At 45.0% G+C, this 144,179-nt stretch overlaps 1 protein-coding gene and 1 long non-coding RNA gene across 2 annotated transcripts; one reads left to right on the forward strand and one right to left on the reverse strand.

Moving 5' to 3' along the window:
* Window positions 1-31,686: 31,686 nt before the first annotated feature.
* Window positions 31,687-32,113, reverse strand: LOC141060797 (uncharacterized). Its single transcript, XR_012222765.1, has 2 exons — window positions 32,068-32,113; window positions 31,687-31,956 (listed from the first exon to the last, which is right to left on the reverse strand). It is a non-coding gene; the product is annotated as an uncharacterized lncRNA (long non-coding RNA).
* A 1,829-nt stretch (window positions 32,114-33,942) lies between these two features.
* LOC141060796 (zinc metalloproteinase-disintegrin-like VLAIP-B) lies at window positions 33,943-104,502 on the forward strand. Its single transcript, XM_073557152.1, has 25 exons — window positions 33,943-34,100; window positions 37,587-37,666; window positions 51,810-51,886; window positions 60,122-60,200; window positions 61,288-61,364; window positions 67,565-67,739; window positions 69,561-69,623; window positions 71,932-72,003; window positions 72,221-72,390; window positions 72,505-72,589; window positions 75,178-75,308; window positions 75,552-75,729; window positions 76,881-76,973; window positions 77,316-77,511; window positions 80,494-80,596; window positions 80,789-80,933; window positions 82,602-82,682; window positions 95,408-95,483; window positions 96,067-96,160; window positions 97,253-97,340; window positions 98,243-98,305; window positions 99,098-99,139; window positions 99,581-99,613; window positions 99,714-99,788; window positions 101,827-104,502. The coding sequence occupies exons 1-25, from the start codon at window positions 34,049-34,051 to the stop codon at window positions 101,851-101,853; spliced, it is 2,355 nt and encodes a 784-aa protein (XP_073413253.1). The 5' UTR covers window positions 33,943-34,048; the 3' UTR covers window positions 101,854-104,502.
* Window positions 104,503-144,179: the final 39,677 nt, after the last annotated feature.

Consider the following 144,179-nt stretch of genomic DNA (forward strand, 5'->3'; position numbering starts at 1 on the left):
TGTGCATGCGCTGCCCCCGGTGGACATTTTGCCGGAGTCCACCGCACAGGAAACCAGGGAACTACGGGGGACTCTGGCCTTCCACAAAATGTTGGCAGAGCCCCCGCAGCACCGCCGGACACCCCCGCAGCACCAGACACCCACAGCACTGGACACCTGCAGCAGCGCACTGCACATCAGACACCCACTCATCCCAGCCTGTGGCCTGCAGCATCACCCCACTCCTGCCTCCTCCAGCAGCGACCCTGGGACCCCGGTTCACTGCAGCGAACACCCCCGGTAAGAAATAAGACGCATGGATTATAAGAAGCACTACCATTTTATTAAAAACAAAGTTTCCTATTTTTTCTCCTCAAAATTTGGGGAGCGTCTTATAATCTGGAGTGTCTTATAATCTGAAAAATGCGGTCTATAGATTTCGGAGTCTGGGGTGAAGTTTGGGTTAAGTTTGGATCCTTAACCGGACTTTTAAAAAAGTCCGTCCGAACCCGAACGTCCATACCTCTGCTAGTCCCTATTAATGATCCATCTGGCTTCTTTTTTAAGTAACGATTTATGCCGATCTCCTCCTCTGTGAGCTGCTTGAACCTCTTCTAAACCTATAAAGCTCAGTACTTCTGGATTATCTGAATGAGCCTCTCAGACATGGTTAATAAGCCTAGAACATCCTTTCCTGTCACTCTCTGACTCTGGCATAAAGCTTTCTAATGGTTTTCCCAATGTTGAAATATTTGAAAGGGCAAAAAACTCGCACACACCACAAATTGTCTTTTACATGTTAAAACGTGTTTATCTCTATGTGTAACAGCACCAATTCTAATGGGATGTTGTTTGCAAAAGGTGCAATGATTACACCTGTAATTACCTACTGGAATGGATTTCTGCAACCAATTTTTACTTTCTGTCTTTAGGCAATTAAGCATTAAAATGTCCATTAGATTTTTACTATGCTTATAACTAATAAGGGGAACTTGTGCAACTGCCTCCATTACATTTGTGCCATTAGTTAGTAAATTCCAGTCTTTTCTATTATGGAGCAATTTGGGTACCCTCGCCTATGAATCCTGAAATCCTCTTCATTACTACTAATTTTGCGTAAATGAAGAAATTGACTATGGAAGTGACTTTTTAACATGCTTAGGATGGGCACTATTATAAACCAGGGGAAGAGTCTTGAGGAGATCATTTGCATATTCCCAGTGCCTTCTGGGATAAGTGAAGAGTCTCCGCGAGCTCAACGATCACTGGGTTTTGGCCGTTGCAGCTGAAAAGAGGAAATCGGAAAACCAGGGGAAGAGTCTTGAGGAGATCATTTGCATATTCCCAGTGCCTTCTGGGATAAGTGAAGAGTCTCCGCGAGCTCAACGATCACTGGGTTTTGGCCGTTGCAGCTGAAAAGAGGAAATCGGAAAACCAGGGGAAGAGTGTTGAGGAGATCATTTGCATATTCCCAGTGTCTTCTGGGATAAGTGAAGAGTCTCCGCGAGCTCAACGATCACTGGGTTTTGGCCGTTGCAGCTGAAAAGAGGAAATCGGAAAAACCGATTTTGGCTCATCTTTCATCGTATTTAAGAAATCTCAAGATGGAAGAGGCCAGGAGCCATTTGGTGAGCTGCATTTCTTGCTACATGTTCACAGACTTACCAGTGGAAAAGCCAAACTTCACATGCCACAAATGCAAGCTTGTGTCCCTGTTCGAGGAAAAGTTGCAAAATCTCGAAGAGAGGTTGGCTACGTTGAAGATCATTAAGGAAGGTGAAGAGTTCTTGGACAGAGCAGAATTATCTCTTCATGTTACAGAAAGAGAAGAAATTCGAAGTGCACCTGAAGAAACAGAGGAATGGAGACATGTGACCCAGAGAAGCAGGAGGATCAGGAGGCAGTCAGCACCCATACTGCTCAGAAACCAGTACCAGGCTCTCACGCAGGAAAATGATGAAGAAATACATCAGGATAAGACTTTGCCAACAAACAGCAACCTTGTACGCCTTCAGAGTCCTCCTGGATGGAGAAAGAAAAATGTTGTGAAGAAGAAACGGAGAGTGGTGGTCATGGGGGATTCCCTGTTGAGAGGAACAGAGGCCGCTATCTGCAGACCGGATATAACTTCAAGAGAAATGTGCTGTCTTCCAGGTGCAAAAATTAAAGATGTGTCTGACAGGATATCAGGACTCTTCAGACCTACAGATGACTACCCATTCCTGCTACTACATGTGGGGACAAATGACACCGCAAGAAACGACCTGGAAACCATCTGCAGAGACTTTGAAGACTTAGGCAAGAAAGTGAAAGAACTGGGAGCGCAGGTGGTCTTCTCTTCCATCCTCCCAGTGGATGGCCATGGACCAAGGAGGTGGAATAAGATTCTGCAGGTGAACAACTGGCTACGTCGATGGTGCCGTCAGCAACGATTTGGATTTCTGGATCACGGAGTGAACTACTTATACGATGGACTACTTGCTAGAGATGGGGTGCACCTTACGAAGACTGGAAAGCATGTATTTGGAAGTCGCCTTGCTACACTTGTAAGGAGAGCTTTAAACTAGAACAACATGGGAAGGGAAGCAAAAGACCAGAAAAAGCCATACACCTGACAAATGCTATTGAGAACTCTGCTAATAGAAGTGGAAAGGAAGAACAAAGACGAAAGAATCTAATTAATAAAAATATTGGAGAAAGAGAAACCAATCACAAACTAAAATGTTTCTATACTAATGCACAAAGCATGGGCAACAAACAAGGAAAATTGGAACTACTAACACAGGAAAAGAAATATGATGTCATTGGAATCACTGAAACTTGGTGGGACGATACACATGATTGGAATACAAGACTAGAAGGATACAACTTATTTGCAAGAAACAGACTTGATAAACGAGGAGGGGGTGTTGCATTGTATGTTAGAAACGTGTATATCTGCACAGAGATTGAAGCTTCAGAGACTGGGAGTTCTGTGGAAACTGTTTGGGTAAGAATACAAGGACAGAACAATGGAAAGGACACCATTGTAGGCATTTACTACAGGCCGCCTGTGCAAGCTGAAGATATGGATGAACTCTTTATGCATCAAATGGCCAAGTTCTCCAAAAAATATGACATAGTTGTCATGGGAGATTTCAACTATCCAGACATTTGTTGGGAATCTCTCTCAGGCAAAACTAACAGGTCAAGGAAATTCTTATCCTCTCTTGCTGACAACTTTATCTTCCAAAAGGTAGGGGAGAAAACAAGGGGAACTGCTACCTTGGATCTAATCCTTATAAACAGGGAGGAAATGGTTGAGGAGGTAAAAGTGGCTGGAACCCTAGGAGGTAGCGACCATGCTATTTTAGAATTTTGGATAACTAGAGGCGGAAGACCTGTGAAGACTCAGACGTCAAGGTTAGATTTCAGAAAGGCAGATTTTAAGGGATTCAGAAAGATAATTGGAGGGATCCAATGGCTGGATATCCTTAAAGACAAAAATGTCCAGGAAGGATGGGAAATCTTGAAAAATGAAATTCTCAAAGCACAGTTGTTAACAATTCCGAAAAGAGGGAAGAATAGGAAGCATTTAAGGAAACCAGGATGGGTGAACACAGAACTTAAGCACATGCTAAAAAGGAAGAAAAAAATGTTTATAAAATGGAAAGAGGGAGGCATATCTAAAGAAGAATATAATGCTGTCTGCAGAATCTGCAGGGCACAAATCAGATTATCTAAAGCTGAAAATGAATTGAGGCTTGCAAGAGATGTCAAAAGCAATAATAAAGGATTTTGGGGATATGTCAAAAGTAAAAGAAAAGTCAAAGATGCTATAGGATTTTTACAGGATGAAAATGATGAAATGGTAAGACAGGATGTTGAGAAGGCTGAACTTTTAAATTCCTATTTTGCATCTGTTTTCTCTCAGAAAGGAAATGTAACACCAACTGTTATTCACTGTCCTATTAAGGGAATAGAAGAATCCAGGATATCTATAAACAGAAAGATAGTGAGGAAACACTTAGCTAACCTAAATGAATTCAAGTCTCCAGGTCCAGATGAATTACACCCCAGAGTACTGAAGGAGATAGCAGAAGAAATTTCTGAACCACTCTCCATAATCTTTGAAAATTCTTGGAGAACAGGAGAAGTGCCAGAAGACTGGAGAAGAGCAAATGTTGTTCCTATCTTCAAAAAGGGGAAGAAGGTGGACCCAGGCAACTATAGGCCGGTGAGTCTGACTTCTATACCAGGAAAGATCTTTGAACAAATTATTAAACAACATTTAAGTCAATACCTGGATAAGAATGAAGTGATCAAACAGAGTCAGCATGGGTTTGTAACTAATAAGTCATGTCAGACTAACTTAATTTCCTTCTATGACGGTATCACTGATTGGGTGGATCAAGGAAATGCTGTAGATATAGTATATCTTGACTTCAGCAAAGCATTTGACAAAGTCTCTCATACAATCCTTATTGAAAAAATGACTAAGTATGGAATGGACAAGGCAACTGTTAGGTGGATTCATAGCTGGCTTAGTGATCGGACCCAAAGAGTGGTCGTAAATGGCTGCACATCCAGTTGGAAGAATGTCTCAAGTGGGGTACCACAGGGCTCTGTCCTGGGCCCTGTATTGTTCAACATCTTTATCAATGATTTAGATGAAGGAATTGAGGGTAAACTGATTAAATTTGCTGATGACACAAAGCTAGGAGGGATAGCTAATACTAGAGAAGAGAGAGAGAGGATTCAAAAAGATTTAAATAAACTTGAGAAGTGGGCAGCAACTAACAGAATGGTTTTTAACAGGGAGAAATGCAAAGTACTACATCTGGGCAATAAAAATGAAAAAAGCATATATAGAATGGGAGGAATAGGGCTAAGTGACAGCACATGTGAAAAAGACTTGGGTATACTAATAGATCACAGACTGAATATGAGTCAACAGTGTGATGCAGCAGCAAAAAAGGCAAATGCAGTTCTAGGATGTATTAACAGAAGCATACAGTCTAGATCACGTGAAGTCATTATTTCCCTCTACTCCTCTTTGGTCAGACCTCATCTGGAATATTGTGTCCAGTTTTGGGCACCACATTTTAAAAAAGACATCAACAAACTGGAGCAAGTTCAGAAAAGAGCGACCAGAATGGTGACCGGTCTGCAAACCCTGTCTTATGAGGAAAGGTTGCAGGATTTGGGAATGTTTAGTTTGCAAAAGAGAAGACTGAGAGGAGACTTAATTGCTGTCTACAAATATCTAAAGGGCTGTCACATTGTAGAAGGATCAACTTTATTCTCATTTGCACAAGGAAAGACTAGAAGCAATGGGATGAAACTGAATGGGAGGAGACACAGATTAGATATTAGAAAAAACTTTTTGACAGTTAGAGTGATCAATGAGTGGAACAGGCTGCCACGAGAAGTGGTGAGTTCTCCTTCAATGGAAGTCTTCAAACAGAGGCTGGACAGACATCTGACTGGGATGATTTAGCGAATCCTGCTTTGAGCAGGGGGTTGGACCAGATGGCCCAGGAGGTCCCTTCCAACTCTACGATTCTATGATTCTATGATTCCAAAAGGTAATTTGACCCTGTAACTTTCCTAAAAGTTTTAGTATGTATCTTTCCGACTAAAATTTCCACACGGACGTCTAAAAAATCTAAATTGGGGCTCCCATACTGACAGGTAAACATCATATCAATAGAGTTTGTTTGGTTAAATTCATTTTTAGAATTGGACGATATGACAAAAATGTCGTACACGTAACAAAAAAACGAACTGATGAATTTCAAATAAAGATTATTAACATTAATGCTATGTGCCCACGTTGCGTGTTAAAACGCACACTAAAAACCGGACTTCTTCCCAGAAATCGCGCTGTTTTTTCCGTGCAATTTCACCGCAATTTTACCGCGATTCTGTTCGCGATTTTGCCGCGATTTTCTCAAGCGCTTTCCAAGCGATTTGAAACATCGCTTGGAAAGTGATTGACAGGTTGGTCACACTCATCAAACATAGTGTTTGACAAGTGTGAGCAGCTTTTTACTATTGAGGCCGCCTATGCGGCATCAATAGTAAAAGATAAAATGTTAAAAATGATAAAAAAATAAAAAATCGGGGTATATTTACCTTCCGGCGTCCCGCGCTGCCATCCCGGGCCTCAGCGTTCCCAGTAATGCCTTGCGAGACCTGTGATGACATTGGTCTCGCGTTACTATAGCGATCTCGCGAGACTACGTCATCACAGGACCGTGCCGCAAGGCATTACTGGGAACGCTGAGGCCGGGAATGCAGCGCGGGACGTCGGAAGGTAAATATACACCGATTTTTTATTTTTTATTCTTTTTTTTACAGGGGTATGGTACCCAGGGACTGGAGGACAGTCTCCTCTCCTCCACACCGTGGGTACCAACCGCACATGAGACGCTTAACTTCCCGCATGGTGGGCATAGCCACATGCGGGAAGTAAGCGATTCTCATGCATTCCTATGGGTGCAGAATCGCGGCAATTCTTTGCGATTCCGCACAAAAGAATGAGCATGCTGCGATTTTTTCCGCGATGCGATTCCGTCGCGGAAAAAAGCGCAGCATTAGCACAGCATGTGCGGAATGCCATAGGAATGCATGGGGGGGCGTTCTGTACACGATTTTTAAACGTTTTTGCAGCGTTTTTGCGCCGAAAATCGCGGCAAAAACGCTTAAAAATCACATCGTGGGCACACAGCCTAAATGCATATTTTTCATCAAAAACAGCAAGGTATAAAATTGCGAGGGTACATTCAACTGGCGTACCCATCACAGTGTTTACCTTTTCTAGGTACCATTTGTCCAAAAAACGGAAAGAGTTGTGTGCAGAATAAAATCCAAACTACTGCAGACGTAGTCCGCGTTCTTGGCATCATAGCCTGAATTTAGGATAGTGCCTCTAACAGCATCAACACAGAGATCCTGCGGGATCCTCCTGTATAAACTCTCTACACCTATAGATGCCTATAACAAGTCAATGAATTGCCTTGAGTGCTGTAAAAATTTTCCTGTGTCTCCGAGATAAGAATATATAACCTTCAGCCAAGCACCCAAGAGACAATCTCTGTATTGTGATAGAGGCTCTGTTAAAGAACCTATGCCCGCCACGATTGGGCTGTCAAAGATTTCTGGACTTTTGGGATAAAGTACCAGATAGCGGGCTTTTTTTTGGAGATTGTACCTGACTCTACAAAATGACGCAAAAAGGATCGTAGACAGTTTATTCCTGAATTTAACATTTGGATCACAATTGATTACAGTAGCTGTCAACTGTCTAAGGGCCTCAGATACGCGTAGTGTGAGTGTATGGATATACCCACCAACTGCTGCTTTCTCTGGTATCTAGCGTCACTCTTCTCAGTTTCTCTGTGCCGTCTCTGCAAATTCCAACTAGCTGACTCATTCTATGGGCTATGAATGACCCGGAAGTTTCTGCTAAAGTGAGCATCTCTCTGACGTTCCATAGGCTTTCATTGTAAAAGAGACTTCAGGGTCACGTAGAGTGGTGACGTTACAGAGAAGAACAGCACTGGACACTGGAGAAAACAGCAGTAGATGAGTATATTCATATTTTCATACTACATTAGATACATGTATAAGGGGGGGTCACAGTAGCCGTCTTGGACCCCTAAGCATGACCTGGTGTAAAGTGTACAAAATGTATAGATGTGTATATATTTATTGGTATTATATAATGTTCTTAATATGTGTAGATATACTGTAATATGTGTAATAAAGTGTAATATTAGCATTAGGCCACTAGATTCGTGCATTTTAGTGCAGTAGTGTAGTACAGTAGTTTAGTACAGTAGTGTAAATAGTTAATATAGAAGGGGTCATTGTAGTTAGAGGAAGGGAGCTTCCTGATTAGTGGGAGAAGGGCAAGGGTGTCCATAGAGCTTGGGTGGGCTATTAGCCTGGGCAACTGTAAGACCCCACAATGTTAATTCCAAGGAAGTGCCCAGGCATCCAGTATGTGGGGAACAGCTTAGACACAGCTGAAGGAGTTACAGAAGATTGAGCTATAAGTGTGGAAGCTGCACAGGTGGACATGGCAGGACAGACGGGCAGGTCGCTCACCATGTGGCAGGTCTTAGCCTGGGCTGATGCCCTCAGATCCGGGGCAAAATGGCTGATGCAACTCCCAGTGGCAGTAAGTCTGGACAGGGAGGACGCTGAGAAAACATACAATACGGTATGACCCAATCTCAAGCCGTGTGACAGAGACAGAAGTGAAGGGAAAGCTGAAGTGACATGTAATGTGAAACCTACTGAAGATGCTGTATTGAACCTGGATGTGCTGCGAAGTTATGAGAGTAAAGTTTTGCGTTTTGAGTTACAACTGAACTGTGTCTCTGTGTGTTATTCCTCAAATGGCCAAATATGACCTTAGAGAGCAAAGGAAGAACCCTGACGGCGCAGAGAATGGAGAGGCAAGCAAGTTGAAAGTGAAATGTGATTTTTATGTAAAGGGAGGCCAGGGCACACAAAGCCTATTAAGTTCAGCCATGACTACTGCACCTGGCCGACCTCTACCTATGTACACACATTATTAATGAAAAAAAAAGTGAGTGGGAGAGCTTCTTTAAGTTGGTTGATGACCAAATAATTCCTTAGAACTCCATGCTCTCTTAGTTGGGGTCCCAGTTGTCAGACCACCATTACTGATGTTAACCACATGTCTGGATGACTCTTGTGTCAATGCTCCATGTCTGGCTACAATGTCACTACACTACAACGTATTACAGTATAATCTAATTTATCATGTCACGCCAACAAAGCTCCAGCTATCATCATGTGTCTCTATTAGCGTGGTGACATTTTGTTATCTTCTGTGAAAATCATATGGATTTATACATGGGATCTCTGCCAGGGCTCAAATTTCAAGGTGGGGAAAAAACTTCATAAGTGCCTGCAGTGAAAAATAGGACTTTCACTGTTCTAGGTGTTCCTGTGTATATCACTGGTCCAAATCCAAGCACCAACTCCAGTACTAAAACATTATACAAGTCTATGAATGTTCTGCCTTCATACACATTGACACAGTGTGCACTCTAGCATACAGCATAAACCACCTATCTTCCAAAATAAGCAGACTGTTCTCTGTAGTCTAACTTGTTTATTGGTGAAGAGTATAAAAACTATAAAGAATACAAACGACATGGGTAAGTATTTGGCAGATGATCACACAGCTAACACAATTACAGGAAGTATACAGTGTGATGCAAACTTTACATAGAAATATACAGGTGTCTAATTACATCTGCTGTGCACTGGCTTCCATACAGTTAATAACATCTCTGAACAAAACTGTATTGCAAGAAAGATATTAATCTTACCAGATATGCTTTATCCGGATAACAAACTCAAGTAGGGGATTTACAGGAGGACAGATAAACACGTGTGTTCTTATGAAATACACGGAAGAAAATGGCACGTTCCTCATCCCAGAATACATTGCTTCATTGTCACAATGCGTTGCTTCAATCCCACACTGCAACACTTCTGTTAAAGATACAAGCTGTAAATGCTATTTAAGACACAGCTATAAATTCAGCCACCACTAGATGATGCTGTAACTAAACCAGCACATAATACAAACATATTTGCCCTATTCAGAGGGCAGAAAAATGAACATACACTGGACTTCTACTTTGGAAAGCACTTCATGAAGACACATCACAAGCTGAGAACCTGTTCAGATCACAGCCTACATGCCGTGACTAGTGTTGAGCATTCCGATACCGCAAGTATCGGGTATTGGCTGATATTCGCTGTATCGGAATTACGATACTGAGTTCCGATACTTTTAGGATATCGAATACCGGAATCAGAAGTTCCCATAATGCTATGAGCCAGTTTGATTTGATTCAGCCAATGACAATCCTCTGAAGTGTGGGCACACCCTGTTAGGCATGTAGGCATGTTAACTAATGGCATGGCTGTGATTGGCTGCTGAAATGATGTCATGATGCACTATAAAAGCCGCTGCCGCCGCCATTTAGGGTTCACCCTGCTGTAAATTCAGTTAGGGACAGGCTGCTGTTCAAGACTGTGAGGGACAGTTAGAGAGCGATTTTACAAATCACAATGTGCTTTACCCAGGCTACATTCTCAATAAGTGTAGCTTTCTTTTGCCTTGCAGCAGCGCTAGTCACAGCTATCTGCAAGGTCTGTGTGAGTGCAGCTCACGCTGTGTAGTGCGTCCTGCAGGCACGTCTACTTGTAGGCCGCTCAGCGTGTCACTGCCTCATACAAATTTTTTTTTTTCCTTGCTGCCAATTTTTTAATTCTCCTATTAGTGTGCATCCATCCGTATCCATATACGTTGGTTGCAAACACTATAGGATTAGAGAGCGGAGCCTTTCTGCAGCCTTTCAGTGCTAGTGCCCAATTCTCTGCACTGTTCACGGCTGTCTGAGAGGTCTCTGTGTGAGTGCAGCTCACGCTTTAGCGTGTCCTGCAGCTACGATTACTTGTAGGCTGCTCAGCGTGTCACTGCCTCATACATATTTTTTTATTGCAGCTCATTTTTCATTAATTCTCCTATTAGTGTGCATCCATCCGTATCCATCTACATTGGTTGGTTGCAAACACTATATATGAGTAGATAGAGGAGCCTTTTCTCTGGCTTGTGCCCTGCAGGTGCAGCCAGATTAGTATTACCCTATTTTTTGGAGCCTCATCTTTTGCATTGTAGGTTACCTGCCTGCATTGTAATAGCTCCAAAAAGTTTGTGATACTATCGCTTTCAAATCTTTTGTCACATCCTTTTTGTTTTTTTGAAAAAAAACAAAACAAAATAAAGTTTACCAAACACTCCACTTGACAGTTGTGTAGGCCACATTAGCTCCTATTAAAGTGTAGTCCACACACTTTATAAAATTAGTGTTTCTTATACCCGTTAGCAGCTGTTCAGGAATAAACACACTAAGCCCCCCCTTTCTACTTTTCTGCCTATCTTTATCAGACTACCAAGATGAAGAAGGCAGGGAGTAAGGCACGTGGTCGTGGTCGTGGAGTTGCAGCAGGGAGAGGACGTGGGGATTCTGCAGGGAGAGGACGTGGGGATTCTGTGCCTGCTGCGGGCACCAGTGAGTCAACATCCCCCAGTTTTACCAGGCAACAGTCCTTTATGCGCAGCTTTGTAGGACCTCGCCGTACCCCACTGCTGCGTGACGAACAAATTGAAGCCGTTGTCGGATGGATGGCAGCTAACGCATCGACTTCAATGACTTCCACATCCTCTCAGGGCCACAGCACTGAAGAGCAACCATCTGTCTCTTCACCACCTGCCAAATTGCCCAGGCAGTCAGAGAGGCCTGTACAGGAGCCATCACTGTCTCTACTTCTGTTCTCTGAATCTGTTGGCTTGGAAAGAGGGGGCCAGCCAAGCAGCATTCAAGAATGTGAAGAAGAGGGAGTATGCAGTGATGCACAACTGCTTTGTCCCTCTGAATCTGAAGAGGCGGGTGGGCCAGTGCCTATGGTCAGCACACCTCAGTACGCATCAGATGATGATGAGACTCAGGTGCCACTTTCTGGTGCATACGGTGCTGGCGAGACTACCCAGGAGAAGCAGGTATTTGAAGAGGGGAGTGTAGATGATGAGGTCCTTGACCCATCATGGCGTGAGGAACAGGTAGGTGGTGGGAACAGCTCTGAGGAAGAGATTCCCGAGCGGCCAAAACAGGAGGGAGAGGGAGGGGGCAGACTTGGTTGCCTGTAGCCTCCACTTCGGCTCCCGTTAGGAGCATTCCTCTTCCAAAAGCCAAAACGGGCTCTCCCGAGACTTGCAGTGCGTGGTCCTTTTTTGACACAGTTGCATATGACCTTTGCTTTGTCAATGCAAGCTGTGTCATCAGAAAGTCAAAAGTGGGAAAAGTGTCAGCAATCTCAATACCACAAATATGTGGAAACACGTGCGGACCAAGCATGTGGTGGAGTTACAACGACACTCTGAAGACGTAGGCCAACCTACTGCACCACCTACCACCTCTTCAGCTCGTGTTGTAGCCTCTTCCTCCAGCTCACACACAGCTGGTTCGGCTTCCTCACAGGATCGCCATGGAAGAACCTCTGGCACTGTTGTCCAGAGACCCAGTGACATTCCACCCACAGCACCATGTTCCCGTTCATCCTCACACTCCCAGGCCACTCTGCAGCCATCGGTAGCACAGGCATGGGAGAAAAGGCGGCCATACTCGGCAAACCATCCCCGACCACAGGCTCTGAATGCTGGCATTGCAAAGTTACTGGCCCTTGAAATGCTCTCAATCAGGCTGGTGGAGACTGACACCTTCAGGAACTTCATGGCATTGGCAGTCCCACAATACACCGTGCCCAGCCGCTTTTATTTCAGCAGGCAAGCCGTCCCTGCCCTGCAAAAGCATGTGGAGGCAAAAATTAAACATGCGCTACTAAACGTCATCAGTAGCAAGGTCCACCTGACCACCGATGCGTGGACCAGTACCCATGGACAGGGGCGATACCTTTCCCTCACTGCCCATTGGGTCAATGTTGTGGAGCCGGGTACAGATCTTGAGAGTGGCGCTCTATGTGTTCTGCCAACTCCAAGGATTGCAGGAATCCAGTCTGTACACATTGACTCATCCTCATACTCCAGTTCCTCAGAATCAGTGCTGCAGGAGCCTGTTACGACCGATATGAGCACAGCCATGGCCAAACGTCAACAGGCCGTACTGAATTTAATTTCATTGGGGAATCGAAGCCACACAGCGCAGGAGCTCTGGAATGCCATCAAGCAGGAGAGCGACGTGTGGTTTGTGCCAGCGAATCTCCAGCCAGGCTTGGTAGTGTGTGACAATGGCCGAAATCTGGTGGCAGCTCTAGGCCCATGCAAACTCACTCACATCCCATGTCTGGCACATGTGCTCAACTTGGTTGTGCAGAGCTTTCTGAGGGACTATCCGGATCTTGATGCACAGCTTCACAAGGTCCGCACAGAGTGCGCTCACTTCCGGCGATCCAGCACGGCAAGATCGCGCATTGCAGCTCTGCAGCGCCGATTACGCCTTCAGGAACATCACATCATATGTGACTTACCCACCAGGTGGAATTCAACGTTACATATGATGGAGCGGTTGTGTGAGCAGCAAGCAGCAGTAATGGAGTACCAGCTGCATCAGGCGCAAACAAGTCGCACTGTGGGCCGGTCACACTTCAGCACCACTGAGTGGGCCTCTATCAAGGACATCTGCCATGTTTTGCATTCCTTTGATGATTCCACGTGGATGGCGAGTGCAGATGATGCACTAGTCAGCATGACTGTCCCCCTTATCTGCCTGCTTCAAAAAACACTGCAAGCACTAAGGGAGGAGGTTTTGGAAGAGGTGGAGGTTGAGGAGTCACAAATGCCATCTGCTTCTGGACAGTCTGCGCTACGTGGTTCCTCACAAAGGCCTAGGCAGGGGACACTTTGAGGAGGATGAGGAGGAGTCAATGGAGGATAAAGACATCTCTCCAGAGGAGGGAGGTACACAATGCTCTATTCAGTATGTACAGCGAGGGTAGGGTGATGCAGAGGAGGCAGAGATGACGCCTCAAGCAGTGGACAGCGTTTCTTTGGCAGTTGGGAGTCTGCAGCACATGGTTGATTTCATGCTGCAGTGCCTGAGAAACAACCGCCGCATCGCCCACATTCTCAACACGGCTGATTATTAGGTGTACACCCTCCTAGATCCTCGCTACCGGGACAACTTACAAAGCCTCATAGCACCGTTGAACCGGGAGCGTAAAATGCGGGAGTACCAAGAGACACTGGTGCAGTCCATCATGTTCTACATTCCACCCGAGAGCAGTGCTGCTACTGCTTTACAAAGCAGCTCTGTGCATCGAGGCAGTGGAGGAAGCTCTGCACAAAGAGGGAGCAGAGGCAGCGCCTCAGCACAAGGCAAGACCAGTATGGCCCAAATGTGGCAAAGTTTTGTGTGCCCGCCACAAATGTCTACACCATCACAGACGGCTCCAGTCAGCAGGAGGCAACATTTCCATCAGATGGTGACAGACTACATGTCTTGCCCTCTCAGTGTACTCCCAGACGGCTCTTCCCCCTTCAAGTTTTGGGTCTCTAAGCTGGATACATGGCCAGAGCTTAGCAAGTATGCATTGGAGGTGCTGGCTTGCCCTGCTGCCAGTGCATTATCGGAGAGCGTCTTTAGTGCCGCAGGTGGTGTACTAACAGACCGTCGCACGCGACTATCCTCTGATAACGTTGACCGGCTTACTTTTCTGAAAATGAAAAAGGCCTGGATCTCGCCAGAATTTGCTAGTGCTCTTCCAGAATAAATAATTGGCTGGCAACAGTATCCAGGTCTCCTGTTGTGCTCATGTTTCTACCACTTGAACTGTAATCCCTGGGCTTCAACACAGCCAGTTGTTGCTCGGAAGTGCCGTCCACACAGAGAAAAACACTAGCTCCTGTGTTAGTGGGGTTCAGTAACACCAGCTGCTCCCCTGCTGTGTGGACGGCAATATCTCCTGCTGCCTCCACATTCAAAATACATCCTATTTCCAACTTGCTCCAAGTAGGCCTCAGCCTGCTCCATGATTGATCCTGGGCTCCAACACTGCCAGTTGTTGCTTGGAAGCGCCGTCCGCACAGAGAAAAACAATAGCTCCCATGTTAGTGGGGTTCAGTAACGCCAGCTGCTCCCCTGCTGTGTGGATGGCAATATCTCCTGCTGCATCCACATTCAAAATACATCCTATTTCCAACTTGCTCCAAATAGGCCTCAGCCTGCTCCATGATTGATCCTGGGCTCCAACATCGCCAGTTGTTGCTCGGAAGTGCCGTCCGCACAGAGAAAAACACTAGCTCCTGTGTTACTGGGGTTCAGTAACGCCAGCTGCTCCCCTGCTGTGTGGACGGCAATATTTCCTGCTGCCTACACATTCAAAATACATCCTATTTCCAACTTGCTCCAAGTAGGCCTCAGCCTGCTCCATGATTGATCCTGGGCTTCAACACAGCCAGTAGTTGCTCGGAAGTGCCATCCGCACAGAGAAAAACACTAGCTCCTGTGTTAGTGGGGTTCAGTAACGCCAGCTGCTCCCCTGCTGTGTGGATGGCAATATCTCCTACTGCCTCAACATTCAAAATACATCCTATTTCCAACTTGCTCCAAGTAGGCCTCAGCCTGCTCCATGATTGATCCTGGGCTTCAACACAGCCAGTTATTGCTCGGAAGTGCCGTCCGCACAGAGAAAAACAATAGCTCCCATGTTAGTGGGGTTCAGTAACGCCAGCTGCTCCCCTGCTGTGTGGATGGCAATATCTCCTGCTGCCTCCACATTCAAAATACATCCTATTTCCAACTTGCTCCAAGTAGGCCTCAGCCTGCTCCATGATTGATCCTGGGCTCCAACATCGCCAGTTGTTGCTCGGAAGTGCCGTCCGCAGAGAAAAACACTAGCTCCTGTGTTAATGGGGTTCAGTAACGCCAGCTGCTCCCCTGCTGTGTGGACGGCAATAACTCCTGCTGCCTACACATTCAAAATACATCCTATTTCCAACTTGCTCCAAGTAGGCCTCAGCCTGCTCCATAATTGATCCTGGGCTTCAACACAGCCAGTTGTTGCTCGGAAGTGCCGTCCGCACAGAGAAAAACACAGCTGTGTTCGTGGGGTTCAGTAACGCCAGCTGCTCCCCTGCTGTGTGGACGGCAATATCTCCTGCTGCCTCCACATTCAAAATACATCTTATTTCTTACTTGCTCCAAGTAGGTGTGGCGCCCCTGAGGCTTCAGTTGCCACAGAGGTACTGCACCTTCTCCTAAGGTGTAGTGCCCCACCATCCAGGTAAGGTGGGAACTCCTGACCACGCTCCACACCTGCATTCCACACACAGGATAGTTCAGTGATGCCACCTAACAGCTTTATGCTGGGGGTTAGCAGAGCAACCCTCGTGGAACCCTGCTTCGTAACACGAGATGTGCTGGGAGGTGGGTGGAGTAAGATGATACAAAAGAGTGGGAAGAGTGAAAGTTATTGGATAGTTGGTTAGTTGGTTAGAGAGAGAAGAGAGAAGATGGGTGTCTGAGTGATGTGCTGCAGCAGGTCCCAGTGATCTGGGCTGCTGGCACGAGAAAGACCAGAGAAAGAGACTGATAACATTGATAACCTAACCTTCCACAAGAGAGAGAGAGAACAGATCGGATCGCAGGAGAATAGTAGGACGGTGGGAAGCAGGTTGAGAAAGAGAGAGAACCCTTCCAGTCCAGAGAGCACAAAGGCCGGGGCCCGGTCCCCGAGGTTGATTGGATCTTTATGTCCGGCAACAGACACCGGAGGAGTAGTGAGCCGCTAACGCCTTGCTCCCATCATAGACTTGGGACACAACAGCAACTGAATAGAGAGCCGGGACGCAGTGAGGAGTCCCCGAAGCAGGCTACAGCTGTCTGTCATACAAGTAAAGACTAGGAACACCTAGAGAGAGGCATTCCAGGGTAACTAAGTACTGGAGTGCTTCGCGCCGAAAGGCGCATTGGAGGAGTCGTTTAGTAAGGTACATGTTGGCGGAGTGTGGAAGGGAGAATCCTATCCTGCCTGGAGATTGGCTGGAGCCCTGACCTGGAGAACACAGTACGGAGGCAGGCAGTTGTGTGAACTGCAAACAGTGAGTAAAGCTTTGGAACCGCATACTCTGGTGTCCTCCAGTTATTCCAGCACCACTACACCTGGGTACCAGCCTCCATACCATTCTGCGCCTCTCCTCATCCATTGCACCTACGCTGCCCTGGGACAACAGCTCCACCTGTGGGGAGCTATACCATCTCTGCTGCACCATACCATCAGTCCCAGAGGATCTGTATGCAGCGTTGGCTAACACCTCACTTGCCAAATACCACGGGTCCCGTCACGAACTATACCTATAAACTCTAACACCTTTAACACCACCGCCATTGATATTGGGCGCCCAGGGCCACGGACCAGGTCACCGCTGCTGTGACACATTCCTCTGACACCGGCCCGGTACCGAGTACCCCACAGCCCTGGGTGGGGCGACCCAACTTGGCGTCTCGAACAGGATGTCGAAGCCCGATGCCATCGGGTTCTGTGTGCCTTGGATTTACAATTTTTGAAAATGTGCAGAAGACCAAATTTAATAGACTGTAAAATGGACATTAGAAATGGCTGCTGGCGCGGAGAAGAAGGGCATGAAGAGATGGGAGGTCCTAAGAAAAGACCGCGAAGAGTCTTGGGCCGTCCCTGCCTGAATTACTATGTGACAGATGCATGGCCCACCCCCCGAGGGGTTCGTATACTGGCTTGGTATGGAGGCACGGGAAGAAGATGCCGCTCCCGGAAGGAGGGGCAGAGAAAGCCAGTGGCGAGCAGAAGGGCGGAGCAAGAAGGAGAACGCCAGAACGCCATCTTGGAGAGTGAGGGAAGGAGGCCTGCGGAGCGTGAGGAACTGAATCTCCCTGGCGCCATGGCTGAAGGCTCCAACCCGATCTCAAGAATGGATCACCAACAGCTGGAGGACGAGATTATCCAGCTGACACGCCGCCTGCGACTGAGGCCAGAAGCGCTTTGGACATTAGACCTGCAGCGCGCCCAGGAAGGGCCCACACCTGCGGTACCCGCGACACCGGTACCCGCCGCTGCTGCACCGGATCTTTTCCTGGCAGACCTCACGGAGCTTAGAGCTGCTGCCATGCCACAAGCAGCGTACTCTGTTCCTTCTTTGCCGCTGATACTGGAGGAGTTGTACACAGCCCAGGGAGCTGAAGCAGAGGAAGAGGAGCCCCTGCTCGGACCTGGCGCAGCTGCGCAGGTCCCGCCAGCCACCCCCGCAGAACCAGAGCTGCTGACGCTGCTATTGGCTCCACCGCTATCCCCGATGTCCCACGGGGCAGCATCCGCTGCCACACCACCTGCACCGGAACAGAGGCCGCACCGTCAGGAACTCCCAGGTATTTACCCCGGCCTTCCTAATGGGTTTATGAGGAGGAGGACCATGCTGGTGGGGGTACGGCTAGAGCCGGCATGCCCGATCCGATATCTACACGTCAGAGGGGGATCTGAATCGTTTTGGGGCGGTGATCTTGGGATCCCTTTACTGCCAAGTCCCCAGGCAGTTGCTCATCAGCACCAACACACTGCAGAAGCCTTAGGAGCTAGACCTCGTATCAGACAAGATCCCATAGCAAGGAACCAGAATCAGGATAAGAACAGTTCCAGTTCAGCTTCCAGAACCCCAGGAGGGGACCACAATTGAAATTTACATTTACCAAATCTCATTACCCAGGAGGGTTTTTGTTGCACCAGTTGTGCTTTGTTGCTTTTTGCTATCATGTTTTGCCGGTAGCACTTTTGTTGCCTGTTTCTACAAATGGAACTGTGGAGATCATAGACGCCGATTGATCCAAAAACTTTTATTGTAAATAGTTTGCACCTCTTTAGGTGCCCTTTCTTGGTTTTACATATGAAGAGACTCTTTGCGAAGATAATGTTTTTGCATGGACACTTTTCGAAGAATGATGTCTACCTCAAGGGACACTGCAAGAGATCCCAGCTGGGAGCAGTGTTCAGCACCTTAGAAGAATTTTGAATGTTTTATGATAACGTATTTGATAATGTTGTGTCTTATGAAAAGTAAATGTCTTTTATAGCATGTTTGATACAGAGAATTAGAAAAACTTTTAGATAGAATGTGAGAATTGAATAAAGAATACAGAATTGAAAGTGACAGGTGACAGGCCAAGAGAAGATGGTCAGTGTCTTGCGTCCAGTAGAAGAGAAAAAGAAAAAGAGAATAATTGATAGAAAATGTAATAAAGAAAATGTGTTGAGTATAGCAGTTTGAATTGAGAATTGCACTTAAGTAAATTTTTGATACCAAGATAGGAAGTTAACCTGTTTGTAACGTTTAAGAGATGTGCCTCCTACATTAGGAAGATTAGATAAGTATCGTTAAATAGCATTTAAAAACTTTTAAGTGTTCCTGTATGGTACTTTTGTTGTCTTACAGCCCTCGGACGTGCTGTGTTTAACGGGGGGGTATGTGGCACCCCTGATGCTTCAGTCACCACAGAGGTACTGCACCTTCTCCTAAGGTGTAGTGCCCCAACATCCAGGTAAGGTGGGAACTCCTGACCACGCTCCACACCTGCATTCCACACACAGGATAGTTCAGTGATGCCACCTAACAGCTTTATGCTGGGGGTTAGCAGAGCACCCCTCGTGGAACCCTGCTTCGTAACACGAGATGTGCTTGGGAGGCTGGTGGAGTAAGATGATACAAAAGAGTGGGAAGAGTGAAAGTTATTGGATAGTTGGTTAGAGGAGAGAGGAGAGAAGATGGGTGTCTGAGGGACGTGCTGCAGCAGGTCCCAGTGATCTGGGCTGCTGGCACGAGAAAGACCAGAGAAAGAGACTGATAAGATTGATAACCTAACCATCCATAAGAGAGAAAGAGAAAAGATCGGAACAAAGGAGAATAGAAGGACGGTGGGAAGCAGGTTGAGAAAGAGAAAGAACCCTTCCAGTCCATAGAGCGCAAAAGCCGGGGCCCGGTCCCCGAGGTTGATTGGATCTTTATGTCCGGCAACAGACACCGGAGGAGTAGTGAGCCGCTAATGCCTTGCTCCCATCATAGACTTGGGACACAACAGCAACTGAATAGAGAGCCGGGACACAGTGAGGAGTCCCCGAAGCAGGCTACAGCTGTCTGTCATACAAGTAAAGACTAGGAACACCTAGAGAGAGGCATTCCAGGGTAACTAAGTACTGGAGTGCTTCGCACCTAAAGGCGCATTGGAGGAGTTGTTCAGTAAGGTACATGTTGGCGGAGTGTGGAAGGGAGAATCCTATCCTGCCTGGAGATTGGCTGGAGCCCTGACCTGGAGAACACAGTACGGAGGCAGGCAGTTGTGTGAACTGCAAACAGTGAGTAAAGCTTTGGAACCGCATACTCTGGCGTCCTCCAGTTATTCCAGCACCACTACACCTGGGTACCAGCCTCCATACCATTCTGTGCCTCTCCTCATCCATTGCACCTACACTGCCCTGGGACTACAGCTCCACCTGTGGGGAGCTATACCATCTCTGCTGCTCCATACCATCAGTCCCAGCGGATCTGCATGCAGCGTTGGCTTACCATCTTACTTACCAAACACCACGGGTGGCGTCACGAACTATTCATATAAACTCTAACACCATTAGCATCACAGCCATTGATATTGGGCGCCCAGGGCCACGGACCGGGTCACCGCTGCTGTGACACATTCCCGCCTTGACACCGGCCCAGAACCGAGTACCCCGCTGCCCTGGGTGTGCGAGGGCGACCCGTAGGCCTCAGCCTGCTCCATGATTGATACTGGGCTCCAACATCGCCAGTTGTTGATCGGAAGTGCCGTCCGCAGAGAAAAACACTAGCTCCTGTGTTAGTGGGGTTCTGTAACGCCAGCTGCTCCCCTGCTGTGTGGACGGCAATATCTCCTGCTGCCTCCACATTCAAAATACATCCTATTTCCAACTTGCTCCAAGTAGGCCTCAGCCTGCTCCATGATTGATCCTGGGCTCCAACATTGCCAGTTGTTGCTCGGAAGTGCCATCCGCACAGAGAAAAACACTAGCTCCTATGTTAGTGGGGTTCAGTAACGCCAGCTGCTCCCCTGCTGTGTGGACGGCAATATCTCCTGCTGCCTCCACATTCAAAATACATCCTAATTCCAACTTGCTCCAAGTAGGCCTCAGCCTGCTCCATGATTGATCCTGGGCTCCAACATCGCCAGTTGTTGCTCGGAAGTGCCGTCCGCACAGAGAAAAACATTAGCTCCTGTGTTAGTGGGGTTCAGTAACGCCAGCTGCTCCCCTTCTGTGTGAGCGGCAATATCTCCTGCTGCCTCCACATTCAAAATACATCCTATTTTCAACTTGCTCCAAGTAGGCCTCAACCTGCTCCATGATGGATCCTGGTCTCCAACATCGCCAGTTGTTGCTCGGAAGTGCCGTCCGCACAGAGAAAAACACTAGCTCCTGTGTTAGTGGGGTTCAGTAACGCCAGCTGCTCCCCTGCTGTGTGGACAGCAATATCTCCTGCTGCCTCCACATTCAAAATACATCCTATTTCCAACTTGCTCCAAGTAGGCCTCAGCCTGCTCCATGATTGATCCTGGGCTTCAACACAGCCAGTTGTTGCTCGGAACTGCCGTCCGCACAGAGAAAAACAATAGCTACTGTGTTAGTGGGGTTCAGTAATGCCAGCTGCTCCCCTGCTGTGTGGACAGCAATGTCTAATGCTGCCTCCACATTCACACTACTACTGATTTCAAACTTGATCCAACTAGGCCTCTGGCTCCACTCTGTCTCTAGTATTTCCCCTGGCCTCCAACAACGCCAGTTGCTGCTCAGAAGTGGCGTCTGCACATTCAACACTTGTTCCTGTGTTCCTAGTAGTGGGAATGTGGACAGAGCAGAAGACATTGCCGGACACGCATCAGGGGATCAACTGACGGTACAGAACCCCAGTAACACAGGAACAAGTGTTGATTGTGCAGACCGCACTTTTGAGCAGCAACTGGCGGTGTTGGAGGCCAGGGTAAATACTAGAGACACTGGAGTCAGAGGCCTAATTGGAGCACGGTTAAAATCAGTAGTAGTCAAAAACACATCTGAAACTTGATGAAATTATGCCTCAGCCTACACCTTGATTGACCCTGGGCTCCAACATCGTCAGTTGCTGCTTAGAAGTGTCTTTGGCATGGGTACTTCCTCCGGCCCACCCTGGTTCCAGCACGCCTGCTGTTTCCGGGTAGTGTCAACATCACTTTGCCACCAAAACGTTGTCCAGTCGTGTTGCGGTTGGGTTAGCCGAGTCTATGGTGCCTGCAGTTTAGGTGCTTCCTATGTGGGCTGCGGGTTCTGGTAATAAAGGCTGGTTCCGTAGTGCCAATAGGACAAGCACCCCCTGTAGGACTGTGTGTTTCGGTAACTGCGGCTGGCTCGCGGCCTTGCAACGTTGTTTTTCAGGGGTATTTTCTGCTACTCCTCCGGGTTCCAGTACCGTCAGCTGGTTCTCAGCAGTGCCTTTGGCTGAGGTGCCTCCTTCTCGGTATCCGAGTTCCAGCAACGTCAGCTGGTCCTTGATAGTGCTTTGTAGCACAGGTACCTCCTGCTTAGAAACCGGGTACCAGCACCGTTAGCTGGTCCTTGGTAGTGCCATTGGCTCCTTGCAGCTTATGCTACCCATCCGAGTTCCAGCACCGTCAGCTGGTTCTCGGCAGTGTCTTTGGCACGGCTACTCCCTCCTGCCCAGCCTGGTACCAGCACACCTGCTGATTCCGGGTAGTGTCAACGTCACTATGCCACCAAAACGTTGTCCAGTCGTGTTACGGTCGGGTTAGCCGAGTCTATGGTGCCTGCAGTTTAGGTGCTTCCTATGTGGGCTGCGGGTTCTGGTAATAAAGGATGGTTCCGTAGTGCCATTAGGACAAGCACCCCTGTGGGACTGTGGGTTTCGGTAACTGCGGCTGGCTCGCGGCCTTGCAACGTTGTTTTTCAGGGGTACTTTCTGCTACCCCTCCGGGATCCAGTACCGTCAGCTGGTTCTCGGCAGTGCCTTTGGTATAGGTGCCTCCTTCTCGGTATCCGAGTTCCCGCAACGTCTGCTGGTCCTTGGTAGTGCTTTATAGCACAGGTACCTCCTGCTTAGTAACCGTGTTCCAGCACTGTGAGCTGGTCCTCTGTAGTGCCATTGCCTCTTGTTCCTTCTTCTGCCCCTCCGGGTTCCAGCACCGTCAGCTGGGTCTCGGTAGTACTATTGACTCTTGTAGCTTCTGCTACCCATCCAGGTTCCAGCACCGTCAGCTGGTTCTCGGCAGTGCCTTTGGCATAGGTGCCTCCTTCTCAGTATCTGAGTTCCCGCAACGTCTGCTGGTCCTTGGTAGTGCTTTGTAGCACATGTACCTCCTCACATGTACCTCCTGCTTAGTAACCGTGTTCCAGCACCGTCAGCTGGTCCTCGGTAGTGCCATTGGCTCTTGTTCCTTCTGCTGCCCCTCCAGGTTCCAGCACCGTCAGCTGGATCTAGGTAGTTCCATTGACTCTTGTAGCTTCTACTAACCATCTGGGTTCCAGCACCATCAGCTGGTTCTCGGCAGTGCCTTTGGTTTAGGTGCTTCCTTCTCGTTATCCGAGTTCCCGCAACGTCTGCTGGTCCTTGGTAGTGCTTTATAGCACAGGTACCTCCTGCTTAGTAACCGTGTTCCAGCACCGTCAGCTGGTCCTCGGTAGTGCCATTGGCTTTTGTTCCTTCTGCTTCCCCTCCGGGTTCCAGCACCGTCAGCTGGGTCTAGGTAGTTCCATTGACTCTTGTAGCTTCTGCTAACCATCCAGGTTCCAGCACCGTCAGCTGGTTCTCGGCAGTGCCTTTGGGTTAGGTGCCTCCTTCTCGGTATCCGAGTTCTAGCAACGTCTGCTGGTCCTTGGTAGTGCTTTGTAGCACAGGTACCTCCTGCTTAGTAACCGTGTTCCAGCACCGTCAGCTGGTCCACGGTTGTGCCATGATGAAGAAGAAGAATAGGAAGAAGATGAAGAAGTAGAATATGAAGAAGAATAATAGTTGAATAAGAAGAATATGAAGAATGTAAAAGAAAAGAAAAACAGGAAGAAGGTGAAGAAGAAGAAAATCAATAAGGTGAAGAAGTTGATGAAAAAGAGGCTGCTGCTGCTGAGGATGATGAAGGAGAAAGTGTGGGAGAAGTAAAAAAGAAGGTGAAGAGCATGGAAGTAGTGAAACATACATATCTGACAAAATATAAAAAGGTTAACATAGTCAATATCTTTGTAACTCCGAACGTCTTTAAAAAAAAAATTTATTCATGCTATTCCATTTGATTGGGCTAAACCTCTATGCCTTTACTGTCTCCTCCACCTCCCCCAATACATTCTACATTATTCTTAGTTGTTTTTCTTCATGTAGAATTAACCTACAAGGAAAGAAAGGGTTTTTTTTAATTCCGATATTTCTGTCCCATTGATTTGAATGGGGCTTCCAGTATCAGAATAGGCGACACCCGGTACTTTTTTGGTATCGGTCCGATCCAATCCGATCTGATATTTCACGATATCGGATGGTATCGCTCAACACTAGCCGTGACCCCACCTCACCATGCCGATGTGCCATTATTCTGACCTTTGTTGTTGTACCCCATTACCCCATTATTTCTAGCTATACCCCGGTCTATTGGAAATAGAGGTCTGTGCTTCTTAAAAGACAAGTTGTACTGGGATTTAAATACTGTAATAATAGAGTTAGGGCTCATGCACATAATCCAGTTTGAGCGGTTCCATAATAGTGCATCAATAGAGGTCCAAATCTATTGTATACCTCTGTAACGTACAGAATGACTTGAGATACGCTCTAGTTACACACTTGTGGATAATTTCTTTACTGTGATTGGTTAGGTCGTCGGTACACCAGGTGCCCTCCCAAGGCCATGTGACTCCTCTGCGGTTGCATTGCTGTGCTCTATGCTAGAAGAGAGATAGGCAGGGTAAGCACCCTCCTAGGGCGCTATCGCCTGCCTCTCGAGGAAGGCAGACTTAAGTTAAAAAAAATGACATTGCTGAATGCTTGGAGCCACACGACACCTTTTCCGGCCACAGGCTTTCGGCACACTGATGGCTGGTGCGCAGGCACACAAGTGAGCAATATCAGTCACTGACACCGCTCACCCCTCTCTCTGCCTAAAGCCAGGCTGTTGCTCCCTCCCTGTCTATCAGAGGCAAATACATTTGACATAAACACCGCCGGGGACACTGGGACAGGAAAGATGATCCATAAGATCCAACAAATTCCAAGTCAAAGGTGCACATAGATAATAATGATATAAATAATATGATTAATTACAGTCAACTCTATCAGTGCACTAATGGAAAATGCAAATAAGGACAAATCGGGAATTAGAATAATAACAACGAAAAAAAACTAAGACGTCCAATATTCAAATGAAGAACAAATGTTTATTTCAAAATACAAGAAACCATAAAAAAGTGGGGGTGGTGGGAACAAAATACCAAAAGAGGGGGCAACAACACAGGGTATCAATTGCACATATATATATTGCACATAAGTATATTGTGGCCAATATAGTATAAATTCAGTAAAATACTGTTATACAAATATTATGGGTATATATACATATAAAGTGCAAATGCAGTATGATTTAAAAGAGGGCTAAGGTGCGCAACAATACAAATAACGTATTAAGGCATATACCTGAAGTAATAGTAACGACCAGATTCAAATATATATGCACAATTGCAAATGACACGTTATAGGTACCGGTATAAGTCACTACAATAAGAGATATATATGAAAGGTTGCTCAAAATTCACTTGGTCATTACCTTAAGCCCTCATGTGCAGCGTCCACAGGATGCGCCCAACTCTGACGTGCGTTTCGGTGTCAGTACCCTGACGAAGGCTGACGCTGAAACGCGTGTTGGGGCTGGGGGCGCATCCTGGGGACCCTGCACATGAGGACCTCTCCCGGTGCCTGCGCACTGCAGTATTCTGCTCTGCCCTCAACAGGGCAGAGCAGTGTGCCTGAGCCAGAGCCACGACAGGAAGGGAAGAAGAGGACGGCATCGTATGAAGATGAGAGGCGCCGGACCGGACGGCGACACCCATCGGACCGGACGCCGGGGTGAGTATAACTCTTTTTTCTTCTCTTTCAGGTTACATCGGGGGCTTATCTACAGCATTACAGAATGCTGTAGATAAGCCCCTGATATCGGTGCCGGCAGCTCATAGTCCAAAAAAAGGGTGACAGTTTCCCTTTAAGATGAGCCATTAGCAACTCCCTGCTCTATCGGTAACTCCATCAGAATGCAGGCCACTTGCAGCCTGCGCATGCACAATACAGTGGAATCATTGCACCATCCAGCTCCCACTGTTGTACCTGATAGAAGAGGAGATGGAGGTTGCACTGGACAGTGAGCCTTGATTAGGTGAGTAAAAGCTGTTTTTTTTTTTGCAATGGATTGGGGGCTATGGGGAATGGAGGCTATCACAAAAGCTTGCTGTGGAGGCATGAGTGGCTGGCTATGTGGAAAAAAGAGGGGTTGGCTGTGGGGGCATAAAAGGGGCTGTCTGTAGGGACATAAGGGGAACTGTCTGTTGGGACAAAAGAGGGGCTGGCTGTGGGGACATAAAAGGGGCTGGTTGTGGGGGCTATCACAAAAGGAACTGTGGTGGATATTTTAATTTTAGTGTTACCTGATCCATCAGAAAGGGGTCCTCTTACCTTAGTCTTTGACCCTTTCCTTTACTTGGAGGCTGGGGGTTCATGGGGGGACATCAATCTCCATCTTTTGACTAGGGCTCCAAAATACCTTGTTCAGGCCTTGGCTAGATCTGATATTTTTCTCATTACATTACTCTACCTCTGTCTTGTTGAAAAACACTATGTTAGTTTGTTGGTGCTGTATTAAGCTCCAGGACACTGAAGTAGTAGAAGTAATAATGCCTTTTTTGTGACCTCTAGATGGTAAAATTGCCATTGCCCCTAGAAAATATTAATGCCCTGTGCAAATGCCCTAGAAAATAATACTAATACTGCTCCCTATGAACCTTTGATGGTCACAGATTCCTTAGTGCCCCTATAACACTAATGCTTTTAAGTACGCACTAACATTGAGTAATGTTACCTGAGAACACCCCCAATGTACAGCTTCACTATACACAGTATGATGTTGACTCGCCCCCAGAGGCCGTGGGGTACTCTGTGCCGGGCGCGTTGATTACAATGGGAGATGTCACAGTGGCAATGATCCAGTCCGTGGCCTCAGGCAGTCAATGTAAAAGGGGTAGTGTGATGGGGATAAAGTCGTTGAGATGATTCGTGACGCCACCTGTGGTTTCTGGTCAGTTTGACCAGCGCTGCAGGGTTGCTTCTCTGGGACAGATGGTGTGGTGCAGCAATGATGTTGCAGCCCTCCACAGGCAGGGCTGTAGTCCCAGGGCAGAGTAGATGAGGTTGGCAAATGAGGAGATAGTGAGAAGTAGATGGTGCAGTGTTAGGCACAGAGATGAAGCAGTGCTGAGTGGATTGGCGCAGGAAGAAGGCAAGGAGACAGATGAATGCCGTTCCAGTTCTTTTACTCACGTTCTTGGCACAGACAGGTGCCCGCTTCAATGCTGCGGTCTCCCGATCAGGCGCTCAGCCAACTCCCAGGCAAATGGAATTAACCTTTCCAGTTCTCCCTTTCGTGTGCCTGTTCTGAATGTCTCCTCACTAGCGCTTATACTGAAGTACTTGTAGTTGTGTGTTAAACCCAAGTTCCTCCTCTCAGATGTTCCTTTGAACTCTACTCGCATGACAAGTGACTGTAGCCTGCTTCGGGGACTCCATCCATCATGTCCCGGCTCACACATAGGTTGCCACCGTGTCTTCGAGTCTTTTGTGGGAATAGAGTGGTCACAGCTCCTATTCCTCCGGTGTCTGCTGCTGGAACATTAGTTTCACAAACAGCCTCGGGGACCGGACCCCGGCCATGCGCTTCAAACTTCAGGAAGGGCTCTGCTCTGACCCTAGTCCTTAGTTCTCTTCTCCTTACGTTCCGCACTAATCTTTCTTCCTTCTGGAGACTCAGGCTTTCTATTTCTCTTTCCCGTGCCAGCATTTCCAGGTCACTGAAGTCTGCTGCAGCACCTCCTTCACTCCATCCCTCTCAGGGGATCTTCTCTCTCACAGACTGACCTTTTCCTAATATTCTCCCCCTCTCTTGTGCAATCTAAGCTCCACCCACCTCCCAGCACTCTTCGTGTTCCAAGCAGGGAGCCATGAAGGTTGCTCTGCTACACTACTGTGTTCGTGTGGGATGCAGGTGTTGGAGGCTGGTCAGGTGTTACCATCTTACCTGGAGAGTGGGGTACCACACCTCAGGAGGAGGTGCAGTACCTCTGTGGCGACTGAACCCTCAGGGGCGCCACAATGGGCCAACAGCTCCCCCATACACAGTATGATGTCCCCACAACTCCTCTATACACAGTATGATGGGCCTACAGCTCCCCTACACATGGTGTGCTACTTTCACAGCCCTCATATTTAAAGTATGATGGGCTCACAAATATTATGGGACCACAGCCCTCATATTTACAGTATGATGGGCTTACATATCCCCTATATACAACATAATATAATGCCCCCACAGCTTCTCTGTAAACAGTATGATGGGCACACAGCTACCTTATACACAGTATAATGGGCCAACAGCTCCCTATATACAGTATAATGCCCTCACAGCTCCCATATACACAGTATGATGGGCCCACATCTCCCCTATACACCGTATGATGACCTACAGCTCTACTATGTTCAGTTCAATTGCCCCACAGCTCCCTAAATACAGTGATGTCCCAATGCTACTCCAAAACACAGTATAATGAACCCCACAGTAGCCCTTACTCTGAATTATGGCCCCCATAGTAGTGCTCACACTTTGATGGTCCCCACAGTAGCAATCAAACTGTATAATTGTCCCCGCTTTTGCTCCCACACTGCATAATGGCCCCCACAGTAGTCCCCACACTGTATGATTGCAACCACGGTACGTCCCAAACTATATAAGGTCACTCAAATTGACCCCCCCTACAATGCATGAGGGTCCCACCCACAATATGAGAGCACTCCACACTGAATGGCAACGACTGCACCATCAGAAATTCGACCAGGTGGGAATTGAGTTTCCACACATTCAGAGAAAGATAACTGATGGCGCGTCGGAGAAGGAGGAGTAGTCTGAGTAAAAGTAGCATTCGAGGATTATGATAATGATACCAACCTGGTACTACTTGAGGTCTGACTACTAGAAAGAATAGAGACAAAAAGGATGTGGAGAACAGCTTAGCCCTTGCTCACATTATTGGCTGTCTTGAGTTTCCCAAATGAGCCGTTGATGTTGCTTTGTGTGGCGATAGTAAGCCTTTTCTATAGTGTATGTGCACTTATGTAATGTGGCATGGGGCGGCAGCTGTAAGCGAGGTACTAGTCTTCCACATCCCAGCACACTACGTGAAAATGGAGTCCTGGCTGGGTGTGTGGACCTCTCGGTTCTTCTGTCAGCACTTAGCACAGCCCAGAACACTACTTTGAAAGCTTCTATCTTCCACAGATAACTTCACTAAAGTCCATGAAAATCTGCCAACTAATCAGACCTGCTACAACTGCAAGCTGGACCCTAACTGCCTCACTACCAGGAAATCAAAACCAAAATCAAACTTTTCGGATTTTGGCGTGCTCGGCGCACTGTCAAAAGTGCGCAGCGCAGGTCAAAGCGCAACTAGCGCACGATCTGCGCATCCTATGCTAAAGATAGGGTGCGCCGATCGCAGGCGCCGCTGTGTGCTAGGAGGCGGCGCTACAAGCAAGGGGCGGGCACGCCGGGCAGAGAGCCGGCTCGGGGGCGGAGCTACCCCCGGCCGTGCGTGCGCTTAAAAAGCGCTAATGTGAAACCAGCCTAACACTGAGTTCACTTTTTTTTCTTCAAAAAATAATGGTTTTGGCTTGCTGTTTTCTAGTGCATGAAAAAAATTAAACAAAATGTGTAATTCAAATGCAGAAAGACAAGCTGCTAGCCAAGCTACATATACAGTGCCTTGCGAAAGTATTCGGCCCTCTGGAACTTTTCAACCTTTTCCCACAAATCATTCTTCAAACATAAAGATACCAAATGTAAATTTTTGGTGAAGAATCAACATCAAGTGGAACACAATTATGAAGTTGAACAAAATTTATTGTTTATTTAAAATTTTTGTGGAAATTCGAAACCTGAAAAGTGGGGCGTGCAAATAAATAAAGGAAAACAAAAAAACTCTGGAGTGGTGCTTTAACTAATGCTGTTTGTAGCCCGACATTAAAATGACCTTCACCAAGCATCCAAACTTATTAAGGTGGCCAAATGGTAGGAAATGCACTCCCAATGTTGTCTGTGTTGTAATGTCATTCTGACCACATACGCACAGTTCTCTTGTAATGAAAGTTTATCATGGGTCATCCTGTCTGATATTTTTATTTCCATTTTATATATATATTTTTTAACTAAATATGCTGTCATGTGAACCTTCCATCATCCCAAATCAAAGAGCAAACGTCTCACACACCCACACAGTCTATTCTTGATATGGATGTGAAAAACTCTTTTACGACTTACCGCACTTTTGACATGTGTTTTCTCTATTGCGTAAGAACATCCTGATTTTTCACAGCCAAAAAAAAAGACCTAAAACAAATAATTTATGCTTAATACTTACACACTGTATGTAGATTCGCACTGTCAGACATTGGAAATGAATGTCCAGCTGGGGCCACAAGTTATGTCACATCATTAAAAACGCTCCCTATTCACCGAGTGCAAGGTGTGCAACAAAATGTGTACGGTCGCCCCTTTCTATGGTCCTCAAATCTCCGTGTCATTGAAGAGTAACCAAATATTCAACAGTTTGTTTTTTTTATATCTTGTTGGTCTGACAACTTTTGGCCAATCATTGGGGGGTCTCAGGATGTGAACCCCAATCAATTACAATGCCTGCAACATATAAAAAAAATTCTGTAGGTTTAATTTCTCTTTAACTTCATATTGGTAAGAGTGGACTTCCAATATTTAGGCCTCTTATGTGCTGCAGTAAGCTGGTATAATGTTACGTGCTGCAGTAAGGCTACTTTCACACATCCGTTTTGTTTGTTGCGGCGGAGAGCCGGATCAGGCCGGCAGCGGTGACACCGGATGCAGATGCGGCGCCTGATCCGGCTTGTTAATCATTTAAAGGAGCCGCACCGGGGATGAGAGAGATAAAGAGAGACGCGCGTGCTGTGCTGCGCCGGGCACTTGTGGGGTTAAAACTCACAGTGCCCGGGCATGCGCTGTTGAAAAAGTCGGTCCGGCGCTGCAAACAGAGTTGCAGCCAACGTTTTTTTGCTGACACCGGACGGTGCAGGTTTGCAGTTTCTGGCAAAAAACGGAGGCGCCGCATGTCCATCCGGCACGATGCGGCGATCATTACATTCTATGTGCCAAAACCAGATCCGGTTTTCACACTTTTCGCCGCATCGTGCCGTATTCAAAAAGACGGATGTGTGAAAGCAGCCTATATAATGTTACCTATCCCAGTGAGCTGAAATAATATTAAATGCCTCAGTAAGTTGATATATTATGTGCAGCACTTAGCTGATATATTTTTATGTGCCACGGTAAGCTGTCATGGTAGTATATCATAAGTTCAAGAGAATCACTGCACACGTAGAATATGCTTGGATATTTATTAATTGATTAACGGTGATGACGTTTCAGCCTGATAGTGGCCTTTATCAGATAGTCGCCCTTTAAAGTAGAGGGTCTGTAATCACCGGAAATTAGTGTCACAGCTAGGCAATATTTCAAAAGACGAAGGTTATCCAATATGGCTGGTGGTTCAGGTTCCAGAGGAGCTGAAGATGTGAGAGTATGACAAAGGAACATTGGTGGTTCAGTGGGGGATGACCTGCGGTGCATGTTTAAAATCTGTGACATGTCAGTTTCTCTTGTGGTTACGCTGTTTTAATGTGCGGAATTTCCCCATAAACTTACATTAGGTGCGGAAATTCCGCAGGTAAATATGCCCAGGCATTATAAGTGTGCTTCCGTAGCGAAAATGCACAAAAATCACACGTAATCTGCACCTAAGTATAGCAATAAAACTTTGTATCAAAAACAAAGCAGCTTTATTTAAAACATGATAAATCAAGAAGAGACAAAACACGCAGCGATAAAAATGCATGTTAGAAAAACGCAAATGATGATTTAAATAATAGGTGCAGCATCTAAAATTCACAAAAAGTTCATCATGGAAGCGTAAATGTGCATGTGTGACCTCCACTCTATTCAATCTCTCATAGCTAAGCACTGCCAATCCATGGTGATCGGTTGTGGTCTCAGCATTCCATACTCCGTCGATCTGTGGATTGGTGATAAATTGAACTTTAACATTTTTAGCAAATATACAGTATACAATCTTATTCCTAAAATGTCAGTGTCATACAACGTTACCACACCCAGCCCACCGCACCTTTGCTTCCTCAGTGTAATCTGACCTGCGTTGCATAAAAAAGCACATGTAATCCTCACCTAAGTGTATCAATAAAGTTTTGTCAAAACAAAAAAAACAAGAAGTATAAAAAACAAAGCAGCTTTATTTAAAGCATGACACACCAAACAGAGACAAAAAAAATGTGATAAAAAGAGAGTGAAAAAACACCAGTAATCTAATTTAAATACTTAATAAGTGAATAAACTGAACTCTACTGGATTTTGTTTTTAGGAGGCTCCATAAAGGTTTACACAAAAAGTACCGTATTAGGCGTCTTTCACACATCCGTTTTGCGCCGTTAGGCAAGATTCGGCTTTTTTTTGTAAAACCGGATCCAGCGAAATGCAATGCCGGATCCGGTTTTTCCCCATTGACTTGCATTAGCGCCGGATCGCGCCGGATGGCATTGCGTTTCATCCGTTTTTTGCCGGATCCGGCTACTTGTCTCATTCTGGCATCTGGAAAAAACGGCTACTGTAACTTTTTTGTCTCCGGCGAAACAGCCGGAAGCGCCGTATCCGACACTTCCGGCTTTTTGCCACAATGAAAGTCTATGGGCGCCGGAATGCGCCGGATCCAGAAAAAGACGGATCCAGCCACCGGATCCGTTTTTTTTAAGTCTGCGCATGCTTAGATCCAATTGGCCAGCCCCCAGGAAACAGATATAACCTGCCAGACGGATCCGGTAGAAAAACGGATCCATTTCTACAGTTCTCCAAAATTTACGCCGGATCCGTTTTTTCTAAAAATAGCTGGACCCTGCCTGACGGCAAAAAACTGATGTGTGAAAGTAGCCTAAGGAACAAAGTGAAAAAGGTTTTCCAATTCATTGAAGGATCCAAGAAAACAAAAAGGATTTTCTTTGCACACCATAGCTCAAGGTAATGAAAGTAATATTAGCAAGTGCATGGGAACATAAACAAATCTGCATATATACAAGCTAGAGGGTGCGAGTGATTACCCAGGGTCCAGGTAGCCCCAGTGTACTCCTTGACGCGCATTTCGAGAATCTCTTCCTCAGAAGGGGTGCATGTCCTTGGATCCTTCTATGAATTGAAAAACCTTTTTTTCTTTCTGATTTCACGGTCCTCCTCGTTTGCTATATAGGGCACTTCCATGTTCTTAAATAAAAAGTGCAGAAAATCTGCAACATCAAAAGCTCATCGTGGGAACGTGGCCTAAATATGACATTCTAAAGACCTCAGCTCTGCAGCATGTACTCAACTCCCTAGAATACAATGACCTGACTTATCCATATAGTGAATATTGGGGGTAGCGGTATCCAGAGGATTCCAATATACAGCCTGACAATTTTGCAAACATGTCAGGTGTGTCACCCCACCCAGCTTTCCCGGAGTCCTGACAATACTCTCTAGCTGTTGCAGAGATCTAATTTTAGAACATTTTATTCAACTGTTTTTGCTAGAAAAGCTGTAATAGAACTGTCACCCAGCTTTCCTATAGTCCTGAATGGCAAAAAATAAACCGTTCAGGACTCTAGGAAAGTTGGGTGACGGTTCTATTACTGCTTTTCTAACAAAACTAAATGTTCTAAAACTAGATCTCTCTGCAAAGCTAGAGAGCATTGTCAGGACTCCGGGAAAGCTGGGTGACACACCTGAGATGTTTGCAGAATTGTCAGGCTGTATAGTGTAATCCTCTGGATACCGCTACCCCCAATATCCACTACATGGAGTACTGTATAAATACCAATAACACGGGTCATTGTTTTCAAGGGAGGGGAGTATATGCTGCTCACCTCACCTGGCACATGACAATGTAACAGGGCAGGACTAGGATAGAAAGTACAATAGGGGCAGCTACAAGGAAAAAGCTGTCACTTCCCTCTGGGCAGAGTTGAGTAACCTGTTTGCTCTTGTGAGTCTATAAATTCCTGATCCAGTGCACACAATGCTCAGCGCTCCCTCAGTCTCTACTGGAAGGTGTGAGATCTAGGACCATGCTGAGGACTGGGCTGCTCCTGCTGGCACTGCTGGACTGCCAGCTACTAGGTGAGTCCTGGCACAGGGGGGCTCCATATATCAGAGTCAGTAGTGGTGGGGACTCTACACTACTTCTATAAGGGCTGATTCTAAGTATCTAGGATTAGCTTCAATAGTTTTTCAAAGTTGCCGTAAAGTTTCTAAGCACAGATATTACTTCTGCCGGAATGGGACATAGTCCTGTACTGAGCCAGGTGATTGGATTGGTGAGGACGGGTCGTCTAGTCCAGGCATACATACACCAATGATTGTCACCGCCAGTGACAGATCCTGCTCAGGTTGGGGAAATCTGCTGCTAAGAATCATCTCCTGTCCCCATGTACAATGGTGGCTCTTTCAGATGGACAGAAATGACAACTTGGAGCGCTGCGTCTGCGTCTGATCAGAGTGTGAGCATAATGCGATCCAATTCTCTCGAACGATGAGATGATGGAATAAAAAACGTCTCTGTTCTGCCAGTCTGTTAAAATCGGACTGCACTCAGATGTCATCCGAGTGCAGTCCGATGTTTTCCACCGACTCATTAACATGCATGGCCCAATAAACGGATTGAACTCGGGTATGTTGCAATTTTTTTTTTCTTCTGACCCGGCTTGATCCAAATAAAAGAATCGGACATGTGCACGGCCCCGTAGAATAACAGTGGTCTGGTGTTTTGTCAGATCACTCTCGGACCATAAATACGGCAATCTGCATGAGTCCTAATGATGATTTGTCTGTATCATTGATTGCAAGCTCTTGGGAAATAAACGTATCACTATACAGACCGGTCTGTGAATCAATGCATTAATTAATGAATTCAACGAGTTCATCTGCCCGGTCTGCTAATATTGGGCACAATAACTAATGCTCGCTTATGTGCCGCCATCTAAGTCGTAATATCAATGCTTCTAGAGAATGATACCTCTGTAATATGGCAGGCAGGGCGCCCCCACCAGCCTGTGTGTAATATTACAGGTACACAACCAAAAATCAGTCATCTTTGTGGTTCTGTTCCAAAATCGTCTCCGGTCCTTCAGTCACCATCAAACCTAATTATCGTTTGTGGAATAATAGGGATTATTTGTAACGAACCCAAATATTAAGAAACCTCTGATCCTCAGAGCTGACAATCTAATTTCCCTTTGTCTGGATGTGTCGGTGTACGTCTGCCTCCTGTACGGCGCTGCTACCTGTGCACAGAGTAGTGTCACCTGGATGACGGAGCCTGGTATTAATAATGATTCATGGGCAGTGGTGGCAGCGCGGGCACAGAAATAGCTGGCAGGTGAGTCATGGCAAGGACTAGATTGGGACGGTCTTCTATTCTGTGGGATGGGGGCTTTCCTTACAATTAGGACTCACCGCACAGGAATGAAGAATGACTGGGATTTAGGAAATGATTGGGAGCTGCAGTGCTGAGCGCTGGGAATATGGGCCCTCAGGGGTCACTGGGAATATGGGCCCTCTGGGGCGGCTGGGGATATGGGCCCTCTGGGGCGGCTGGGGATATCGGCCCTCAGGGACCGCTGGGAATATGGGCCATCGTGGGCTGCTGCTTGTAGATACACTCCGAGTACATGCAGGAATGCTGGACTTAGTACATACATCAGGGTCCTGTATGGAGGATGGGGGTAGATACTATCAGGTATGAAAAGTGTCATTTTACCGAGAAGGAATTTCTTGTACATTGTTATGTTGGAAGAAGTTGCAATATTAACGGCAAATGTTGCTGCTCCGACCAGAATCACTCCAGGGTGAAGTCATATAATTACAGAGCTCGTATGATCGGAAAAAAAGGCACATGTCACTCCGGTTCATCCGAGTGGAGGGAGAATGAAGGGTATGGGGTATGGGTGCAGAATAATGCATGATCCAGGCTGCCCCGTAAGAGCAGATTGTTCCTTCCATCAACTGGATCGACGATCAGAACAAGAACGTTGGACATGTGCATAAAAATGCTATATTTTCTTCTGAAAAAAGGATCTACTCCTTTCCTGAACCCACGGACGGACGGCTCCCGCTGTGATCAGGTCCTGAGGTCGGCTATTTCACAGACTATTAGTTGTTATGGTAAAGAAGCCTCGTCTCCTCTACAGAGTGAAGTTTTCTCTCTCCAGGCCGAGGGAGTGTCGTCTTTGTCTTTTGAGAGGGTTTGGAAGAAACCTCTTTAGACTATATTTTTGTGTGGGCCATTTAACTACATGTACAAGTTAATCCTGTTCCCCTTTTCAAGACTAAATATATATGTGACGTCCTCCATGCCCCTTTTCTGTTTTTTTTTTTGGCTCTTCTTTGTACCTTTTCCTATCTCCTGGGCTTCCTTTCGATAAATTAGTTCTCAGAACTTAGCTACATATTCCAGATGATGTTGCACTAGCGCTTTGTAAATTGGTAGTGTTACATTTCTGTCCCGCATGTCCAGATACATATTACAGTAATATCCCACTGGCTTTACAAGCTGCTGCTTGACATTGCGCTGTTGTTTAGTCTGTGATCTTTCTCTACAAGTGACTCTCCTAGTGTTACATCCCCCTAGAACATATGGCGCCTGCAATTTATTAGTAAAATTTGGCAGAATAAGTTGATCTGTTGGTAAAATTATAAAGGTCAGTAATAACCTGACTCGTGTAGCTACATTAGTGCTGTAGGGAGTGGTTTTTTGGGGGGCTTTTGTATCCACTTGTGTTGCTGTACTATGAGCTCAGCGATGACTATAATGTGAGTTCGCCGATAAGTTCTTCATCTATTTTGATAGTTTAGCTTTATACTGACTTTTATGTTAGTGATACCACGAGGAACTGATGATCTATCATGACATCATAATGGAAGCAGGGGTCATATCCTGTCAGACTGGTGATGTAATCGATGTATCAAGGTCAGGGTGCAGAACATCTGATATTCATAGCCATAGTGAGAGAGATCAGCATACGGCCATAACACAACCAATAGAACAAGTGGTTTCTCCAAATTGAGCACAAAATTTCAGTTTTACCGACTACAGAGGTCACAGAATTCTTCACCCCTGTATGACAAGTGTCTTCAGTACTTAGTAGAGCCCCTCTGGTCATCATCTGCTGCTAACATGATGACACCAGCTTCTGATGGCATTCCTCAGGGATCTTGGCCTGGATGATGGCCTCCAGTTCACTAATATTGTTGGGTTGTCAAGCGAGTGGTCCAAAACGTTAGAAGAGATCATTGTCAGTGATGAGCGAATGTGCTCTGGTGTTATCCAAGTATCTTGGGCGTGCTCGTGTATTACGTTCGAGTCCCTGCGGTTGCATGTTTTGCTGGTGTCTCACATCCTCACCACATGCGGGGATTGCCTGCTTGTTATTTATTGCAAACCGCAGAAAGTTTGTAAATTTTGCTAATAATCCAAGTTTCCAATGGGGGTCGTATATCTCTGTAACTGTATCTATACTCACATGGGCAGGAGACATTTTCTTAGGTCAGTGCAGCCGCTGTATAATAAACGCCTGATTAAAACGTTAACTATTTCTTTCCTGACAGCGTTTAATGTACCTGAGGGTCAGAAATACGAGGTGGTGGTTCCTGAGAAAGTCCATTCCCAGCACAAGCGTGATACGCAGGTAATTCACATTCGCCTCCAGTTCTGCTCTCCCCAGTGACAGATCTCCGTGTCAGGCCACGTTCACACTATCAGTGTTAGGTCAGTATTTTACATCAGTAGTTGTATGTGTGCGCCCACGCTCATTTCGAGGCCGTGCACGTCTAGCCAGAATGTGACCACTGTCTCACTGTCGGCATTGTAAAATTCTGACAGCATGTGATACACGGCGCGGGGCAACAGCCATGGGTGAGGTACTCGTCTCTTGCACTCCGGCACGTTTCGTGAAGGTGGAGGTCCTAGCAGGATGTGTGGACTTGTACTGTGATGGCGCTACGCCCCTCATGCCGCATGTGACTGATGTTGTTGGTTTGCCAGGACCAGTCGTTTCACAGTTCAGTGAGGGAAACCACCACCGAAAAATAAACTCTTTACTGAAAGGGAACTTGGTTGGGGATATATGCAAGAGATAGCATCCCGCTTAACAAGAGTCCTTTAGGCTATGGGCACACATGCGGAAATTTCCGCAATATTTCCGCAACTCCCACCGTGGGTAAAACACATGCGAATTCGCTTGCGTTTTTCCCACGAAAAACAAGCGTTTTTCGCTTGCGGAATGCTTGCGCATTCCGAGCGATTTGAAGCATCGCTTGGAATGTGATTGACAGGTTGGTCACACACAAGCATAGTGCTTGACAAGTGTGACCAACTTTTTACTATTGATGCCGCCTATGTAGCATCAATAGTAAAATATAAGATGTAAAAAAATAGAAAATTGTGTTGTTCTCACCTTCTGACGGCCACCGGAGTCCTTCCCGCCTCTCACCACGCTCCCGGCATCTTCCGGTCACAGTAATGCTTGGCGCAAAGGACCTGAGATGACGTAACGCTCACGAGAGTGCGACATCAGCTGTCATTCGCGCAAAGCATTACTGGGACCGGAAGAGATGCCGGGAGTGTGGTGAGAGGCGGGAAGGACTCCGGGGGCCGCCGGAGGGTGAGTATATCACTATTTTTTATTTTTATTCTATTTTTTTACAGGATTATGGTACCCAGGGCCTGGAGGGCAGTCTCCTCTCCTCCAGACCCTGGATACCATTCGCACATAAAGCGCTCACTTTACGCATGGTGGGCATAGTCACATGCATAAAGTGAGCGCTTCAATGCATTCCTATGGGTGCGGAATCGCCACGATTCCACAAAAAGATTGAGCCTGCTGCGGATTTTTCTGCTTTGCGATTCCGCAGTGGAAAAATCCGCAGCATTAGCACAGCATTGCGGAATCCCATAGGATTGCATGGGATGCGGGGTTTTTTTGCGTTTTTGCGACGATTGTGCGCGTAAAAAAAGCCATGAAAACGCAAAAAAAACCACAACATGTGTACACAGCCTTACTTGTTCTACAATTCCACATCTTCTCCCTAAGGAATCAGCATGGCCGAACTTGACTTTCAGCTCTCTGAAGCCTCTGCCCCGTGCAGGAGTTGCAATCTATTCATCTCCCATACTCCATCCGGTTTTTAGGCCCATTAACTTCAAGGTTATCATTACCTCTTGTGGCTCTTCATTCTTTCCCAAGATCCATTTCCAGAAGCTCATTACTTTATATTCTCTTAGTCACTTCTGCTTCGGAGCTCACTATCCCTTTTCTTCGGTCTCTTCTCACTTTGGGTCACCCCAGCATGTGGCGCTGTTTACCTTGAATCTTTAGGTCCACTTGCTATGCACTCCAGGCTCTATCTGACTTGTACTTTCCCTGCAACTCAACCCCTCCTACTCTGGGCTAGTCCCAAATATTATCACTAAGCGTCCCAACGGTCAAACTACAGACATTATCAGTATTGCTAACGCTTTTAAAGCATATCAAGAGTCACACTATACACCACAGTTCACATTGCACCACATAACATTGTACAACAATAAACTTGTTTCTTCAGGAAGGAAATGTGGGCAGCATGTCCATATCCTGACTCGCATACTGTGAGGATTCAGTTTTTCAGTCACATGGAGTGATTGCAAGCTTTAGTGAAAAGCTTGGACAACCCCTTTAAGATTAACTCAAGTCATTAACTGATGTCAAGTTAGTTATCAAATTGCACTTTGTTATGCTGTGGGATCCCTGTGTTATCTGCATCATGGTAAACTTTGGTTCATCTGCACCTATAACAACATGATATGAGGAGTGGACCTTATGTCTGCGGGTGTTGTACATACAAAGAGCTCAGCTCCCATAGTGGTGGTCCCCAAGATAAGCTCTTCGAGATGAACTTGAGCCACTTGGAGAAAATTTGGAACATTACTGAATATGTGCCAAAAAGATCCTTTATTTTTATCATTGTGGCTAACAAGGATGTGGCCGATTAGCTTTCCGTATTGGCAGATGATGTGATGTGTGAGAAGGGGGCTGGCTGAATATTTGTTTCAAAAGCTAAACCACCACCATCAGGATTTGTAATCCAAAATCAGGAGTGGAACAATCAGAGGAAAAATATTATAAACATGTCACCACTTCTGGATTTATCACCTACTCCTGGTTTTGGCTCACAAATACTGAATATGGCCTTAGGACCCATCCGGTGGCGTAACTACAAAGTAATGGGCCCCGGTGCAAACTTTCAAATGGGGCTCCCCCCTCCCCGGGCTGCACTAGGAATTTCGGGGGCCCATACTGGCAAAATTTACTATCACAGAGAAGGGGGATAACTTACTTGCTGAAATGAGCATTCAGTCACCCCCTTTACATTTAGTTCAGGTCATGATGAGCGGAAACAGAAAACTCCATGGAGCACAAACGGGAGGTGGATTGGCCGGAACTTGTGCCAACTGTGAAACTTATGTTAGCAAGGAGACGGCCGAAAACCTCACAAAAACCTTATTTATTATACTTACTGATATAGCACCATCATATTCCACAGCTCTTTGGAAGTATTATCATCACTGACCCCATTGGGACCCACAATCTAAATTTCCAGTCAGTATGTATTTTAGCATGTGGGAAGAAACCCTTACAAACACAGGGAGAACATACATACACCTTGCATATGTTGTCCTTGGTGGGATTGGAACCCAGGACCCCAGCGCTGCAAGGCTGCAGTGCTAACTACTGAGCCACCTAAGGTTTTAACACTTACCCAATGACAGCCTGGGAACCTTTCTTTTTGTAAATTGTGTACTTCTTGCTCCTTAGTGAGATGGTTCAGCTTCATTTGAGTTTTCTAGAGGTTTGTGAAACAAGAATTGTCAAATGTGGCCAGCTAAAAGGGAACCTGTCGCGTGAAAAAAACACTATTCACTGTTAAGTGTTAACCTGAAGATATGGAGTTAATCCAGGGTAGAATTGGGTTGCCTAGGGCCCATAGAACCAGTTAACTCTAGGGGCCCACCCTACAACTATATGCAGATACCTGTCAGCCGTTATAGTGGAGCATCGACAGTAAAACACATGAGGCTCCTGCACATCTACTGTGCGCCCTCATAAGTGGGATGTACAATTAAAGGGTTTTTTTGGTGAAAACAAGTGATCACCTATCCACAGGTTAGGCAGGTGATAACTTATTGATCAGTGGAATCTGACCATTGGAAACCGCATCAATAGGAAGAAGGAGGAACTGTTATCCCCATTTTAAGATTGAGCTGCAGGTCGGATATCTGACCACAGTTCCATTCATCCTCTTTGGGGCTTCCAGAAAACGTGCTGCTACTTGGGGAATGAATGGATCAGTGGTCGAGTTGAATATGCCGCTCCATTTTAATGGGGAATTCTGCCATTCAGTACAGGTCCCAGCAGTCAGACACCCAACAATCAATATCTTTTCACTTATCCTTATGCTACATTCACTCGATCAGTATTTGGTCAATATTTTCCATCAGTATCTGTAAGCCAAAATCAGGAGTGGAACAATCAGAGGAAAAGTATAGTATAAACATGTCACCACTTCTGGATTTATCACCTACTCCTGGTTTTGGCTCACAAATACTGAATATGGCCTTAGGACCCATCCGGTGGCGTAACTACAAAGTAATGGGCCCCGGTGCAAACTTTCAAATGGGGCTCCCCCCACCCCGGGCTGCACTAAGAATTTCGGGGCCCCATACTGGCAAAAATTTCAGGGCCCCCTTGAGACCAGCCCAGGCTCCATCCCTTGAACTGTGCACAGCCCCACCGCTCCCATAAGTCCTCCCCCACATAGAGAATGAAAGGAGAGGAGGGCAAGTGTCTGACTTGCTACACCATGGAATATAATGTCACCCCCCCATATTATATAACACAGCCTCCCCCCATAGAATATAATGTACCCCCCATGGTATATAACACAGCCACATAGTATATAGCACAGTACCACATGGTATAAGGCACAGCATCACATGGTATACAGCACAGCACCACATGGTATACACCCCCCATGGTATACAGCACAGCACCCCCCATGGTATACAGCACAACACCCCCCATGGTATACAACACAGCACCCCCCATGGTATACAGCATCGCATAGTATACAGCCCCCCATGGTATACAGCCCAGCACCCCCCCCATGGTATACAGCACAACACCCCCCATGGTATACAGCACTGCATGGTACACAGCACCCCCATGGTATACAGCACAACACCCCCATGGCATATAGCACAGCATCACATGGTATATAGCACAGCATCACATGGTATACAGCACGGCATGGTATACACCCCCCATGGTATACAGCACATCACCCCCCATGGTATGCAGCATCACATGGTATACAGCCCAGCACCCCCCATGGTATACAGCACAACACCCCCCATGGCATACAGCCCCCCATAGTATACTGTTGTGAACTCATATTCTGGTCTGCCTCTGGTTTCTGGTGAGGGAGCTGGTTGTGCTGACAGAGGAGTTGTGAGTTCTCTTTCCGGGCTCCCTCTGGTGGTGGCAGTAGGTAGTGAAGCTTATCTAATTAACAGAGACCTGCCACCTGATGAAGAGGATTGGACATCTGGAGTCTCAGACTGGATTTAAGACAGCCGACTCCCTATTCCCATGCTGGTGATTTTTTTTCCTGCCTCCTGAGGTCTTAGTTTCCAGCTCAGTTCCTGCCTTCTCAAGCTAAGTTGCCTTTGCTAATGTTCACATTTGATTTGGTTTGGTCTATTCAGTTTTTTGTGTGGTCAGCCAGCCCCAGCTGTGCTGAATTTCCACTCTTATGTCACTGTATGTGCCAGTTTGCTTTTTGTCCCTTATTAGATTGGCCTCTTTTTGTTCTGTTCTCATAATATGCCATAGTGCTGATATAGTGGGAGAAGTCTAGTGGCTTCAGGGTATTTTTTGCTATCAGAAGTGTTGGACATTTTTGCAGGGTTTTTTGGCGTGATTGCAGACAGTATCTTTCCTTTCCTGTCCTTTCTAGCTAGTGTGGGCCCCATTGTTTGCTCAGCCTATTTTCCTACTTGTGTTCGTGTTTTCATCTTGTCTCACCGTCAATACATGTGTGGGGGCTGTCTATGCCTTTGGGGTCTGCTCTGGGGCAGTTTTAGATTTCCTCTTTTCTTTCTTTAGGCTTATTTAGTCCTCCGGCTGTGACAAGGTGTCTAGTATCATCGTAGGTACGCTCCACGGCTACTGCTAGTTGTGTGGTTAGGATCAGGCGTCTGCAATCTGCGTAGTTACCAACCTCTCTGGTTTTCTGTGACTTGGCTTGGTCTTGTTTTCCTCCTCGGTGACCCATTCATAACAGTATTCAGCACAGCACCCCCATGGTAGACAGCACTGCATGGTATACAGCACTGCATGGTATACAGCCCCCCATGGTATACAGCGCACCACATGGTATACAGCACCGCATGGTATACGGCACAGCACCCCCCATGGTATACAGCACCGCATGGTATACAGACCCCCATGGTATACAGCACCTTCCCCACGGTAAACTGGTATTCAGCACAGCACCACCCATGGTATACAGCATCACATGGTACACAGCATCATGGCACACATCCCCCATCCCCCCAAGAGTGTCCCCACAGTCCTGGCTGTACTGTTGCATTAAAAAACACTCTCCTCACCTTCTCCTTGCGCCCACGCTGCTGGCTATTCCTGTCTCCTGCTCTGCCTGGCACACAGTGAGTGTGCAATGACGTCATCACGCACCCGCTGTGTGTCAGAGGCAGAGCGGAGAATGATGGGATAGGGAGCATCAGCTGACGCTCTCTTCTCCATCATTGCTTTGAACTGTACCGGCATCATAGACGCCAGTATAGTTCAATGCGGCGGTGGGGGGGGTTGGCACTGACATGGTGCCTCTCTGACCCGCCCAGCCTGCCTCGCCGCTGGGGCCGATGCGGGCCCCCTCTGCTCATCGGGCTCCATACACCAGTCAGGGCATTAATGCCCTGACTGGTGGCCCTGGGGCCCAGGCCCCTTAGCGCTCAGGGGCCCCGTCGCAGCTGCGACCGCGGGTGTTACGCCCCTGGTCAAATGTTGAAATGTTGTGACCTGATGTCAGTATGAGGCGCATTGCAGTGATATTGAAAGGCTGCAAGCATATCAAAGGACACACTTGTTAGCATGCAGCCCCTGACCTGTCGGCAGCCATTGAACGCCATTGGCGTGTGCCACACGCCAATGTGCCACTAGCATGCGGCCTTTGATAGGCTGGCAGCCATTTTAATGTTACAAACTATGCGTCACACGTTGAAACGTACAGCCTCTGATAGGCCCATGGTCGATGTAATGACCGCGGTTACTGGCAGGTCCCTTCTTTATCCAGAATGGGGGCCCAGTGATCGTCCAGTGTCCTGCTGGGACAGTCCGACTCTTGGTTAATCTGCAGGTTAACGTGTAAAGAAAAAGCCAGTCAGCACTGCCAAAACTACTGCCGATATAAAGCTGTCATAGCCATACTGCTGATAGAGGCTGAACCCTGTGATCTCGGGTGCTGGTACAGAAGACAAAGTATATGAATCCACATGGAAGAAAAGAATAGCATGGCACTCACCGATCCAGGCGAAACAGTCCGCTTTATTTAGCAATCCACATTAAAACTTCATGGCTGGGAGGCTGGAGGGAGGAGTGAGCAAAATCTGATGACGGCTGTTTCGTGCCTACTAGCGCTTCAACGGGTCAGTGAGTAGAAGTATATGATGTGGGGAATTATACCATGCCACCTTATGGCTCCTCCTTCTACAGCTGCTACCATAATGACATGAAATACATAGACATTTAAAAACAATTAAAGCCAAGTCACGAACGTGAAAACATACAGAAATTTACATAAATGTGTAGGGAAAAATCTTTTACGCTATAATCTAGTTCATCAGATTCCATATACACACATTTATCTGCAAAACTATTTTGCTATAAATATTTATCACTGTCTTGCACGCTGAATGGACAATCAAAGGGGATATTAAATTAAACATTAATAATATGTAACCTAATTAAACAAAAATTATGCGATCTAAATATAGCGATAATAATCAAAGAACAGACATGTAATGACTGAAATATACTCAATGATATATCGTTCTTACTTATGGATACATGCCCTAATATTAATTATTATATTTAATTTACCCGGTAAATAATCTTCACATGGTTATAATATTATCTACCATCTTTACAAGCAAAATATTACTAAGAATACCGCAAACGATAAGTGACTATTATCAGGGAAAAAGTGCTACAGAAAAATGGACATGACCACCCTATCATTAAATCCTATGGGACTCATTGCATTAGTCTGCATAATCCACCTAGCCTCACGTCTAAGCAGAAGTTTATGTACAGTACAGACCAAAAGTTTGGACACACCTTCTCATTCAAAGAGTTTTCTTTATTTTCATGACTATGAAAATTGTAGATTCACTCTGAAGGCATCAAAACTATGAATTAACACATGTGGAATTATATCATTAACAAAAAAGTGTGAAACAACTGAAAATATGTCTTATATTCTAGGTTCTTCAAAGTAGCCACCTTTAGCTTTGATTTCTGCTTTGCACACTCTTGGCATTCTCTTGATGAGCTTCAAGAGGTAGTCACCGGAAATGGTTTTCACTTCACAGGTGTGCCCTGTCAGGTTTAATAAGTGGGATTTCTTGCCTTATAAATGGGGTTGGGACCATCAGTTGTGTTGTGCAGAAGTCTGGTGGATACACAGCTGATCGTCCTACTGAATAGACTGTTAGAATTTGTATTATGGCAAGAAAAAAGCAGCTAAGTAAAGAAAAACGAGTGGCCATCATTACTTTAAGAAATGAAGGTCAGTCAGTCTGAAAAATTGGGAAAACTTTGAAAGTGTCCCGAAGTGCAGTGGCAAAAACCATCAAGCGCTACAAAGAAACTGGCTCACATGAGGACCGCCCCAGGAAAGGAAGACCAAGAGTCACCTCTGCTGTGGAGGATAAGTTCATCCGAGTCACCAGCCTCAGAAAGCGCAGGTTAGCAGCAGCTCAGATTAGAGACCAGGTCAATGCCACACAGAGTTCGAGCAGCAGACACATCTCTACAACAACTGTTAAGAGGAGACTTTGTGCAGCAGGCCTTCATGGTAAAATAGCTGCTAGGAAACCACTGCTAAGGACAGGCAACAAGCAGAAGAGACTTGTTTGGGCTAAAGAACACAAGGAATGGACATTAGACCAGTGGAAATCTGTGCTTTGGTCTGATGAGTCCAAATTTGAGATCTTTGGTTCCAACCACCGTGTCTTTGTGCGGCGCAGAAAAGGTGAACGGATGGACTCTACATGCCAGGTTCCCACCGTGAAGCATGGAGGAGGAGGTGTGATGGTGTGGGGGTGCTTTGCTGGTGACACTGTTGGGGATTTATTCAAAATTGAAGGCATACTGAACCAGCATGGCTACCACAGCATCTTGCAGCAGCATGCTATTCCATCCGGTTTGCGTTTAGTTAGACCATCATTTATTTTTCAACAGGACAATGACCCCAAACACACCTCCAGCCTGTGTAAGGGCTATTTGACCAAGAAGGAGAGAGATGGGGTGCTACACCAGATGACCTGGCCTCCACAGTCACCAGACCTGAACCCAATTGAGATGGTTTGGGGTGAGCTGGACCGCAGAGTGAAGGCAAAAGGGCCAACAAGTGCTATGCATCTCTGGGAACTCCTTCAAGACTGTTGGAAGACCATTTCCGGTGACTACCCATTGAAGCTCATCAAGAGAATGCCAAGAGTGGGCAAAGCAGTAATCAAAGCAAAAGGTGGCTACTTTGAAGAACCTAGAATATAATACATATTTTCAGTTACACACTTTTTTGTTAATTATATAATTCCACATGTGTTAATTCATAGTTTTGATGCCTTCAGAGTGAATCTACAATTCTCATAGTCATGAAAATAAAGAAAACTCTTTGAATGAGAAGGTGTGTCCAAACTTTTGGTCTGTAGTGTAGGTCTCCCCCCTGTGGAGGCAAATCCACTTTCTCCAAACCCGCAAATACCAGAACATTCGGGTCCCCTGCATGTGCCTCTCTGACATGATGAATCAATCGCGGTACACCCTTATTCGACATGATAGATTTATAATCTTCCCTAAAACGGCCATATAGTGGCCGTATGGTCTTCCCTATATAGAAGTATTTGCACGGGCAGAGCACTACATAAACGACATAATTCGTTTTACATGAGATAAACTCTGCTACAGAATGGCTTACAGCCCCCATGTGAATAATTTTGTCCGTTAAATGGAATTTGCAATACGGGCCATGGCCACACTTATGGTTTCCTTTCAGAATGCCGGTGTGTAACCAATTCACACCATCCTTCCCGATGCGATTTTTTTTTTTTTTTTTTTTTTTTTTTTTTTTTTTTTTTTTTTACCAAGATGTCCCTTAACCTGGTTCTTCTTCTACGTTCTTTGTCCCTTTCTAGGATATGTCAATTCCTCCTAATCGAGGCGCGGATCTGTCGATCCATAGGGCCATATTGGAAACAAAATGTGAATTTCTTTTTTAATGTTAACCCCTTTATTTCTTGCCACGAATCCATCTTCTGTGGCTGCTTCTCTGTCTACTCTCTCCAACGCTGATGGCAATAATTCATCTGGGATACCCCCTTTGTTTAAGCCTGCTATACAGTTCTGCAGATTGTGTCATATATCCTTTTGTTAGTGTTATTAACCCTACGTGTTCTGAGGAACTGACCATAGGGCAAGGATTTTTTAGTGTAGGTGGGTGGAAGCTGGTGAAGTGCAACATAGAATTTGTCGCTGTGGGTTTCCTGAATAGCGACGTGCAAATAGCCCCGTCAACAATGTCTACCAGAACGTCAAGAAATTCTAATTTAGTACCACCAAAAACAGATGTAAACTGCATGTTCATCGTGTTAGTGTGGTTAAGCTATGCCACAAATGCTCCAAAAGTGTCTCTAGGGCCATCCCATACTATAAAGATGTCATCCACATACCTGAGGTATAATCTGATATGTTTGAGAAAACCATTCTTAGTGGAGTAAACGAATTTCTCAAATAGACCCAAAGATAAATTAGCAAAAGTGCATGCTGCCGGGGTCCCCATCGTGTTCCCGACGTTTTGTACGTACCATACATCCATAAACATGAATGCATTGTGTGTGAGTACAAAATTAACCCCCTCGCTGACGAAATCAATGAAATTCTGTTCCTTTGTCCACAGTATTCAAAATCTCTCTGATAGCCTCAACCCCTGTACTCTGGGGAATTCCCGTGTAAAGACTTTCAACATCAATAGATGCTAAAAAAAACTCGGTTACCAAATAAAATTTTGTATAATCGTCAAAAACTCGGTGTCTTTAATATATGGCGGAATATCTTTTAATAATGGGCACAATAACCAATCCATATACTGGGACAAGGATTCTGTGATGGACCCTATCCCTGACACTACGGGGCGTCCTGGGGGAGTAGTAGGGGATTTATGTATCTTAGGGACATGGTACCAATGTGGTCTGGTGGGGAACCCTGGCAGCAGCTTCTCAGGTTAATAGAGTTTTGAACCTGCCCGGCGCCTACACTTATAGCCTCGCTGTCAGGAGGAAATTAACTTCATTCCTCCCGGTAGAGTTCCAGATTCAGTTACGGGGACAACTCCATTGTGGTTTCAGTCACTACTCTGTGTATAGAGAGAGTCTGCAGCTGTGCCGCTGGCCCTGACTGACAGCAGGTCAGCCTTTTTTACGCATGGCAGGTTCCCTTTAAAGAATCCAGAACTTCAATAGTCATGATCATACTGGACCATCAGAGGATCCTCCGGAGAGCCCAGGTGTTATTTCTCAGCTGGTAAGGTGGATCCTAGAAGTCTTTGGTCCAGATGATCAGTTGTAATACAGCATGGACAGATGACGTAGATGTAGCAGGGTGGTCAAGCTGAAAAAGGGGCTTAAGACCCTTCATGGCAATTGGAGAAGTTGAGTTGTAGTATACTAGGAAGTTGGAGGCTCAATGAAAAGGAGACAAATGAGGCAAAGTTGAAGTAATGGCACAAGGTCCTAGTGATGAAGCGGAGCAAAGTATGTCACTGGGTCCTGTACAGCAGAGCTGGGTAAGCCCGGAGGCTCATTGATAGCAAAGCAAAGCAGGACAATGTAGCAGAACCAGACAAGGTTGTTGTGGTGGATATGTCAAGCGGCTCAATGTAGAGATGGAGTGGGTGTAAGGGGGTGAAACACAGGAAGAGTCGGGGGAGGCTTGGTACGTGTCCGGAACCATTGAGCTGCACAGCAGGTTCCTGCAGGGACACATAGAGGGACGAGGACAGGAAGGAAGCTGGGCAGAGAGCAGGGAAAACGAGGGCGCAATCCTCTGAGCAGCTTGGGCAGCGGTCAGGGCAGGATGCAGCTGCTCTCGGGAGAGTAAAGAGAACTCCCGTTCAGAGGACCAATACGGGTGGATTGCACTGTGAGACGGCATCAAGTGAGTACGTGGAACCGGAGTCTGCAGTGACAAGAGAGGTGCGTCCTGACCACCGTGCAGAGACAGTGCCCCGTGCAGAGACAGTGCCCCATGCAGAGAGAGCAGCCCATGCAGAGAGCGGCCCATGCAGAGAGTGTAGCCTGTGCAGAGAATGTGACCCGTGCAGAGACAGTGACCCCCGCGCGAAGCCCCAGTACCCGTGGTGTTAGTGCAGAGCCCCTGATTCCAGTGGAGGGACGCAGTTGTAGACGGAGCTTCGCTTTTCCAGGAGAGACTGTAGTGTTGGAGCAAAAGACTCAGAGTAGAGACGACCGCGGTTGCCTCGTATCCCCTCTGACTCCCACAGTAACCCTTGAGACCCCGGCTGGGGATTGTTAAAGACCACAGCGTCCACAGAGACTATAGACAAGTGCTGCAGTTGTTCAGCGCCTATGTGGGAGAAGTTTGACCCTTCAAACCTTCCCCTTCAGACTGTTAAGTTCATTTCAGGAAAGACCTTTCATTACTGTTCATGCTGTTTGCCTGTCGAAGAACTTGTTTCACATTACTAATGCTTGCACTGTTATTTTGCCAGTGTAAACCTCCCTTTAACTGTTGGTCCGTCTGTTCCGTGGTGGCATACCCAACACCTGCACATTTGTTACATGGATAAGGAGACTTTGCTACATCATTGGACTCTGATATAAGTCACAGAGATATGTAAGTCAGGAGACTCCCTGTGGCAATGTAACAGAGCACAGTGATGTAAGAGTTGTCACGACTCTTGTCGGGTGTCTTGGGACCAGGGGCTTCTTCTCTGTCCCTAACGCTAAGGGGAACCCTAGCTTGCCCTGCTCCCCAGATTACTTCTGATGGTGAAGATGCCGGGGCCAAGTATCTTGCCTTTGCTCCTGAATCCGCCCTCAGTCTGTACCTTTTCCCCACCCAGGGAAGATGGGAGTAGTAATGAGCCGTAATATACCAACCACACTAACAAGGTAATACAAACATGAATAAAGGAAAATACCAATCATACAAATATACACACATAAACAACAGGAATAAAGGAAAATACTAATCATACAAATATACGCACATAAACAACAGAGGTAAACACCAGGGAGTGGAGAATGGGGTTAAGCAAAGTAGGAGAAGAAAGGGAATTATCACACACTCAAAACCAAGCAACAGTCGCAGATAAATCTGCCTTTTCCAATAACCACCATCAACATATCCAGCCATACAGCAAAAGCCACTCTGACAGTGAGTGCTATCCAGTGCCCAGATTATATAGGAGATGAGAGTGGCTAACAGTGCACAGCTGAGAGCCTTAAGCTGCAGGAGCTCTCAACTGAGCAGATTAACCCCTTCATTGCCAAAAGAAATTTACGCATTTAATAAAAAGCTGAAGTGCTTCTAACCAGTGCAAGAGTAGGAGAAATCAGATGCTGTGGTCTTCAGGCTCCTCTCTGTTGCTGTAAACCCGTGACAAGAGTTGAGCATTTCACGAATTTCAGAGTATTACTAACTGGTGGTATTGCAGAGTATCTAGTAGTTCATGTGGTTCAATTTGGTGACATAGCAAAGCCCGGCAATGTAGCAGACTTGGGTATACCAGGTAGCACTAAGAGAGGAGTAAAGCTGAGTTCCCATGAGTATATCAAAGCTGGGTATATCAGGTGGCTTAAAAAAAAGAAAAAAAGAGCAATAAAAGTTCCCAGGGGTGGTAAAAATGCCAACTACACTTTTGGTCAGACTTTGAACCATTGCTTGGCCAGAAGTCATGTTGTCCATTCCAAAGAAGAGTCACAACAGCATAGAAGGAAGTGGCAGCATCTGGCACTGGATCCAAGAGAGATGGGTAACACCACCCTGACACAACAATAGACCTTAAAGGTCCATAAAAAATAACCCCATTCAGAGAAGACAATAGAGCCATTTACATTTCACTAATGTCCATTTATTATGGGTTCACAAATAACTTATTTTACCCACATGCACAAGTGGACTTAAAATGTATGGAAGGAGGTCCCGACAACAATTTTCTCTAGTTTACACTCCAGTCTAAAAGTAGGTTACTTAAAATGTGTGACGGTTACTTTGTCTGTCTATACTTAGTTGACCTCTTTATGGTTGACACCTTAGTCATCCTGTAACTTCTCCATCCTACATTATGATAACGAGTCATGGTGGATCTCAATGCTTTCTGCCCACATCCCTGACTATAATGGGGACAGCTGTACTTTTTTTTCCTGCCATTTGTTCCTCTTATAATCTGTTTATTCTTTGTTCTTCCCAGAGCAAGTATCCGTACCTGGTCAAGTACAGGTTACATGTGGAAGGAAAACCTCTAGTCCTACATCTGGAGAAAACAGAGTGAGTCTCCCTATTATTGCCTTGTATTACCTCCACCACAGAGGACAACCTCTGCCAGGACCGTGAATCCCCAGCTCCGTGTCGGTCTACATTTCTGGATCAATATTTGCAGTATATCCTATGTGGACCTTTTCACAGCTTCACTGCCAACCGGTCTTGTTTTATTGACTGACCTAAACCCGTCCTTACATGCTGTGATATTTCCGCATGATGTAATCAGTAGGCCTGAAAATCAGGTTTTTCATGGGGGAAATACCAAATGCTTCTGAGGATCACACAAAAAACTTGTAGCATGCTGGAAAATAAGTCTTGGAGTATTTGTCCTTCCTGATAACAGGGGTTAGAGAAAAGTTTTCAAAGTTAAACTTTTCCTTCTATCATCATTTCGTACAGAACATCAATATTCTCTGCTAATTATTTTCTTAATACATGTTTATAGCTACAAGTTCTGATATCATTGCAAATGAAGGCAGGCAACTATACTAGGGAAATGCCGATGTTTGGAAGCCATTACATGCAATATATTTTAGCACTGTAGTCTTGCAGTGCTGGGGTCCTGGGTTCAAATCCCACCAAGGACAATATCCGCAAGGAGTTTGTATGTTCTCCCCGTGTTTGCGTGGGTTTCCGCCGGGTTCTCTGGTTTTCTCACACACTCCAAAGGCATAGATAGGGAATTTAGATTGTGAGACCAATGGGGACAATGATGACATCAGTAGAGTGCTATGAAAATTAATGGCGCTATATAAGTAAAATAAATACATTTGCAAAGTTTCATAACTTTCCATGCTGGACAAAATTATTAAAAAAAACAATATTTTGCCTATCCTAAAATTAAATTAAGAATAAAATCAGAACAGCTTTTTGTGTATTTGATTTGGCTTGATCTATCAAAATATGAAGCTATTTAATGCAAAGAAAAATATATCAAAATTACAGAATTGCTATTTTTTTTGTTGCCACACCTTTCCTAAAAATGCAAAAGAAGGCAATTTAAAACGTTTTCTATGTCCTCCAAAATGGTAGCAATAAGAAGAAAAGCTCTGCATGCAAAAACAAGCACTTTCCTAGGGCCATAGATAGAAAAATACAAAAGTTAAAGGGAATCTGTCACCCCATTTTTCGAGTATCAGCTGCTGGCACCGCCATCAGGGGCTTATCTACAGCATTCTGTAACAAGCCCCCGATGTAACTTGAAAGATAAGAAAAATGAGTTATATTGTACTTATCGGGGGGGGGGCGGTCCGGTCCGATGGGTGTCGCGGTTCGGTGCCTCCCATCTTCTAACGTGACGTCCTCTTCTTTGCTGCTAGTCGTTGGCTCCCGCGCAGGTGCACTTCTCTGCCCTGTTGAGGGCAGAGCAGAGTCCTGCAGTGCGCAGGCGCCGGGAGATGTCCGGCGCCTGCGCACTGCAGTATTCTGCTCTGCCCTCAACAGGGCAGGGCAGTGCGCCTGCACAGGAGCCACGACAGGCAGCAAAGAAGAGGACGTCACCGTTAGAAGATGGGAGGCGCCGGACCGCAACACCCATCGGACCAAGACAGGACCGCCCCCCGGTGAATTAAATATAACTAATTTTTCTTATCTTTCAGGTTACATCGGGGGCTTATCTACAGCATTACAGAATGCTGTAGATAAGCCCCTGATGGCAGTGCCGGCAGCTGATTCTTGAAAAATGGGGTGACAGATTCCCTTTAAAGGGAACCTGTCAGCAGGATTGTGCACAGTAAGCTACAGACACTGTCAGGTCAGTGCCGTTATACCGATTAAAATGTTACCTGGGAGATGAAATCAGTCTTGTGGTTGTTGTTTATGCTTTATTTGTAGTTTTCAGTTAATGAGATTCTGGTGCTCCGGGGCAGCCTGTGGGTGGGGCTGTGGGTGGCCTATCGATGGGGTTGTGGGGGGGGGCTTTATGTGGTGATCTGCTTACATATTCATATGCATGGGCTTATGACAGGTCACTGATCAATCAGTGACCTGCCTCCTATTTTACATACTGTAGATCTTACAGTTTGAAAAAAAATTGCATTCATCATGTAGGTGGCGGTGCCTGCACTGTAACATGACTGGATCTATAATATCCATATATTAATTCTATTTAGTGATCTAAATTTCTTAAGGAAAAAAGTTCTTTCTAAAAATGGCGCGCAGTAGCATAATTCGGAACGTGATAGATCCTACTGCGCAGGTGCCACTGCCGGTGCCATTTTGCTAGGGAGAAAAAAAAATTATCTCCACCAAGATGGCGCCGGCCGCACTTGCGCAGTAGCATCTATCGGCGATCTGAATTATGCCGGCGTCATTTTGAGTAAGAATTTTTTTTTTTTCCTCAAGAAATTTATATCACTAAATAGAATGAATGCATGGATATTATAGATTCGGTCATGCTACAGCGCAGGCACCACCACCGACCCCTGCATGATGAATGTAATTTTATTTCACCAAACAATAAGGTATTTATTATGTAAACTAGGGAGCAGGTCAGTGAGGGATCAGGGACCTTTCATGAGCCATACAAATGATTATGTAAGCAGAGCACCACATGAAGACCCCCACAGACCATCCCGGAGAGAAACAACAACCACAAGATGGATTTCATCACCAGATATTGTAATCAGTATAACAGCGCTGACCTGACACTGTCTGTAGGTTACTGTGCACAAGCCTGCTGACAGGTTCCCTTTAAGAGTCTTGGAAAATGTCGAAAAAATATTATTTGTTTACAAATTTCACAATTTTTAAGACCTCCTGAAATTATAAAAAAGTAAATGACTTATTTAACATCTCTGTAATTATGCTGACCTGCAGAATCATGGTGCCCGGCAATTTTACTATACAGTGAACATCGCTGAAGCTTAACCAAAAATCAATGGCGGAATTCTGTATTTATTTTTTTTCATCCTTTCACCACACTTGGAATTTTTTCCCCATTTTTCAGTACATTATATGGCAAAGTGAATGATATCATGCAAAACTACAATTCATTGTACAACTAGGACAGTTTTACTCTTAGCCAGCTGTAATATATCTGCCCCAGATATATATAATATGGGGACGAGAACTATAATGGCCTCTCTCAGTACTGTACACATAGAAAGCTGATAACAGATTCTGGGAATTTACGGTGTCGCCTCTGTGAACCCTTATCATCTGCCATATTAATAATTAACCCTCATGGTGAGGGGTTTACCAGTCTGTCATAGCTTACCTACTAATCATTTATGATTTATGGATCTCTCCTATATCTAGACCTCAGGCTCCACAATCTGATATATGAAAACTACACTTCCCATCATGCCTCAGTTTCTAGCCTTCATATGCTAATGTCCGACATAAACCTTAGATGGCTATTGACCTAATAATGGTTCGGACCACCATTTTGCCGGCAGCCATCTTGTCAGGTTTCCCCATACACATGAGCACTCGTATGTCCGAGTGCTCCCATGCTCTCTATGTTTGATGGTGGGGTATTATAGGGACATTGTACATCAGTATTAATAGCTTTGTATTTAGGCACTGCACATTGGTATTATTTAGGCACTGTACATTGGTATTGGGGCACCCGTCAGGGCCGTGGGGTACTCGGTACTGGGCTGCTTCTTAAAGGAGCAGTGTCACAGCGGGGGTGACCCGGTCTGTGGCCCTTGGCGTCCAATAAAAGGTATATTTACAGGGAAAATAAATGAAGAGATTTTGTAAAGTGTTTGTGACGCCACCTGTGGTTTCTGGTAAGAAGTGACCAGCGCTGCAGTGCAGATCCTCTGGGACTGATGGTATGATGCAGCAGAGTTGGAATAGCTCTCCACAGGCAGAGCTGTTGTCCCAGGGCAGTAGTGGTAATTAAGGAGGTGATGTTTAAGGAGGACAGATGTAGTAGAGTTGAGTGAATGTTGAGGAAGGAATTCAGAGAACACAGCTGGGTGCAGTTCCAAAGCTTTACTCACAGTTTTGGTGCACACAGATGCCCGCTTGGTGCCGCGTCCTCCAGGTGAGGGGCTCAGCCAACTTCCAGGCAGATGAAGCACACCTTTCCAGCACTCCCTTCAGTATATGCCTTCCCTGGCCATCTCGCTGTGTTGCCTTCTCGCCTCTTCCTACCCAACACCTCACAGTCAGTGTCCCAGGCCAGCAGCCGCAGACCTTGTCGGATAACGTACTCTCTGCGTTTCCTTGCTCCCTTTTGGCTGCCTTTCTGGCGAAGAGAACTGTGGTTTGTGGCTGTGGTGCTTAAAGGTGCCGCAGCTGTCGGCTTGCTAGCTGAATCTGTTGTCCACTCCACTAGGTTAAGGGGCCGAGACTCTTCTGCGACCTGATCCCTCCACCTGACGGCCGTCAGCGTGGAACGAGCCCCACGGGTGGCTCTCGCACAGCCCGTGCCTCTGGGATCCCTTCCCTCCACAAGGAGCTTCTTTCTGTCTCTATTCCTTCCAGCTACCCCTCCCAACCAGGAGCTGCTCTATATACGTCCTTCCACTTAATCCCCTACAGGAAGACTGTCCTAACTTCCTTCTATTTTCCTGCTTTAACCCTCAAGCTCCACCCACTTCCCAACACCCTTTGTGACCCAAGCAGGGGTTATCCAGGGTGCCCTGCTACTCTAGGGTGTGTTTTGGTTGCAGGTGTAAGAGTGCAGTCAGGTGCCTCCACCTTATCTGGGAAGTGGGATACCACATCTCTGGCTGAGGTGCAGTACCTCTGTGGCGACTGCACCCTCAGGGGCGCCATAGTATTAGTTAGGCACTGAATGTTGGTATTATTTAGGTACTGTACATTGGTATTATTTAGGCACTGTATATTGGTATTATTTAGGCACTGAATGTAAGTATTATTTAATCACGGTATATTGGTATTATTTAGGCACTGTATATTGGTAGTATTTAGGCACTGTATGATGGTATTATTTAGGCACTGTACGTTGGTATTATTTAGGCACTGTATATTAGTATTATTTAGGCCTTGTACATTGGTATTATTTAGGCCCTGTACGTTGGAATTATTTTGGCACTGTATATTAGTATTATTTAGGCCTTGTACATTGGTATTATTTAGGCACTGAATATTGGTATTATTTAAGCACTATATATTGTACTAGCTGAAGAGCCCGGAGTTGCCCGAGCATAGTAACTAACTGTGGTTAGTTGTGAGCACCGATCCCCTTGCAGTGTGAGCACCCCTCCCCTTGCAGTGTGAAACCCCCTGTGTATTGTGAATACCCCTTCCTTTGCAGTGTGACACCCCCCCCATGTATTATGTGAGCCCCCATATGTATTGTGAGCACCCTTCCCTTGCAGTGTGGGACCCCTTTTGTATTGTGAGACTCCCTGTGTATTGTGAAACACCCCCGTGCAGTGTGAGCCCCCTTGTGTATTGTGAGCAGCCTTCCCTTGAAGTGTGAGACCCCTTTTGTATTGTTTGCCCCCCTGTGTAGTGTGAGCTCAGTATGACATGGCTGTGACATGCTGAGGGCAGTGGAGTCATGTGGGGACACGTGGGAGTGCGCTCGGTGAGAGGTAGAGGACGCGGTGTGAGCCCCCCCGTGTATTGTGAAATAGTGACCAAATACTGACTGTGTGAATGTGGCCTTATAAACAGCCTCCACCTGCAGTGCCTCACTCTTGTCTACACACAGCCTCCTACTGCATCAACACCTCACTTCTCTCAATTTCTTATCACGCCTCTCATTTTTCCCCTCGCATCTGTCATTTTCCCCACCATATCTCTCATTTTCCCCGTTGCCTTATACACAGCCTCCACCTGCAGCACAGCACTATTCTCATTTTGTCATCATCTAGGTGAAGAGCATTACAGTGTTGTCACACAGTTTGGGAAGATGAAATCAAAATGTGGCTCCACAAATAGTTCTTTTGATGTCAGCATAGAGCTAGGGATGTCTTGATACATACACACACACACATACATGCACTCAACTTATATTTATAGATTATTAAGGCACGGTATGTTGGTATTATTTAGGCAATGTATGTTGGTATTTGGTTGTTATTTGTACACTGCATATCAGTATTTGGCTTGTATTATATGGACACTGTCAGTTTTATTTTGTTGGCATTATTTGGGCACTGTATATTGGTATTTAGTTGGTAATATTTGGCATTATCCATATTATTTGGGGACTGTATGTGGCATTAGTTGGCTGGGATTTTTTTGGTGCACATTATCTATATGCTGCTATTATTTGTACTCTGTACTTTAAGAATATATTAGCCTTGTATGGTGGCTCAGTTCTGTAATACTGTATCTGGGCTGTATATTGTTAGTTTTGAGTAATATATACTGTTATTAATTAGATGGCATGTTTGGTACATAGTTGAGTACTGTATTTTGGTAATTGTTTCACTGTAAATTGGTATTACAGATATTTGTTTTGCATTATTTGAACACTGTATTCTGGCATTATTTGGCTGGGATTTTTTGGTACATATTTTTGAGCACTATATGTTGATATTATTTGAGCTTTGTATATTGTTATTATAGTACTGCATAGAGGTTTTTTGTCTTTAATGTGTATTTGTCGTGTTATTATGTGTTTGTCTGAATTGTGTATTTGTTGATTGTATTGTGTATTTGATGTCTTTGTCGTGCATTTATTCTGTGTATTGTACATTTGTTGTCTGTATTGTGCATTTTTATTATCTTTGTGTTGTACAGGATGGGCCATTTATAAGGCTAGACCTGGGTGGGCCATTTATATGGATACACCTAAGTAAAATGGGAATGGTTGGTGATATCAACTTCCTGTTTGTGGCACATTAGTATATGGGAGGGGGAAAACTTTTCAATTTGGGTGGTGACCATGGTGGCAATTTTGTGTTTTTGACACTGCGGTTTTTGTCTCTTTTTGGTATGTAATGTTTTAAATAAAGCTTTTTTTTTTTTTTTTTTTTTTATATTTCCTGGTATTTGGCTTTGACAAAACTTTAGTGACACAATCATGTACAGAATACATGCATTTTTCGTGCCTTTCCACAGCAGAAAAGTATTAGAAACACATACGGTATGTTTTTACCTGCAGATTTTCTGCATCTAAAGCAATTCTATAAGGAAGATCCACAAAACAAAATAAAGTTGTCACGTTGCAGATTTCAAAAATGCACCAGAGGGTCAATTTATGGCGCATAACGGATGGAGCTTACAAATACTGATATAAACTACTGATCTGTTTCAAAATCCAAGTCATAAATTGTGTATGAACATTTCCAAGGGTATTTTCACACACTGATTTTTGGCATGGATTTTTCTGGATGAAGTAAAATGAAAGAGACTTCCAAATATCCCCGATTCATTACTGAATTTGTTTCAAATCTGCATCAATTTCTGTTGCGTGTACGCTGTGTTTTATGTGCAGATTTTCCCTGTAGAACTGCATTAGATGCAAGAAATCCGCAGGTAAAAAACGCACGTGCATTTTTGGTGCGTTTCCACTAAAAACACATGTAATCCGCAAAATTTTGTCAAAGCCAAATACCAGGAAGTATCGAAAAGAGACAAAGGGCATAGCGTCAAAAACGCAATAAAAAACGCATGTTAAAAAAAGCACTAAAACTCAATTTAAAAATGCAAGTACCCTAATTAAAAAAATAAGTGCGGAAACTCTGCAACATCAATAACTCATGTGAATATAGCCTTACGCAGATTTTTCTGGCTGACAAATACACTGGAAAAAATAAAGGCGTGATCTATTATTGCTTTTGTACTTTTTTTTTGTAGAATTGTGGTGTTTTTCACCTATTTGTTTATTTGCTGCTTATTCTTCTAATTTGTGTGTTTTTTTTGAGTTTTTTTGTTCATTGTGGGAAGGGTTTGCAGCTTCTAGTTGTTTTCGTCTGTTTCATCAAATGCAACTTTGTAAAAAGTCGCAAAAGTTTGGTGCAAATTTATTCCAATCCTCCTCTGTATGTTCATGTAGATTTTGTAACATTTTAGCACAGCATGCAACTTATTTTGCTGTAAAAAGATGTAAAAAATGGTAAAAAAAATGAGTATTTTTTCATTTCACAAAATTTATAAACCACACGTGACATTTTAGAGAATTTGGCTCAAAAGCATCAATCAATACCAGAAGAAAAAGAAAAGAAAAGTGACTTACAAAAATGCAACTGACAAAATTTATTTTTTTTTTTATTAAATTTTTGGATTGTGATTCGAGGCTTGCATTATATTATTAGTCACCGAATGTGTTATTATATAGTGATTACTCTTTCTTGTTTTCTGCAGAGACCTAATATCTGATGATTTCACAGTGACCCTTTATGGGGATGATGGAACTCCGATAACCACCAAACCAAAGGATAAGGTATATAATATTTGGCAGAAGACACCTGGTATATACCAGAGTCGTGAACATTCATGCCGCCTACTGACCAAAATGTTGTGGACACATGGAGCATACATCCCCAATGCTCACTTATAGAACTGTGTCACACAAACATTATATCACTTGGGTTATGGGGTTACTGTGATAGTGTGGAGCCAGAAGACCGCAGTGTCGGATTGCTCCTACTCTGGTGCTGAGAAGAAGCACTTGTCCTTCATTTTAAATGTGTTTACTCCTTCTGGAAGAACAGGGAATCGGGCATATTGGAAATCCCTGTGCTCACAGCTGTGCTCGGTTAGCCACTATTTTCCCATTTATAATCTGGGCTCTAGTTACTAATCCTTTTCAGAGCTACTGTAGCATTTGCTGCATGGCTAACGGTGGGTGAGGAGTACATTTCAGAAGGAGAGTTGGAGGAGTTTTTACTGACTGTTGCTTGGTTTGTATGCATGGTAATTCCTTATCCTTCTGTATTTTGGTTTATTCCCCTACCTTAACACCCCGGTGCATTCCTCTGTTACATGTGAGTGAATATTTTGTAAGCCTGAAGTTTTTTGTTAACCCTTGTCCGTGTTACCTTGTTTGTTGGGTTGGTGTACTACAGTGCACAGTTGTGCCCTCTCTTCCCTGGGTGGGTGAGGAGAACAGACAGAGGGCTAACGTAGGAGATAAGGCAACGGTGGATACCTCGGCATCTTCACCTTCAGAAGTATACTGGGAAGCAGGATGAGCTAGGGCACCCCCTAGTGTTATTGACAGGGAGGAGCCTCTGGTCCCAGGTCACCCGACAGCTGTGTTGTGACAACTTGGTCCTTCTTTTTTTGTGATTTGCACCATTTTTACACTATATTAACTTACACTTTCATGCATTTTAAAAAAAAAAAAACTCTTCTGAGCTGGAACGTGAAGTTCCAAGATCTCAATGCTAAACCCACCAAGTGTCATTTATAACGGTAGCTCCTTTGGTGCCATTACTTCTGCCCGCTCCATAGCTACACCTTAGAATATCTTTTTTTTTTTTTTTGTCCATACCACATAATATAATGCTGTCATGAATGCCTTGCAGGACCACTGCTGCTACCAGGGTCATGTGAAGGAAGACGATGGCTCCACGCTCAGCATTTGTACATGTAAGGGGCTCAGGTAAGGAGGGATAAAACCACGAGATGTGAGTGATAACCGTCGGAGCCATCCAGGCTTCAATTAACTGCGCTCTCTTCCGTGGTAATTTATAGATAATTATTTGTATTTATAGCTAATTTCTAAGTCCTAAGCACTTGTTGTCTGGTCTGAGATGATGATTACAGAGCACTGACCACCATGTACTGTCGCACTTTCATCTTCCATATCGCCATTCTACATTATTGTGCAACCTAAGGTGGCAGACTGCAAAGAGCGCCATGAAATATGTTGGGACTAACCATACCAGGAGCCATGTGCTAACACTATTGATATTTTTCATAAAAGTGTGTGATTATAAACCCAAACTTCTATGTAGTTTTGTTCCTAAGGGCTCATTCAGACATCTGAGTTTCACATACGCTTTGTAGCCTTGTTTTTCCACAGATAGAACCCGAACCTGGTATAATCCATTTGCCATGTTAAAAAAAGCACAAGGAAAAAAACCCGAAAATGTCCAATTTTGATCCCATTTATGGATGAGATTCGGTGTGACACTGAATCACTTCTCACGGACAAGTCCTGAGGTGAAGAAGTCAATGAGTCCAAGTCAAATGCCAGGAGAGTACATCAAAGCCAAAAGGGATAAGCCAAACATTTAGTCAAAGGCAAAGTCCGGGGTCAGGCAACTAAAGTCAAAAGCAAAAGAGGTAATATAAAGTAGTCAAAAATGCAAATCCGCTGTCTGACATCAAAGCAGCGAGCAAGGCTATGACTGGCAATGGTCTGACCATTGCCAGTTAGTTAAATAGCCAGGTAATCACCCTGAACATGTTACACCTGAAGGAAACCTAGCAGGGGTAGCCAAATGGGCAGCTGCACTGTCACTCACAATGCTGACAGCCCAGCACACCCCTGTCTCTGATTGGATAGCTGGACTGTCACTAAAAATACTGACAATCCAGCATGACCCTAATCCTATAGGGTGGCTGAGCTGTCACTCACAGCATCCTTAGGACACCATGAGTGGTGGATTCATGACACTCTACCTCTCAATGATGAACACAACTGTGCAGCATTTATTTCCAGTAATGGCCACATTATATTTCCTGGTGTAAATGGATTAACCCCTTTCTGACATTGGGCGTACAACAGCTTACATGTGCCCGCAATAGCTACGGGTGGAATCGCGATCCATCCGTGGCTATTAGCTAGTTAAATCCTGCTGTTAGACGCTGAGGGTATGTGTCCATTCTGCGTACTGGCAGCGCTTTGGACAGAGCGGAAACCCCGCTCCGCCCAAAGCGCCGCCCACTGCTGTACGCGCTGCCATACCGCATGTGTTCATTGAACACATGTGGAATCACCGCATCGTATCCATAGACTGGGTTATTTATCTTGCATAAACAGAGCGTCTCCGCAAGATAAATAGACATGCTGCGGTCGGGAAAGATGTGCCACATGTCAGGTTACACCGTATGCGGCAATGCATGCATAGTGGAGACAGGATTTCATAAAATCCCCTCCACTATGCTGTAACATCTCTGCAAGATAAATAGACATGCTGCGGTCTGGAAAGACGTGCCGCGTGTCCGGTTACGCCGTATGCGGCACTGCATGCATAGTGGACACGAGATTTCATAAAATCCCCTCCACTATGCTGTAACATCTCTGCAAGATAAATAGACATGCTGCGGTCTGGAAAGACATGCCGCGGTCTGGAAAGACATGCCGCATGTCCGGCTACGCCGGATGCGGCCTTCACGCATAGTGGAAACGGGATTTTATAAAATCCCCTCCACTATGCTGTAACATCTGGACGCTGCGGCTGTACGCAGCATCCAATCCGTAGCAAATCCTGATGTAATCCGGACAGTGGAAACATACCCTCATCAGCTTGAAAAAAGAACATATTGTTCGAAACGCGTTGCTATTGCTACTCCGCAGTGATGTGGCTTGTCCGTGTATCTTTGTTCTTATGCCTTTAATAAATTTTTGCATATTTGGAAGCTGGATTTTTTTCTTCTTTTGAAACATACCCTAACAGGCGCATTTAACAAGCGCTTTCGGCAGTTGCGCCTGAAATCCGCCCACTGGTGACCTGCATCACATGATCGCGGGTCACCGGTTCGTTGGCATGACAGCCAGAGGTGTCCTGGAGACCTCTACGGTTGTCAGTGCCGGCTTGCTGTGAGCGCCACCCGGTGGTCGGCGCTCATAGCAAGTGAGTAATTCTGCTATATAGAGGCGATCTGCTCATCGCCTGTATATAGAAGAGCCAATCGGGTTATGGCAGCTTCTATTCTCCCATGAAGACTATTGAAGCATGGCAAAATTTAAAAAAAAAAATGTTTTTAAAAGATAAAAAAAATCTAAAAGTTAAAATCACCCCCCTTTCAAAATAAAACAATAATAAAAAAAAATCAAACATACACATATTTGGTATCGCTGTGTTCAGAATCGCCCGATCTATCAATTTAAAAAAAAAAAAGGATTAACCCGATCGCTAAATGGCATAGGGGGAAAAAAAGTAAAAATGCCAGAACTACGTTTTTTTGGTCGCTGCAACATTGCATTAAAATGCAATAACAGGCGATCAAAAAATCATATCTGCAGCAAAATGGTATCATTAAAAAGTCATCTTGGCACACAAAAAAATAAGCCCTCACCCAACCTGAGAACACGAAAAATGAAGATGCTACGGGTATCTTAAAATGGCGCAATTTTTTTTAACAGTTTGGATTTTTTTTTCACCACTTAGCTAAAAAATAACCTAGACATGTTTGGTGTCTATGAACTCGTAATGACCTGGAGAATCATAATGATAGGTCAGTTTTAGCATTTAGTGCACCTAGTAAAAAAGCCAAACAAAAAACAAGTATGGGATTGCACTTTTTTTTTTGTAATTTTACCCCACTTGGAATTAATTTCCCGTTTTCTAGTACTCGACATTGTAAAACCAACGGTGTCGTTCAAAAGTACAACTCGTCCTGCAAAAAACAAGCCCTCAAATGGCCATATTGACGGAAAAATAAAAAGTTATGGCTCTTGGAAGAAGGGGAGGGAAAAACGAAAATGCAAAACTGAAAAAAGCTCAGGTCTCAGGGGGTTAAGGGGTTAATACAAAAATGTGCAGTAGCTATACTACCTAATCCTTGAAAACATAAGAGAACATTTGTGAGCTTTAATCTCCAAAAAAAGAAATGTGAACAAGTAAGTTATGAGTCCTGTTTTTAAGGAGGTAAAAAACAATGTTTTATTTTTAAATACACAAACGAGACATACAGGTATAAAGTTATTCACCACATGAATCATAATAAATGTGACAGGCAGGCAGTGATATAACCGTGTGTCAGCAAAAACAAGCAAATCACTACACATGATATGGGAACAGCATCATTGCTAGATTAACAGCTCTTGGCTTGTTATACTCCAACGGTGGGGGTAGTACATAAATGTCATATGCATAGCACAGACTGCAACAGAAATTTGGAAATAATTTGCGTGAAATTTATGTTGCTAAACCTCACACAGTAATGGGTTTCCCAAGATGCTGCTCAATGCATAAGTTTCCCCACAAAAAATGAGCATAATGGTCACATGGTGAAGCCAAAGCATATATGAAGTGCTCTTACCCATGATGTGTAGTGCTTGTATGCTGTACAGAGGCCCTGACGCGCGTTTCGCACTTGCTACCTCGGGGGCAGTGTGTTGTAAGCGGTCTGCAAGGTTTAAATATCCCTCTGCAAAATAATCTGGCCAATCCAGGAGGTTCAGTTCTGTTCTCTGTATCCGGCGCATGAGGGTGGGACTATCCATCACTTCCGCTGTCGCGGCCACGATACGTGTCAGGAACAAGTGTTCCGGTGATGTCATTGACACGCATCACTCCATGAGGACACCTTCTGGGATGGAGGCATGCTGGGTGAACCACCGTCATGCGCCACACAAGGCAGGACAAGTTCCACTCCACAGTTAGCTATGGTGACCATTTTAAGTATTGGCAAGTTAAAGGGCAAGCAGATATAGTATCATTAGTAACCAGACAAATCATTTTAGTAACAAAGATCACATATCAAACACTTTCAAGTTGAAAATTCAGTCCAAAGTGAGCCCATTGAAGAAGAAATCAGGCCAAAGTACAAAAGGTCCACAAAGCAGATTGTTGTGAGCTCATTTTCTCGTTCACCTTTGATGTCCGATGAACTCCCTCTGCTGGTGAAAGGAGGTGGTGAAACTGATTTGGATGGGAGAAACCTGTCACCTGAACAGGTGGATTGCGATTGGACATCCGGAATCTCTGAGTGGATATAAGGCAGCCGACGCCCTGTAGGGTTGCTGGTGATTTCTCTGCTCTGAGCTCTGGCCTCCAGTTCAGTTCCTGTCTTCTAAAGCTAAGTTTGCTCTGTTATTGTTCCATGAGATTTTGTCTGATTTGCTAAGTTTTGTGTTCTGCCAGCCCCGGCTGGGGCTCTGCTGAATTTCCATTTTTGTCCCTGATCAGTTAAATCTCTTTTGCTCTGTCTTCAGAATATATCGGAGTGCTGATATAGGGATTTTGAAGTCTAGTGACTTCAGGGCCGTTTTTCCTATCAGACGTGTTGGGACATTTTTGGTAGGGTTTTTGCGGATTGCAGCCAGCATCTTTTCTGTCCTTTCCTATCTAGTTAGTTGGGCCCCATCATTTGCTCTACCTGTCTGTCTGTGTTTGTGTTTTCATCTGTTTTCATCGACAATACATGTTGGGGGCTGTCTATTGCTTTGGGGTCTGCTCTGGGGCAGTTTAGATTTCCCCTTTCTTTCTTTAGGCTTATTTAGTTCTCCGGCTGTGAAGAGGCGTCTAGGACCACCGTAGGAACGCTCCACGGCTACTGTTAGTTGTTGTGAATAGGATCAGGGGTCTGCAATCCGCTAGCTACCAACCTCTCCGGTTTTCTGGACTTAGCTTGCATTTTTGTTTTTTCCTCCTCCGGTGACTCATTCATAACAGCAGATGTTTGGTTATAGTTGGTCAGAACGCCTGGGAGGGGAACACTGTTCCAAAAGAGGAACATCAGCTGCTACAAAGATTTAATAAAAAGAAAAACACACAATTAAAATACATAAACTCCAAAGGGGATACAACAGAGTGGAAGGTTGGAGAGGGATTTTGCACCAGAGGGGGATCGTGCAAATTGGGAAGAGAGTGTGATAGATTCACAAAAAGGAAGAGAAACCTAGTTCTTCATTCAAACCCAATGGAGACATTGTTCCCAATTTGATGATCCATTGGCATTCAAGCTGAGACAGCCTGTGTTTAAGGTCGCCCCCTTAATGCCACCATAAATGTGATCGTACTTAAGTAAGTCAGGATTGCAGGCATGTCTCAACTTGAAGTGGCGAGGCATGGTTTTAAGGGGCGCCATGTCATCAATGGTGAGGGCTGCCCTAATGTCTCCAATGTGTTCACTAGTGTGTACCCTCAACTCACGGGACGTAAGCCCTTCATAAATTAGGTCGCAGGTGGCATAGTATACCACATAATCACTAGTACATGAAATATACTCCCTGATCTGGTAGCTCTGCTGGCAACCTGAAGACCGAAAGGTTGCAGAATCTGTCATACGTGACTGAAATGGCGGAAACGGACTCATGCGTCAGGCAACATTACTCTGCTGTCAGTTCCTCTTTAAAAGGTGTGGACAATATATGGCAATGTTATGTAGGAACTGTATGGCAGCATCATTACTCTACTGTATGGAAGGACACAAAAACACAAATATCCCAAAATAAAAAATAAAATATACTGCAAAAAATGCATAAAGGTAATAATAATAATAAGGGTATTTAGTAAACATAATTTTGATCAAAAGAATGTACAAGCCATCAAGGCAACCCTTGTGGGACAGTCCTACTCTAGTATTTAAAACCTTTCCACTTGCCAAATGACGTAAATGTGAACAAGGATCGAGGGACTGAACCACCAGTAAAAACATAGGCCAGACAGGATAGATTTCCCAGCTCAGAAACAGGGCGGTCACACCCTTATATGCACAGATGGCACAATGAAATGGATAAAAAACTTGAATCTGAACTGAGAAAGTAAGTATGGAAGGACTATATAGTGTAATTCGAGTATAAACATTTAGGTAAAATATTTTTGGAGGTTGTCAGTCCTGGGGAAGTTGACATGGTTATTATAGTGGGAGACATGTTTCCACAAGTTTCTTTATTCCTTTTGGCAGGGGTCTCATCCACACCCGAAACCGCAGATTCTTGATTGAACCGCTGAATCAGACAGACGAAGGAGATCACGCCATATTTGAGACCAAAGAAGAGACTCCACTAACCTGCGGGGTGGTAAATGATACTTGGACAGAAGGAAGAAACTACAAATCCTCACGATCCGGCAATTCTGAGGTAAGATAGTGGGATCTTGCCAGTACGTCAATACACTTCATAATATCTGTTGGTCAAAACATTGTTGGGCTGATCTTTCAGCCAGCAGCTATCTGGCCCGACTCTCCAAACACAGCAGGACTCACTCTGCCGAGCGCTCTTGTCTACTCTCTGAGAGACTCGCTTGTCTGACTCTTATGGTGGCTTACGTCTTAGGGCTGTTTCACATTTTCACTTTTTGACGTCAGTCAGACTCCGCCACTTTTAGAAAAAAACGGATCCGCCCCTTTTTTGGCGGATCCATTTTTTTCCCCCATAGACTTGCATTTGCGGCGGATTTTGACTGATGGTCGTCCTTCGCATCCGTTTTTGGACAGATCCGTTTGAATTGTTGCATCTCCCGGGCGGAGGAGACGGACTCTGAAACGTTTTTTGAAGCGAAGGACCGCTATTTTTGAGCATGCCCGGCAGATTTGCTCTGCCAAGCATTTTATCCCTGAATAGCATTCGGGAAACAGCGTCAAATCTCACTCACTCTCTCTCTCTTTCTCTATCTCTCGCTCTTTTTCCAGACCGCGGTTGCTTTAAATTTCATCCACTTGCCAGCTGCAATGGATCCGCCCAAAAAATGGATCCAGTGGCGTCCGTTTGCCCCATGACGGAAACGGATCCGTTTTTTAACGCTCTGGCGGATTTTGACTGACAAAAAAAGATGGAAATGTGAAACAGGCCTATAGAAAACAAAATGGCAGTACAAAATCGAACATGCCATATCCTTTTCTACCCCAACATCATCTGTTGGATGAAAGTCAGATAATCCATTGGCTGAAACCGTCCATATCAACAGGTTAAGCTGACATAAGTGTAATGTATGTGGGGGACTTAACTTTCAAAGGTTGCAGTGAGACATTTTAACCTTTTTTGCTGCGCAATGTTATAGTTCTATAGCATTGACTTTTATCAGTATGAGTGCGATTGGAGGAGTACACCCAAACCGAATAGTATTTTTTACCCATCTGTCCTTTTCCCTGGTGAATGCAATAACTCAACAGACTACGTTTACTTTAGAGTATTCAAGATCCAGTCCTATAATGCAATGACTCCTCTCGTGCTGCACGTGTCTACCTTTTAGTTTATGGGGCGTTCCCATTTTTTTAAATAATTACATATTTTTGGTTTACGTCTTTATTCCTTAAAGGCAACCTGTCTAAATATACAAAGCGGAGGCTATAACCTCTGACTAACACTGGCTCTGTAATGGGGCCGGCTGTTAGTTATAATGGGGCCACCTGTTTGTCAGGACCGGGGGCGCGGTTACAACCAGCGCTCTCTATACTCAGAGCAGTGACTGATTCAGCGCCACCCCCGTGATGGTAACCAGAACGCTGCCTGGGGTAATAAAGTTAATTTCCTTCCCGCAGCGTTCAGGTAAGTGCGGACGCAATGCAATACTGTTAACCTGCACTTTAACCCCATATCTGCAGGTTAATAGGGTTTTTTTCTTTTTTTGCTAGTGACACTGGTTCCCTTTTAAGGATTTTATTTAATCTGATACCTTACAGTTCAACCCTACCGTGGATGCTGGCAGGAACTTCCCAGAATATTGGCAGTATAAATATATATGCAGTGATCTCCTGCCATGTGGACAACTGAAAGATTTAATTTTTTGTGATTTTCTTGATTATTATTAATAATAAAAGGAAGAAGAAATGAATTACACTATTTCTGTAATACAAGAGAAATCCGATGAGGACAAGTTCATGCGATGAATACTAACAATATGTATATTTCTGCTTGAAATACGTGTCTTTTATATTTCATTTTCCGTTTTACATTTTCCAGAAGCAGAACTTTCTAAAATCTCAGAAATATGCTCAGCTGTTCATCGTGACAGATAAAACCATGGTAGGTATAGTAAGCAGAACAGTGGCTCAGTGGTTAGCAATAAATCTTTGCAGTGCTGGGGTCCTGGGTTTAAATCCCACCAAGGAGTCTGTATCTTCTCCCTGTGTTTGCGTGGGTTTCCTCCAGGTTCTCTGGTTTCCTCCCACACTCCAAAGACACACTGATAGGGAATTTAGATTGTGAGTTCCAATGGGGACAGTGATGATGATGTATGTAAAGCATTGTGGAATTTATGGCGCTATATAAGGGAGTAAAATAAATAAAATGTGCATATACCATACCAATACCAGTACTGTGCATAGACTGGACTTGCAATAACAGGGTATTCCCATAATAGCAAGTTATCAGCTGTCCACAAGATAGGTGATAGTTTGCTGATCCCATGGGATCCCACCGTGAGATTTCTATTGGAATGGAAAGATGGCTTCACTTGTCCTCCTCTGTTCCACTCATTGTCTGTAGGACTGCCTGAGCACTAACAATGAAGAACAATATAGAAGCGGTCAACCGCTTTGTTTCTTTTGGGTCTCTCATCAATCAGTGGTGGTTTGACAGCGGAGATCAAGCATCGATTAGCACTGGCATGCAGCCAATATGAACATGGACCAAATATGGAAGTTCAAGGACATGTCAGTCACCGTCCAACAAGGACTGATCACTGCCATTGTGCTACCGATTGTGACATATGGCTGTGAGACATTCATTAAAGCAGATGGAAGAAAAATCAATGCTATGGAAAAGACGTCTACGTGTCCCATGGAGAGCTAAGATCGCCAACAAACATGTTCTTGATCTTATAAGCCCAGAGATTTCCTTGGAAGGTAAGATCACCAGATAGAAACTGACCTATTTGGGATAAGTGATGACAGCAAATTCACTAGAAAGGAAGATGCTACTCAGAATGGTCAGTGATAAAAGGAACAGGGGAGACCAAAGGTCCATTGGCTGGACACCATCTAGCACAACACAGGAATGAACAACAATTCGAAACAAGCCGTGGAGAACAGGGGAGCCTGGTGAGGACTGGCCTTCAGAGTATCCAAGAGCTGGACATGACTGAATGGATAGAATCTTCATCAAGACTGCTGCAGATAGCCAATTACTGTGTTCAGCTAGCTCCAGAATCCCATTGACAAAAATTTGAGCAGCCATCGCTCTTTTTCAAGAGGAGACTGAAAGGGGTTGTTCAGGCAAAATAAAACTTTGCCCATGGACCTGTAATATTTAAATGATAACAAACTCAGACATGTTCGCCTGCCACCACCCTCCTAGATCCAGCGAAGGTCGCCCCGAAGTCTGCGCAGAGACAGAAGATGGTAAAGTCATCTTTCTATTGGTAATTCAACCAGTGCAGCCTGTGTTTGGTGACTGGATATGTTATGATGACGTGCTGCCCCAAGTCCAATGACTGCTGAAGCCAATCACAGGCCATAGTGGTCCGATGGAAATGTGACATCACTTCCTGTCTCTGTGCAGACCATGGAGCTGCCTGCGCTGGACCCAGAAGGGTCCCCGGTAATTGTGTATGACTAACTTAATTTTTTATATCTCATCCCTTGGGTAGTTTTATTTTGCCTGGAAAATGCCTTAAAGACTCCCATTCTCAGGATCAGTGGGACTGGCAGTGAGAAGCAAACATCACCGATGGATGGGATAGCCCTTTATGCCAAAATGCTCCTCTACAGCAGGTTCCTTGAGCATGTCCTAAATTTCAGAATTGAAGAGAATTGAAGTCTTTAATGTGTAATATTACGCATTTGAAGTATAAAATATATTGTAGGGGTTTTACTCACTCGGTTGCGACGGGAGGAAAACAGGAGGTTGTACAGTTCATAGGGAGGTTATTGCTTCATAAGCCCCAGAAGCAAAACAGAAAATAAACAGCCTTTAGATCAGGCAAAAACAACACAAAATGTCCATAGCAGGGCTCTGCTGGGCACACAGGCTGTGTTAGTGTCCAGTTTTCATGTTCTGTCTGGACTCAAACAAACAGGAGGCCTTCTCCCTCCCATGACACCGACCATGTGCCAAACAGCCTCCATTATATAGGCTGTAACCACACCCAGATGTGAGGTATGTGGGTAGCCAGACCCGCCCATCTCTCATAGCTTCCCGCAACCCCGTCCCAGGTTCAACAGACAAACCTCTTAGTGCTTATGTGCAGTAAAGAAGATACTTCGGGTTACATCACAGAGAGCAGCCATTTCTGTGACACATACCTCTCATCGACTACACTGCCATTAGCCTCCTTACAATATGTAGCAATGTTCTTGAAAATATAGTAATGCTGTTTTTTCATTCATTTTAGTTTGTGAAGTATAACCGCAGCACAGAAATAATTAAGCAGAGGATATTTGAAATAGTTAATTATGCCAACGTGGTGAGTATATGTAAAAACCTGCAGTTTATTATAATCTGAACATTTCTTTACAAAATTTCAGAATGATTTAGACATATGGCGCCACAAACAGTTAGTTCCACATGGTATTTCTGCTGTGGAACGCATTGCAAACATGGTGTAGTTAAGCTCCCCATTGTACCCAGTTGAATTTCAATCAGTTTTGGACCTAACTTTGATAAAACATGTCTTCTTCAAGGTCTACAAACCCTTAACCGTCTTTTTGGCACTGATCGGCTTGGAAATCTGGGATAACAAGGACCAGTTTGTGGTGTCTTCCTCGGCCTCGAAAAACCTTGATCTCTTCTCCAACTGGAGGAAAACCAACCTTCTGCCAAGACAAGCTCATGACAATGCCCAGTTCATAACGTAAGACTCTCCGTCTTCCACTTCATGGTTTATATTCTCTTTAGCTGCTATTTTAACATCTCTACCATCAAAACTGTAAAACCAAAATGTCACCAGTAATTGTTCTTTTCACAGGAACACTGATTTTGATGGCAGTACAGTTGGACTGGCATTTGTTGGCACCATGTGCAGCGAGACCCACTCAACTGGAGTCATTCAGGTGAGTTGAGTATTGTCACTCTTTCTTAACAGCCTTATCCCATCAATTTTACCTTTTCTCAGATTAGAGCCAGCTTCATAAAGCAGACCTAATGTTAGGCATCGAGCTTCCCCCACTGCACAGGGGGAATCTCGAGCCATGTCCTCTGCAGCCGCAGAGATTCCTGCTCAGCAAAGACGTCAGTCCAGGCGTCTTGCCCAGGCTGATGATAGGCATCTGGTTGCTTCTTCTGGCTCTGCTATAACTCCATCCTTGAGTCAGCAGCAAGTAGATGCTTCTGGGACTAAGTCCTGTCTTTTGGGTACTGAGCATGCCCATGGGACGACCTCTCATTGGAGGCCGGAGTTCACATGTGCAGGTCCCGTTCCTGCTCGGATTTGTCCACTACTGGGAAGGTCTCAGAAGGACGCCGCTATAAAAGAGCCGCATTGCCGCTCGGCCATGCGCTAGTATAGACAGTTATGGATAGTGTTGTGTGTGATGATGGATGCTTGTGAACCGCTGAATGACTCATTAAGAAACCCCTTCCCTTTGATACGTATGGTTTAGGGTCTTGAGTCAGCGCCACCGGTGACAATGCGTAGCGCCGCAGTGCTCCCAGCACCTATTACACGCTCAGCCAGAGAGTGTCCTCTGCACGAGACACCTCTGTACTGCATACGCCGCAGTATCCGTCTCAGCGGTGCCGTGCGCAGTTATTGCGTTTTCCAGCACTAAGCTTGAGCTGGTTAGTGGCAGCCGCCAGGGCGGAGCTGTACACACACAGTGCGGTAACACCACTGTCGGCTGCACCCTGTGTTTGCTAACAGGGCACAGCGTTTCACTAGGGTTAATCCCTGGTGCCACAGTAGCGGTTCCCTAAGCCGTAGCCTGTGAGGTAACAGGCTTCGGCGTCTCTTTCTGCGGCTCTGTGCTGTAACAGAGTTTGCTCCTGAGCACGCCGGGTCTGCGGTCACTCCGCTGGTGTTTAGTTGGCATCCGCCATTACCGAGAAGCAGTTTGTCATCTCTGCACGGTGGACTCCGGGTTGCGATCACACTTTATTATATTTAGTGCAATCCGCAACCCTAACACCTTAGATAGGAAATATTGCCTTTGCCCTCTTTTTTTTTTTTTTTTTTTAATACAGTATGTTGTAGTTACTTTTACTTTTAAGAAGTTTTCCTGTGGACGGCCATAATGTAGGCAAACACTTCCTGTAATTCAGTATGCTCACCATACCAGTCTTCTGCCACTTGCTTGCAAGCCATTCCTGATTTCTGTTCTTCTGCGTCCCAACGATGGCATGTTGACTACTAAAACATCTTGCTGCATTGGTCTCAGACATAAATGAAGCCTAATTTTAAAACCGTCTTGTTTACTGATGAGTGATGTGCAACCATGAATGGTCCAGATGGATGGAGTAATGGATGACCACAATGGCCCTAAGAAGGCTGCATCATCAGCATGGAGGTGATGAAGTCATGTTTGTTTGGCTGGAGTCATGGGTAGGAAGGTGGTAGGCCCCCTTTAGGGTCCTTGAAGGTGTTGAAAACGACCTTGGAAAACTATACAGAGTTTCTGACTATTTTTTCCATGGTACAAAAGAACCGTTCAATCCATAGCAAAATCATTTTCACGCATGACCATGCATCATCTCATGCTAGAAAAAAAGAGTCATTGGCTGCTATGGGCAAAAAAGGAGAAAAACTCCTGATGTGGCCACCATCATCCCCTGACCTCAACCCTATTGAGAACTTTTGGAGTATCCTCAAACAAAAGTTCTATCAGGGTGAGAGGCAGATCACATCAAAACAGCATCTCTCGGAGGCTATTCTGATATTTTGCAAGGAAATTGAAGCAGAAACTATCCAAAAACTCTCAAGTTCAATGAATGCAAGAAATTGTGAAGATGATATCAAAGAAGGGGTCCTTTGCAGTGATGAGTGAGTATATTCATTGCTCGGGTTTTCAAGAGCATGCTCTGGTGATCTCCGAGTATTTTGGCGTGCTCGGAGATTTTGTTTTTGTCGACGCAGCTGCATGATTTACAGCTGCTAGACAGTCTGAATACATGTGTGGAATTCCTAACAAACAAGCAATCCCCACATATATTCAGCCTGTCTAGCAGCCGCAAATCATGCAGCTGCGTCGACAAACATTAAATCTCCGAGCACGCCAAAATCACTAGTCCTTTGTTAAAATGTAACTGAGCCTGTTAAGATATTTTTGACTGAAAAAGCTGTTGATTTCAGTAAATGTGACCAATTAATGCTGAAAATTCAACAAATGACCAGATTCAGTTCTATACAGCCTATAAAATTTTGTCTGCAGCATTTAGGCCACATTCACACGTTGAGTATTTGGTCAGTATTTTACTGCAGAATTTGTAAGTCAAAACCAGGAGTTGGTGAAAAATGCAGAAGTGGTGACATGTTTCTATTATACTTTTCTTCTGACTGTTCCACTCCTGATTCAGGCTACCAAATACTGATGTAGAATAATGACGAAATACTCAATGTGTGAACTTGACCTTACAGTAACAGGGAAAAAAAAATACCAACAAAATTGCTTACTCTTCAATTATTTTAATGTGCTTCTTTCGACAGGACCACAGTAAGCTGGCCATTTCTGTGGGGGCCACACTTGCTCACGAGATGGGACACAACTTTGGAATGAGTCATGACACCAGCGCTTGTTCCTGCTCTGCAGATTCCTGCATCATGGCACCAACTCTCAGGTGAAAAAATTAGCTGGAACTTTAGAGTACAGAACAAGTGCACACTGCTTGAGCTAAGCAACAACTTGCACTAATTGGAGGCAGAGAGCCCGCTAATTAGCCAGATAATTACTTCAATAGGAGACACATGGAGGAAGCCCGGCATGCTCTGGCCCTGATGGCTACAGAATTATGAGATTGCACCACATCCCTTTTTTTTTTTTTTCATTCCGTACCTAATTTATTTTTTGTCTTCCCTTACAGCCATAACACTCCGTACCTATTTAGTTCCTGCAGCCTCACCAACTTTCAGGAGTTCATTTATGACAAGATGCCGCAGTGCTTGAAAGATAAACCATCAAATCTAAATGTTTTATCTCCCGCAGTGTGCGGAAATAAATTCATAGAGTTGGGTGAAGATTGTGACTGTGGCACCGTGCAGGTAACAACTGGGCATTCTTAAAAAATTATATATAACATATATTATATCATTTATCATAGATTGTCCACAATTTACAAACTGTCGATCATTAATGGGCTGCACATCTTTAGCAAATATATGAAGATAAGATTTTGATTCTTGATGTATTGCGCCGTGATACCTGGCAAGTGGCAACTACTCATGTCATTGTCCTGGCTAATTTTCAGTGGACAGTCAAAGGATTCAAGTATGCGCTGTGATACTTGGCAGCTACTCACATCATTGTACTGGCAAATTTTCATTGGACAGCCAATATTCCATCCATATTGAAAAATACACATATAGAAAACTGGGGTTCATATTTATGGGGTGGATGTCACCTTTGTATTGTCTGATGACATCAAGACCATGGATTAGTAATGAAAAGGAGTCTATAAGACATCTATCCATTACTAATTATATAGTTACATGGTAAATAAAGACGCAGCCAGAATAAAGTCCATTATTATAAATAAAACTAAACACAGTTTTACTTTTTTTTATTTAAAAATAACAAACACAGTTTTACTCACCAAACGCCTATTCCACCGAAGCCCTCGTGTCCTGTAATAAAACAAAAATAAAAAACAACCATATCCCTCACCTGTCCGTCATTCTGTCCCACGTAGCAATTCGTGTCTGGGGGATAAACAGTTTTCAACCTGGACGGTGCCAAGATGTGACCGTCCAGGCTGAGAAGCATTAGTGACTGAACTGCTGCGAGCGCAGCATCAGTGACTAGCGGTGACGTCATCGAGGTTGTCTTCGGTCACTGAGACTGCATTCCCAGCCGGGTTGAACTGCCGTGTCCTCGGTGAGATTGCCCTATATATAATTACCCTAATTGTTTGGGACCAAATATGTATATTTATCTACATAAATGGGGACTATATCAATGTTTGATATTAAAAGTACATATTAATGCTTTTACTTTATCCTGGTGATTTTATAATATCTTTAATAAACTTTATATATTTTTAGACGTTTATCATGGCCTTGTGTAAAGCCTTCCTTTCTTTTGGAGTTTCTATGCTATGATTGCTTTATGGCCACACATATAAAGGATAATTAGTTTAGTGCATTTAAAATTATAATTAAAAGCTCTCTTTCAAGGTATATTTACTATTTTGCAGGAATGCACCAATCCTTGTTGTGAGGCCGCCACATGTAAGTTCAAGGCTAAGGTCGAATGTGCAGATGGTGAATGCTGCGATGATAAGTGTAAGGTGAGTGAAGCTTCGTATATTGAATATACATCATTTTCATATTACACTCCATGACTATATGGGGGGAATGGGGGTATTATTTGTATACCTACTTTATGTCTGATGAATGGGGAAGTGGCATGTACTATGTACAGCATAGGGGGCTTTACACTATGGAGCACTGCAAAACAGTCCTCCATGGTGGCACCTGTGTTCAATGGGATAAGAATTCCCATGATGGTGGTATGGTTGAGGCTTGACCTACATATACCATGGATACATTAATTTGCATGGTTGCAAAATTGTGTAAACATGTACTTTAATCACCACTGTGTTCCCGGGATAACAGTTGTTTCTTGGCAGATTAAAAAAGCAGGTACTGTCTGTCGGCCCGCCAAAGATGACTGTGACCTGTCCGATATGTGCGATGGAAAATCTGCAAAATGTCCCCAAGATCGCTTTATATACAATGGTCGCCCATGCAATGATGGCCAAGGAATCTGTTATAATGGACAGTGTCCAATGTTGGAAAGCCAGTGCTATCAGCTATGGGGATCAAGTAAGTGAAACCTAAACATCAGTACTGCATTTATATATCAGATTTTCGGTTGCTTAAGATTTTGCCCATCATACAGTTCAAACCTTGTCTAGGATAAGAGAAACATGGCTGCTTTCTTGCTTTCTGTCAAAAAGTGCCAATAAATCCGACTTGGTACAATAAATCTAGACATGCCTAAGATCAGAGATGGATGGGGGAACCAGAGGATGTTCAGGTCCGATAGGTTTGCCCGAACATTTAAAAAAAGTTCAGTTCGGGACCAGAACAGTACCTGAACTCGAACCAGTAACCCATTCAGATGAATGGGTGGCCTGAACATCCATTGTTTCCCACACTGTCATCTGTGTGACAAAAAGGTTATCACCGGTCACAGGTGTCGGGCTGATGAAAGTACTACTCTCATCATCCTACACCTGCTCTCACCGATAGCAGTGAGAGCAGGAGAAGCTGATGAGAGTATTCAGCAGGCGGCAACTATGCAATAAAAAATAATTTCTTTTTAAAAAATGACTTTGGTTCCCCTCTATTTTTGTTAACCAGCGAACTACAGGCTGTAGCCCCCAGCTGTCTGTCCACTTTATATTGGCGGTTTTCAAAAATAGAGGGGTCCCCATGCCATATTTTTTAATTATTTAAATAATTTAAAGCAACAACATGGGGTTTTCCCCCCCCATTTTTGACAACCAGTCAAGCTAAAGCAGACAGCTAGGGGCTGGTATTCTCAGACTGGGAAAGGGCCATGGAATTTGGCCCTCCCCAGCCTAACAATAGCAGACCACTGCTGCCCCAGAAAAGGCGCATCTAATAGTTGTGCCAATTCTCGCTCTTTGCCCAGCTTTTCCCACTTGCCCTATAGCGGTGGCAAGTGGGGTTCATATTTGTGGGTTTGATATCATCTTTGTATTGTCTAGTGACATCAAGTCAATGGCTTAGTAATGGAGAGTCGTCTATAAGACTACTAAGATATTACTAATCCTATAGTTATATTGTAAATAAATACACAGCAAGTATAAAGTCTTTTACTTTAAATAAAATAAAAAAACACTCTTCCTTTGTTATGTAAAAATATCAAACACAGTTATTCTTACCTAACGCCCATTCCAGTGAAGCCATGGTCTCCTGTAATAAAATAAAAAACAATCATATCCCTTACCTGTCTGTCGTTTTGTCCCACGCCATAATCCATGTGTGGGGACAGTGAATAAGCCTCCTTACCTTGACAAGCCAGAGCTGGCATGTCACTGTTTACAAGGAGAAACCTTACCCCTTAGACCTCAGTCCAGAGCCTCTCACCTAGCCAAATCAGTGCTCATACTTTGCACTGACGAGAGCCAATAGCTCGAAACACCGTGTCTTCCAATTGAGATTCTGATTTGGCTTTTATCCTAAGTCATATTACAAGACTCGTTAAAGGGTTGATTGTGACTTGTAGTGTTGCGCCCCCGGACACTCACCTGGGGTCCTCCTCCTGCCGGCGCCCCCCCTCTCCGCTCTCGCGCCATTCCCTGTCTGGCTTTGCAGGGGTTTGGCGCGTCGGAGGTCCGCGCATGCGCGCTCGCCCTTCCTCGGCCTCTGTGCATCCTGGGGGCACGTGACCCGGTGGCTCCGCCCCCATCATGGCGGCGCCCACCGGGTATTTCAGCTGGGCGTCTGGACAGGTAAGATGCCTGTTTGTCTTAGCCCGTGGCGCCCACTCTCCTTGCGCAGCGTCACCCTTGGCCATCAGGTCCCCGCGCACCCTCTGTGCTGCGCTCTCCTATATCTCTGCCTTTGTCCCCGTCTGTAGCCTGCTCCCGTGTCTCCCTGTCTCTGCCTACCGTCCTCCTTGGTTCCTCTGCTTCCTCCTCCTGTGTTCCCCGTGCCGGTTCCTCTCCTGTACCTCTGCCCTATTGTTGCCTGCCTCCTGTATTTTACGCTCCTTCCCCTGTCTCGTTCCTTGTCTCATTTCCCAGGCCCAGCCTTTCCTAACCCCCTTTCCCTCATCTTCCTTTCAGCTTCTGGTCCCGGTTCCGTCCTGACCCTTCGGGCTTCCACAGCCTGCCTCCTGTTACTTTGGATCTACTCTACCACTCGTATACCTTCCCACACTCTGATCTGCTCTCCTGTATTTACCCTGGGTCGTCCCTTTGGTTCCGGCTGTCGTGGTTCCATCTCCCTGTATAGGGGGTGGTCATCACCTGGTCCGCTCGCCCTCGGGGGCTCTGGAGCCACGACCCAGAGGGTCCACTCTCGGGTTTTCTACCTAGAAACCCTAACATGTAGGATCGCTACTACCAACAGGTGGCGCTATAGAGTTCAAGTCCTCTTTTTCTCTGAAGAGGCAATTTGCGTGTGTGCGGATAAACAGTCTTCAACCTGGATGGTGCCAAGATGCAACCACCCAGGCTGAAAACCACTGAGGCAAGAGCAGTGTCAGTGACTAGCGGTGACATCATCAAGGTTACTACCGGTCACTGAGGCTGTGTGGGATGGAGGAATGGCTGAATGGATGGATGCGATGGCAAGTGGTGTAATGTAGTTGTGGAGATGTTGTCAGCTGTTTTATGGCCGTTGACATCAAGCCCACAGGTTAGTAATGGAAAGGCATCTGTAAGATGTCAACATTACTAACCCCATAGTCAGATGGTAATAAAGACACAGCAAGAATAAAATTCTTTATTTGAAATAAAACTCCCCACCCTCTCTTACACATTTATTTAAAAAAATGAAAATAAAAAAGCAAAGTTATACTCACATGAAGGTAATCCATCAATGTCCATGTCCCCTGTAAAATCCAAACAATATTAAAACTCCATATTCCTCACCTGTCCGACAAGAAGATAATCTATATCTGTCCCACAACGATCAGGATGATTAATATTTCGTGGAACTTTGTATGGCCTTTAAATTTCCCAAAGTAAACTGGAAGCTCCCACAAGGAGGAACTTCACCCCTAAGGCACATGTTGTATGACATCTTTATCTGGACTCTCTTTATTTCTAGGTGCAGTGGTTGGAGAAGAAAGTTGCTTCGATATAAATCAAAGGGGTGTCAACTATGGATACTGCAAGAAGGTGGACAATAGCTTTGTTGCATGTGCGCGAAGGTGAGAGTAAATTCCCATAGCCTTTCTACTCAAGGCCCACAGTTGATAGTTGTAGACCCTCACTAATCAGAATCCTTATAAGATATTATGGCTGGCTCATCAGACAAGAGTGTAATATGTAAAAGTAACAATTGAGATCAACACGGAAGGCAGCCCGAAATAAAGTACTAATATTATATTTGTTTTATACAGCGATGTTAAGTGTGGAGTGCTCTACTGCTTTGGAGGAAATGACAGTCCCAGCATTTATGCTTCTGTCGCCAAGTTTACAAGATGTAAGGGGGTACTTTCTGATGCTGGGATGGTTCAAAATGGAACAAAATGTGATGAAGGAAAAGTAAGTGCAAAACATGAAATCGAAAGGGGTGTAACACTGTTATTATTTCTTTTTTTCAATTTTTTTTGTAGAATAGATAATTGATTTTCTGTATTAAGGAGATTCCACACATCACAATCCCTCTTAAGTAGAATGCTTGAGCACAGCAATCAGCTGTAAACTTCATTAATCTGGCAGCAAGTATTAAATAGTCCTACAGCACTCCCGCAGGAGAAATGAAGCATTACACAATATTCATTGAAAAAAATGGACTGTCCTTATTACTCACAGACCGGTCAGATCCCCATAATTAGAATCAGTATTTTGTTTTTCTCCTTCTGTTCTCACAAGATTTTGGGAGATTTTTTTCAGTGTTTATTGTGTGCTAAAAATGGCAACATTATTTATTCTCCATGTTAGGATGATTACAGCAATGCCAAACCTATTTTTTTATTATTTCAGTAGCAAAAAACCCTAGTAATTTTCTATTTCCATTGATGGAGCTGGGTAAGGGCATGTTTTTTAAGTTGCAAGCTGAATTTTTTTTATTGATTTCCATTTTGGTGTACCTACAATGTTTCATTTGCTTTTTATTGCATTTTTTAGAGGGAAGTGCAGTGGAAAAGCCCTATTTCTAGTGTATTTTTTTCCATCCTTCACAGTGCTTACTGTGAGGGTTAATGTTCTATTTTAATACACCAGACTTTAGAGATGAAGTGATACCAGAAATGCTAATTATTTTTTATGGATTAAAGGGAATCTGTCACCCCTTTTTTGAGATATCATATAATGATTTCATTCATTTGCGTGTCACATAAGGATTCTCTTAGTACTTTTGCTTCCCCCTGACCCCGCACCTTTCATGCATAAATACCTTTTTTATATCGGTTCAGATGTATGTAAACTGCCACAGTCCGGTCCGCTGGGCGGGGCTTATTCAACTGCTCCCCCTCCCTGTCTTGCTCTACACAAGAAGAAATGCCTAGAGCAAGACAGGGAGGGGGGGAGCAGGTGAATAAGCCCCGCCCAGCGGCAGTTTACATACATCTGAACCGATATAAAAAAGGTATTTATGCATGAAAGGTGCGGGGTCAGGGGGAAGCAAAAGTACTAAGAGAATCCTTATGTGACACACAATTGAATGATATCCATTATATGATATCTCAAAAAAGGGGTGACAGATTCCCTTTAAAGGCGGGCAAAGCGGAATGATTCAAATTGAGATATATATATATATGATTCAAATTTGATATTCAACTTGATATATACAGTAATTTATTTTTCAATAGCTTTTTTTTTTTTGTTTTTTAGTCTTTTTAGGGGACTCGAACCTGCAATCATTTGACTGTGTGTTCTATATACTGTGATACCAATGTATTGCAGTATATCGTGAAAATGATGGTCTCCTTATGACCATCGACATCCGTATGAGAGCCGGTGTACTCGCGCACTGGCAATTGCACCATATCAATGCAATTCTCAGTGATTGACAGCGGCATTAAAATGGTTAAACAGCAGCAACTGGAGCGGGCTCCAGTCACTACTGTTACAGGCAGATGTTGTCTGTGGGGTTAATGAGGAAAGTTATCGGAGATATTATTCTTGGCCACATGAACCCTTCTAAGTTATCACAGCTCAGGATCTCACATGTAGTCTTACAAAGCAATGACAATTATCTGTCTGTTCTAGGTCTGCGCTGACGGCAAATGTATCAGCATCAACAGCGCCTACCGGTCAGAAAACTGCTCTTCTAGATGCCCTGGACACGGGGTAAGTGCAGATAATCAATAGAAAAGAGATGGCTTCATAATAAATATTAAACTGGGTCCCCCCATTGTGGTGTCAGGTTTTTGCCACCCAGGACAAAAGAGCCTAATATTTGTTATCCTCCACAAGCCCTTTCCTAAGCGCATGGGTCAGTTCCTCAACCTTTATCTACAGAGGAAAGTCCTGCATGGATTTTCACCTCCCAATAAAGAAAGTGAAAGGTGTAAAAAGGGCTGGACAGTCTCTCTAATTGTCCCCAGATCCATTAGATGAATGTTGTCTGAACCCACCCACTATTTGATGGGTTTTTAGGGGGGGCCAAACAACCCCACCCGAAGAGATGATGCCGCTTGAATTCTTTTGTCTTCTGGTGAGATTAGCCACGCTCAGAGTTCTATATTAGCGGCTGTCTACAATGAAAACGCATGAACACTTGGTTTAGCTTAGGGCATGGGGAAATCAGAGGAGACAGCTGCCTGACCTGTCACCACGATGGAAGTGCCATGTTCTTACTCTTGCAGAGTTTATAAAAATGTACAAAAGATGTTTAAAAAGGGGACAAATTAATACAGTATGTGCAATCACATTAAATAAAAAGGAATACTAAAAGAAAAATACTAAACCTGTGTCATGGAAATGGCACAGATCTTAGTGGAGGGAAGCACTCCTTTTAGGAAAACGGTACAGAACCACAGTGAACTGCATCTTCCAGGGCTCACAATGATTATTATTCAAAATCTATATTTATCAGAAAAGTGACACCCCCATATCTCCCTTGGATGACCTCAGACTGGCGCTGGTCAATGGCATGCAGCTAGGTCTCAAAAAATTATGGAATTCACAATTTTCAGGATATGTCCCCACCAGGAGGTCCCAAGCTGGAGATAGTAAAGCCATATTGCCCATCATGAGTTTAGCTTTTCATAAATGGGAAACATGACATATATATTGTTATCCATTTCTCCAATATTAATTTCGAGCTGATCAGGCGACCACCCAGTAATGTAAGTAAATACATTTCAATCACCCCTCTTTGTCACGATGCCGAAACTTTGTCTCCCACAACTGTAGGACCTATGTCGTTCACAAAAAAAACAAAACAATATTCATCACTTGAATCTAGCTCCACAAAGTCTTCTATAATTCCTTTGAAGACCAAACGAGTTTCCTCTGGAGGTGATAGCTTGATTGCTTCTCATCCTCTTGTGCACACTGAGCCCAGTCTTCATGGCTGTTCTTCAGCAGATAACTTTCTTTAACTACCTGTGTACAGCAGGCGGTCAAAGCTGAATAAGTGTCAAATGTAGTGTTCTTTTCCTAAATTATAATAAAGTCTTTAAAGCTCATTATGAGGGTGACATGTCCATTCGTAAGAGATTCCTTTATGGATTTTGATTCCATTTCTCCACTACATCTATGACAACCTTCTCTGCATGCTCTCTTTTGTTTTGTTATTTTTTTTGTTCAATTTTATATCCGACTGTTCCATATGTCTTTTTATTAGGTGCGCCCAATATGTTCTTTACCAAAGGGGAATTGCTCACTGGATTCAATGGGGATGTATTTTTAGGCTGCTCTGTGAGCAATGTCCCCTTGGTAAAGATCAAAACAACTGACTGTAAATAGATTCAAAAAGAGGGGTAACAAACAGAAAAGTAACACCAGAAAAAAAGACTACCCCTAGAAAAGATAACTTTTATTAATATTCAAAAGGATAATATAAAAAATACACACAAAAAATTATATAAAAACACCCCAAAAGGGATAGTACCCAGGGAACCCTATGCAGCGGCACCTGGGGGGTAGAACAGTATTCCTAACAATCCCCCTGGTAAGCCCTGAGATCTGATGGCCTACCTGGCAGCGGAGGTTGGCACCCTAAATTTGTGATGTGCCCTCCCCCGCTCAACAGCGGCTGTCCCTTCAATCCCTGGGAATCCCTTACTCTATCAAAAAAGGGGCACAGAAAAAACAATTGCATGCAATGGATCAAGCTGGATCCATTGCATTTGTCCTATAACACTCAAAACACACCCTTGACAATTGACCACTAATGTGGCTAAATCTAGTCTTAATAAAGTCTGGGTCTAAGAGCTAAAGAATTGTGTTTACTCAACACTTAATATGGCTGTGTAGTGAGCAAATAGATAGTATACTGTGCAGATCTATAATAACCTAATCTGTCAGCTCACACCCGACATCTAGAAGGTAAAATGAGTTCATCTGAAGGAATGCTTATATTGCACATAGCTCCAGTAGAATATAATAAAATGACTCTCGATTTCAGACAACAAAAAAACATCAAATAAGCATATATGTGTTAGGTTTTATATACATCAGGCTATAAATTCAGCTCAGTAAAGGTGTGTGCACATGCTGCGGATTCTGCTGCGGATCCGCAGCGGTTTTTGCTGCGGTGTACAGTATCTTTATATTCTATGGAAAACAAAAAATGCAGTGCACACGGTGCAGATTTTTCCACGCGGATTTGCTGCGGTTTCAAAACCGCAGCGTGTCACTACTTTGTGCGGAATCCGCAGCAGTTTCACACCTGCTCCATTGTAGAGGTGTCAAACCGCAGGGGAAAACCGCAGGCTAATCGGCAGATAAACCGCAGGCCCTTTGACCTGCGGATTTACCTGCGGATTTTGCAAAATCCGTGCGGAAAAAGCTGCAGCAGAATCCGCAGCGTGTGCACACACCCTAATAAATGTCCCTTATAGGAGCAGCCTCCATACCCATAGATAAAGGGAAAACATAGAGGAGTACTCCTATAATAAAGTGCCAATTGTGCCAGAAAAATAATAGGTCAAAAAATGTTAACTTAGCTGTATGTTCAAGGCAAGTCCCTTGTGTCAGCTACATAGGTGGAATAACTCGCGGTCCCGACTCATTTCTCCCCCATAAATGTTTCTTGGGGGTTCATCAGGGGACTTATATGATCCAAAGCACCTCAATAGGTCGGCGAGCTATGGACGGGTAGCATTCTGCCCATCCAAAAATTCTGGGTCATTTATTACTGAGCTGAATTTATAGCCTTATGTATGTAAAACCTGACACATTTATGCTTTTTTGATGATACTATCTAGGGATGAGCGAGTATACTCGTTAGGATTCGGTACTCGGCGAGTAATGCGGTACTCGTGGCACTCGAATCCTGGCAAGTATTTCACTAATCGCCTCGCAATATTTGGCACAGCCCGCACAGTCCCCGCACAGTTCCCGCACAGGCCGGTAAAGTTCCCACACAGCCCAGCACAGTCCCGCACAGTCCCCCCACAGAACCTGCACAGCCCAGCACAATCCCACATAGCCCGGCACAGTCCCCGCACAACCCAGCACAGTCCCCACACAGTACCCGCACAGCCCGGCACTGTCTTCGCACAGTCCCCGCCCATTACTCGCATTTCCCATAGACTTACATTGGACTCGCTACTCATTATGAGTACCCGAGTATTAGGAGGTACTCGTAACGAGTACAGCGAGTCCGAATACTTCACTACTCGCTCATCCCTAATACTATCCCTTTTGGGGTATTTTTATTTTTTTTTGTGTGTATTTTTTGGTATTATCCTTTTGAGTATTAATAAAAAGTTATCTTTTACATGGGTAGTCTTTAAACACCTTGGTAAAGACCATAAAAATAGATGAAAATAGCAAATAGGTTGAATGAAATAAATGGCCTATATCTTTGTCTACAGGGTGGGCCATTTATATGGATACACCTGGGTGGGCCGACTTCACAATAGCTGCCATGGTCACAACCCATCTTAAAAAGTTTTCCCCCTCCCATATACTAATGTGCCACAAACAGGAAGTTGATATCACCAACCATTCCCATTTTATTTAGGTGTATCCATATAAATGGCCCACCCAAGTCTAACTGTTATGAATGGGTCACCGAGGAGAAAAAAACTAAACAAGCTAAGTCACAGAAAACCAGAGAGGTTGGTAACTATGCAGATTGCAGATCCCTGATCCTAACCACACAACTAGCAGCAGCCATGGAGCGTACCTACAATGATTCTAGACGCTTCGTCACAGTTAGAGGACTAAATAAGCCTAAAGTAAGAAAAGGGGAAAATTAACTGCCCTAGAGCAGACCCCAAAGGAAAGACAGCCCCCACACAAGTATTGACGGTGAAACAAGATGAAAGCACAAACACAGGCAGGAAAATAGGCTGAGCAAACGATGGGGCCCAAACTAACTAGAAAGGATAGGAAAGGAAAGACACTGTCTGCAATCTGCCAAAAACCCTACAAAAATAATGTCCATCACTTCTGATAGCAAAATTAACCCTGAAGTCACTAGACTTCTCCCACTATATCAGCACTCTGAAATATTCTGCGACAGAGCAAAAAGAGGCCAATCTAATAAGGGACAAAAAGCAAATTGGCCAATACAGATAAATAAGAGTGGAAAGGATCACCAGCACCAGAATAGGGCGTCGGCTGTCTTAAATCCAGTCTGAGATTCCTGAGGTCCAATCATCATCCTCATTATCAGGTGGCAGATCTCTACTGATTAAATCAGCCTCACTACCTCCTGTTACCACCAGAGGGAGCCTGGAAGGAGAACTCACAACTGGTGGACCAGAAAATAAACTCGCAACAGTACCCCCCTTGAGGAGGGGTCACCGAACCCTCATCCACGCCACCAGGCCGATCAGGATGGGCCCAGTGAAAAGCACGAACCAATCTATTGGCATGAATATCAGAGGCAGAGACCCAAGAATTATCCTCCTGGCCATAACCCTTCCATTTGACCAAATACTGGAGTCTCCGTCTAACCAAGCGAGAATCCAATATTTTCTCTACCTCATATTCCACATTGCCTTCAACCAACACAGGGTCAGGAGTTGCTGCCATAGGAACCACTGGCTCAACAAATCTCTTCAACAGAGATTTGTGAAATACGTTATGGATCTTGAGCGTAACTGGAAGAGCCAATCGAAAAGAAACAGGATTAAGAATCTCCAAAATCTTATAAGGTCCAATAAATCTTGGCTTAAATTTTGGAGATGCAACCTTCATAGGAATATTCTTAGACGACAACCAAACCATATCACCCACTTTAAACCGGGGACCAATGGTCCTATGCCGGTTGGAAAATCGCTGGGCCTTTTCCTGAGAGAGTGACAACTTATCCACCACTTGGTCCCATATCTGCTGCATTCTCTCAACCACAGTGTCCACACCTGGGCAGAACGAAGATTCCACTTGCCCTGAAGAGAATCGAGGATGAAACCCAAAATTACAGAAAACGGGTGACCTCAAAGTGGCAGAACTAGCTCTATTGTTCAGTGCGAATTCGGCCAAGGGCAAAAATGAGACCCAATCATCCTGATCAGCAGATATAAAACATCTTAAATAAGACTCCAAGGTCTGGTTTGTTCTCTCAGTCTGTCCATTGGTCTGGGGATGAAACGCGGAGGAGAAGGATAACTGAATTTCCAGATTTAAAAAAAAAAAAAAGGCTTTCCAGAATCTGGAAACAAACTCCTCTGTCGGACACAATGTTCTCAGGAATCCCATGTAAACGAACCACCTGTTGTAAAAACAAGGGCACCAACTCAGCGGAAGATGGCAACTTTGGGAGTGGTACAAGATGGACCATCTTCAAAAATCTATCACAAATCACCCAGATAACAGTCATTCTCTGAGAGACAGGAAGATCAGAAATAAAATCCATTGAGATATGGGTCCATGGCCTCTTGGGCACCGGCAGGGGCATCAGCAACCCAATAGAACGAGAACAGGGTTTAGACCGAGAACAAGTCCCACAGGACTGTACAAAATTCCTGACATCACGAGATAAGGCAGGCCACCAAAAAGACTGACTCACCAAATCTCTGGTACCAAAAATAGCTGGATGACCAGCCAATGTGGAGCAATGAATTTCAGACATCACTCTCTCTCTCCACTGGTCAGGAACATACAATTTTCCCATAGGGAAACGCTCAGGTTTATCCTCCTGAAATTCCTCCAGGGCGCGTCTCAAATCGGGCGAAATGGCAGAAAGAACTACCCCCTCACCTAGGATGGTAGTAGGGTCGGTCACATTAAGAGAATCGGCAAAGAAACTCCTAGAAAGGGCATCTGCCTTAACATTCTTAGTGCCCAGAAGAAAAGAGACCACAAAATTAAAACGCATGAAAAACAAGGCCCACGTAGCCTGTCTAGGATTCAAGCGTTTGGCCGACTCCAGATAAATCAAATTCTTGTGATCGGTGAGGACCGCAACTTGATGTCTAGCTCCTTCCAACCAATGTCTACACTCCTCAAACGCCCATTTCGTGGCCAACAATTCCCGATTCCCCACGTCATAGTTGCGTTCAGGTGGGGAGAACTTTCGAGAAAAGAAGGCACAGGGATTCGTCTTAGAAGTCACAGGGTCTTTTTGGGACAAAACAGCTCCTGCACCAATCTCAGAAGCATCTACCTCCACCTGAAATGGAAGTGAGACATCAGGTTGCCGTAAAACTGGAGCTGAAGTAAATCTCCGCTTAAGCTCCTGAGATGCTGAGACAGCCTCAGGAGACCAATTCAGCACATCAGCGCCCTTCTTGGTCAGATCAGTCAGTGGTTTGACAGTACCAGAAAAATTACCTATAAATTTACGATAGAAATTAGCAAAACCCAAAAACTTCTGGAGGGCCTTCAGAGAAGTAGCCTGAACCCAATCATAAATGGCCTGTACCTTGGCCGGGTCCGTTTCAATAGTCGATGGAGACCAGATAAATCCCAAAAATGCAATCCTCTGTACACCAAAGAGACATTTTGATCCCTTAACAAACAGGGAATTCTCCCTCAAAATCCGGAACACAGTCTGGACGTGTTCCACATGAGAATCCCAATCACTAGAAAAGATCAAAATATCATCCAGATAGATGATCAAAAACTTATCCACAAAGTCACGGAAAATATCATTCATAAAGGACTGGAAGACAGAAGGGGCATTAGTGAGCCCAAAAGGCATCACCAGGTACTCAAAATGTCCCTCCGGAGTATTAAATGCCATCTTCCATTCATCCCCGTGATTGATGCGAATAAGATTATACGCCCCCCTGAGGTCAAGCTTAGTAAACCAGCAGGCACTCTTAACTCTGGAGAATAAATCAGACATCAGAGGTAACGGGTACTGATATTTAACCGTCATCTTGTTAAGGGAACGATAATCAATACACGGTCTTAATGAACCATCTTTCTTGGCCACAAAAAAACCCCCCAGCACCTAAAGGTGACGAGGATGGTCTAATATGACCCTTCTCCAGCGACTCCTTAATATAGGATCGCATAGCATCATGTTCGGGTACTGATAAGTTGAAAAGCCGACCCTTGGGAAATTTACACCCAGGCATCAACTCAATTGCACAGTCATAACTCCTATGAGGAGGCAAAGACGCAGACTTACTATCACTAAATGCATCAGAAAAATCGGCCAGATAATCAGGAATATCATGAGACTGAGGAGAGGTTGAGAAAACAGGAGCATCCCTAAGAACACACTGACAACCCCAACTCACCACAGACCCAGACTTCCAATCCAAAACTGGATTATGAGTTTGCAACCAGGGAAAACCCAGAACAATAGTATCATGCAAATTATGCAGCACCAAAAATTTACAATTTTCTTGGTGGTCTGGGGCAACTCGCATTATCACCTGGGTCCAAAACTGAGGTTTATTCTCCGCCAAAGGAGTAGCATCAATACGCCTCAAAGGAATAGGCATCCGCAGAGGCATCATGGAAAAACTACAACGTTTAGCAAAGTCCAGATCCATCAGATTCAATGCTGCTCCTGAATCCACAAAAGCCTTTTAGTAGAAAACGTGGATAAGGAGCAGATCAGAGTAATTGCCAAAAGGAACTTAGGTTGTACACTGCCCACAGCAAATGTGTGTGTGCAAAACGTTTCTCTCGTTTAGGGCAGACAGAAATAGTATGAGAGGCGTCTCCACAGAAAAAACACAGCTTATTACGCCTTCTAAACTCCTGAGGTTGCGCCCTAGACAAAACCCCATCACATTGCAAAGGTTCAGACGTTTGTTCAAAAGCTGGCAGCGCCTCCCATGTAGTTTTACGTTCACTTGAATGGCTAATGACATAGAATCATCCAGACCAGAGGGAACAGGAAATCCCACTATAACATCTTTTACGGTCTCTGATAATCCCTTCTGAAAGAGAGCTGCCAATGCACCATCATTCCATGTAGTAAGGACCGCCCACTTTCGGAATTTTTGACAGTATAAGGCCGGTTTCACATTAGCGCATTTTCAGCGCGCGCACGGCCGGGGGTAGCTCCGCCCCCGATCCGGCTCTCTGCCCGGCGTGCCCGCCCCTTCCTTGTAGCGCCGCCTCCTAGCGGACAGCGGCGCCTGCGATCGGCGCACCCTATCTTTAGCATAACGTGCGCCGATCGTGCGCAGGCCGTGCGCTAGTTGCGCTTTGACCTGCGCTGCGCACTTTTGACGGTGCGCCGTGCGCGCCAAAATCCGAAAAGTTTGATTTTGGCGCGCACGGCGCACCGTCAAAAGTGCGCAGCGCAGGTCAAAGCGCAACTAGCGCACGGCCTGCGCACGATCGGCGCACCCTATGCTAAAGATAGGGTGCGCCGATCGCAGGCGCCGCTGTCCGCTAGGAGGCGGCGCTACAAGGAAGGGGTGGGCACGCCGGGCAGAGAGCCGGATCGGGGGCGGAGCTACCCCCGGCCGTGCGCGCGTTGAAAATGCGCTAGTGTGAAACCGGCCTAACTCTGCAGAATCCTGACCCTGGTTTAATGCCAACAGGGTTCTCTCAGCTTGATCAACAGCGTTGGGTTCATCATACAACAACCCCAAGGCTTGAAAAAATGCATCCACATTAGTCAGAATAGGATTTTCAGGTGTCAGACAAAAAGCCCAATCCTGGGGATCGCCACGCAGCAAGGAGATGACAATTTAAACCTGCTGCACAGAACTCCCCGATGAGTTAGGCTCATTGTAATAATTTACAATTATTCTTAAAATTCAGAAATTTAGACCGATCCCCAGAAAACACATCAGGAGTAGGGATCTTAGGTTCCGCAGCATGTGACTGAATGAGGTAGGTGGAAATTCCCTGTACTTCAGCAGCAGGTTGCTCCACATGATCAGACAATTGCTTAATCTCCATTAGGAGAAAAAAAAATCCTCCTACGGCCCCAGAGAAAAAGAGGAAAAAATACATAAAAAAAAATAATTCTGGCACTTTTTTTTTTTTTTTTTTTCTTTTTGAACAACTTCTTCCTGCTTTTGAGTACCCTAGAATCTGCGGTATGGCTGGTGATTCTGTTATGAATGGGTCACCGAGGAGAAAAAAACTAAACAAGCTAAGTCACAGAAAACCAGAGAGGTTGGTAACTATGCAGATTGCAGATCCCTGATCCTAACCACACAACTAGCAGCAGCCATGGAGCGTACCTACGATGATTCTAGATGCTTTGTCACAGCCGGAGGACTAAATAAACCTAAAGCAAGAAAAGGGGAAAACTAACTGCCCCAGAGCAGACCCCAAAGGAAAGACAGCCCCCACACAAGTATTGACGGTGAAACAAGATGAAAGCACAAACACAGGCAGGAAAATAGGCTGAGCAAACGAAGGGGCCCAGACTAACTAGAAAGGATGGGAAAGGAAAGACACTGTCTGAAATCTGCCAAAAACCCTACTAAAATAATGTCCAACACTCCTGATAGCAAAATTAACCCTGAAGTCACTAGACTTCTCCCACTATATCAGCACTCTGAAATATTCTGCGACAGAGCAAAAAGAGGCCAATCTAATAAGGGACAAAAAGCAAATTGGCCAATACAGATAAATAAGAGTGGAATTTCAGCACAGCCCCAGCCGGGGCTGGCTGACCACACAAAAAACTGAATAGACCAACAAAATCAAGTGTGAACATTAGCAGAAAAACTTAGCTAGAGATGACTGGAACAGAGCTGAAAACCAAGACCTGAAAAGCCAGAAGGATCACCAGCACCAGAATAGGGCGTCGGCTGTCTTAAATCCAGTCTGAGATTCCTGACGTCCAATCGTCATCCTCATTATCAGGTGGCAGATCTCTACTGATTAAATCAGCCTCACTACCTCCTGTTACCACCAGAGGGAGCCTGGAAGGAGAACTCACAACTGGTGGACCAGAAAATGAACTCGCAACATCTAACCTTATAAATGGCCCACCCTATATATCCATTAAGACAGAGTTACGAACCCAACTCCCCATCTCCACCCTCTCCAAAAAATGAAGGACTCTGGAAATGTGAATAAGATAAGATCTAGTTTTGGCCACTCCTTTTGACCTACTTATAAGTACATTTTAAAGGTGCTCTCTTGAAGCAGCTTATTTTCTTTAAAAACAAAAGGAATGGGGGTTCAGATTGCACATGCCTAATCCACTTTATAGCATTTTTCAGGGGAGGGTCCCATGCACATAAGGAGGTCGGTTGGTCCAGCCAAAATGGTTGGGTCGTGTCACCTTTTGTCTAAAGTGCACAGGGCCTTTACTGTTATCAATCATATATTGACAGGAAATTATCTCCCATTCACCTCATACCATGCACCGTCCTCTCTCCCCCACTGCATCTAGCTCACTCTCTGATTTTGAACCAGTCACAGAAGAAGAAGTAAGCAGGCTCCTTGCATCTTCTCACCCAACCACTTGCACTAGTGACCCATTTCCGTCACATCTCCTCCAGTCCTTTTCCCCTGCTGTCACCCCTCACCTAACTAAAACATTTAACCTCTCTCTCTTCTGGTATCTTTCCCTCCTCATTTAAGCATGCCATCATACATCCACTACTTAAAAAACCATCCCTCGACCAAAACTGTGCCGCTAACTATAGACCTGTCTCTAATCTTCCCTTCATCTCTAAACTCCTGGAACGCCTGGTCCACTCCCATCTTATCCGCTATCTCTTTGATAACTCTCTTCTCGACCCTCTCCAATCCGGTTTCCGCTCTTTACACTCTACTGAAACTGCCCTCACTAAAGTCTCTAATGATCTACTAACAGCTAAATCAAATGGTCATTACTCCATGCTAATTCTCGTGGATCTCTCTGCAGCATTCGACACTGTGGATCATCAGCTCCTCCTCACTATGCTCCGTTCCATTGGCCTCAAGGACACCGTTCTCTCCTGGTTCTACTCCTATCTCTCTGACCGCTCCTTTACTGTATCTTTTGCCGGTTCCTCCTCCTCTCACCTTCCCCTTACTGTTGGGATTCCTCAAGGATCGGTTCTAGGTCCCCTCCTCTTCTCCTTGTACACTGCCCCTATTGGTCAAGCAATCAGTAGATTTGGTTTCCAGTACCATCTCTATGCTGATGACACCCAATTATACACTTCTTCTCCTGACATCACGCCAGCCTTTCTAGAAAACACCGGAGATTGTCTAAACGCTGTGTCTAACATCATGTCCTCACTATATCTGAAACTGAACCTGTCAAAGACTGAACTCCTTGTGTTTCCTCCCTCTACTAATGTACCGATACCCGACATTGCCATTTATGTGTGCGGTTCCACTATTACTCCCCAGCAACATGCCCGCTGTCTTGGGGTCCTATTTGTTTCCGAGCTTTCCTTTGCACCCCACATTCGATCACTGGCTCGCTCTTGTCATCTGCACCTCAAAAACATTGCTAGAATTCGACCTTTTCTTACTTTTGACTCTGCAAAAACTCTTACTGTTTCTCTTATTCATTCTCGTCTCTACTATTGTAACTCTCTTCTAATCGGTCTCCCTCTTACCAAACTCTCCCCTCTCCAATCTGTCTTGAATGCTGCAGCCAGGATCTTATTCCTCACCAATCGTTACACTGATGCCTCTACCTTGTGCCAGTCATTACACTGGCTACCCATCCACTCCAGAATTCAGTATAAACTTATTAGCCTCACCCACAAAGCCCTCCATGTCTCAGCACCACCCTACATCTCCTCCCTTGTTTCAGTATACCACCCTACCCGCGTCCTCCATTCTGCTGATGACCTGAGGTTAGCATCCTCAATAGTCAGAACCTCCCACTCCAGTCTCCAAGACTTTACACGTGCTGCGCCAACTCTTTGGAATACACTTCCCAGGTCAATATGATTAGTCCCCAATCCCCACAATTTTAAGCGTGCCCTGAAAACGCATTTATTCAGACTGGCCTATCGCCTCAACACATTAACCTAATTTATCCCTGTGTGGCACAGCCAAAAGTTTTACCATAACCAGATTCCCCGCATCATGTTCCCACATGCTTTATGCATCCTGTAGCCCTCTGTGTCTGTACTGTTACACACTTAACATTATGGCTGGTCCATACAATCAGGGAAACTGTTACCACCCACCTTTCGTGTCTACCTTTTTTCCTCATAGATTGTAAGCTTGCGAGCAGGGCCCTCATTCCTCTTGGTATTTGTTATGATCTATTTGATTATTGTTATGCTGTAATGTCTATTGTCTGTACAAATCCCCTCTGAAATGTAAAGTGCTGCGGAATATGTCGGCGCTATAGAAATAAAATTTATTATTTATTATATTGAGTATATCCTGTGATATTTCATGGACACAGAAATGTGCCCACGCTTCTTGAGATAAGTTACTGGTCATCTAACCATAGTTAACACTTACTCCAGAATTATACAACACTCATTCCTGGCTGTATGGATAGGAAATACTGTATATATACGTCAGCCTGTATTGACAAGATGTTTGCTTTTCGTCAGGTTTGTGACCATGAGCTACAGTGTCAATGCCAGGAAGGATGGGCACCACCGAACTGTGACTCCGTTTCAGAAACAAGTAAGTATTTATAAAATCTCTTTAGGTCCCTTAGGATATTTTTTTTTTAAAGCCTCATGTTTGTACATGGCCTGTGCATGATATTACAGACCATCGGCATTCAGAGTTGCAATACCATACACAGCCTTGGATCAACAGTGGCACTGTTACCACGAATGGATGGCCAGGGCATATCTGTTATATATTTATCTCTGCAAGAAAAGAATCAAGGGAGCATGAGGGAAACACAGATCTGGTGTTTGAGGTTAGGGGCACAGAAGGATGCCCCGCACCCAACATAAGTCATTTTTTGGATTGGAGTACCCCTTTAATCCCCATCTTTAGGAATTTCAATGGCCCATTCAGGATGTCTGTCTTTTCTGGTGTGCCGAGGTTTTCCATAATAAAATAACAGCCATGTGGGAAGTTCGTCTTCGACCTCTGAGCCCTCAGTAGCTACGCCCCTTCATTGTAATGTGAGGGCGACATAATATCAGAATTTGATGTGATGATGAAGATTCAGTATAACCCTCTAAAGTTGGACAAAGTAGGAAGCTGAGGCCTAATATCACTCTGCCGGTTTTCAATATTTCTCCTGTTTCAGACATTGTCATTATTGTGGTGATCATCCTTATCGCCCTTCTTCTTTTGGCCGGACTTATCCTTATGCTGGTGTTCCGAAAGAGGTGTAGAAAGAGGTATGATGGGCCGTGCTGCCATTACCAGTGGGGTTTAAAGGGTTGTTTGCTGTGGCGTAACTACAAAGTTATGGGCCCCGGTGCGAACTTTCAAATGGGGCCCCCCATGCCAAAATACACGCACATCTCCGCTCTGTACACCTCGTACACACATGGCTCTGCTCAGTACACCCCATACACACACGGCTCTGCTCCATACACCTCATACATACACACAGCTCCGCTCACCTCATACACACACGGCTCTACTACATCCACCCTGTCAACCCCTCCTGACCCCACACATAAACTGACCCTCATCCAGCAGTGCACCATGACAACCAGGTCGGCAGAGTCCTGCATACATGAGACTCCTGATCATGTGACCCCTGACCCCTCCCCTCCTGTGACCTTATCACAGGTGCTGTGTGCAGCCATCGCGTCAGGCCAATTGCAGCCTGGCAGCCACTCAAAGCAAAGAGCTGCACAGCCAATGAGCGGCTGCAGCTCCGCGATCAGGCCCCTTAACACTCCGGGCCCCGTCGCAGCTGCCACCGCGGTAGTCCCGCCCCTGGTTGTTTGCCTTTTCGGAAATGTAAGTGCTATATGACGCCTATTCATGTCGGCCCACTGTTTTCTGCAATTATCGGGGCGAGAAGTGAAAATTTATGTTGCCGGACAAACAATGTATGAAGGGCTCCTAAACTCCTGGACATGGGTTATATTCTGTGAGCTAAGACATCAGGGTGTAAGAATGTCCCCATCACTAAAGCGCCAGGAAAAAAAAATAATGGTGGTATTTCGAGGCACCACCGTGATATCATTTACTTATGGGATTTTTAACCTTTCCCCGCCTTGGCCAATTTTCCATTTTTGCATTCTCATTTATGTTTCCTCCTCTTCTTCCAAGAGCCATAACTTTTTTGAAGGATTGGGGTTTTTTTTTTTTCAAGGACATAGGATGTACTATAACATTTTTTGTCAGGAAGGACAATTAAAAGAGGTAGTGAACAGCCTTTCTCTTCCAGTAGATATGCGCAATAAAGGATTTATAGATTTATTACCCGCAAATTCTGTGTTTCTGATTGCATTTTCATGGGTCATTTTTTCCAGGGGATCTACAGTCCGAGTAAGTGGAGCAACAAATCCATCCTTTCATCAGGCTCAAGTGAAGTCTGACTCCAACGTGTCAACTCCAGAGGTAAGAGAAACTGTGGGTGCAGACCCGATGATGGAGACATACGGTTTAGTTTTGTATCCCGGTTGGACGCCCCAATATTTTCCATTTGCAAAAATATAGGTATAGAGAATAATGTGCCACAGCTCATCATTATATTGACCCTTTAAAGGTTTATGTCGAAGGTGTCCTCAAGGCAATTGTTGTAAGACCTACCATCCTGTTATTTACCCGGTAGAATCCCTTCTTCAGCTTTCCTATGTACAATGTATTCCAAGATGTGGTCACACTACAGATAAAAGGATGATTCTAAAAACCTTCTAAAAACTTGCAGTTAAATTGATAAAAATCAGCATATGACAAAAGAAAAAGTGGTAAAAAAGTGCCAAAAAGACATTTGCCAAGTACCGATATGTCTCATTAATTTTATTGGGTTTGATCTTCATTTTATGTGTCCAAGTATTTACTTTTACTGCTGCCTATTGGCATTGAGTGCAGCTGCAACAATCAATAATAGATTGTTATTAGAAATGAAGGTTTTTCTGTTTTTCATAACATCTTAACATTTGGTTTCCTAAAGGAGATTTTGGGAAAACAGAAAGTATGCAATATCATTTTTATTAGTAGTTTCATTTGTACCACTAATGATGCAGAGCAGCATTCTCCTGCCATAAATAAGGTCCATGGACTAAGGCCATTTGCTAACGTCACAGGATGGAGGACAAAAGAAATATGGTGGAGCCAAAAGGACCCTCAACTATCATGGCTTTCTAATAGTATTGGTCTTCACATGTGGGCCAAATAGATTGTTTGGGCTTGATTAAACTTAACGCCCGGATGTGACTGTAACCCCTGCATCTATTATAGTTATACTCCTGAATTTGAGGAATATTAAAAAAGTTGTAATTTTTTTTTTCTCTGAACAGCTAAGCACTAGAAATGTGTATCCACCTCCACCGGTAAAAGTGAAGAAACCACAAGTGTCACAGGTACCTATTTTTCCTTTAGAAATTTTAATATAGAATCATTTGGTCGTAGTGTAGCCTAGTGAAATAAGAGTTCATGCTGGGGAGCAGGAGCCCTCAGATGAGGAACATTTACACCGTCAAGACAATTTTTAGCTTTAGTTGGCCTATGTCTCTGACTACAAAGAGCAAATGTACATCCACACATGACATAGGTTGTTTATGGATTAAAAGGGTTTCCTGGGCTTTACATTGATGGCCTGTGATAAACTTAGGTCATCAATGTATGACTCACGAGGTCCCTCTCCCACAGAACTCTATAAATCCACAAAATGAGGAAGAAGCTAATTAGTGGGGGTCTTCATTGTAGAAACCAAGCTGGAGTTGCAGCTATGGCTTTTCCAAATGATTGGCCATCTTAGTAAAATCCTAAATTTGCTTTAGAGTTGACTTCCATTGAATCATTTGGGCCTACTGTAGCAGCACCTACCAATCTGAGCTCACTCCTGACGGTTCTGGTCCTCTTCTGGGCCAGCCCGAATCTGAAAGAGTTTAGTATCTATCCAGAGTTAAATGGGTTGTATCAGGTTGGTAAGATATCACCTATCCAAAGGATAGGTAGTAAGTTGCCAATTACTAGGGGTCCCACTACCATTTCCCCCACCAATCCTGAAACCTTCGAACAACCTTTTCAAGTAAAGTGCATACAGACCTTGTGTTCATCCGTGATTTCAGTAGAAAAATAACTATTCTTAAATAGTTTTGATATTTTTTTAGGAGCATTGATATTTTTTGCTTTTTTTTAATTTTTTACAGCTGGCAAGTCGAGATGGATATCAAGGTCCACAGTTCTCTACGGTAGGGACATAATGTCGTACGCATGATTAGAAAAAAGTACTTATTGAAAACATTTTGTAGATAACTTTCCTCTTGATCTTTTACATTTTTTACTTGGAGATGGCCCAGAGTAGGGCTTTATTAAGAGAAAGAGTTTTTGTGTTTGCTCTCCTATTTAGGAAGGGCTCCTGGTGGAAAGAGTTGTCTTACAACAACATGAATTAATGCCTGAGGATTGAGAGTGAATAGAAAAAAAAAAATAATTTTGGCAAAACCATTTTTTGTGTGTGAAAGTTGTAGAAAATTCTATTTGCTTCAGTTCGATTTGCTTATCACTAGAGATCGGGGACATGATTAGTAAAATCCAAAGAGATTAGATGAAGGTTAATGGGCAAAAAAAAAATGTTATTCATAAGTATTTTTACTTATACATACTTTTTTTAAAATTTATTTTCGTTATAGACGACTTCAGTTGAGTTCACTAAAAAATCTCCGGTAAGAAACAAAAAATACTTTAGTCTACATGAGATGTTGTGTGCTTGACAATGCAGAGGTGGAGTAGATAGATATTAATCCTTTTGTTGCTTTGTTTCAGGCATTACAGAGGCCAACTAATGCTCCACCACCTGTACCAAGCACTAAGCCTGCTCTGCCCACTCCTCCACCCAAGGTATGAGATCTGCATGGCTCACTCAATGGCGCTCGGTGATTGGGACTTGGGTGCAATACCAGGCGCAATCACTGCAAAATGTAGGGCACTATGGTCCCTTTAATCAGCTGATCTGTAAGAGTGTACTACGTCCGACCCCCATGATATGATATCGTGATATCGATAGTTTATCCTAAAGACAGGCTTTCAATGTTGTAGTCCTAAAGAACACCAGTAAATAAAAAAAATAAATAAATAACTAAGCCCTTCTACATTAAAATCTCTTATTGAAAAGTTTATCAGGGTATTGTTAGGCAAGCATTTTTCGGAACATTTTTTAAACCCTTCCTAACATCTGCCACACTTGTGTGGCATATATTGGGTGCACGTGTATGGAGAGAACAAAGGAACTGAGCTCGTTCCATTCCCGAGGGATGTTGGCTGTTTTCCACAGCTGGCACAAGCCTTTAACAGCAGCAATCCGAGCTAACTTCACCCAATATGGTACAAAGAAAAACTACAGCTTTAACGCAAAAATGCAAATCTCTCATACATCTGCATAAAAGTAAAAGAAAAATACAGGTCTCAGATAATGGACATAGAAAGCAAAAAGTTCCGAATTTTTTAGCAACTAAAGTATAAAAAAATACAAAAAAAGAAAGCACAAAAAATAATTGCGAAATTGTTTTTCTTTTCCACCATTTCATTCTGTTTGGATTTTTTGCCTGTTTTTCAGTAAATTATATGCTAAAATGAATGGAGTCGTACAAAACTAAAACTTAAATGAAAAACTAAAATAAAAACTAAAATAACAAGTTTTTGCTTTTGCAAGAAGGGAAGGAAAAAGCGTAAGCGAAAAAACAAAAAACTGGCCATGGTTGGAAGCAATAAAAGTGGAGTTGGGGGCGGCAGCCAGGGCCGTGGTCATGGCCCGTCAAGATGTCTGGTTTAGCGTGCCCGTGCCACCCGCCAAACATACATCTCGCTGTCTCACTTGCCTGGTTCTCAGAGGCCTCCTTTAGACTCGGAGACACTTCTTCCTTTGATCTGGCACATAAAGAGACAGAGTCCAATTCCAACTTTAAATGAAGAACTTTACTGGTTTTTAATCCCAGCACGTCCACATCAGTTACAGCATCAACACAGAGTTTTGTATCGGCTATATCCTTCACTGTCCCTGTGCTCTTCCCCATGTCCTTCAGTTTGTACCCAGGTCGTACCGTCTCGACCGGTACCGCAGCGTCCTCCCTGTTCAGCTTCACTACGTTCAGGAGTTCCCTTGTCCATTTCACCCCAGACATGAGGGCATCTGCCCACGTAGTAAGCTACCACATTTTAGAGCGACCTGCGTGTCAGTTCTGCTGCTATTCTGGCCCAACGGCCGTGGACGGCTGGGCTTCCCACTTCCCAATGTCACGGAGTTCACCGCCCTGTCCGGGCTCTGTATTTCTACTAACTAGGAAAAGGAATACCCTCTATCTTATCTGCAGTTGGCCCCTCCTATGTAAACTATATACACTATTGTACCCCATCTAGTACACACATTGAGGTACTGCACTTTCCCTATCTACTATATATATATATATATATATATATATATATATATATATATATATATTACACATAGCAGAAACATTATAGGACAATTAAATACATATCGATAAATAGTATATACATTCCGAACTGGGATGTGTTTGGGGCACAAGTCAGTTTTTATGACCCCTTACAGAGTCACCTTGGAGTTGCACTTTCTAAAGGGGTTGTTTCACGAATACATTAAAAGGCTAGGATATGCCATCATTGTCTTCTCAGAGGGATCTGATCACTAGAACAAATTGTCAGCGCCACCCGGTAGGCGTCCCATTAGAATCAATGACCTGTTGTGCAGCCATTAGAAAAAGCCAAGTGGACTTGTCAGAAGACATAGTCGCTCCGCACTTTATTAGCGCCACGTCCGCTTCATTCAATGAATCGTTGGAGGTTGTCAAAGTCGTCTGTCAATTATATATTAAAGTAATATAAATAATATCTTATATTACATGTTGTTTTCTAATTTCAGGCACTGAAACCTCCTGTCAAGAATTAATATGAATGATGCGGGAGGAGAGTTGTGGACACACTTCTGTAGGAGATCTTTTTGTATGTTTTGTATATTTTTTTATGTTTGTACCATTTTTATATGTTGTTTTTCTTCAATGACTTCAATAGTTCTAAATGCACCAAAAAAAAAAGAAGATGAGGAAAATGTGCGTCCTTTCCAAAGCAGTACATTTAGGTTACAGGGCCCCGCAGTTATTGCCCCCCGTGCAACTGATACCGCCGCATCCCCTGTAGCTACACTCCTGCCCTATGTATATAGGGTTTGTGATGAAGGGACATCAGACATCATGAATGCACAGCAGGTCTAGTGATGAAGAGACATCAGAAGAAGGCAGGGTTCATGGATTTCACTACACCCTACGTCTTCTGAATACAACTGAAGCCAAAGACTAAGTGAAAGTTGCTGCATTTTTACCACTTTGCTCAGATATTTTTGTTATTGTAAATATATTTCATGTTTTTTTTACTGAAAGGCACATTTTTATTGTACAAGATGAAGTAATTAATGCAAAAGAGTGGAGCCAGAAAATGATTTGTGTGTTTGCTCATGTACTCAATAGTCAACACTTTTTAGTGACTCCTTCAAAGAAGACTTGTCACTTGCTCAAAAAATGTACCTAAATTCCTTGTAAAAAAAAAAATAAAAATCTCTGAGCTCTACTCATTCTACCATTCTTTTTCGCTGCGTTTCTCTATTGCTGAGATATTGACATTTGTTCTTGTCTGCAGCACAGTATGTGGAATCTCTGCTTTGCAGTCCATCTGGGCATTTTTTCAGCGTCTTCTTTAAGGGTGTGTTTTACCCCCACCATCCCAAATGCTACCAATCAAGTACATGATCTAGCAGTCTATTAATATCAGGTTCTGCTGAGTTGTGATTGGCAGCATCTGAGAGGTAGGAATGAAAGCTCATGGCTCCAGAGAAGACTCTGAAGAAAAGCCCAGAGATTTCACATGCTGCGCTCCAGAAGACAAAAACGTAAATATCACTGAAATGTAGCAATGCAGCATAAAATGGAAATAAAAAGCATCAGAATCAGGGGAGCTCATGGATTCTTACAAGGTTCAAATCAATGTTTTCAATAAGTACAAGGTCCTATTAAAGGGGTTGTGATCTTGACAACCCCTTACAATTTGTCTTATCTTAGGATATGTAGACAGGGTACTCAGTGAAGAATTGCCTCTCAGTGAAGTCCATGTGCCACAAAAGAGCTGCTACAGCAAAAATGAGAACTAATAGCAATTGTCTCAGGCAAAGTCAGTTGATCAGACTCTCAGCTGACCTCAAAATTGATAAAATTTATGATAAAATTAATTTATGATCCAATTTCTTCAATTGGTACTTAAAACATGATACAAAACTGATTCCATCATCTTGAATGTTTTTGTTGAGTAGAAAAATCATTGGCTGCACTTCTACGGAGATCCCAATGATCAGATATAAACTGTTTGGGGAACCTGACAGTAATTAAGATTCCCAGCAGCACCTCCAGAGGGGAAATGGAGTAGTACACCCTTTGCAGTGAAATTAATGGGCTGCACATGTAATGTTTAATTATGCCAAAGCCTCCACAAAAATAAATAAAGAAACACACTCCTTAGCCACACTCCATTATGGCTAAGAAAACATTTCGGTTAAGATATAATAGTGTGATTTTCAAGAATAAGATTCCTTTAATTCAATACGTAAAAAAAAAAAAGGCCAAAAATTCTTGTGTGTACTTGGCCTTAACACATTCCATATTCTTTACCAGTATATTCACTACAGAGTCTTAACAGCATAATTGCTAATTTTCCTGGATAATCACCGGGAGACTCCCGAATAAAGGGGAGTCCTTGAAGACTTCTGGAAGAGTTGTCAACTACCAGGTGCTGCCAAAGCCTCTGAAAACCTCTTGGAGGGCAGAGGAGGCTTGGGAGGCCAAGAAAGGGGATTTGGAAACGCGTGAAGATGGTGTGGAAAAGGGGCAGAAGTGCCAGTCCTGGTAAGGGTAGATATAACGCAAATGAACATGGGCAAAGGAGCGCTGAGGATCCAAAGGTGACATTGCCACCTGATGAAGACAGCGTTGTCCGTCGAAAGTTGCAGTGGAATAAAGTATATTAATTTTCACCTTTGGATCCTCAGCGCTCTTTTGACTGTGATCATTTGCCTTATATCTACTATTTCCCTCATCTGAGGGCACACGGTTGGAGCTGCAGTGGACCCACCATCCCAACTACCTTATCACTGCTTCTGGCCGATTCACAGCGATTCCTTGGAGACCGCTACCTCATCTCTTCCTAGTCCTGGTAAAGGGTCTCATACACTGACTTCCCGAACAACCCTTCCTCCCGCAAATATGCTATAGAGTGATCACTACTTTGACAATCAGACTGGTGCCTGCGACTGTTTCTGTATATACAGCTTGTACATAGATTAATTTAATTACTATTATGACGAGGATTTGGCGCTGTTTGTTACTGTGATTTGGGCATTTGTAATATTTATAAGTCTCCTTGTCATATTTTCCAGCACAAAACTTCGGACTGGAAGGCCGTGTTTTTATAAAATTTTTATACATCGTTCCTTTAATGCTTTGTAAGTGGGGTGGAAAGTTCTAAATGAAACGGAAATAAAAAATGATTTATTTTATCTTGTTTGCTACTGCAATTTTTTATTATGATGAAATAAACTTTTTTTTTTTTTTTTTTTTTTAAGCAACTTTTTTGAAAAAAAAAAAAAACTCTGATAAGTAGCATAATATGGAAAACTACCTGAAAGAAAACTTCCTACATTTACAACAATGTTGGGACATCTACATGTTACACATAAGCGTTTTAATGACGTCCAAGCCGAAATCCGAAAGGCATTAATATGGTGTGGGTAGCAACGTTTTCCTTCCTTCTGGTAAGGTTTCATTTGTGCCACCTCATCCAGAAGAACATTTGTGAGGTCAGACACTGATGTTGGAGACAAGGACGGGCTCACAATTTCAGTTCTAGTTAATCCCAGAGGTGTTGGATGGGGCTGAGGTCTGGGCTCGGTCATGTTCTTCCAGCAGCCATGTCTTTATGGGTCTTGTGCACTGGGGTGCAGTCAGGGGGAACAGAAAATGGTCTTCCCCAAACTCTTCCCACAAAGCTGGAAGCTACAGTTGTCCAAAATGTCTTGTATGCTGAAGAATTAAGATTTCCCTTCACTGGCACAGAGAGGCCTCGGCCGACCCATGAATAACACCCTCATAGGATTATCCCTCCTACACCAAACAGTACATTGGACACAGTGCAGTGAGGCAGGTAATGTTCTCCTGGCATTCAACAACTCCAGACTCCTTCATCAGATGCCAGATACAAAAGTGTGATCCGTCACTGCACAGGACATGTTTCCTCCAGAATCCAGTGATAGCAGCTTTATACCACTCTATCCAACACTTAGCATTGTGCTTGGTGATGTAAGGCTGCAGGCAGCTGCTCAGCAACGAAGCTCCCAGCGGGGGCGCGGTATTTGTGCTGATGTCAAGTATTGGAGAAGTGGAGGGCACAGCTCATAAATTTCAAAACAAGAGGGCTCACTAAGGGCCTGGAAAAAACATGATATAGAAGAGCAAGAAAAAAGATCATGCCCATATATAAAGGAGCACCTCAATTGTATATATAAAGAACAATGACACTTTATTAGACAATATTGCAAAAAGCAAAAAAAGCACATAAAGCATATTGTGCTGATGTCAATACCAGAGGAGATCTGGACTCTGCAGTTATGAAGTGAGCAGTGTGTTGGAGACTTTGCTTCACAGTAGGTATAGTGATCTTTGGATGCAACTCAGCATTCTGTCTCCTTCAAACACGACGAGTTTTGTTCTATTAAACAGTTCTACTTTGGTTTCATCAAACCATAGGACATTCTCCCAATACTCTTCTGGATAATCCAAATGCCCTCTAGCAAACTTCACACGGGCCTGGATATGTACAGGCTTAAGCAGGGGGACACGTCTGGCACTGCAGGATCTGAGTCCCTGGCGGCGTAGTGTGTTACTGATGGTAACCTTTGTTACGGTGGTCCCAGCTCTATGCAGGTCATTCACTAGGTCCCCCGGTGTGGTTCTGGGATTTTTGCTTTCCGTTCTTGTGATCATTTTGACCTCACAGGGTGAGATGTTTCATGGAGCTCCAGATCGAGGGAGATTATCAGTGGTCTTGTATGTCTTCCATTTTCTTATTATTGCTCCCACAGTTGATTTCATCACACCAAGCTGGTTGGCTATTGCAGATTCAGTCTTCACAGCCTGGTGCAGGGCTACAATTTTGTTTCTTGTGTCCTTCGACAGCTCTTTGGTCTTCACCATAGTGGAGTTTGGAGTGTGGCTGTTCAAACAGGTTCCATTACTACAGGTAATGAGTGGAGGACAGAGGAGCCTCTTACAGAAAAAGTTACAAGTCTGTGAGAGCCAGAAAATCTTTCATGTTTTTAGGTGACCAAATACTTATTTCCCACCATAATTTGAAAGATAAATCTTGCCAAATCAGACAAGGTGATTTTCTGGATTTGTTTTCTCATTTTGACTCTCATAGTTGTGGTCTACCTATGATGTCAATTACAGGCCTCTCTCATCTTTTTAAGAGGGTGAACTTGCACAATTGGTAACATAGTAACATAGTAACAGGCACATGCAAGTAATATGAGGTCCTCCTGAACTTATAGCTTGGCGAGATCACCAGTGTTCATTGAAATCAACTGACACCATTAACTTCAATGGCTGCCTTGTATTGATTAATTTTCTGTTGAATATCAGCTATTGTGGAGCCTACAGGATGAAGAAGGGATGTCAAATATGGAAAACCCCTGTAATATTCCATTCCACTGGAAGACTGGAATGCCAGAAACACCTTGTTCATGTATTGTTTTTTGCCTATGTATGGTGTTTATGTCGGAAAAGCCTCCGACCTGGGCAGCCGATCAGCCGGTATTCACATGAGGAGTCTTGTACACGTGAGGCTACATTCCCATGATTAGTTTTTGGTGAGTTTTTGATGTTGCATGTTTTTGAAAAAATGCAAGTATCCGATTTTACTTAATGGGTGCAGAAATGCTGTATAAAATCTGTAACCTCAAAAAGCTCTTCGTGGGAACATAGCCTAAAGGTTTTTCAACAAAGCAGATGACGCTGGACTATCAGAGTCTAGTTTCCTTGGTAAGATCCTCTGCTTTGACAGAATTCAGAAGATAAGAGCCGTAGAGTGTGTTAATGCCTCCAACCATTTTTTTTTAGGATATCGTATGTGGCTTCCACAATCTGCTCTACTCTTCCCAAAGTATATTAGGTCATTTTGCTATCTTCAACTGTTTAAAAGATAAGGTCTATGCCATATAGTTATTTTCTGTACATTGAAGGCATAGGTCAGGAGTAATCCCCGATTTATACCTTCTATATGTCTGTAGACCCCTATGGGCCCAATGCTTGACAAAAGTGTCCTTTAGCTGAGGTCTGGTTAGGACAAAAATGCATGATAGGGCAATACTGGAAGATGAATGGGAGAAGGGAGTCCTGGAGATGTACATCCCAATCTACCTGGGAGTTTGCTGGACCCTCACCCAGAGGACACAGTGCCAAGCGGGCTTCCGTGTACACAGGAATCGTGAGTAAAAACTGTGAAACTGCACCCCTCTGTGTCCTTCGTGTCATTTGCGTCTTGCCTGCTCCACACCGCACGCACCATCACAGTCACCAACTCACCTGTTACCACCTTAATTGCCCTGGGACACAGCTCTACCCGTGGATAGCTTCACCATCTCTGCTGCCCTAACACCATCCCAGAGGATCTGCATTGCAGCGTCGGATACCCTTGCTGAAACCACGAGTGGCGTCATGATTCCATTTTCCCTACCATTTTCCCATCATCTTCCCCCCATTGTCATCCATCATTAAAAATCCATTTTTACTGGACGCCCAGGGCCACGGACCGGGTCACTGCCACCATGACACATCTCCTTTTAAAGAACCTGACCGGCCTGGTACCGAGTAACCCACGGCCCTGCGGTATTACAAATACTTCATATGGTGCTGTACAGAAAATGCCTCCACATCCTGCATCCAAAGGTGTATTATGGAGTTGGGGGAAGACTGGTTATGTACCGGACGGACATTCAATAAGACGGAATACTGAAAGGCCGCAAACCATCAGTCTGATCAATTGGCTGCAATGGTGACGTGACCGCTGGAAGACCTAGTGCCATCATTGGAGGTGCCGCAGTCCATGTATGTTTTTCCTACTTTATTAAGGCAACTTTAGTTGATAAGAAGTTGTTGTCCAATAGTGCACCACCAATTTAAGTATCATAATTCACACGTGTCCTCAGGAGCAAGATACGTACTTTTCAAAAATAAAAAAGGAATATGAAAGTAGGCTTTCTAAACTCGACAACTTTTCAAAAATAAGTTATCTCCACTAAAAAAATAAATTAATATTTTGGGGATGATGACATTGGCACAATCATATCCTAACATCTATTAGAAGATTAAGGTCAATATAAAAAAAAGTCCAGGAGAAACAGCATAGAACTGACAGGTACAATTATATTTTGCTGGATAAGATGCCCAAAAATCATTATTTTCTAATATCTGATCATCTGATGTAAATTAGTGCTCAGAAATTGACACGGTATCATCTACAAGAGCTCATGAATTAACAGGATTCTATTATGCACCCTAATTTTTTGGCCTATTTGTAAAGGTGTGCCCAGTTGCTGAAATTCAGGGCCTTAGGGAATCTTAGCCAATATTATATTTATGCCAATAATAATAGTTGGGGAATAACATTTATGAAAAAAAACTCTGTAATAAATATAAATCCACCAACCGCCTACTACAATACCCACGAACAACAACCTCCAGCCATGCAGCAAACGATAACTCTGACAATGAGAGCTAGCCAGTACCCAGATTATATAGGAGATGGGAGTAGCTAACAGTGCACAGCTGAAAGCCTTAGCTCTAGGAGCTCTCAACAGAGCAGATTAACCCCTGCACTGCCCAAATTTTTCTACACCATTTAATAAGAAGGTGAAGTGCTTCTAATCCGTGCAGCAGTAGGAGACATCAGACGCTGCAGTCCTCTGGCTCCTCTCAGTCGTGGTAAATCCATGAAATGTCATTTGCGTACATCCCGTACCTGACAATTAAGTCGTTAGAATTTATTTGCAGTTCACCCAATACAGAAAATATTTAATTAGTAATTTTCTCCCTTGTTTCTATCCCTTTTATGTCGTACCATGCTCGAAACATTATTTATATGGCCACACCAAAGGGTTCACAGTAATATAAACAGACAGAAATAAAAGCATAAAATATCACAAGGAAAGTATGACAGCGGCATGTTCAATTTTATCAAGAGATATTTATCCTGTGGAGGATGCCACCCAATACCTTTATGAGAGACATACCCCGAGGGTTAACACCCACGCAGTGATTCCTATAGACTGAATGTGAAAAGAACATTCTACTGTATAGTCTGTTTATATTGGATATAGTTGGCATGTGTTCATTGTTGAGACTCACGGGAGAAGTAGGACTGGACTGGCGCTCTATCAATTCTAATATTCTACAAGGGAATTGTTAGCACCCATAATGGAAAAATGTCACCATGGCAAAGAAAACCCATTGTCATGCCGCAGCACAATGCTAATTAGTGTCCAAGGAACACTAAACCCAGAAAAAAAGGCAGGAATTACACATGGAATATAACTGCCCTCACTTTGCTAGTCTGCTGTATTTTCTACATGATTCTGAAACCGTAAGTCTTGTTGAAATCCTGATCGAGTGCACAACCGTAAAAGTCAAAATCTGTCTTTTTGAGAAAGATTTTGAGAAAATCGAGTCACATTCTGATCAGAGTCTGATGAGTTTGTGATTAATATATTCAGCCTTAGGGCTCATACTCATTTGTGAGAAATACGGACGAGTGCAATCCGATGAAAAATCGGATTGCACTCTGACCAATGTTATTCAATGAGTGACATCTCATCTGCAATTTTTTCCTCAGCTGAAATCGAACTGAGAAAAAAAAAATCGCACCATGCTGTGATTTGCTGCGTATCTCGGACGAGATTCGCCAATGCAAGTCAATGGATGTGAGAAAAAAAATCGCACAGCACTCGCACCATGCAAGTGCTGTCCGATTTTTTCGCACCGGAATCCTTTGAAAAGTTGGCAATTCATATGCTGGTACAGTAAAATCAAAATCACACTGACAGGTTAGAAAAGAATACATAGAATAGATATATACACATAGAATAGATGTGTGTGTGTATATATATATATATATATATATATATATATATATATTGTATATATATATGTCAGTGACACACACATATATATATATGTCTTTATATTACATAGACTCAAGCAAAAAAGGAAGCACTCTGTAACGCCATAGCATGCAAACATGGCCATTTTATGGGCTAAGCTTTCTCAATTTTTCATATTTCTAATGCAGTAATGCAATTCATTTTTCATATTTCATATTTGCATGCTTTGAAACTACAGAGTGCTTTCTTTTTTGTTTGAATGCGTTGGTGACTCTAGGTTAAGCATCTGTTCACACTTAGTTTATGCTTGGATGTGATGGTCAGTTTTTTTATATTTGTATTCATTAACCTTCTGACTGAGCACTTCACCTCTTAGCCGCAGGCTTTTTTAATCACAGCAGGGCCACCACCCCTCCACAAAGATATGGATTTCAGTCTAAGGAGAGGATTTACATAGGTTCCCATACAGATGAAGACTTTAGTCTAAGTGAGGATTGGCATTAGGTTAGGGTCCTGGAAAACAAGAAACGCCTTAACGTGGCTTCCAGGTACACATAAATTGGCAATTTTATGCGCTAAACTTTCTCAATTTTTCATATTTCTAATGCAGCAATGCAATTCATTTTTCATATTTCATGTTTGCATGCTATGGCGCTACAGTGTGCTTCCTTTTTTGTTTGAGTGTATATGAGTTGGTGACTCTAGGTTAAGCACCTGTTCACACTTAGTTTATGCTTGGATGTGATGGTCAGTTTTTTAAATTTGTATTCATTAACCTTCTGACTGAGCACTTCACCTCTTAGCCGCAGGCTTTTTTAATCACAGCAGGGCCACCACCCCTCCACAAAGATATGGATTTCAGTCTAAGGAGAGGATTTACATAGGTTCCCATACAGATGAAGACTTTAGTCTAAGTGAGGATTGGCATTAGGTTAGGGTCCTGGAAAACAAGAAACGCCTTAACGTGGCTTCCAGGTACACATAAATTGGCAATTTTATGCGCTAAACTTTCTCAATTTTTCATATTTCTAATGCAGCAATGCAATTCATTTTTCATATTTCATGTTTGCATGCTATGGCGCTACAGAGTGCTTCCTTTTTTGTTTGAGTGTATATGAGTTGGTGACTCTAGGTTAAGCACCTGTTCACACTTAGTTTATGCTTAGATGTGACGGTCAGATTTTTGACATTTGTATTACATAGAAAGATAGAAGAATAGCCAGTAATGCATTTGTCGGCTTCTGTAAAATCACTGCTGGAGCCGACAGGATAGAAGACATGGATTACATACAGTAAATACATACAGAATAGATAGATATATAGATGTCAGTGACCAATGCAATTAGTAGTGTGTGTGAAAATTAGGGGACATGTATTTAATTAATAAAAGATTCTTTTTGGGGAAAAAAATGTCGTGGGCTCCTGTTCAATTTGTATAACCAGCAGAGGGAAAGCCAGCACCTGGGGGCTGATATTAACAATCTAGAAGGGTCCATGGTTATTTGCCCCACCCCCCTGGCTAAACACATCAGTTCTCAGCCACCCCAGAAAGGGCGCATATCTAAAATGCGCCAATTCCGGCACTTAGCCTTGCTAATCCCACTTGCCATGTAGCGGTGATAAGTGGGGTAATAGTTGGGGGGGGTTGATGTCACTTTTGTATTGTGTGGTGACATAAACCCCACGGCTTAGTAATCGAGAGGTGTCAATAAGACACCACTTTCACATCAGCTATTGACACAGTCGCCCATCTCGTTCATGGCAGAATGCGACATACCAACAGACAACCCTGGCACAATAACACCACTAAAAAGCTCCGGCAAGTGTCCAGGGCTGCATAGCAGCGTTGGAAGAAAACAAATTCGCAAGATGACTTCACTGCATTCAAACAGGCAACACTCGCTTTCAAATTTGCCCTCACCTCTGCTAAACAGGCCTACTTCACAACCCTCGTATCTTCCCTATTCTACAATCCCAAACAGTTTTTCAAAACTTTCAACTCCCTCCTCCGCCCACCACTTCCCCCTCCAACCTCCCTCATCTCTGCTGAGGACTTTGCCACACACTTCAAAAATAAGATTGACCAAGCAAGGCAAGTCTTCATTGTTCAACCACCACAACCCCTTTGTATACCAGACCAATGCCCAAACCCCATAACCTCCCTCTCCAACATCACTGAAGGGGAGCTTAATCGCCTCTTCTCCAAATCGCACCTCACAACCTGTGCACTTGACCCCATCCCATCCCACCTCCTCCCCAACCTCACCACCACACTTATCCCATCCCTAACCCACCTCTTCAACCTATTGCTAACATCTGGTACCTTCCCTTCTGCTTTTAAACATGCAACAATCACACCGATCCTTAAAAATCCAAACCTCGACCCAACCGCTATGTCCAGCTATCGCCCAATATCACTGCTCCCATTCGCTTCCAAACTCCTGGAGCTGCACGTCCACGCTGAACTCTCCTCCCACCTCTCATCTAACTTGCTCTTTGACAATCTACAATCTGGTTTCCGCCCCCATCACTCCACTGAGACAGCCCTGACCAAAATTACTAACGACCTACTTACAGTCAAAGCAAGCGGACAATTCTCTATACTCCTGCTTCTAGACCTGTCCTGTGCATTCGGCACAGTTGACCACTGCCTCCTACTAGTGATCCTCTCCTCATCAAAGACCATGCCCTATACTGGATCTCATCATACCTTTCAAACTGCACATTCAGCGACTCCCACTCCCACACTACCTCCTCATCCCACCCTCTCTCTGTTGGAGTCCCCCAAGGCTCTGTTCTAGGACCCCTACTCTTCTCAATTTATACCCTTGGCCTGGGTCAACTCATAAAGTCCCATGTATTCCAGTACCACCTTTATGCTGACGACACTCAGATCTTTCTCTCTGGCCCAGACGTCACCTCTCTGCTGTCCAGAATCCCGGAGTGTCTATCAGCCATATCCTCCTTCTTCTCCTCTCGCTTCCTCAAGCTCAATGTGGACAAATCTGAACTCATCATCTTTCCTCCATCTCACAGATCTTCCTTACCTGACCTATCTATCACAGTTAATGACATCACACTTTCCCCAGTACCGGAAGTCCGCTGCCTCGGAGTAACCCTTGACTCTGCCCTGTCCTTCAAACCACATATCCAAGCTCTTTCTACCTCCTGTTGCCTCCAGATCAAAAATATTTCCAGAATCCGTCCTTTCCTCAACTCTCAATCTACTAAAATGCTTGTGCACGTCCTCATCATCTCCCGCCTTGACTACTGCAACATCCTTTTCTGTGGTCTCCCTGCTAACACCCTCGCACCTCTCCAGTCCATCCTTAACTCTGCTGCCTGACTAATTCATCTCTCTCCTCGCTACTCCTCCGCTTCTCCCCTCTGCAAATCTCTTCACTGGCTTCCATTCCCTCAGCGTAACCAGTTCAAATTACTAATACTGACCTACAAGGCCATCTATAACCAGTCTCCCCCATATGTCTCTGAACTAATCTCCCGATACCTTCCCTCACGTAATCTCCGGTCATCCCAAGACCTCCTTCTCTCCTCCACACTTATTCACTCCTCACCCACCCGCCTCCAAGACTTCTCCCAAATAGCCCCCATCCTCTGGGATTCTTTGCCCCAACATGTCCGACTATCAACCACATTCGGATCCTTCAGATGGAACCTGAAAGCCCACCTCTTCAAGAAAGCCTACAGCCTGCCATGACCCCACTACCTTCCTCACTAGTGTTGAGCATTCCGATACCGCAAGTATCGGGTATCGGCCGATACTTGCTGTATCGGAATTCCGATACCGACTTCCGATATTTTTTCAATATCGGAAGTCGGCATCGGAATCGGAAGTTCAAAGTTGATTGACAGCCTGACGTCATCATGATGCGCGGTGTGTGCGCATCATGATGCGCCGTCATTTCGGGCCTTACGGGGGTCTCTGCCGGCCTGCCGGGGGGCTGTGTGGACTGCCCGGGGTCTGTACCGGCCTGCCGGGGGGCTGTGCCAGCCTGCCGGTGGTCTGTGCACCCTGTGGGGGTCTGTACCGGCCTGCCGGGGGGCTGTGCCGGCCTGCCGGTGGTCTGTGCACCCTGTGGGGGTCTGTACCGGCCTGCCGGGGGGCTGTGCTGATGTCCGGGGGTCTGTGCAAGCATCGTCCGATGGGACTACAAGTCCCATCTGGCGATGCCTGCTACCATGACAGTGATTGACACATTAGCCAATGATGGGACAGTAGTAGTCCCATCATCCGGCTAATGTGTTAAATGTTAAAAAAAAAAAAAAAAATACTACATACATACTACATGCATGCTACATACATACTACATGCTACATACATACTACATGCATGCTACATACATACTACATGCTACACACATACTACATACATACTACATGCATGCTACATACATACTACATGCTACATACATACTACATGCATGCTACATACATACTACATGGTACATACATACTACATACATACTACATGCTACATACATACTACATGCATGCTACATACATACTACATGCTACATACATACTACATATATACTACATGCATGCTACATACATACTACATGCTACATACATACTACATATATACTACATACATACTACATACATACTACATGCATGCTACATACATACTACATGCTACATACATACTACATATATACTACATGCATGCTACATACATACTACATGCTACATACATACTACATATATACTACATACATACTACATACATACTACATGCATGCTACATACATACTACATGCTACATACATACTACATGCTACATACATACTACATATATACTACATGCATGCTACATACATACTACATGCTACATACATGCTACATACATACTACATGCATGCTACATACATACTACATGCTACATACATACTACATGCATGCTACATACATACTACATGCTACATACATACTACATATATACTACATGCATGCTACATACATACTACATGCTACATACATACTACATACATACTACATGCATGCTACATACATACTACATGCTACATACATACTACATGCATGCTACATACATACTACATGCTACATACATACTACATATATACTACATACATACTACATACATACTACATGCATGCTACATACATACTACATGCTACATACATACTACATATATACTACATGCATGCTACATACATACTACATGCTACATACATACTACATATATGCTACATGCATGCTACATACATACTGCATGCTACATGCATGCTACATACATACTACATACATACTACATGCTACATACATACCACATATATACTACATACATACTACATACAATACATTCATACAATACATACATAGACATACAGTACATATAACATAGAGTAACATACTTACCAATACTTGTCACATTGTTCCCCGAAGCCATTGTCTTTTACGGAATAAATATTAACATAACAAACCACAAAAATACTCACCCACGATCCGAAGCAGTCCACGAGTGTGTCCCACGACGATCTTGGGTAGAGAACTGCAGCATCAGCTGTTGCTGCCGTTCTCTACGGGCTGCAGGAATCCAATGACGGAAGGTAGGTATCCTTCCGCACTGTATTCCTCCGCCACTTAAAAAAAAAAAAAGTCCCTAGTCTCACTTTATGCCATTGCTGCGTGGGAATTTCCCACACAGCCCGTAGAGAACGGCAGCAACAGCTGATGCTGCAGTTCTCTACCCAAGATCGTCGTGGGACACACTCGTGGACTGCTTCGGATCGTGGGTGAGTATTTTTGTGGTTTGTTATGTTAATATTTATTCCGTAAAAGACAATGGCTTCGGGGAACAATGTGACAAGTATTGGTAAGTATGTTACTCTATGTTATATGTACTGTATGTCTATATATGTATTGTATGAATGTATTGTATGTAGTATGTATGTAGTATATATGTGGTATGTATGTAGCATGTAGTATGTATGTAGTATGTATGTAGCATTCATGCAGTATGTATGTAGCATGCATGTAGTATATATGTAGTATGTATGTAGCATGTAGTATGTATGTAGCATGCATGTAGTATATATGTAGTATGTATGTAGCATGTAGTATGTATGTAGCATGCATGTAGTATGTATGTAGTATGTATGTAGTATATATGTAGTATGTATGTAGCATGTAGTATGTATGTAGCATGCATGTAGTATATATGTAGTATGTATGTAGCATGTAGTATGTATGTAGCATGCATGTAGTATATATGTAGTATGTATGTAGCATGTAGTATGTATGTAGTATGTATGTAGTATGTATGTGGTATGTATGTAGTATATATGTAGTATGTATGTAGCATGTAGTATGTATGTAGCATGCATGTAGTATATATGTAGTATGTATGTAGTATATATGTAGTATGTATGTTGCATGTAGTATTTATGTAGTATGAATGTAGCATGTATGTAGCATGTATGTAGTATGTAGTATGAATGTAGCATGTATGTAGTATGCATGTTGTTTTTTTTTTTTTTACATTCAACACATTAGCCGGATGATGGGACTACTACTGTCCCATCATTGGCTAATGTGTCAATCACTGTCATGGTAGCAGGCATCGCCCGATGGGACTTGTAGTCCCATCGGACGATGCCTGCACAGCCCCCCGGCAGGCCGGCACAGCCCCCCGGAGCCTGCACAGCCCCCCGGCAGGCCGGCACAGCCCCCTGGCAGGCCGGCATAGCCCACCGGAGCCTGCACAGCCCCCCTGGCAGGCCGGCACAGCCCCCCGGCAGGCCGGCACAGACCACCGGAGCCTGCACAGACCCCCTGGCAGGCCGGCACAGCCCCCCGAAAGGCCCGTACAGACCCCAGAGAGGCTGTACAAGGGAAAAACAGGATTTTTCTTATTCCGATACCGGAAGTCCCATAGACTTGAATGGGACTTCCGGTATCGGAATCGGCGATACCGATACTTTTTTTTAAGATCGGCCGATCCATTCCGATCCGATACTTTGAAGTATTGGACGGTATCGCTCAACTCTACTCCTCACCACTACCGGAGATATCACCTCAACCAACACTGGAACTGCTGCAACCCACCAACCTACTGTCTCCTTCCCCACCATCCTGTAGCATGTAAGCCCGAAAGGGCAGGGTCCTCTCCCCTCTGTATCAGTCTGTGATTGTAAGCTTGTTTACTGTAAGTGATATCTGTAATGTGGATGGGAGTATTCATTAGTTGAGCCTGCGCTGTAAATAAATAATTTTTTTTAAAACGGCGTGAGTTCCCTTTTTTTTTTTTTTTTCTAACCAGCCAGACAAAACTCACAGCTGGGGGCTGCAACTCTCAGCTGTCAGCTTCAGCAAGGATTTTTATCAAGAATTTAGGGGTCCCCAGGCTGTTTTTAAAATTATTTATTTATAATTATAACCTTGCTAAAGCAGACAGCTGGGGGCTGGTATTCTCAGACTGGTAAGGGGCCATGGATATTGGCCCCTAATGTAAAAATAGCAGCCTGCAGATGCCCAGAAATTGCACATCTATTAGATGCGCATATTCTGGCGCTTTGCCCAGCTCTTCCCACTGGCCCTGTAGCCGTGGCAAGTAGGGTTCATATTTGTGGGGTTGATGTGACCTTTGTATTGTCAGGTGACAACAAGCCCACAAATTACTAATGGAGAGACATCTATAAGACACCCATCCATTACTAATCCTATATTTGTATGGTAAATAAAGACACAGCAAGAATAAAGTCGTTTATTTGAAATAAGACCAAACACAGTTTTCCAATTTTATTTAAACGTCTAATTCCAGTGAAGCCCTCGTTCTCCTGTAATAAAAGTAAAATAAAATAAACAACAATATACCGTACCTGTCTGTTGTTCTGTCCCACACCGTAATCCATGTCTGGGGGATAAACAGTTTTCAACCTGGACGGTGCCAAGATGCGACCGTCCAGGCTGAGAGCCACTGGTGACTGAACTGCTGCTAACGCAGCCTCACAGACCGGTGGTGACGTCATCGAGGTTACCTCCGGTCACTGAGGCTTCGTTCCCAGCCGGGCTGAACTGCGGTGACCTCGATGAGATCCCCGCTAGCACTGTGAAAACTCACAGCTGAGCGCTTCTGCTGTCTTTTGAAAGTGTGGGAACCGTGGCTCTCTGACCGGCGGGGAAATGTTTGCCGTGCTGTCATGCACATTACAGCGCAGCAAACACTGGATGTTAGGGCCCCTCATTCTCATGAATGGGGTCCGGGTTCATGTCCGGGTACTGTTATGGTACCTGAACCCAAACTACTCGTTACTTGCTTGAGCATCAGTGTGCCTGTGATGCTCGTTACTCAGTGAGTATCTTTTTAATGCCTGAGCGAGAGCTCGAGTTCCCGCCCGTACATTTGGTGCTTTTTAGACAGCCAATAAACATGTGGGGACTGCCTGCCAGTCACTGTAATGTCATAGCCATCTTGGTTGTGACATTACTGAGATTGGCTGGCCACATAGTGTCATCGGGTCTATAGAAGACTCGTGAAGCTATGCTCATCACACTGTATCCCAGAAACAGGCAGAGCAGCGAGATGCTGTTGAGAGAGGGACAGAGTTGTTGCTGTGTATTAGCTAGAGATTCAACCACATTTAAATTTCTTTCAAGTACAAAACCAGCTCTTCTTAGGGCTAATTATAATAAATAGTAATACTGCTGATAGCAGTACTTAGGGAGAGATTGTGCTGAAGGGCTGGTGTAGGACAGAATATGGTTAATTGTACTTCCTTCCTTTCTGTTGCAACTCATGCCAGAAGCCCTTCTCAGAGCTAATAATATTTTTGCTCTTAATTCTGAAAATTGTTCTAAGCACGTAAATATTATACACCATTTCTACTGCAGCAGTTGTGCATCAAAAGCATACAGCCAGACTTGCTTGGATCTCATTGGCATTGGTAAATTGCTCCTGCAGTGTAACAAGTCCATGTGATGTGGGCGAATTTGTGTGTTCTAGTATTCCTGCAATTTATTTTTCAGCAAACAAATATTGTGCGCCATTTACACTGCCTCAGTTGAGCATAAAAACCTAGAAGATAGACTTGGTTTGTTAGAAATAGTATCGCTATATTGATACTGCGTGAGAAGTCCATCTGAGGTTGGCAAATTTTCCTGCGATAGCAATAATGCAGAGTTTTCTCAACAGAGATATATAATTTGTAATTTAAAATGGTCAACGAGCATGGTAAAGGATGGGGAAGTGGATGTGATGTTGATGATGAGTGCAGAGGCCAAGGCCGTGGGCAAGGTGAAACTGTGCTTGCTGTGGGAGCACAAAAAACACACACATCATGTCGATCTAGCTTCCTATCACACTTTGTAGGGGGATATGGCACACCACTCTTGAAGTGAGACCAGTGTGAAAAGGTTGTTAGATGGATAGCAAATAACGCTTTGTCATTTTGCCAGCACCACCCTGTCTTCCACACAGTCCAGTCTCAGTAGTTTTGATTCTGGAACCCATAATCCTCATCCTGATCCTCCTTCCTCCCACCATGATGATTGCCTGGAGATAAATGATCCCACACTCCAAAGAGCTGTTCATATTTTCATTGATAGATTCTGGCCTCTCACTCTGCCCGTTTCAAGCAAAACATGAGGAGATTGCATGTAGCGATGCCCAATTATTTGAGCAGCCATACTCACAAGAAGGTGATGGTGGGAAAATGTATTTACTGATGCAAGAGGTGGATGATGATGAGGCACAAGTGATGTTGTTAAATTAGGAAGTCACGAGGAGGAACAGGGTGTGGAAGTGGAAGACAAGGTGGTGGACAATAAAGTCACTGACCCAACCTGGGAAGGTGGCATGCATAGCAAGGACAACAGTGCACAGGAGGAGGGATCTACAGCACCACAACAGGCAGGAAGGGTCAGTGGGTTGGCAAGAGAAACAAGGCGGGCAACTGTTCCCCGGAGCACCAACACAGGTGAAGTTGGTAAGCCACTGGGTGAACATTGTTGAAGCTGGGACACAGTTGTATCCTGGGACAGAACGCGTACTACGGACACCGAGGATTGCGGGCCCTGTTTCAATCAAGGCTTCCCTCACCTTCTTCTGGTTCAATCAGTGTTTCCCTCACCTTCTATAGCAGTTCCTGCACCTCCTCCACACCCTCCATCTCTGAAAAGTAAACATCAGTTACAAGTTGGAAGCACTGCAGCACTGCCTCGGCGAAGTGGCAGCAGGCTTTGCTGCAGCTAATCTGCTTAGGTGACAAACCGTACACTGCGGTGTAATTGTTGAAAGGTTTAACAGACCAGACAGATCTGTGTCTCTTGCCCCCGAACATACAACCAGGCTGGTAAGGGGCCATGGACATTGGCACCCCCTAGCCTAAAAATAGCAGCATGAAGCCACAAAGAAAAGGTGCATCTATTAGATGCCCAACTATTCCCACTTGCCATGTGGCGGTGGAAAGTGGGGTAATATCTGTGGGGTTGATGTCACCTTTGTATTGTCAGGTGTGCATGGGTTAGAAATGGAGAGGCATCTATAAGATACCTCTCCATTACTAATCCTAAAGTTGTATGGTAAATAAACACACAGCCAGTATAGTCTTTTATTTCAAATAAAAAAGTAAAAGTGTGTTTTACTCACCTAACAACCATTCCATTGAATCCCTCGTCTCATGTAATAAAACAAAAATAAAAAACAACAATATTCCTCACCTGTCCGTCATTATGTCCCATGAGCACAGCATCAGTGACTAGCGTTGACATCATCGAGGTTACCGCTGGTCACTGAGGCTCCTTTCCCAACCGGGGTGAACTACGGTGACCTCAGTGAGATCACCGCTTGCACAGTGAAAAGAAACCTCAAGGTACAGCGGTGAGTTCACTGAGAGAATTTTTTTCCCAGTGAACTCACCGCTACACCATGAGACTTTTTCTCATTGTGCTAGCAGAGATCACTGCAGTTCAGGGTCCCGTTGGGACGCAGCCTCAGTGACCTGCATTTACCGCGACAAGGTCACCACTAGTCACTGAGGCTGCGCTCGCAGCAGCTCATTCCTCAGTGGTTCTCAGCCTGAACGGTGGTATCTTGGCACCGTCCAGGTTGAAAACTGTTTATCCCTAGACATGGATTACAGCGTGAGACAGAATGTCGGACAGGTGAGCGATATTGTTTTTTCTTTTTGTTTTATTACAGGAGAGAATGGATTCAATAGAATGGATAATAGGTGAGTACAACTTTGCTTCTTTTTTTAAATAAAAAAGGAAATGTGTGTTTTTTCTTTTATTTCATATAAACTTTATACTTGCTGTGTGTTTATTTACAATAGTCTTATAGATGCGTCTCCATTACTAACCTGTGAACTTGATGTCCGAAGCCATAAAACAGCTGACATCAAACTCACAAACATTACCCCAATTGCCACTGCCACAAGGCAAGTGGGAAAGGCCAGGCAAAGTGCCTGAATTGGTGCATCTAATAAATGTGCCTTTTCTGGGTGGTGCGGGCTGTTATTTTTAGGCTGTTGGGGGCAATACCCATGGCCCCTTACCAGTCTGAGAATACCAGCCCCCAGCTGTCTGCTTTAGCTTGGCTGGTTGTCAAAAATTGTGGGGACACCACACTTTTAAAAAAAAATATATTTATTTATATAATTTTAAAAAATGACACGGGGAAACTTCTATTCTTGATACCCAGGCATGATAAAGCTGACTGCTGGGGGTTGCAACTGACAGCTGTCAGTTTTGCCTGTTCTGGTTATCAAAAATAGAAGAGATACCATGTAATTTTGTATTTATTTATAGCACAGGCACTGTCTGATGAATATTCCTATCAGCAGCACCTGCTCTTGCTGTTATCCGTGACAACAGGTGTAAGCTGATGGGAGTAGTACTCTCTCAGTAGCGGATGCCTGTGACTAGAGGTAAACTTTTTACTGCCGATCACAGCAGCTGTCATCGGATAGCGTGGAAGCCGCAGCTCTCTAAACGGTGGTAATAATCTTACCGCCGATCAGAGCCTGTGTTTGCCACACTGTCATGCAAATGACAGTGAGGCAAACAGCGGATGTTTGGGCCCCCCACTCATCTGAATGGTGTCCAGGTTCAATTTTGGGTACCGTTTGGGTACCCGAACCAAACTTTTTTTTTAGATGTTCTGACGAATTTGCCAGACTCAAACATCCATGGATTTGCCCATCACTAATCTCGGAATGGAGAGTGGGGTGGGGGTGAATAAGAAGGTGGGGGAAGTTGCTCCGGAATTGCTTGCTTGTTTAGTCATTCTTTTTCAAAATTCCTTAGTGTGTGAATCCAAAAGTGATCTGAAAGGCAAACATTTTTTGTTTTATACACTGTGTATATATATCTGTGCATCAACAAATCCTATGCAGTGGGTGCAAAGCTGTTTTGACCCGAAAAACAAAAGGGGAAGCACTCTGACTAAATGTAAAAAAAAGTGAAGGTCTCTATATTAGCCATGTGGCTAATATAGAAATACAATATTAATTATTTGTTGTGGCCACCTGAGTCTCTGGTATTTTATATTGCCCTATATTTTATTTATTGTTGCACTCAAGTGATATGCAATTCTTGCCTCAATATAAACGTCCAAAAGCAGTTATTTATACGGCCACTAGGAGTCACTGTTGTCTCATATACCGTCTTGCCTATGACATCATTAGATTCACTTTATGACATTTTACTAGACAGGTCATGGATTATAGGGTTTATCTCTTGTTTTTACTCTTCTATAAATTTGTAATTGTTTTTACTACGCGTTTCTAAATAAAGCTTGTTTTCTTTTCAATATTTTGGCTATTGTTGGTTCTCTTTTTTGGGTTTATTTGTATAGTTTAGGAAAGATGTATATCTTTGTACCGTGTTAGCCAGTGGATAGAAAAATATTCAGGATTGAGAGTCCTCAGTACTGAGGACTCTCAATCCTGAATATTTTTGTATAGTTTGGAAGTTTTCTTTATACCTGCTGGCCTGATATAGGTTTTCAGTATTGGAGTTCACATATTCATTAATTGCAGTGTTCTGATCCATCGTGTATGTATATGTTTATATGATTTTTTGCTATAGGTCTAAGACTTAACAGGAAGGTCAGTGCTAACTAACTGCTGTTGTGCCCGGTGCCCATATTTCCCGGCTTTGAGTTATGATAGACCGTTTCTGCCAGCAATGATGCGCTTCCGCTGATGCCACATCGACAAAGCAGTGACTTCTCTTCTGCTTTGTTCTGTTGACTTCTAATGTCATGTTGATTGACAGATGGCTCCCCGCTGCATAATTGTGGGGAGCCAATTGTCAATTAGCATGATATCGGCAGTCATGCCATGACGATAGAGCAGCACAGAAGAAAAAGAGCAGCTCTGCTGATGTGGACCATACAAATCGTCAGCAGGAGCGATCGATGACTGCTCTGAGCTGGCGCCAAGTAGAGCAGGTAGGTAGTTGCCTCTATTAGCAACTACTGGCCTTTAGATTTAGGCCCATATTAGAGGGAACCTGTCACCCCCCAGGCCATTTTAAACTAAAAGAGCCACCTTCAGGAGCACTAAGGCTGCATTCTGTGAGGGTGGCTCTTCCGTTTCTGACCCCCAGTATCGCCGAAATATTAACTTTTATAAATAGGTCCTCATACCTGTAATGCGTCCTATAGGTATGGTGTGTCCTCCTGAAGCAGCCGCCTTCCTGTCGTCAATCATGTCTAAGCAGCGTCTGGGCCCCGCCTCCTATAGCCGTCCATCATGCCCCTGTGCTGCCATCTGGGCCCCGCCTCCTATATCTGTCCATCATGCCCCTGTGCTGCCGTCTGAGCCCCGCCTCCTTCTGTCTCCTATGCCGGTGCCTGCTCTGTGAAAACAGTTGTCGGGCATGCGCAGTGTGCGCTGCCCGTGAACTGACATCAGGCGATCACGCCTGCGTGTTGTGGAGGCCCCAGATCCTGCCCCGCAGTGTGTGTTATGATGTATTCACACTGTGGGGCTGGGAATCTGGGGCTTGCACAACACGCAGGCGTGATCGCCTGATGTCAGTTCACGGGCAGCGAACACTGCTCATGCCCGACAACTGTTTTCACAGAGCAGGCACCGGCATAGGAGACAGAAGGAGACGGGGCCCAGACAGCAGCACAGGGGCATGATGGACGGCTATGGGAAGCGGGGCACAGACACTACAGAGACATGATTGATGGTGGGGAGGTGGCTGCTTCAGGGGGACACACCATACCTATGGGACGCATTACAGGTAAGAGGACCTATTTATAAAACTTAATATTTCGGCGTTAATGGAGGTCAAAAATGGAAGAATGCAGCCTTAGTGCTGCTGAAGGTCGTTCTTTTAGCTAAAAACGCCCAGGGGGGTGACAGGTTCCCTTTAAAAAAATATAATAGTCCTGAACAACCCCTTTAAGACCTTGTACGTATTGGTACTTCTTAGGTCATCTCCCTTCCTTTGTTGCAGGCTCCAGGGCTGAGCCCGCATTTTTCCTGGCACATGATAACTGATTAAATCAGCTGTCATGTGCCTCTAACAGCCGGGGATGGAATCGCAATCCACCATCGGCTGTTAACATGTTAAATGCAACTGTAAATTTCTGACAGCGACATTTAACTCGTGCCCCGGCAGAACAGCGTCATAAACCTAGCCCATCTGCTTCAGCCCTTTGTTTAGCACAGGTGATCAGGAGATCGCAGCTTGAGGAAGGTAAAAAGTAAAAAAGTTTTAAAAAATATAACAAAAATAAAAAAAGGTAAAAGTTCAAATCAACCCCCTTTTGCCCCATTCAAAATAAAACCATAAAAATACAAATATTTGGTATCACTGTGTCCATAAACACCTGATTTATCAAAATATAAAGTAAATTAATCTGATCTGTAAACGGCATAACGATGAAAAAATAAAAATGTCGGTGGCCGGACGATGAAAACATTGCCTAAAATGGTATCAATAAAAATGTCAGCTCGCCACACAAAAAAATAAGTCTTCACCGGCCCCAGATCACGAAAATGGAGACGCTATGAGTCTCGGAAAATGGCGCCATTTTTTTCTTCTTATAAACTTTGGATTTTTTTTTCATCACTTACATAAAAAAGAAGTTATAGATGTTTGGTATCTACAAACTCGTAATGACCTGGAGAATCATAACAGCAGGTCAGTTTAAGCATTTAGCGAACATGGTAAAAAAAAATAAATTGTGGATTTGCACTATTTTTGCAGTTTCACCGCACTTTGAATTTTTTTTTTACAGTTTTCCACTATATGGTAAAACCAATGTGATCATTCAAGAGTAGAACTAGTCCTGCAAAAAACATGCCCTCACTTGGCCATATTGATGAAAAAATAAAAAAAGTTATGGCTTTGAGAAGAAGGGGAACAAAAAACGAAAACGCAAAAAACGAAAATTGCAAGGTGGTGAAGAGGTTAATGACCTATACAGGATCTCAATATTAATTCCCGAAACTCCACTTCACACCACTATAACTTGTAGTACAAAGCACTTTCTTTTACTACATTGATTTATATATTTGTTTTTTGCTCCTATTCTCTTGAGTCGAGCACTGAGAGGACACAGATTTCAGTCATCGGACGCCGGCACGTTTCAGAATCACTCTGGCACCGGTAAGGATGGATCACTTTACTTTCAGCCATATTTGCAGATTATTGTATCATCTCACTATTCTGATATACAAGCCTTCCACAAACATCCATCCACATCTCTGTGTAACCAGATCATATTCTTCCATTGTGGTTGTGAAATGTTGCTACACCGTGAGTAAACATAGGAGTGTTACCTGTAAGGTATCTCTCCTCTCCGAGTGTTTACTTGTATCCAAAACCCATTACTGAAATGATTGTGTTTCCCTCAAACAAAGGACCCATAATGTAACAAGCACTTAGTACAATGGTAAGGAGCGGGTCCTCGCCATATGCAACGGTGCGTTGTGTGCCGGGAATAACGCTTAGGCCTGTTTCACACATCAGTTTTTTCTGTCAGTCTTAGGCTGGTTTCACATTTGCGTTTTTTAGCGCTGGAAAAAAACGCTAACCTGCGCATGCGTTTTTTCCCCTATCTTTAACATGGGTGCGCATACTTGCGCGCTTGTAAGCGCAGGTATGCGATTTTCATGCGCTGCGTTTTTTTGGGGTGTGCGATTGGATTTTCCAGACGCATCATGTTGCATTTTTTGGCCCTGCAAAAAAGCGCATGCGCACATATGCGCACGTTTTGCGCTAAAAAGGGCCATTATAGCCTATGGATGCGCATATGTGCGCACTGGCATGCTCATGTAAGCGTTTTTTTGCATATGCGTTTTTTTTTTTTAACCATGGAATTTAGGGGTTTGAGTTAGAGTTAGGGTTAGTTAAGGGGGTTTAGGGTTAGGGTTAGGGTCAGGGTCAGGGTTAGGGTTGGGTTTTGGGTCAGGGTTAGGGTTTAGTATGGTTTGGTTAAGGGTTAGGGTCAGGGTTAGGGTCAGGATTAGGGTTAAGTATGGTTTTGTTAAGGGTTAGGGTCAGGGTTAGGGTTAGGGTTAGGGTTAGGGTCAGGGTTAGGGTTAGGGTTAGGGTCAGGGTTAGGGTTAGGGTCAGGGTTAGGGTTAAGTATGGTTTTGTTAAGGATTAGGGTCAGGGTTAGGGTCAGGATTAGGGTTAAGTATGGTTTTGTTAAGGGTTAGGGTCAGGGTTAGGGTTAGGGTTAGGGTTAGGGTCAGGGTTAGGGTTAGGGTTAGGGTCAGGGTTAGGGTTAGGGTCAGGGTTAGGGTTAAGTATGGTTTTGTTAAGGATTAGGGTCAGGGTTAGGGTCAGGATTAGGGTTAAGTATGGTTTTGTTAAGGGTTAGGGTCAGGGTTAGGGTTAGGGTTAGGGTTAGGGTCAGGGTTAGGGTTAGGGTTAGGGTTAGGGTTAGGGTTAGGGTCAGGGTCAGGGTTAGGGTTAAGTATGGTTTTGTTAAGGGTTAGGGTCAGGGTTAGGGTTAGGGTTAGGGTTAGGGTCAGGGTTAGGGTTAGGGTTAGGGTTAGGGTTAGGGTTAGGGTTAGGGTCAGGGTTAGGGTCAGGGTTAGGGTTAGGGTCAGGGTTAGGGTTAGGGTTAGGGTTAGTTAGGGTTTAGGGTTTGGGTTAGGGTTAAGTATGATTTGGTTAAGGGTTAGGGTCAGGGTTAGGGTTAGGGTTAGGGTCAGGGTTAGGGTTAGTAAAGTCATGGTTTGGGTAGTGTGAGGGGCCACCTAAAAATGTTGGAAAAAAACGCAAACGCGGTAAAAACGCGCTAAAAACGCATACAAACGCATAAAAACGCTGCGTTTTTTTCATGCATGCTCATAAAAATGCTTGAAAAAAACGCAGCAGTTGTATGCTTATGTATGCGTTTTTTCAATGCGTTTTTTTGCGGGAAAAACGCGCTGCAAAAAAAAGCAAGTGTGAAACTAGCCTAAATCCACCAAAATAGCGGAAAACGGATCCGCAGGCGGACTGACAGAAACATGTGCCAGCGGATCGGCAGATGTACGGATCTGCCGGTCTTGCAAATTTAAAGGAACCGTGCCTGGTTAAAAAAAATAAAAAATACCGGTGATGTAGTGTTCTCCATGTCGCTGCCAAGATCTCGCGGGAGCCGGGGTGGGAGTAATGGCGCGGCTGAGATCTCGCGGGAGCCGGGACCAGGGGACATGAGCGGGTGTGATGGATCACGGGAGGGAAAACCTGGGGATTATCGCGGGATGTTAGCGCCAACCATCGCGCGATGTGGGAGCAGACATCGCGGGAAGTGAGCGGTCCTTATTGCGGTATGTGTGGAGTGATGGCGTGATGTGAGTAACAATCATCGCGTGATGTGGGGAGCAGGGATGCCATGATCGCGGGAAGTGTAGAGCTGTGGTGACAGAGAGAGAGAGAGATAGATTTTTCTCTACCGGCAGCCAGACAGAATTGGGGGTTAAATCACTATATGGCGGATCCGCGGCCCGAAAAAACGTTGCAGGGTCCGTCCGGTCATGTCAGCGGACGCCAAAATCTTGGCGGATCTGCTGACATGCGATGCAACGGACGACCATCAGTCAAAATCCGTCAATAATGCTAGTCAAAGGGGAAAAAAACGGATCCGCCAAGAAAAATGGTGGATCCGTTTTTTCTCCAAAACGGCGGATTTTGACTGATGGTCAAAAATGGATGTGTGAAACAGGCCTTAGCCACGTGTATCAGTAATGAGCACCTATGTAGCAAACAAACAAAACTTTCCATAGAAGATTACTGAAATTTTCTTTACCGAACAAAAATGTTTTGGGATCCAATGAATTCAGGTTTTTCATTCAGCCCCATTTCCCCCAGTGTATAACCTACGGCCTCTCGTCCCTGGTGTATAACATCTGGCCACATTGCCCCTGATGTAGCGGTGCTGAGTGGGTTGGCACGGGAATAAGCGGAGGACACCAGGGCATGTAGTTCCAAAGCTTTACTCACAGTCTGTTGTGCATACAGGTGCCTGCATCCATGCCGTGTCCTCCGGGTCTGGGGCTCAGCCAACCTCCAGGCAAGATGAAGTAGCACCTTTAAATGAAGTACTCCTAGTACTGAGTTACACTGGAGTTCCTCCTGTCCGATGTTCTTATGAACTCTACTTGTACGGCAGACAGCTGTAGCCTGCTTCTCCACTACTACACCTTACTACCTAGTCCCGGCTCACTCTCGTTGCTGTGGTGCCCCCAAGTCTTGTGTGGAAATAAAGTGGTGACAACTTCTATTCCTCCGCTGTCTGCTGTAGGACCATTAGTATCCATACAACCTCGGGGACCGGACCCCGGCCATGCGCTGTGAACTTGGGAAGGGTTCTGCTCTCACCCTAATCCTTAGTCCTCCTCTCCTTACGTTCCGTGCTAATCCTTCTTTCTTATGGAGAGAATTAGGCTTTCCATCAATGTCTCTTTCCTGTGCCAGCGAACCCAGGTCACTGAGGTCGGCTGCAGCACTTCTTTCATCTATCCCACTCAGGGAATCTTCACTCTTCCACTGACTCTGTCAGACTGACTAAATCCTAAACCCGATCTTTTGGTGCCAACTAAACTCCACCCGCCTCCCAGCACGCTTCGTGTTCCAAGCAGGGAGCCACCAAAGGGTGCTTTGCTCCACTATTGTGTTGTGTGGGATGCAGGTGTTGGAGTGTGGTCAGGTGTCTCCACCTTACCTGAATGGTGGGGTACCACACCTCAGGAGGAGGTGCAGTACCTCTGTGGCGACTGAACCCTCATGTATAACATTCAGCTCCTCGCTCCCTAGTGTATAACATATGGTCCTTCACCCTCCTGTATATAACCTCCAGCCCCTCACTTAATGTATATTAGATCCAGCCCTTCATCCCTAGTGTATAACATCTGACCCCTCACCCCCCCCCCCGGTGTATAACATCTGGCCCTTTTGCCTCTTGATGTATAAAATCTGGACCTCTGTTATATAACATCTGTCCCCTCACACCCCTGTTGTATGACATCCGGTCCCCTCACCCCCGATATATAACATCTGGCCCCTCACCTGCCTGGTGTATAACATCCAGCCCCTCATCTCCCCCGGTGTATAACATCTGGCCTCCCACTCCAGGTGAATAACATCTGGTCCCCAGTGTATAACGTCCAGCCCATCAAGTGCATAATATCCGGCCACTGGCCTCCCTGGTATATATCCAGTGGTCCCTGCCCCCCCATGTATAGCATCCAACCCCCTTGTCCCCCCCAAATGTATAACATTCCAGCCCCCCGTCCCCTCCCAGTAAATAACATCTGACGCCTCGCGCCCCCCCCCTCCGTTTATAACATCTGGCCCTCCCCCATGCCATCTGCTTTTACTAACATGTGACAGACTGGCTGCTGGTGCAGTGGTCACTGTTTCATGGTCCCGTAATAGGAGCCACCCATGTAACAAGTCTGTTTATGACATTTCTTCCTCCTAAATCTTTCCCCATTACATGTCAGCATAAAGCTACAGAGTGCTGAAGAGTAGATATGAGCGAATTTGATCAGGTCCCTGGCTATAGCACTTACCGAATAAGCTACAACAGGAATCCGGATACATGGAGCACACTGACTGATCAGCTGATCGGTGCCGCAGCTGCATGTGTCGCGGCAGTGTGACAGTAACAGCACATGTGTAAAGCAGGTAAACAGATGCAGTAACACAAAGATGCAGAGCAAGGGTTAACAAGAGTGCATTTTAATTAAAAATAATGAACTCCTCGCAGGGAGACAACAGGAAGGGGGGGAGACAGGTTAAACAGGATCAATGTTGTTCAACACAACAATCTCTCTATAAACTTTAACTTATCGTGACTCCGCTGTCTTTTAGTCGCCTGTAGTCCAATAGATCAGGTAATGCTGGCAGGGGTAGACATTGCGTCTTCAGGCTTTCCTGCCCAACACACGGTCAAGCTTCTGGTGGCAGCGGGCGGTCACCGCTTTTGCCCGCTGAACCCCTAGTCCATTCAACATCAGAGCCGAATTGTGAAGCTCCGCAAAAGTCTCTCCTCGGCGTGTGCTCCCCTGCACACCCGCCAACAACTGGGTACACGCCCCACAATGTCTCCCTTGGCGCTCGTCCCTTGGTACACTCGCCCGTACCTGAACACCTGCATCGCGCTGCTTTACCTGGCGCCCATTTTTCTGTGTGCCCAACGGTACCCAGGAGTCCTTACTGGCCCTGTCCTGGGTCTCTGCATTGCACTTCAACTTGCTCCGCAGCCCGCAGCCGGTCCCTGCTCTCTCACCCGTTTGGCGGGAACCTTCTGCGCTTGACTGTCTGTCTTCTCCCAGCTTATCACGCCCCTTCTCTGTAGGTCAGGGGTCCTGTACGGCTCCCATTTCCTTCCCCCCTGCAACCCTGGACAATTCTGGACCCGGCGTCTCAGAGGTACCCACAACCCGGTCCTCTTCCTTACACCCCCATTCTCCTTTAACTCGCCATTCCACGGGCAAGAGCTCCTTTACCAGGTGCTCGCATTCTTACACTCCTTGAATGATTCTCTGCCAGCTGAATTGATCCTGTGCATAACGGGTGGGAGGCACTCCAGCTGTTGTCCACTCTGATCGGCGTAATCCAGGTTAACTTATAGGAGGCGATGAGAAATTTTGGTCCGAGGAGCCTGCCAGTTCTGTCGCTTCAAACGGAGGCACCTCAGTGCTCACTTCCCTGGGGGTGGTAGACAGTGAATTATTAATGTCTGGGGGTGAGACTGGCATCTCTTCTTCATCAAAATCTGGAACTGTTGAAGTAGGCGCATCAGGGATATTCAGTGGATTTTTTCCTTCTTCAGGACCCTGGGACAGGCAGGGCCGCAACATGCTATGATGAACTATCCGGGTAGGCGCTCCTTCTTCCCGTTGAGGCTGGACTTCATACACCGGTCTGTCAGAAACAACTCGGTGGGTCACTCTATGTGGGGTTTTCTCCCATCGGTGTTCTAGTTTTCCTCGAGGCCACTTGTTCCAGATCAACACCTGATCTCCTGCTCCCCGAGCTGTCCCTCAAGTAGGCATCTTTTCATGGTGCTGGAGTTCTCAGAACTTCGTCTGCACCAGCCGGTGAAGAGTCTGTAGTCGATGTTGGTGTTCCCGAACCCAGGAAGACACCCCCATCCGCGGTTGTTTTCTTCTTGGTCTAACTCCAGCTTAGTGATCTCTCCTCCCTTTTGCCCGAACAGCAAGGTATGCGGGGTGTATCCTGTTGTACTGTGCAATTGTTGTACACCCACACCAGTTCAGCCAAGAACTTAGGCCACCGTATCTTCCAATCTTCCTCCAATGTTCGGTGCATCTGGATAAACGTCCTATTAAAGCATTCATTACCCTGAGGATGATCGGACGTAGCTCTTGACTTCTTAATCTGGTACAAACGACGTAACTCTTACATCACTCAACCTTGGAAGCAAGAGCCTTGGTGAGAATGGATCCTTTTCAGGCAACTGTACACCCGTATGAAGTCTCGGCAAATGGCCTGTGCAGCCGACTCAGCAGTCTGGTCCCGGGTGGGAGTCACTACAGTGAACTTGGTGAAGTGGTTGGTCATCACCAAACAATGTTTATACCCGAGATGTGCCGGGCCCACATCTAAGTAGTCAATCATCAATATCTCCAAGTTACAATGGTCTGCACCCTTTGCTCTGGAGTTTTAGCTAGTTCACAGCTCCAACATCTTTGACAGGCCTCCTCTACTGCAGTCCTCAATCAGGGGTAATACACCAGCTTCGGTAGGCACTGGAACGTCTTCTCTGAACCAAAGTGAGACCCTCTCTTCTGGACCTCCGTAGCCACCATAGCCACGTGGATCAACTTTTCTGGGATCACTACTTGACAAGTAACCCCCAATTCTCGTAATAGCTATACTCTTCTGTATAGCAATAAATCTTCGAACTGTAGCCTCTCCCACTGTCTCAGAATCCGCAGAGCCCCAGGGGACAGGGCATCTCTCTCTCGCCGGCTGAGAGGTTGCTTCAGGGCCACCCACTGCCTCAGCTGGGCAAGTTCTTTATCTGCTTGCTGGGGTTGCACCCAGTCATCCCAAGGTCGTCTCTGCACCCATTTTCCAGACGCCTCTCCGATCTGTCCCTGCATCACCACCAATGACCGGGCAAGGTCCCAAAAACCAGGAATCTCTTTGCCTCCAATTCTTCATCTCTGTCGTGTGTGGGCCACTCATGAGTCACTCTCAAGAGACCATCAGCATGTGTATTCTCGCCCCTTGCTCGGTAAGCGTTCTTTTTTAGATATTTCACCATGCGGGCCACCCATGCACCAAGGCCCCCCATTTTGCATTTTCCAGGTGAGCTATGTGATTATTATCAGTACACACCATGATTTCGAACCCCGACAAATACTCTGCGAACTTTTCAGTTATTGCCCACACCAATGCCAGCAGTTCCAACTTGAAGGAGCTTTAATTGTCCAGGTTTCGTTCTGAATCATGAAGAGACTGGCTCGCATAGGCTGTCACTCGTTCCTATCCTCCCTGCATTTGTGATAGAATGGCCCCTAGACTATGTAGGCTTCCGTCAGTGTGAAGGATGAAGGGCTGTGAAAAATCCGCATAGGCGAGTATTGGGGCCTCTGTCATGGCAAGTTTCAAAGCTCTGAAGGCTTCTTCCTGGCTGTTTTCCCATTGAATAGCCTGATTCTTCAAACCTGAAGGCACTCCCTTTAGTAATTCCAATTACGGATTAGCGAGATGAGTGAAATTCTTCACAAATCTTCGGTAGTACCCGGTAAGCCCAAAGAAGGCCCGCACGTCTTTCACTGTTGTCGGGGTGGGCCACTCTTGCACGGCCGCTATCTTTTCACGTGCAGGCCGGATACAATATGTCCCAAATGCTTAATTTGCTTGCAGAAAAGGTGTCATTTTTGAGGCTTCATCTTCAGTCCATGACTCTGCAGCCAACTCAACATTTGCTCCAGTCACCAAAAATGTTCTTCAAAGGTGGCCGCGTAGACACTGATGTCATCGAGGTAAATGAGTGTTGCTTCAAAATTTAAGTCTCCCAAGCATCTCTCCATCAACCGCTGGAATGTCATGGGGGCATTGGTCAGACCAAAGGGCATCCTATTAAACTCAAACAGTCCCATACGCAATATGAAAGCAGGTCGTGTTCAGCCATGGGCACCTGCCAGTACCAGACCCAGGGCTGAAAAGTACTTCACCTTTCCCAAGGCTAACAGTGATTCCTAAATTCTGGGCAGTGGAAAGGAGTCCTGCACTGTACAAGCATTCAGTTGTCTGTAATCAACACAGAAGTGCAGATTTACGTCCTTCTTCCGGACTAAAACAATTGGCGCTGCCCACGGGCTCTGACTTTCTCGTATGACCCCGCTTTGCAGTATGTGAGCGAGCATCTCCTTTACTTCATTATACATCTGAGGAGGTATCTGCTGATATTTTTCTGGAACTGGTGCAACACTTCCTGTAGGAATTTTGTGGGTGATAGCTTGAGTGCACCCGAAGTCATCTTCATGACTTGATATCGCTTTAACACAGTTCCCACATGTTGTACCTGCTGAGGCGAGAGTCCCGTCAATTCGGCTCACATTTGCTCCAAGATCCACGACCTTTGTGCTTCCAGACGGGTGCTCCGGTGTCATTGTAACGGCTAGGGTCCAGGTATCTCCTTGCATTACTGCCAACTGCATGGCCTCCGGTTGCACCAGTTCTGCCATTCCCAGGACCTGAGCCACTTCACTCTTAGGTGAAAGGGTGAGGCTATCTTCTCCCAGATTGACGTACCGCACTACAACATTACTTTCATGGACTGTGGCTAATGTCTGAGCTATGAGGAGTCCTGGACATACCTGGTTCACTGATGTCAGCTCTATCTGCACCTCTACCCCCTCGATGGGCGTACAGGCTTGTACTGACAATGCGAGCACCATCAGTCCAAAAATGTCTATTGTGGCTCACTGATCAGTTGAGATCCGATTTATTTCAGTAAATTCATCTCGAGAGTCACCACAGGCCTCCACTGACATCCCCGGCAACCAACATGACCCCTTTTCGGCCTACATCCTTTTCACACACTCTAATCTGGGATGGGCAACTGGTAGGCTGCAGGCAGTCTGATCACTCTGGCTGCGCCACTTCTGGAAAATGACATCTAAAGAAAGCTTCTGGCATGGTGGTCACTTGTGATCCAGTATCAATTAAACAATGAACTGCTCGCCCTTTCACTTCAGCCCAGATGGTAGGGCTCATAGAGATTAAACCTCTGGGACTCCCATCTCTCCTCCTTGGTCTTTCAGGCTCCGGGATGCGTCCCCCAGCCACAGAGCCCACTAGTTTAACAGCTGCCATGGTAGGGACCGTCTCCATCTTGCACAGCCTTGGGTGTTTTGTCCAGTCTTCTCACAATTGAAACAAGTCGAATCCCATTCTGCACGGGGCCATTTCATTCCCTGATTCCCTCGATGAACAAGCAGGACTTTGATTCGCTCCTCTCTCTCGACGTATTGTTGGACTAAAGCAGGCACTCTTCTAAGGCTGGACCACTCTTTTCGCATTTCCCAGATTTCCTTCGGATTTCCCGGGCCCACTCTGGTTCAGCCACATGAGGGGTGGGTACCTCATTGCTCCGGGCCATCCCTGCCAAGGCCACCATCCCCTGTTCCTGCTCTCTCACGCGCACTTCCGCCCCTATTTCTAGGAAGGTCATACACGGTTTAGTGCGCAGACTCTCTCGCAAAGCTTGTTTAACTGGCGCATCCCTGAGACCCACCACAAACTGGTCCCTCAGTACCACATCAGGGGGTCCCACTTCTATAGGCCCCACATCATCCCATTTATAGATATGCGCATTCACCTCCTGCAGTGCATTAATGTGTGGCGCGCGAGAAGGGGAGGAGCTGAGGCCTACAGTCCGGAGCATCGGGCCTGCGAAGCGGCCGCCGGTAAGCTCACTCAACCCCTGGCCCTGGCTAACGTTAACTAGGGGGGGAAGAGAATGTCTGTGCCAAGCAGCAATGCAGCGGCTGACGCCGTCGCCAACCCCTCAGCGCCGCAAGGAGTAGCGCCCGCCGCAGCGGAAACCCCTTAATGCCGCTGTCTATGCCCTACCTTCCGGGAGCGGCCTGGCTACCGCAGTACTCGGGTGAGTCACATACCCTGAGTGAATTTAAAGACAGACTGTGCAGTTTGTTTAAAGTATACCCTCTGTCTGAAAGCCAGAAAGTGAATATCCTGATTGGACAGCTAACGGGTGCAGCACAGAGGGAGGTGAAAGCCTGGCAGGACACTGACAAAGAGACTGTTAAAAAAATTCTAGCCAAGCTGAGAAGCACCTTTGACACCTGCACTGCAGCTGAAATCAAGATGCGATTCATTGGATGTAAGCAGAGGATGCAGGACAGTATAAGGGACTATTCTCTTAACTTGCAGGAGGCGCTGACAGCAGTTAAGCAAGTTGATCCTGACAGTGTGAAGGAGGAAGATAAACTGTTAAAGGAGCAGTTCATTGAAGGACTCCTATCCAGTACCCACAGAGGGCAGTTGCGCATCATAACCCTGCAAAACCCTGATCTGGACTTTGCTGATTTTAAGGACAGGGCTATTCGGGTACTGCAGGAATCCACTGACAGCCGTCCAGCGCGCCCTAGGCGCCCAGCGATCACCTACCATCCGGAAGCCCCATCTTTCCCTTCCATCCCTGTGGAGGCTGATGCACAGACTGTGGATAAAGGTCTTCAGGTCCAGGAGTTGACCAAAGGGATGGCTGCACTTACTAAAACCGTGCAGTGCCTGCAGGTGTCCTCCAAAGAGAAGATCCAGCTTGATTCCAGTCCAGAGGATGTCCAGTGGCTCCGGAGGTTATTGTTTTGTTGCAACAGGTGGCCGAGACTGCTGGTTCCAGAGAACAACGAGACCTGCAGAAGGAGATCCGAGCCCTGATGCAAAGACAGCGGGTAGAACTCTCTGGCGGAGAGATTGGCAGCGTCAGAGTGAGTGATGCTTTCCCCATTGCAATACCCCCCAGATGTGAAATGTTGGTTTGGTGTCGGGCAGCTATAGGTCTCAGAGGGAAGGAATACCGGGCATTGGTAGAGCCCGTATATTCTGATAGCAGGCCCACAGTCTTGACAGCCAGAGGGGTGGTTGATGTACGAAAGGGGATAGTACCTGTACGTCTTTAGAATTGTGGGGAGGAAGAGGCCACAATACCTCGGTACGCCACAGTTGCTAAGCTGCTCACAGTTAATAACAACTCTTTGCAGGCAGCAGAGCCCTTGGTCTTGTCTGATCAGGTGGAGGACAATGGCTCTGTGAAGCAGCCGGAGGAGTGGTGCCAGCAACTGCAGGTTGGGACTGACTCAACACCGTCATACCAGAAAAATGGGGTTTGCAGAGTAACACAAGAGTATGAGCGGGTATTCAGCAAACACCCAATAGATTTTGGGCAGGCAAAAGGGGTTCAACATCATATCCCCACTGGAGACCATCCATCCATAAAGGAAAGATACAGGCCTATACCCCCAACACAGTACCAATGTGCTAAGAGTATGTTGAGGGAGATGAAGGAAGCAGGCGTTATCAGAGACAGTTGTAGCCCACGGGCAGCTCCAATAGTTTTTGTAAAGAAAAAGGATGGTACCATCAATGTGTGTTGATTACAGGAAAATTAACAGTATTACACATAAAGATGCCTACCCATTGCCTAGAATTGAGGAATCATTGGCTGCACTTAAAGCTGCTAATTACTTTTCCACCTTGGATCTCACCAGTGGGTATTGGCAGGTTCCCGTGGCAGAGGCAGATAAGGAGAAAACAGCATTTACCACTCCAAAGGGTCTCTGTGAGATCAATTATATGCCATTTGGGCTCTGCACTGCTCCAGGAACATTTCAACAGCTGATGGAGTGCTGCCTGGGACACATGAACTTTGAAACAGTCCTGTTGTACCTGGATGATGTCCTTGTTTTCTCCAAAACCTCTGAAGACCATCTGGAGCACCTGGCTGATGTGTTTGAAGCTTTGTCCAATTTTGGCCTGAAGGTGAAGCCTTCCAAATGCCACCTCCAGAAGCCCAAGGTACAGTACCTCGGTCATGTGGTCAGTGCAGAAGGTGTGGCGCCAGATCATGATAAGGTCACAGTCATCCGGGACTGGCCGAAGCCCAGCAACCTCCATGAAGTGCGCCAATTCCTTGGACTGGTAGGCTACTACCGAAGATTCATCAAGGGCTTTACTGAAATAGCCACCCCTATGCAAAACCTTCTGGTGGGGCAGTTCAAGAAGACAAAACAGGAAAATTCCACCTTTGAATGGACTAAAGAGTTGGAGAGATCCTTCACTCGGTTGAAGATGGCTCTAACAGTTGACGAAGTTCTGGCCTACCCAGATTATGACAATCCCTTTGTGCTGTACACAGATGCCAGCAATGTGGGACTTGGAGCAGTCCTGTCGCAGGTACAGAATGGAAAAGAAAGAGTGATCTCCTACGCCAGCAGGAAGCTGCGCCCCACTGAGAGGAACCCTGACAATTACAGTTCTTTCAAGCTGGAGTTCCTTGCCATAGTCTGGGCTGTCACCGAAAGGTTCAAACATTACCTAGCCTCCGCCAAGTTCACTATCTTCACGGACAATAATCCGTTGACTCACTTGGACACTGCGAAACTAGGTGCACTGGAGCAGCGATGGATGGCGCAGCTATCTAATTATGAGTTTACCATCAAGTACCAGGCAGGGCACAAGAATGCCAATGCTGATGCGCTGTCCAGAATGCCTAACCTACCAGATGCAGGAGAAGACCCGGAGGCTCTTGAAGAAGTAGAATTGCCTCCCTTCCACCTGCCACTTGCGGCCCAGCGTGCTCAAGGAGTGAGAAACATATGGTCTGGCTTGAAAGAAGACACCCTAAATCCATTGCCCCATCATGACTGGGCAGAAACTCAGGTTGGTGACCCCGCAGTCCGCCTGGTGAAGGAGCTACTGTCACAAGCTGACTCACGCCCAGAGTCGAATGCTCCTGAAGAAACCCAGCAGTTGTGGAAGGAAATGTGGCCCCCCCAGGGGTATGGTCACCACACTGGCTTTGCCTTCCTCCAAGGGAGGGTAATGCCAGGCTTGGAGGCAATGATGGGTCTCTCTCGCAGTCAATCCATACATGCAACACAGTTCCACTCCAGGGCAGCAGGGGGGACTCTGAACCGGAATTGAGGGGAAGAGTGCTCCCTGAGAGCCAAGAGGGAGGAGGGGTCAGTTAGTCTGCAGAGGGTGAAGTGTGCAGACGTGAAGAGAGAAACTGGAGGTTGAGCTAGGAAAGGAGAGCTCCCTCACAGTGAGCGCATGAACTGGAGCCTGGTCTCCACGGTTGTATGTATACTAATGGTCCTACAACAGATACCAGAGGAGTAGAAGGATGTAAATGCCCTACTCCCATCTAAGACTTGAGGCACAATAGTAGTTTGGATAGAGAGCCAGGACTCAGGAGATAGAAGTCCCCTCGATCACAGCCGGAGAAATAACTAGGCCTAAAGAAAGAAAGGGGAAAACTAAACTGCCCCAGAGCAGACCCTAAAGCAATAGGCAGCCCCCAACATATAATGACGGTGAAGCAAGATGAAAACACTAACACAGGCAGAAAGATAGACTGAGCAAAGACAGGGCCCAATCTAGCTAGATAGAAAAGGACAGGAAGGCTGCTGTCTGCAATCTGTGAAAAACCCTATGAAAATAAGAGCCAACAGACTGACAGTGAAAAAGGCCCTGAAGACGCTAGGCTTCAAAAAAGCTATGTCAGTACTCAGGAATATTCTGAAGACAGAGCTACAGGCAAAAGGAGATTAAGCTCACCCCAGCAGGGAATGGCAGAATCCAGAAAAGCAAGGAAAACAAAAACTAAACACTAATGCAAACAGGCAAAGCAGAAAAACTTAGCTTAGAGGAGCAGGAATCAGACTGGTGTCCTAGAAGTCCACAGAAAAAACACCCGCAGGGCAGGAGGGCATCGGCAGCCTTATATCCAGTCCTTATATAGTTGTTCACATTGTCTAACTGTTTATATGTTTTTCATGTTTGTTCAGCCCAGGAGTGCTGACTTGCACTAGGGGGAATGTGGCGCCCCAAGGAGTATGGCCACCACAGTGGCTTTGCCTTCCTCCAGGGAGGGTAATGCCAGGCTTGGAAGCAGTGAAGGGTCTCTCTCGCAGTTAACCTATACATGCAACACAGTTCCACTCCAGGCCAGCAGGGGGGACTCTGAACCGGAATTGAAGGGAGGAGTGCTCTCTGAGGGCCAAGAGGAAGGATTGGTCAGTTAGTGTCAGGAGGTCCACATGTGCAGACGTGTGGAGAGAAGCTGGGGGTTGAGCTGAGAATAGAGAGCTCGCTCACAGCGAGAGCACATGAACTAGAGCCTGGTCTCCACGGTTGTACGGATACTAATGGTTCTGCAACAGACAGCAGAGGAGTAGGAGGCTGTAAATGCCCTACCCCCATCTAAGACTCGGAGGCACAACAGCACGGAGTGAGCCAAGAGAGGAATAGCGGCTACAGCTGTCTGCCATACGAGGAGTGCTAGTAGAAGAGAATTAGGAAGAACTTCAGTGTAACTCAGTACTAGGAGTACTTCACTCAAATAAGCGCTAGGGAAGGAGACTGCACAACCCATCTGCTGAGAGAGAATCCCTGAGCTGCTTCCAGGCTAGCCTGCTCCAGTACCATCTGAAATCAGGACCCTGGACTTCATTTATCAAGTAAAGGTACAGAAACTGCACCCCGCTGTGTCTTTGTCTGCTTCCTACCCTTCCGGCACTGCTACATCCCCGTGCCAACCACATCTACATTGCCCTGGGACTACAGCTTCACCTGTAGGGAGCTTTTACATCTTTGCTGCACCATACCATCAGTCCCAGTGGATCTGCATGCAGCGTCGGCTTAACTTCTTACTTGCCGAACACTATTGGTGGCGTCATGAACTATTCCATTAACTACATTCCACCGTTCAATCTCCCCTAATACTTGGGCGCCCAGGGCCATGGACCGGGTCACCGCTGCTGTGACACATCCCGCTGACACCGGCCCTGTACCGAGTACCCCACAGCCCTGGGAGGGCGACCCAACTGTACTGAGTCACAGACTCCCCCTACCTCTGGACCCGGTGAAACAACTACATCCGTAATTCCCCAATGTTGATGGGATTCCCATGCATTTCTTTCAGGAACTGCATCATCTTGTCCAGAGTATCCCGTTCATGGGGAGGGAGAAACATCACGGAACACCGAGCTTCACCATTCAGGGCCATCAAAGCAATCTCCGCCTGCATAGCAGGGGTCATGGGATGCATTCTCAACATGCTTTTAACCTGCTTGGTCCAATCCCACAGCATTATATTACTCCCCATAAATTTTTGGAGATTGCTGAGCATGGCCCCCAGCGGCAAGCTAGACCTCGGGGCACTCATAATGGATTGGTCTGCAGCCTCTGCGTTCAAGGACTGCATTCTGCCAACTACAACAAAATGTAAAGCAGGTAAACAGATGCAGTAACACAAAGGCACAGAGCAAGGGTTAACAGGAGTGCGTTTTAATTAACAATAATGAACTCCTCACAGGGAGATAACAGGAAGGGGGGGTACAGGTTAAACAGGGTAAATGTGGTTCAACACAATAGTCTCTCTATAAACTTTAACTTATCGTTACTCCGCTGTCTTTTAGTCGCCTGTAGTCCAATAGATGAGGTAATGCTAGCCGGGGCCGACACTGCATCTTCAGGCTTTCCAGCCAAACACACGGTCGCGCTTCTGGGGCTCTCCAAATGCAACATGGCGTTCACTCTTGATTCCACCAATTTTTGCATTCAAACAGTCTAATGTTGTGACTGGCCCCCAGAGGCCGTGGGGTACTCGGTGCCGGGCCCGTTGTTTTCAATGGGACTTGTCACAGTGGCTGTGACCCGGTCCGTGGCCTCAGGCAGTCAATGTAAAAGAGGTAGAGTGATGGGGATAAAGTTATTAAGATGACTGGTGACGCCACCTGTGGTTCCTGGTCAGTTTGACCAGCGCTGCAGGGTTGCTTCTCTGGGACAGATGTTGTAGTGCAGCTATGATGTTGAAGTTCTCCACAGGTAGAGCTGTAGTCCCAGGGCAGATGAAGAGAGTTGGTAGATGGTGAGGTAGTGTAGAGTGAAAGATGCTGCAGTGCGGGGGATGTGGCGCAGAAGAAAGCGGAGGACACAGTAGGATGTAGTTCCAAGGCTTTACTCACAGTCTGGTGCACACAGATGCCCGCGTCGGTGCCGGATCCTCCAGGTCAGGGGCTCAGCCAACTCCCAGGAAAGATAGAGTACACCTTTCCAGCACTCCTCCTGAATGTCTCCTCACTAGCGCCTAAACTGAGGTACTTGTAGTCGTGAATTAGACTCAAGTTCCTCCTTCCAGATGTTACTTGGAACTCCACTCGTACGGCAGACAGCTGTAGCCCACTTTGGGGACTTCCTACTCTCAGGTCCCGGCTCACACACGTTGCTATTGTGCCCCCGAGTCTTAGGTGGGAATAAAGTGGTGACAACTTCTATTCCTCCGGTTTCTGCTGCAGGACCATCAGCATCCATACAACTTCGGATACCGGACTCCGAGCCATGCGCTTTAACTTAAGGAAGGGCTCTGCTCTCACCCTTGTCATCAGTTCTCTTCTCCCCACGTTCCATGCTAATCTATCTCCCTTTCGAAGAATCAGGCTTTCTCTTGCTCTTTCCCGTGCCAACAGCTCCGACTCACAACAGTCTGCTGCTGCACTTGCTTCCACTCCATCCCTCTCCGGGGATCTTCTCTCACTAACTGACCCCTTCCTAACCTTCTTCTGCTCTCTTGTGCAGTCTAAGCTCCACCTGCTTACCCAGCACCCTTCGTGAACCAAAGCAGCTGACTTACAGGGTGCTCCGCTATTCTAAAGTGTCTGTGCTGGGTGCAGGTGATGGAGTGTGGTCAGGTGTCTCCGCCTTACCTGGATAGTGGGGTACCACAACTCAGGAGGAGGTGCAGTACCTCTGTGGCGACTGAACCCTCAGGGGCGCCACAGTTGCTATTTCACTTCCAAACACTGTCATGCACCCAAACAGTAGTTTTACCCCACATATGGGGTATAAGCGTACTCAGGAAAAATTACACAAGAAATAATTGGATCCATTTTCTCCTGTTAACCTCGTGAAAATAAAAAATAGGGGCTAAAAGAACTTTTTTGTGGGAAAAATGTGATTTTTCACAGCTCTACATTATAAACTTCTGTCAAGCACTTGGGGGTTCAAGATGCTCACCACACATCTAAATAAATTCCTTGAGGGTTGAGGGATCTAGTTTCCAAAATGGGTCAATTTTGGGAGGGTTTCCACTGTTTAGGCATACCAAGGGCTCTCCAAAGATGGCATGACAAATACTATTGATTCCAGCCATTTTTGTATTCAAAATGTCAAAAGATGCGCCTTCACTTCCGAGCCCTGCAGTATGCCAAAACAGTGATTTCCCCCCAACCCCATAAGAGGTATTGGCGTACTCAGGAGAAATTGCACAACATATTTGGGGGTCAATTTTCTCCTGTTACCATTGTGAAAATAAAAAATTTGTGGCTAAATATAATGTTTGCAAAAAAAAATTGAAATGTTCATTGTTTCCTTTCACACTGCTTTAATTCATGAGAAGCATCTGAAGAGTTAAGAAACTTCTTGAATGTGGTTTTGAGGACTTTGAGGGGTGAAATTTTTAGAATGGTGTCACTTTTGGTTATTTTCTGTCATATAGGCCCCCAAAGTCACATCAAATATGACGCGGTCGCTAAAAAAATTGTTTTGTAAATTTTGTTGGAAAAATGAGAAATTGCTTCCTAACAATAAAAAAAAATTGTTTAAAAAATGACGCGATGTAAAGTTCCCATGTGGGAAATATTATTAATTAACTATTTTTAGCATGAGGGAACAAGAATCGAAAGATTGAAAATGGCGAAATTTTTACCAAATTTCCAATATTTTCACAAATAAATGCAAATCGTCTAGGACAACATTTTACCACTAACATTACAGTGTTTGGAAGTCTTTGCACATAGTGCATATGCTTTACCACTCTATGAGTCCCATTCCTTTAATAATGGGAAAAATGTTTTCTCTTTTTCCCGCCTCTACATGTCCAGGCTTTGCACAAACTGAACAGGATTTACCAGTGTAGGATTCCCACTGTTTTTAAAATTTTCAAAAATTGCATTGCAATGTCATCCTCTACATCAGGTCCAAGACAAGGAATAGGCAGAGTAGGTACCTGCCTACGGTGCTACCTCCTACTTTACTGAGGGGGGTGCACTTTGAAAAAAAATGCTGAATGTCTGTGGTCGCCCGGCATCTTTCTGCAGCCGCAGACATTCAGCACAGTGATGGACAGGGAGCAGGCATGGAGGTGAGCGCTGTCAGTCACTGACACCACTCACCCCTCTCTCTGTCCTGCACCCCAGCTGTCGCTCCCTCCCTACTCTCCATGCTTTCACTTGCATTTGTGTCTATCAGATGTGAACATAATTACTGTGTGTGCCACTCGGGAGAGA

The sequence above is a fragment of the Dendrobates tinctorius genome, unplaced genomic scaffold, assembly GCF_039654945.1.
Source record: "Dendrobates tinctorius isolate UK_male_01 unplaced genomic scaffold, ASM3965494v1 ptg000245l, whole genome shotgun sequence".
Taxonomy (NCBI): Eukaryota; Metazoa; Chordata; class Amphibia; order Anura; family Dendrobatidae; genus Dendrobates; species Dendrobates tinctorius.

Coding starts and splice junctions, on each gene's coding strand:
- LOC141060796 (XM_073557152.1), top strand. CDS start 34,049: ATGCTGAGGACTGGGCTGCTCCTGCTGGCACTGCTGGACTGCCAGCTA. Junction 60,201..61,287: donor CCACCAAACCAAAGGATAAG/GTATATAATATT, acceptor AATGCCTTGCAG/GACCACTGCTGCTACCAGGG. Junction 99,140..99,580: donor AAGGTCCACAGTTCTCTACG/GTAGGGACATAA, acceptor TTTTCGTTATAG/ACGACTTCAGTTGAGTTCAC.